Raw genomic sequence first — 135455 nt, 5'->3', positions numbered from 1 at the left:
CCTGGGTGATCTGCAGCGGGCCATGGAGGCATGAGAGGCCCTGTAGATGGGCGGGGCAGGGGCGGGCTGGGGTGGAGCAGGCGGAGCGGGGGTGGGCAGGGGGCTAATTTTTGGGTACTCGGTCTCTAAAAGGTTCGCCATCATTGCCCTATACCATTTCAGACAAATGGCTGTCCAGTCTCTTCTTAAAAACTTCCAATGTTGGAGCATTCACCACTTCAGGAGATAGGTTGTTCCACTGGTTAATTGTTCTTACTGTCAGGAAGTTTCTCCTTAGTTCTAGGTTGCTTCTCTTCTTAATTAGTTTCCATCGGTTGCTTCTTGTCCTGTCTTCAGGTGCTTTGGGGAATAGCTTGACTCCCTCTTCTTTGGGGCAGCCCCTGAGATATAGAAACACTGCTATCATGTCACCCCTACTCCTTCTTTTCGTTAAACTAGACATACCCAATTCCAGCAACCGTTCCTTGTATGTTTTAGCCTCCAGTCCCCTAATCATCTTTGTTGCTCTTCTCTGTACTCTTTCTAGAGCAGTGGTTCTCAACCTGTGGGTCAGGACCCCATTTGGGGTCGAACGACCATTTCACGGGGGTCGCCAAACAAGGCTGTCTGCCATTTTTTCCTCTTTTCTTTGGCCACGCCCCTGGCACCCGGTGATGTATAAGTGGTTGGGGGTCACCACAACATGGGGAACTGTATTATGGGGTCGCGGCATTAGAAAGGTTGAGAATCACTGTTCTAGAGTCTCAACATCTTTTTTACATCGTGATGACCAAAGCTGGATGCAGTATTCCAAGTGTGGCCTTACCAAGGTATTGTAGAGTGGTATTAATACTTCATATGATCTTGATTCTATCCCTCTGTCAATGCAGCCTAGCACTGTGTTGGCTTTTTTGGCAGCTGCAGCACACTACTGGCTCATATTTAAGTGATTGTCCACTAGGAATCCGAGATCCCACAGGTACTACTATTGAGCAAGGTACCACTTATGACAATGTCATTTCCCTCCCTTTTACATTGACTCAAATGCATTCAAGACCATTTTCATCCTTCTTGTGCTCTATTTTTGTAGAGATGTAATTATTTCTTATATAGAGCAACTCCACCTCCTCTTTTATTTGGTCTGTTTCTTTTAAATAATTTAAATCCCTCTAGCTGTGTGTTCCATTTGTGGGTTTCATCCCACCATGTTGCCAGAATGGCAGCAATATCATATCTGCCCTCATTAACCTGAATTTCTAGTTCACCCTGTTTACTGTTCATACTCTGTGCGTTGGTGTATAGACATTTGAGTCCTTTATGACTGATCCTGTGTTTACTTTCTACATAACCTGTGTGGTGCCTGAGTTCCCCTATTTTCTTACCACCTGTTTGGTTAGTACACTTTGTGTGGCACTCGCTATTAAAAGCTTGATTTTGCTTGACATCAAGGTTGATAGTCTTATCCACACACACACATCTATGTTACATGCACTGATAATTCTATAATTTTTAGATTGCTGGGGGCAGGGATGTTCTGTATCACTTAACTCACTGTCCCCAGTAATTCAAGTAAGAAGTATTTGTTAAGGTGACCAACTGTCCTCCTTTAGGGAGGACAGTCCTCCTTTTTTAAGTTCTGTCCTCCCTCGAAAAGTGTCCTCCTACATGTCCTCCTTTTCAATATTTGAAGACTAATCTGCAGGGCTTTTTTTTCCTCATAGAACGCTCAGAATGGCGTTCCGGCACCTTTTTTTGATGGGTTTTTTTTCAACTTTTGCATGAGCTGTGCTACTCCCCCTATTGGCTTTCGAAAGCCAATAGGAATTGCTGCTGAGCGTGCCAAACACCCAACCGGCAAACTTTGCACATGTAAGTTGTCTGCAGCAAAGGTGAATTGGCAGGAACTTAGCACCCTTGCCTGCTACCCAACTACGCCATCTCCTAGCTAGTTCCGAAGATACCGTGCTGTGGGAGCCACGGGGCCCTCTCTACACGGGGCTGCGCAGGGTGGGCGGTGGTGCTGGCGGGGCGGCTGCAGGCGGGGGTGTCGACGGCGGGCTGCCCCCCAGGGCTGGAGCTGGTGTAGCTGGTGCTTTGGGAGCTGCGGGGCCCGCTCTACATGGCAGAGCAGCAGTGCTGGCAGGGCAGCTGTGGGCAGGGGCACGGCAGGCGGTTGACCTTCCATGGGCCGAGCCATTTTTTACGATATTTTTTTCTTCAATTTATTTGTGTCCTTCTTTTCATTGTAAAAAGTTGGTCACCTTAGTATTTGTCCCTTATGAATGGCGCGCTCCAATTCCTTATTCCCGTTTTTACTATATCATAAAAATTCAAAGATATTTGTGATGATTGGAGGCCCTGTTTATATTTTTAAAAAATAGGTGGGGAGTAGAAGTTGGCCATTACATTCTTTCACACACACACCTAAAAAAATGATCATATCCAGTGTACCCATTCTGCACCACAGTACCCATCAACCCATCAAGTCATAAAGCAGCAGTCTTCAAAGTTGGCCCAAAGCTGGCTGAGGAATTCTGGGAGTTGAAGTCCACAAGTCATAAAAGGGCCACGTTTGAAGAGCCCTGTCTTAAAGCAACATCACACTGGCTGGCTGGGGAATTTTGGGAGTTACTGCCCATCCATTTTTAATAAAATAACAAGAGTTGAAAAGGACGCAGGAGGTCATTAGTCCAGCCCCCTGATCAGGCAGAAAACCCTATACCATTTCAGACAAATGGCTGTCCAGTCTCTTCTTAAAGACTTCCAGTGTTGGAGCATTCACTGCTTCTGGAGGCAGGTTGTTCCACTGGTTAATTGTTCTAACTGTCAGGAAGTTTCTCCTTAGTTCTAGGTTGCTCCTTTCCTTGATTACTTTCCATCCGTTGCTTCTTGTCCTGCCTTCAGGGGCTTTGGAGAACAGCTTGACTCCCTCTTCTTTGTGGCAGCCCCTCAAATACTGGAACACTGCTATATTTGCTGTATCTTAAACTTGCTGAAGTTCAGAAGCGTTGCTGTAGACTTTAAAACCATTGCAAGTTTCATATTCCAAATTTTGTGGAACAGACCAACTGAACATTTGGTGACTGTACTTGAATTACAGGTAATCTTCACCTTAAAACAACCATTTGTTTAATGACCGTTCAAAGTTACAACAGCACTAAAAAAAGTGACTTACGACCATTTTTCACCCTTACAACCATTGCAGCATCCCCAAGGTCATGTGATCAACATTCGGACATTTGGCAACGGGCTCCTATTTATGACCGTTGCTGTATCCTGGGGTCACGTGATCCCCTTTTGCAACCTTCTGATAAGCAAAGTCAATGGGGAAGCCGGATTCATTTTACAACCTTATTACTAACTTAACCACTGCAGTGATTCACTTAATAACTGTGCAAGAAATGTCGCTAAATGGGTCAAAGCTCACTCAGCAATTGTCTTGCTTAACAACAGAAATTTTGGGCTTAATTGTGGTTGTAAGTCGAGGACTACCTTCACAACTCCCTAAGCAACTTGGCCCCAGAGTGACAGTGTGCTCAAAAATTCTAGGAATTATAATTCCGATACTCTAGAAGACACGATCAAGTCACTGTTGACCAGTGATTCAGTCTTCCTTGGGATATTATATAGGTAGATGACGTGATAGATCTTTTTCCTTGTTTCAGCATTCTGACTGATGATAATCCATGTTGAATGATTGTCTTATGATGCAGTGATGTGATAAAAAAAATGCTACCTAGCTTATTATCCTGTCATCTTTATTCATGCTAGTCTACATCCTTGAGGAACTAGTCTTCAAATGAGTAACTTCTGGAAAATCAATGGCTTGGCGATAGAAATGATTCACTCTGCATTTTAGAAAGAAATTCATCTATGGCAAAATGTTTGTCAGCCTTGGTACCTGTAAGATAAGTGGACTTTGACTCCCAGTGTTTCCCAGCCATATATCTAGCTCTAGCCACTAGGCTTGCAAGCTACTTACCATACCAAGTTACTTTCTTAGTACAGTATGCTGTGCATGAGTTGGAAAGGGATTGAGAAGGTCTTCTAGTCCAACCCCCTGCTCAGGCAGGAAACCCTATACCATTTCAGACAAATGGCTGTCCAGTCTCTTCTTAAAAGAGAAGCATTCACAACTTCTGGAGGCAGGTTGTTCCACTGGTTAATTGTTCTCACTGTCAGGAAATTCGTCCTTAGTTCTAGGTTGCTTCTCTCCTTGATTAGTTTCCACCCGTTGCTTCTTGTCCTGCTTTCAGGTGCTTTGGAGAAGAGATTGACCTCCCCCCCCACTTCTTTGTGACAGCCCTTTAAATATTGGAACACTGCTATTATGTCATTAAAGTCTGAAAGTATTAATTAAGTCTGATTATAAACTGTAGGAGGTGAGACGTGTTCGTTTCTGGTAGCAAAAAATTTGGGCTAACAAAGTGAAATAAGGGTTAGTATATTTTTTCTTTAAATAATGTGCTTTAGTTGAATATGGAACTATCAGATACTATATTTCTTACTTACTTACTTACTTACTTGCTTACTTACTTATTTTGCTGTTTAAAGAAGTACTTATGAAGACATGGCAGGTGGATTAATTTTTCGACAAAACAGGTAATCCTCAACCATAATTCAATAAGTGAATTACTGCAGTTGTTAAATTAGTAACACGGTTGTTAAGCGAATCTGGCTTCCCCAATGACTTTGCTTGTCAGAAGGTCGCAAAAGGGGATCACGTGACCCCGGGACACTGCAACTGTCATAAGTACAAGTCAGTTGCCAAGGGTCTGAATTTTGATCACATGACCATGGGGATGCTGCAAGGGTCATAAGTGTGAAAAACGGTCACAAGTCACATTTTTCAGTGCCGTTGTAACTTTGAACCGTCACTAAGTGAACTGTTGTATGTCAAGGACCCCCTGTAATTTAAAAACTGGCATGGACTGACAATCCACACATTTAAGGATTTCCACTTCTGTCCAGTATAAGCTCACTTCAGAATCAGGGCGAGGGTTGGCAATTTTATTCTCCTATCTTTGGTGGTTCCTTCTATTTTCATCAGTGGTTATTTATGAATGGCCACCACAATATAAAAAAGAGGTTGAGACTCTGGAGAGAGGGCAGAGAAGAGCCACAAAAATGATTAGGACAGGGCTTTTCAACCAGTGGTACGGATACCACCTGTGGTACATGGGCACCTGGCAGGTGGCACATGACCATCCTAGAAAAGTGGTAGCGGGGGAGGGGAATGAGCTGAACCGCACCGCACAAGCCTGAGCAAGAGATGGCTGGAGCTGCAGGGCTGTCAGGGCTCAGCGGAAGCACCAGGATCAGTGCCGCTTTCCAGCTAATCGGCATTTCTTCAAGGCTGACAGGGCTCAGTCGAAGCGCCAGGATCAGCGCCAGGCTCCAACTGGAAAGCAGCACTGATCCTGGGGCTTCTGCTGAGCCCAGAAGAAGAGCCGATCAGCTGGAATGTTGCAGCATCTCCAGGGTCTTGTGATTTACATTCAGAGGCTTGGCAACTGATTCATATTTATGACGGTCACAGTGTCCCAGGGTCATGTGAAGTGACCAAAACCTGCTGCAACCACCCAGCAATAGGGGGGAATAAAAACCAAACAGCCCCCCCACCCCATCCCCACTGCCAATCCTCAACAGAAATGCTCACAACAATGAAAACCTTGGACAGGAGGGTGGGCAGGCAGGTGTCTTGCTCGGCTATGGTTTGGGGGACACTTTTTTCAGTGCCATTGTAACTTCAAACAGTCACTAAGCGAACTGTTATAAGTCGAGGACTACTGTACTTTATCACTTTTTTCCTTTTTGGGGGGGGGTCATCAGGTTTTTGCTAGGCGACTGGTGGTACTCGGATATTGCCATATCCTAAAAGTGGTACAATGGGTGAAAAGGTTGAAAAGCCCTGGATTAGGGGACTGGAGGCTAAAACATATGAAGAATGGTTGCTGGAACTGGGTATAGTTTAATGAAAAGAAGGACTAGGGGTGACATGATAGCAGTGTTCCAATATCTCAGGGGCTGCCCCAAAGAAGAGGGAGTCAAGCTATTCTCCAAAGCGCCTGAAAGCAGGACAAGAAGCAACGGGTGGAAACTAATCAAGGAGAGAAGCAGCCTAGAACTAAGGAGAAACTTCCTGACAGTTAGAGCAATTAACCAGTGGAATAGCTTTCCTCCAGAAGTTGTGGGTACTTCAACACACTGGAGGTTTGTTAAGAGGAGATTGAACAACCATTTCCAATGATTGAGTAGTGGGTTGGACTAGAAAACCTCCAAGGCCCCTTCCCTTATTTTGTTATAATTATAAGCAGTTTCCCACTAGTGGGCTTATCTTATGCAGTGTCATTCTTGTGAAATAAATACATCCTCCAAGTTAAAAAAAAAAAAAAAATCACAATCCCCAAGAGGCAGAATTGATTTATATGCTTTTAGAATTATAAACCACGGGCGCCACCTTGTGGAACTGCCAAAGGGATTGTTGGCAATGGTTTGACTAAATAATGCACAGGTAGTCCTCGACTTATAACCACAATTGAGCCCGTTAATTCCATCATATATCGTGATGGTCGTAAGTTGAGGCAACCTTTTGTTTACCCTATTTTACAATTAATTTTTTTTGAGAGAGACAAGAATAAAGAGGGGGGGGGAGCACTGATCTTTAAATTACTTTGTTCCATGGCGAAAAAGAAGCCAGAATAATTTGATTCTTCAATTTTGCCATCACTCAAAAACTGATCAACCTCACTGTCATAGATAAGATAACCTTTATTGTCATTTTTTTACTATAAGCACACTGGCCCACATTATAAATACACAAACACACACACACACACACACACACACACACACACAAATATTAATCACTGTCTATTTTGAATACATAGCGGAAAGAGGAAACTTGTGAGTTCACAAATCTGATGCTATATGGAACAAAACTGTGACTGAACCCGGATGTTCTGCTTCGGATACCACAAAGCCGCCTCCTCCCAGAAGGTAACAAGGAGAACCGATCATAGAGAGGGTGTAATAGCGTCCCAGACAATCCTGCGGACCCTGCTCAAGCAGCGCTTCTGTGCTATGTCCTGGATGGGAGGGAGGGAACTGCCAATGATCTTTTCGGCCATTCTCACCACTCTCTGCACCGCTTTCCTGTCTGAAGCAGCGATGCTTCCAAACCAGACTGGGATGCCGTGTGACAGGATGCTCTCGATCGTCCCCCTGTAGAAAGTGGTTAGGACAGGGGAAGGAAGATGTGCTTTTCTCATGCGACGCAGAAAATACAGGCTGCAGTGCCCGCTTCACCAGTTTTTCACTGTTGAGTGACCAAACTAGTCATAGATACACTACTTGGAAGAAACTTTTTTTTTTCAAAAAATGGATTAAAATAGTAAATTAATGAGTAGTTCTGAATAGCATCACAGAATCCATCATTTTCTTACAACTCTTCATTTAGATCCTAAATCAGGAAGGGAGAAATAAATTTCTTTATATTTCTGAAAAGCAGTTAAATTTTTTTTTTTACATGTTTAGTAAGATTTTTTTTTCTATCAAAAATTTGCAATTAAATGCAACAAGAACTGAAGAGTTATTAGTGAATGAGTATGAGTTCTATACAGTATAACACAGGGGTGTCAAATTGCCGGCCTGCGGGCCAGATGCGTCACGCCGAAACCACAACCACTCCATTGCCGACAATGGGGAAAAAGTCGTAATATGTCGCGACACGTCACATGACATTGCGAGTTTGACACTTCTGGTATAACTATAGGAAAAAAAGAGTTAAAATAAGGAGAATTTGATGTTGCTAAACAGAAATTATTAAATGTATCATGCCCCATTTCACAAACTTTTATGCCACAATTATTAAGCGAATCAAAACAGTTGTAGTGAATTGTAAATACAGGTTGTTCTTGACTTGCAACAGTCCATTTAGTGACCATTCAAAGTTACAATGGCACTGAAAAAAAATGACATGACCGTTTTTCAAAGTTATGACCTATGATCATGTGATCAAAATTCAAATACTTGGCAACTGGTTCATATTTATGACCATTGCTGTGTCCCGGGGTCATGTGATCCCCTTTTGCAACCTTCTAACAAGCATAATCAATGGGAAAGCCAGATTCACTTAACAACTAGGTTAATAGCTTGGTTACTAACAAGAGAGAGAGATAATGATAAATGATAATACAGATGATAGATTAGATTAGATTAGATTAGATTGGATGGATGGATGGATGGATGGATGGATGGATGGATGGATGGATGGACGGACAGACAGACATATAGATAAATGAGATAGATAGATGGATGGATAGATAGATAGATAGATGGATGGATGGATGGATGGACGGACAGATAGACATATAGATAAATGAGATAGATGGATGGATAGATAGATAGATAGATGGATGGATGGATGGATGGATGGATGGATGGATGGATGGATAGACGGACAGACAGACATAGATAAATGATATACCATATATTCCGGCGTATAAGACGACTTTTGAGAGCGTCGAAACAGCCTCCGAACTCGGGGGTTGTCTTATATGCCGAGTCGTCTTAAACGCCGGAAATAAGGTAGTTTCTGGCATATGACGACTTTCTAGGCATGTGACTCAGCGTCGATCGTCTTATACGCCGGAAATAACGTAGTTTCTGGCGTATAAGATGACTTTCTAGGCATGCGACTCGGCGTCGATGGTCTTGCGACTCGGCGTCAAACTAGGGAGTCATCTTATACACCGGGTTGCCCTATACACCGGAATATACGGTAGATAGATAGATAGATAGATAGATAGATAGATAGATAGATAGATAGATAGATAGATAGATAGATAGATAGATAGATAGATAGATAGATAGATAGATAGATAGATAGATAGGCAGGCAGGCAGATAGATAGATAGATAGGCAGATAGATTATAAAGATAAATAGAGATAGAGATAGATAGATAGATAGAGATGATACATAGATATAGATGATAGATATAGATAGATGATAGATATAGATAGATAGATAGATAGATAGATAGATAGATAGATAGATAGATAGATAGATAGATAGACAGACAGACAGACAGACAGACAGACAGACAGAAAAGAGAGAAAATAGCACAGATGCACAACAGTGTTAAGAGTCTGGCTTTTTAGCAGCTGCATAAACTAAAAAGATTCTAAGCAGGAATCTCACAAACAGTCTCTTCAACAAGACTCATTGAGATTCAAAGGGCATCTCTAGGAATACAAGAATTCCAACATTTGAACTGTGGCTATTTTATTTTATTTTATTTTTTTAACCGAACTCAGGGATTACAGGGTCCTAAAAAGGGAGTCATGTTACTAACTTAACAATTGCAGTGATTGACTTAAAACTCTGACAGCGTTTCTCAAAACCCTGGCAACTTTAAGATGGGTGGACTTCAACTCCCAGAATTCCCCAGCCACTTTTGCTGGAAGTTGAAGTTCCACCCATCTTAAAATGGCCATGGTTTTGAGATACACTGAACTATGGCACAAAATGTCATAACATGGGGCAAAAGTCATTTAATGACTGTTTTGCTTGGCAAAGAGAAATTTTGGTTACGAATGAAGACAAAAATATGTGTCCAAGGAAAACATTGAAGGATCCAATCTGGGTCGGTCACGGGGATCAGAGATTTAGTCAGACTCATTCTGGAGCCCATTTTGGGGGAATTTCTCTCTAGCAGAGTGTGTGCTGTTCTATATGTGGTATTTATAGTGCCTGGCATACGTGGCTGTCCAATTGACATCTTAAAAAGCCACATACAACAATAGGCACTATAAATACCACACACAGAACAGTACACAATCTGCTAGAGAGAAGTTCCTAAAGATGTGCTCCAGCACAACTCCGAAATCTCGGAAAACCTCTGATCCCAGTGACTAATCCAGATCGGACCCTCCATTATGGCTGTAAATCAAGGACTTCTTATATATATTCCGCGTGGGGTTTTATATAGATTAAGCCACCAGGAGGCAATACATGACCAGAGTCATTCATTTTGGAAATTGTCAGGTATACTGGCTGCATATCTGATGTACTGGTGTGGAATTCTGGGAGTTGAAGTCCACATATATTAAAATTGCCAAGTTTCAGAAACATTATTCTATAGCAGCCAACCCCAATCTTTTGGGCACCAGGGACCAGATCCGTGGAGAGAGGTTTTTCTGTGAGGGGATGTGGTTTCCTGTGCTGCCTGCATCTGGTGGATGGGGTTTCACCTGTTTGCGCAGAGCGGTTTCTCACATGCTGTGGACACGTGTTAATCCATGGATTGGGGGTGAGGGACCCTGCTCTATGAAATAATGGGAGGTGAAAATGCTCTGTTATCACTATTTATTCCCCAAGCACATGGATCCTGCCTCCTCTTGCGTCCCTCTTACCTGCTCAGGAACTGTTTTTCCTTACACAGGTAATCCTCGACTTAACAATAGTGTGTATAGTGCAGGGGTAGGCAACCTCGGTTCTTTTATGACTCATGGACTAACTCCCAGAATTCCTGAGTCAGCTATGCTGACTCAGGAATTCTGGGAGTTGAAGTCCATGAGTCATAAAAGAGCCGAGGTTGCCTATTCCTGGTATAGTGACTGTTAGAAGTTACAACAGCACTGAAAAAAAGTGACATGGCCATATTTCACACCACCATTGCAGCATCCCCATGGTCAGGTGATCAAAGTTCGGACGCTTGGCCACTGACTCATATTTATGACGACTGCAGTGTCCTGGGATCACGAGATCCCCTTTTACAAACTTCTGGCAAGCAAAGTCAATGGGGGAAGCTGGATTCACTTAATGTCCATAACACCTGCAGTAATTCACTTAGCAACTGTGGCAAGAAAAATCATAAAATGGGGCAAACTCACTTAACAAATGTCGCAGTTAGCAACAGAAATCTTGGGCTCAATTGCAATCGTAAGTTGAGGACCATTTGCATGCGTATCACGCTCCAGGATGAGATCTCCCCTCACCTGTATCCTTTGTGCATTCTATGCAAGGGAAGCCATAGAGCAGTGGTTCTCAACCTTTTTAATGCCACAACTCCCAACCGGTCGTAAGTCGAGGACTACGCAACTGGTCATAAATCGAGGAGTACTCAACTAGTGCAGCACCGCTTACAGAATGAGACTTTTGGCAGGCTCAGCAGGGCAGAGACAGCCTGGACAATTCCTATTGGCTTTTGAAAGCCAATAGAATTAGACTCTATTCAAGAGAGTCTATTCTATTGGCTTTCAAAAGCCAATAGAATAAAGGGGAGTAGCACAGCTAAGGAAAAGGGGGAAAAAATGGTGGACTGTGTTGTTTGGCGACCCCGTGAAATGGTCTTTCGACCCCAAATGGGGTCCCGACCCACAGGTGGAGAACTACTGCCATAGAGATTGTGGAACCCATGCCTATTTATACCCACAAACACATACACAATCTTCTTGGCACAGGTGCCAGATGCCTAAACAATGCTAAAAAGCAATCAAGGGAATGCAATTTGTTCAATTACCAACTAAATGACATTTCCTGGTAGGTAAGTCAGATATGCTCCCTTTGAGAATTCTTTTCCCAAGGCAGAATTTTGAGACATCCCAGGAGAAAAATAGGCTTTTTATGAGCAGCTTCGCTTAGGGCAGACCTGGGCATTTCATGGCCCCTAATCATCTCTAGCCCTTTGAATTTCCCTGTCTGGCCTGTGTGAGGTCAATTGGAAATTAGAGACCAAATATAAATAAGATGTAATTTGTATTCTTACCAGTTGCAGCTAATCAAAACCATAGCACAATGATGGTGAACCTTTTAGAGACCGAGTGCCCAAAACCGGCCCCCACCCCCTAACCCACCCCAGCTCCGCCCCTGCTCTGCCCCAACCTGCCCCCAGCCCGCCCCCACTCAGTCACCACCCCGCCCATCCACAGGGCCATTTACCGTCTCCACGGCCTGGCGCAGATCGCCCAGGAGGCCCAGCAGCGCCATGGTGGCCACGCCCTCTGCCTGTGCGCCACGGTATCAACTGCGTGTGATGGGGCGTGAGGGCGGAGTTTTGTCCCCACTGCCTGGTTGCCATGTCATTGGTTATGCTGCTCTGCGCGGGCCATGCTCGGGGGCGACTCTCCTCCAGGGGGGCTGCTGGTGAGGAGGGGGCCACAGGGGGAGGCGGGGCTGGGACAATGGCTCACGTGCCCACAGAGAGGGCTCTGAGTGCTGCCTTTCGCCACCACTGCCATAGCATTTACTGCCTTTTTATTTAAAAGCCTTTTTATAACCCTGTAATCCCTTAATTCAGGGTAGAATCTGAGCAACTGGATGAAGCTGAGCATTTGCTGGCCGGATGCCCTTCCTGACACCACGCAGAGTTCACAGTAGATATTTTATCTTTGCACCCTAGGAGAGAAATATCTGCCGCTACCTAGGACTGAACGCTCAACCTTCTGAGTGGCAAGTGAGGTCTCTACCACTAGGCCACCACTCCACTCAATTTGCTGCTTTTTATAAAGCGATACAATTAACATCGTGCAGAATTACGTTCAGTGTCTTCGTTCATCCCCCCCACAACAGTTTCTCATGTGGCCCTGTTGGGAAAATTAATTGCCCACCCTTGCCTTAGTGCCTTGAAGTACCCCCACCTCTCTTTCCAAAAGGAGCTAAAAAGAGAGAAATGATTACAAAGAACTCATTGGCATGTGTCTCTGGCAAAGACAGATGAGCAATAACACAGGTAGTCTTTGACTTAAAACAGTTCATTTAGTGACCATTCAAAGTTACAGCAGTACTGAAAAAAAGTGACTTACGATCGGTTTTTACACTCACAACCGTTGCAGCATCCCCATGGTCACGCAATCAAAATTTGAATGCTTGGCAACTGACTCATATTTATGACGGTGGCAGTGTCCCAGGGTCACGTGATTCCCCTTTTGAAACCTTCAACCAAGCAAAGCCAGATTCACTTAACAACCATGTGATTCACTTAACAACTGTGGCAAGGTCGAGGACTAACTTTATTTGTTAAAAGAGAAGAGGGGTAACCAAAAAGGCCAACACAATTCTAGGCTGCATTAACAGAGGGATAGAATCAAGATCACGTGAAGTGTTAATACCGCTTTACAATGCCTTGGTAAGGCTACACTCGGCATATTGAATCCAGTTTTGGTCGCCACGATACAAAAAAGAATTTGAGACTCTATAAAGAGTGCAGAGAAGAACAGCAAATAAGACTATAGGATTGGTGGCTAAAACATATAAAGAACAATTGCAGGAATTGGGTACGTCTAGTTTAATGAAAAAAGGACTAGGGTGACATGATAGCAGCCATCTAGTATTTGAGCAGCTGCCACCAAGAAGAGGGGATTAACCTAGTCTCCAAAGCAGCAGAAGGCAAGATAAGAAAAATGAATGGAGAGAAGTAATCAAAGAGAGAAGCAACCTCGAATTAAGGAGAAAGTTCCTGACAGGGAGAACAATTAATCAGTGACTTGCTATCAGAAGTTGTGGATGCTTTATCACTGGAGGTTTTTAAGAAGATACTGGACAGCCATTTGTCTGGAATGGTCTAGGCTAGGGTCTCCTGTGTGAGGAGGGGGTTGGACATCGGTTGACCAATGTTGAGAATGTTTGATTTATGTTGACCATTGTTGATCACCCTGCATAGTTGTTGGTTATTGTTGAGTATTGTTGACAATTGTTGACCTGTGTTGGGGTTGGGTGTTTGGGTGGGTTTAGGGCAGTGGTTCTCAACCTTTCTAATGCCACGACCCCATAATACAGTTCCCCATGTTGTGGTGACCCCAACCACTTATACATCACCAGATGCCAGGGGCGTGGCCAAAGAAAAGGGGAAAAAAATGGCGGACAGCCTTGTTTGGCGATCCCCGTGAAATGGTCGTTCGACCCCAAATGGGGTCCCGACCCACAGGTTGAGAACCACTGGTTTAGGGGGTTGGGGATTAAGGATCGGGTTTTTTCGGGTTGTTAGTGTTGCTGTTGGTTGTTAGTGTTGGTGGTGGTGTTAGTGTTCTTGTTAGTGTTGTTACTGTTATGGTGTTAGTGTTGTGGTTAGTGTTGTGGTTAATGTTAAGAGTTGTGGTTAGGTTTAAGGGTTAGAGGTGGGGTTGGGGGATAGGGTTAGGGGTTAGGTTGGGGTTAGGGGGGGGGTTGGAGTTAGGGCAGGGGTAGGTAACCTTGGCTCTTGTATGACTCGTGGACTTCAACTCCCAGAATTCCTGAGCCAGCCTGGCTCAGCTTGAAAACTCTCCCTTTCCCCTCAGCATGGCTGGCTCAGGAATTCTGGGAGTTGAAGTCCACGAGTCATAAAAGAGCCAAGGTTGCCTACCCCTGGTTTAGGGGTTAAGTTAGGATCAGGGTTTGAATAGATTGGTTGACCAATGTTGAGAATGTTTGATTTATTGTTTTGATTTATGTGACCATTCTGAGTTCTGATGAGGGGTTACTTATGATCCAAATTTGAACTTCCTTCCTCTCATGCTCACACGACTGCACTTAAGCCACTCAACAACCAGGTTGCATTTACAACCCTCTGCAGTGTCACGCAGTCATGCGACCCTCACCTTACGACAATTTTGCTGAAAATCAGCCACACTTCTCTGTGCATAAATGATTCACCTGTGGAGATGGTTACCAGCATCAAATTCCTGGGCGTGAGTAGGCTGACTTGGTCGCTCAACAGTGAGAAACTGGTGAAGCGGGCACAGCAGCGCCTGCATTTTCTGCTTCGCATGAGAAAAGCACATCTTCCTTCCCCTGTCCTGACCATTTTCTACAGGGGGACGGTCGAGAGTATCCTGTCATTATAGCATCACAGTCTGGTTTTAAGCATCACTGCTTCAGACAGGAAGGCAATGCAGAGAGTGGTGAGGATGGCAGAAAAGATCATTGGCCGTTCCCTCCCTTCCATCAGGACATAGCACAGAAGCGCTGCTTGAGCAGGGTCCGTAAGATTATCTGGGACACCATACATCCTCTTCACGACCTGTTTTCCTTGTTACCTTCTGGGAGGAGACTTCGTGGTATCCGAAGCAGAACATCCAGATTCAGCCATAGTTTCATCCCATACAGCAGGCGAACCTTTTAGCGACCGAGTGCCCAAACTGCAACCCAAAATCCACTTATGCATCGTCGAGTGCCGGGTGGGTGTGGTCCATTGGCTGGGTGTGGCCAATTGGGTGAGCGTGGCCAATTGGGTGGGCATGGCTACAGTGGTAACAGCAGACTGGGTGGGACTAAAAAGTTCAATCAATCAATTCCAACTTTGCAAGATTTTTTTTTCCCGCGAGAAGTTGAAATTGACTGATTGAACCTTTTTTTTTTTTTTGCACATGGTGGCAGAGGCCTAAAGCAGAAAGGTTTTATAAAACCCAGCTGAAGGCCTAGGACTGGGGTGACGGCGTGCGTGCCCACAGAGAGGGCTCTGAGTGCCGCCTCTGGCACCCGTGCCATAGATTCGCCACCACTGCCATATAGCATTAACCTTGTGAACTCTCAAGATTCCTCCTTCCATTATATATTCAAGATGGACAGTATTTAATATTTATTTGCTACATATATGTAGGGATGTGGGTTTGTACATATGTTGTTCATAGTATGTTTAGGTGTGTGTCATATATGTGTTTCACTTTGAGAGCGGGCAACTAAATTTCATTTTTGATGTATGCCATTGTGCCCACAGTATAAAAATGACAATAAAAGCTATCTTATCTTATCATCTTATCTTATCTTTACTTTCGGTTGGTTCAGTTAAGGATTTCAGCATTCACTTAAAAGACCAGAGATTTGCTTAATGACCACGGTGATTCACTTCACGACTGCCACAAAAATGACTGTAAAATCTGGTCAGTCGCATGGCTGACCCATTTTATGACTGTCAAAAGTTATGATCGTGATGGACAGGCTCCATTACTGTCATAACCTGAGGACTACCCTTAGGTTATGATTGGTGTGATGAAAAATGGAAGCCACTTCCTTATTTCTTTGTACTTTTTTCCTGCACTTTCTGAAGTTTTTTTTTCCTTCTATTTGGTTTGCAAGTTTTACAGTGTTTATTAAAAAGTTCAATAAGATTATAAAAAAGAAGACCTATTACTTAACTCTAACTTTATGTTAAGTCTCTTGCTGTACAAAGATTTCCCTAGCCCTGGTCGCCCTGCTCAGGGCTGATTATAGGTCGTTCTTGACATATGACCACAGCTGACCCCAAAATTTCTGTTGTTAAGCAAGACAGTTGTTAAGTGAGTTTTGCCCCATTTTATCACCTTTCTTGCCATAGTTGTTAAGTGAATCACTGTAGTTGATAAGAGTAACACAGTTGTTAAATGAATCTGGCTTCCCCCCCCCCCCCCCGACTTTGCTTGTCAGAAAGTTGCAAAATGGGATCAAGTGACTCTGGGACACTGTGACCGTCGTAAATATGAGTCAATTGCCAAGTGTCTAAATTTTGATCACATGACCATGGGGATGCTGCAATAGTCATAAGTGTGAGAAATGGTCATAAGTCATTTTTTGTAACTTCGAACAGTCTCTGAATGACTTGCTGTAAGTCAAGGACTGGCTGTACTAGAAGGAGAGCTCACAGACGCCCCTCTTTAACACCCAGTTGTCCTTTTTGTTTCAAATAAAGATGTAGACCAATTGTTCTATAAAAATGAAAGTGTGGGATGATCTGTAGCTCTGCTTTGCAACACAATGAAACTCCTTAAAAAGTTACATAAAAGTTACATACTTCAAGATAAAAAGTGACTCTGGAGGGAGGGAGGGAGGGAGGAGAGAGAAGGAAAGGGAAGGGAAGGGAAGAGAAAAAAGGGAGGGAGAGAGAAAGAAAGAAAGAAAGAAAGAAAGAAAGAAAGAAAGAAGGAAAGAAAGAAAGAAAAAAGAAAGAAAGGAAGGAAGGAAGGAAGGAAGGAAGGAAGGAAGGAAGGAAGGAAGGAAGGAAGGAAGGAAGGAAGAACCTGTTTTCCAGGCAGGGAGGGAGGGAAGGAAAGAAAGAAAGAAAAAAGGAGGGGAAGAGAGAGAGAGAGAGGGAGAGAAAGAAAGAAAGAAAGAAAGAAAGAAAGAAAGAAAGAAAGAAAGAAAGAAAGAAAGAACCTGTTTTCCGGGGGGGAGGGAAAGAGAGAGAGAAGGAAGGAAGGAAGGAAGGAAGGAAGGAAGGAAGGAAGGAAGGAAGGAAGGAAGAAAAAACCTGTTTTCTGGGGGGGAGGGAGGAGGAAAGAGAGAGAGGGAAGGAAGGAAGGAAGGAAGGAAGGGAAGGAAGGAAGGAAGGAAGGAAGAAGGAAAGAAGCTGTTTTCCGGGAAGAGGGAGGGAGGGAAAGAGAGAGAGAGAAGAAGGAAGGAAGGAAGGAAAGAAGGAAGGAAGGAAAAGAAGGAAGGAAGGAAGGAAGGAAGGAAGGAAGGAAGAAAGAAGCTGTTTTCCGGGAAGAGGGAGGGAGGGAAAGAGAGAGGAGGAAGGAAGGAGGAAGGAAGGAAGAAGGAAGGAAGGAAGGAAGGAAGGAAGGAAGGAAGGAAGGAAGGAAGGAAGAAGCTGTTTTCCGGGAAGAGGGAGGGAGGGAAAGAGAGAGAGAGAGAAGGAAGGAAGGAAGGAAGGAAGGAAGGAAGGAAGGAAGGAAGGAAGGAAAGGTAGATAGATAGATAGATAGATAGATAGATAGATAGATAGATAGATAGATAGATAGATAGATAGATAGATAGATAGATAGATAGATAGATAGATAGATAGATAGATAAATATCGGGGATCTAGAAAAATACAGCATCGAAATGGATTCGTTCCCATCCACCGCCTTATGTCCAAAGTCTCCTTAATATTGCCGGCATAAGAAGCTACCGCTCACCCAGTTCTCTCCTCTCTCCTTCCCCCACCCCGATCTGGGCAGACCCGAATATCTTCTCTAGAGTTTGCATCAGTTTTGTCCGAAGACGCAGGCATCGGAGGCACCGCACCCACCTCCACCACCTCCGAACCACGGCGAAGCCCCCACTCACCGTTGTAGGCCGAAGATGAGTTGTTGAGCTCCATGATCGAGCGGGCTGGCGAGAGAGACCACCCGGGCGCCGGAGACTTGGAAGAGGCGTTGGGCGGTTCGGGTTTCTCCGGACGGCTGTCTTTCGGTCACTCCCTGCAGAGAACGGGTGGAGGAGAACGGCTGCCTTGTCCGGAGAATCCGAAGTCATTTGCAGCTTTCTCTAAAGAAGATTGCCCCGTGGAGTAGACGGCCAGCTGGGCGTGCTCTTTCGTGCGCGCGCGGGCGCGCGCGTTTGTCTGTATGTGTGTGTGAATCTCTTGTGTTTCAGCCAAGCTGGAGGGCCGCCCCTCCCAAGCTGACTTCGTAATCCCATCTCGAAAGAAGCGAGAGGGAGAAAACAAAAAATCGCGGACCCCACCCTGCTGTTTTGTAACTGCCCGAGTTGGCAAAAAGTATTTAAAGACTCCAGGGCGGGTTGCTGAAAGACGCGTGTCGAAGCGCAACATTCCGCAGAACAACAAGGTTGGCAAGTGCAGCTCGCTTCTCCGGATCAAAAAAAAAAAAAACCCCAAAATCTTCTTTGCAACCTTGAGGTCTTTGGTTTTTTTTTTTTTCCCTGATTCCTTGCACTGAAATAAAAAGAAAGCGATACGGTTTATATCATCAGGCATTTACAGAGATTTTATTTAAAAAGGAATGATTCAGCGAACTTAGTTCCCTACAGTGAATGAGTGAAATATATATCATGATAATTGTATCTCCCTGTGTATTTATTGATATTGATTTCAGTGTTTCATTAACTTGGCAATTATAACATGTGTGGACTTCAACTCCCAGAATTCCTTAACCAGCAGCACAGGGAATTCTGGGAGCTGAAATTCACATTTATAAAAGCTGCCAAGTTGGAGAAACTTACTTTCTTTCTTTCTTTCTTTCTTTCTTTCTTTCTTTCTTTCTTTCTTTCTTTCTTTTATCTATTTTTCTTTCTTTCTTTCTTCCTTCCTTTCATCCATCCATCTCTTTCTTTTTTTCTTTCTTTCTTTCTCACTTTTCCTTCCTTATACTGTTTCTTTCAAATGTTTCTAATAAGTAAATTCATTTTTTTTTTAAATGTCACTTTCTGGCTTTCTCTACTACGGTAAACAGTGGCTGCTTGGTTTATTTGAACAAATGCATCTTGTCTGGTTAGTGTATGGTTCAATGTACTGTACTATGTGAGTTCACATAATTGACTTAATGTAAGGACCCACCCCACTTTGCATCTTAAGAAGACAGAACTCTTGGAATAATTCTTCCAACAGGAATCCTTTATTAAGAGAAAATGGTTGCAGGCATGCTAGACAGGACTTGGGGTTCAAGCTCTCCCATTCAAGGTTTTAAGGGGTTCCCCAGTAGTCCCACCCAATCAACCCCCCTTCCAGTGATAGTTTCAAGTATCACAATTCCATCCCCTTTCTTCTTCCGTCTGGATGGAGACTTCAGATAACTACATGAAAGGCAATTACTCTTCTTTGATATGTTAAAGCTTAGAGGCCACAATAAACACACATTCAGTCCTTTGAAGTGTGCTGAAGGAAGTGAGGGCCATAAAGCCCCTTTGCTCTCCCCCTTTTCTCCCTCTTATGGCAGAATCCAGAGAAGGCAGAATTGGGAGTTTCTATGTTTGATAATTAAAGATGAAATATAATTGGATTCTGACATCCGGCCCCTCTTAACAATAAGAGAGATCCACCTGAAAGAAAACACAAGTAAAAAATTTAGTTAGGCTTGTTAGGATACTCTGTGTGAAACTTCTTCAATAGCTTCGGGGCTCTGACGTGACGTTTATGGACCCACTCATTTTGTGAGGCAGGGAGGTGTTTCCAGGCAACTAGGTACTGAGTTGTTCCACGATATCTCCTAGAGTCAAGGATCTCTTTTATTTCGAAGTGTTGTTCCCCCTCCACCATGATTGGAGGTGGTGGGGGGGGGATTTTTGGCCGTAGAGGTGACTGATGCTCTCTTTTCAGCAAGCTGCAATGAAAAATTGGGTGTATTTGCCTGAGGTTTTTGGGTAATTCTAATTCTACTGTTACTGGATTTATGATCCTTTTAATTGGAAAAGGTCCTATATATTTTGGTCCAAGTTTTTTACAGGGCTGTAGGGACTTTAGGTATTTTGTAGATAAGTACACCATTTCTCCTATAATGAATGGTGTAGGCTCAACCCTTTTTTTATCGGCTTGTGCTTTGTATGCCCGCCTAGCTTCATCTAGTGATTTTCTGACTATTGGCCAGGTGTTTTGTAGGTTTTCCATCCATTCTTTCAGTGAAGGGATCGTTGGTTCTTTTGGGGTTAACTCTGGCATAGGGTTGAAACTTTGGCCGTTGGCTATTTGAAAAGGAGTGTAGCCTGTGCTGGAGTGGACTGCATTATTGTAGGCAACTTCTGCAAAAGGAAGTAAGTCCGTCCAATCACTCTGTTGGAAATTTAAAAAACATCTCAAATATTGCTCAAGTACCGACTGGCAGCGTTCCGCTTGTCCATCTGTCTGAGGGTGATGGCTAGATGTCAGTCCCTGAGTGGTCCCTAAGAGGGATAAAAATTCCTTCCAAAATGTAGACGTAAATTGCACTCCCCTATCAGAGATGATGCGTTGGGGTGCCCCGTGCAATCTGTAAATGTGCTGGATAAAAAGTTTTGCTAAGGCCTTTGCAGTGGGAATTTTTTGGCAAGGGATAAAGTGCACCTGTTTGGAAAATAGGTCCGTGACTGTCCAGATAACAGTATTCCCATTGCTTTCAGGCAATTCCACTATAAAATCCATGGCTATTTCCCTCCAGGGGGCTGAGGGACTTGCCACTGGTTGTAACAGCCCTGGCGATTTCCCTTGCAACCTCTTTGCTGATGCACAGGTTGGGCAGCTGGCAACATAACTTTCTATGTCCTTTTTTATTGATGGCCACCAAAATTGCCGTTTAATTAAGTGTAAAGTTTTTACAAATCCAAAATGCCCTGCTGATTTTGTGTCATGGCAAAGTTGCATGAAAGTTAGTCTTTGAGTTGTTGGTATATATAACTTTTCCCCTACCCAAGGCAATCCGTCTCTCATTGTGCACACATGTTTGTTTTTCTGGAACCAATCATCTGTTTCCAAACTTTTTCTGAATTCAATCCCAGTTTGGCTGTCCAGTTGTGGTTTTATTTTGGCTTGGGTTCTTGTGGTTACTGGCGCTGCCAGTTGTGACTCTGCCATTATTGGTCTAGAGTCTGTGGTTCGTGCGCTGTTATATTGGGGCATGCGAGATAGTGCATCTGCCAGGAAGTTCTTTCTTCCTGGTAAATGTTTGAGCTTAAATTGGAATTGGTGAAAATGCTGGGACCAGCGGGCTTGTTTGGGATTGAGTTTCCTGGGAGTTTTCAGGGCTTCTAAATTTTTGTGATCAGTCCATACCTGGAAGGGGATTTTGTTGCCTTCCAGGAACTGTCGCCACGTGAGTAATGCCCAACGTATCCCATAAGCCTCCTTCTCCCATACGGGCCAGCGCTGTTCTGTTTCCGTGAGTTTCTTAGATGTATATGCACAGGGTTGCAATACTGCATCATCATTTTCTTGTAATAGCACAGCCCCCACTGCCACATCACTTGCATCTGCCTGTATTATGAAGGGTTTGTCCATGTCTGGGTGCCTTAGTACTGGTTCGGCAGAAAAAAGTCTCTTTAGTCTCTCAAACGCTGCTTGGCACTCCATTGTCCATTTTAGTGGCTGGCTAGGTTTTACTGAGGATGTTCCCTTCGTTTTTAGTAAGTTAGTGAGGGGCAAGGCTATCTGTGCAAATGAGGGGATGAATTGGCGGTAAAAATTTGCAAAGCCCAGGAAACTTTGTAGTTGCTTTCTTGTGCGGGGTGGTGCCCATTCTAATACTGCTCTGACCTTCTCTGGGTCCATTTCAATGCCCTGTGGGGATATGCGATAGCCTAGGTAGTCTATCCTTTCCTGGTGGAATTCGCATTTTGAGAGTTTGGCATATAGGTGAGCGGCTCGCAGCTTCTTTAAAACCGCTCTGACAAGTTTGACGTGTTCTTCTTTTGTTTCGGTAAAGATAAGAATGTCGTCCAAGTAAACAAGGACCCCCTTAAACAGGTGCTCCCTTAGAACGTCATTGATTAATTGCATAAAGACTGCAGGGCCCCCTTGTAATCCAAATGGCAAGACTTTGAATTGATAGCACCCCATGGGGCAGTTAAATGCAGTCTTCCATTCGTCCCCTTCCTTGATTCTTACTCGATAGTAAGCTTCCCTTAAGTCTAGTTTAGAAAAAATTTTCCCTTTCGATAGGTGTGACAGCATGTCTTTCATGAGGGGCAGCGGGTATAGGTTGCTTTCACTGATTGTATTCAGGGCCCTATAATCCACGCATAAACGTAAAGAGCCATCCTTCTTCTCTCTAAAAAGGACCGGGGCAGCCACTTTAGGCTTGGCTGGCTCAATGAAACCTCTCTCCAGGTTTTTTTTTATAAATCTTTCCATTTCCTCCTTCTCCTTTGGGCTCATGGAGTATAATCTGGGCTTCGGGAGTTTTGCCCCAGGCTTGAATTCAATGGTACAGTCTGTGGGTCGGTGGGGGGGAAGCTCATTCGCCCTCTCCTCACTGAAGACTTCAGCAAGGTCCCTATATTCCTCTGGTATTTCTGTTAATCTTTTTTCCTCTCCTATGGATGCTTTTTCTATTCTTGATTCTGGTAGCCTCCCTTGGGGTTTTAAGTCCATAGGGTCCCCCTTCGGGAATTTGATTTCTGTCGTCCTCCAATTTACCCAGGGGTTCCATTTTTTCAACCATTCCATCCCTAGAATCATTGGGCATTCCATACCTGGGGTCACCACAAACGTTAAGTCCTCTTCATGGTTGCCCAGGGAGAGATGTATTGGCAAAGTGGCTAGGGTAGCTGGCACCCCCCCTGCTATGGATCCATCTAGCTGGCCAAATGAGATTGGTTGTTCCAGTCTCCTGGATGGGATGCCCAGATTCCCCACTAGTGTTGGGCTAATGAGGCAGCGGGTACAGCCAGAGTCTATTAAGGCTTTCACCTTCACAGCTTCGGGCATGGGGGGGATTAATATAGTCACTGTTTTGAAGATGGGTGTGATGCATCCACTTACCAGGGGTTCGCCCTCCGAGCTGTCATCTGAGGCATCCACCGGCCCTGTGGTGTAGGCTGGAGTCCTTTCCCCTTGGTGAGCAGAGGTGGGGGTTTCTGCAATTTCCATCATTCTCATGGCCGTTTCTTTTGGCTTAGCTGAATACTTTCCGGGTTTGTTGATTGGGGATCTGTCTGGGTTGTGCTGGGGGGCCTTTGAGCGGCATTCTACAGCTCGATGCCCTTCTCTTCCGCACTTGAAACATCTCATTTGCTTCTTGGCTGTATCCGATGATTTCACCGGTTGGTGTGTCAGCTCAGGCGGGGGGCGGCTCCATTGTTTTCCTCGGCGGTGCCTCTTCAATATGTCGATCTCTGCTTCCTCTGCCAAGACGTACCATTCCTCAAGTCGATGTGGGTCCCCTCGGGGCAGGCAAGCATCATATAGATCATAGTTTAGTCCGTCTTTGAAATGGCCAAGGAGGATGTCTTCTGGCCAATTCAGTTTGCTGGCAATGGCCCGGAATTCTTGTGTATACTCAGCCACTGGGCGTTTGCCCTGCCTCATCGTTGTTATTCTTTCACGGGCTTTGCGATCAGCCAGGGGGTCTTCAAATCGTCTTCTCAAAGAGGACATGAAACGGTTGAAGTTACTGAGTTCTGGGGCATTGGAGTCATGCAAGTTCACTACCCAATCCGCAGCTGGTCCATCCAGGGCAGATTGCACGATCCGGATGCGGGCTTTGTCGCTGGGAATATCCTGCCCATATTCCTCCATGTAGCTGAGGACTTGGGTTAGGAAAAATCCCAAGCGTGTTGGCTCCCCTTTGAATTTCACTTCCAACGGTGGACGTCTTGGAATGGATTGGTGCCTCTGTTGTGGGTGGTAGTGCCTTCCGTCCAGATTGCCATCTGTGGTCCGGTAGGGGGTGGGAGCTCCTGGATCAGTAGATGTCCCTGGGGTTGCAGGTTCCACGTCCCCCTCGGTGTCTCTCCCTTTGCGGCTCCAGGAACTGGGGCAGCCGTAGGGTTCAGTATTCTCCTCTCCTAGGGAGCTGAGAGTTCTCTTCATCAGGTCAATAGCTTTCTCTAGGATCCAGTCTGAGTACGGTGCCCAGCTTCCTCCCTCTTCACTTGCGTGCAGGGATTTCTCCATCTCCTGCTTCCATTCTGGTTGCTTGGTCCCCCGTCTCAGGGTCACCTTTCTTGATTCCTTTCCCCACTCACTTTTCTTTCCAACGCCCATCGACCAGCGAGGCTTGTGGTCCTGTGTCTCCACCACTTCTTCTCCTGAGGAATCTGGCCTCTCGGATCCCAACATCTGGCAAGGTTCCAACTGGGTCAGCGGCTCTCTTTCCAGGGAGTTTTCCCCCTCTCTTGCTCCATTGTCTGACATGGTAAATTTTTGCAAAATCCCCCGGCAAGGGTCTTCCTTCCAGGTGGATTAATTTTGCAAGTCCTGTCTAATGTAAGGACCCACCCCACTTTGCATCTTAAGAAGACAGAACTCTTGGAATAATTCTTCCAACAGGAATCCTTTATTAAGAGAAAATGGTTGCAGGCATGCTAGACAGGACTTGGGGTTCAAGCTCTCCCATTCAAGGTTTTAAGGGGTTCCCCAGTAGTCCCACCCAATCAACCCCCCTTCCAGTGATAGTTTCAAGTATCACAATTCCATCCCCTTTCTTCTTCCGTCTGGATGGAGACTTCAGATAACTACATGAAAGGCAATTACTCTTCTTTGATATGTTAAAGCTTAGAGGCCACAATAAACACACATTCAGTCCTTTGAAGTGTGCTGAAGGAAGTGAGGGCCATAAAGCCCCTTTGCTCTCCCCCTTTTCTCCCTCTTATGGCAGAATCCAGAGAAGGCAGAATTGGGAGTTTCTATGTTTGATAATTAAAGATGAAATATAATTGGATTCTGACACTTAATTTAGTTAGCTATGGGTTAGTTAACCATGATTTAGCATGTTCGGTGGAGATAGCTGCTCTCCAATTTTGACTCTGATCAATAGCCTGGTGGCTTCTAGGCAGGAATCAAGGTTAAAGTTTCCCCAAGTTTGAAATCTGCCTTATTTGGGGATAAAAATTACCACCACCCCTTTTGCTTTAAGACTTGGCTGACAAAACTGGCTTTCTCTGACTCGCCCCAATTGAATTGATTAAAAATAGATGCATACAGCCATAAAACTAAACAAAATAACATATTCCAATCAGAAAGAGAAGTAAAACTTTAAATGCATGCTCTAATTTGAGCTACGACACTTCAAAAGCTGGAGAATTTTTATATAGGGCACAAAATGACTTGCGGTTTTCAGCTTTGTAATTTTGAAACATAGAATTTGGAGAGCCCTCCCAGGACTAGAAAATCAGAGCATGATGTGACTTTTTTAGCTACTTCTTCTCTGCCAGCTCTACGGAAAAGGGGAACGGTCTAAAAAAAAAAATCAGAGTCAAATTCCTAGTGAGTGGCAAAGATCACTGGGTTAATTAATGGCAAGTTTGACATGCATTTCACTGTAACATGTTGAACTGTTTACTGTGGTTTACTGAATAAGCCACAACTGACTGGATCTTTTAGCAAATATTCGAGCAAATAATGGAACGATCAAATGAAGTCAAATCACAAAGATACACAAAGCCAAACACTTCCTTCTAATATTGTTAGCGCAAAACTAAAGACCCATATATCATTCTAGTACAGCTAGTCCTCAATTTACAACATTTCATTTAGTGACTGTTAGAAGTTACAACACTACTGAAAAAAATGACTTATAATTGTTTTTCACACTTACAACCATTGCAACATCCCCTTGGTCATTTAATCAAAATTGAGATTCTTGGCAACTGACTCATATTTATGACGGTTGCAGTGTCCCGGGGTCATGTGATCCCCTTTGGTGACCTGCTGACAAGCAAAATCAATGGGGAAGCCAGATTCACTTAACAACCATGTGACTACCTTAACATCTGCAGTGATTCACTTAACAACTGTGGCAAGAAGGTAGTAAAATGGGGCAAAACTCACTTCACAAATGTCCCACTTAACAACAGAAATTTTGGGTTCAGTTGTGGTCGTAAGATGAGGACTACCTGTTCCTGTTGGGGGAGGTGATCATATAAAATTATTTTAAATTAGTTGCTGTTATGCTCAAGTAATTAAGTACAGCTTTTAGAGACAAATATGGTAAACTCTGATTTGAGACCTGGAGAGAAAGCCGTTATTGGTTGTGTAAAGGCAGAAACCAGATAAAAGCAACTTATTTCATTATTTTCTTCATAAAATAAAGAGGCATAGGTAATGTTCGATGCTTGCACTTATAAGAGGAGAAGATATCTGCATGAAATCAATATCTGGTTAACAAAGCAAGAATGATTTCACTTTGTTGCTGAAACTTAGCCAATTTTGGGTTATTCAACAAACTATGATTCAGTATATCACACTTTAGTGTGATAGGAGAACCCTGGATTTTGGTGTAGCTGTAAGCTTTGTTTATTTCTATATTATAATTTAAAATACAGTACAGCCACTGAACTATGGGATAGAAAAACTTTTTAATAAGTACAACCTAGCTTTCGTGAAAAGTTGTATTTATTAAAAAAAAATTCTATCCTGAAGTTCAGTGGCTCTGTTGTATTTTAATAAATATACCTGGGATTCAAGTTTGTAAGATTATTAGAGATATTATAATTTGCATAAAATGTGAAACCCAAACCCCTCCAATTTGTTGCATGGAGAAAAATAAATCTTGTTTCTAACTCTTTCATGCTTCCTTGCTTCCTTTCCTCTCTGTCTCTCTCTATCTCTCTTTTTCATTCTCTCTCTCTCTCTCTCTCTCTCTTCTTTCTTTCTTTCCCTCCCCCCTTTCCTCACTCTCACTCTGTTTCTGTTTTTCTCTTTCTCTTTGCTTCTTTTTCCTTCCTTCCTTCCTTCCTTCCTTCCTTCCTTCCTTCCTTCCTTCCTTCCTTCCTTCCTTCCTTTCCTTTCCCTTCCTTCCTTCCTTCCTTCCTTCCTTCCTTCCTTCCTTCCTTCCTTCCTTCCTTCCTTCCTTCCTTCCTTTCTTTCTTTCTTTCTTTCTTTCTTTCTTTCTTTCTTTCTTTCTTTCTTTCTTCTAAAATGCTGCAAGTCCTGTTCTTAATGGGTGTCTAAAGTGCACCCAACTTGGGACATTTTCTGGGCCATCCTGATATCTCACATTCTTTTGACATGACCAGGGAAGTTTCCAGTCAACTTAATCAACTGCCCTCAGAGCAATAATGTGTCTGCACATGCTTATGCTCATGCACTCCTCCCCAAATTATTTTCAAGGGAACTAGCACTGATAATAATTAGGCTCATTCTTCTGCAGCCAAAGACTGCAGAAGGCCCAAACAAAGAAACACAGAGAAGACCTTGAGAATCTTCCTTTTCCCAATAGAGACTGAATGCAGCACTAGGGGAATAAAATCATCCAGTGAGTGACAACATGGATAGTGAACTTATTCTTATCCATATAAGCACCTATAAATTTCTTAGCACAGGTAGTCCTTGACTTACAGCTATTTAATGACCGCTTGAAGTTACAACAGCACTGAAAAAAGCAACTTATGACCGTTTTTCAAACTTACAACCATTGCAGCATCCCCATGGTCACATGATCAAAATTCAGACACTTGGAAACTGACTTGTATTGATGACGGATGCAGTGTCCCAAGGTAGTGTTTTGCGAGGTTTTGCGACCTTCTGACAAGCAAAGTTAATAGAGGAGCCAAATTCATTTAACCACCATGTGATTAACTTAATAACTGCAGAGATTCACTTAACAACGTTAGCAAGAAAGATTGTAAAATGAGGCGAAACTCACTTAACAGCTATCTTGCTTAACCACGGAAATTTTGGACTCAACTGTGGCCATACTTCAAGGACTAGCTGTATTAGGCAATTCTTCCAGGGATAGTGCTGTTGTGTCCAGTATTGTCTAGCTGTCTCCTGTGTCATTGGCCTCTCCTAGTTCTGTCTGACTCAGTCAACAGCTCACCCTATCTATGTAATGGTGTGTGAAAAAGACCTTGGGAGAAGGACATAGAAATGCTGCCTAGAACAGTGTTTCTCAACTTTAAGTCTTGTCAACTTTAAGATGTATGGACTTCAACTCCCAGAATTCCCCCAGCCAGCATGCTATTTTAGCAAATGGTCAGCTCTAGAGAATGGTCAGCTGTGTAATGAGTGGAGAAAGAGGTCAGAAGAGGCCCTAAATCAAGCAAAGCTGGCTGAGGAATTCTGGGAGTTGAAGTCCACAAGTCTTAAAGTTGCCAAGGTTGAGAACCCCTGCCCTAAATAACTTATCAGGCTATAAAAAGATATTGTGGAAGATTTGTACTTTCAGATCTGCAAGATTCTGTTAAAGTAGCTTTACAATAAAGTAGAATTAGTACATGTGGTTGTGTTTTTTGTCTGGTTCACCTGGGAATGTTGACAATGAAGTCTTATGATGTGTCTGATGCTTAGTTATTTTTGTTCCATAATTCTTGTTCCCATATAATATTTTCCCAAAAATAAGACCGGGTCTTATATTAATTTTTGCTCCAAAAGATGCACTAGAGCTTATTTTCGGAGAAATACGGTAAATGTATCCGTCTGGCTGACAATCTTAACTGGGGCTTATTTTTGGGGTGGGGCTTATATTACGAGCATCCAGACAAATCATGCTAAGGCTTATTTTCTGGTTAGCTCTTGTTTCGGGAAACAGGGTATATATGTTGTGATGGTATGTTTCTCGCAGCAGGTCATTGCCAGGAATCCTGCCTTTCTGTTTAATTTGTTCCTCTTTTTCAGTGTGAGTCTCTTGGATTGTGACAACTGTTGTTATTTGTTAAAATCCAGCTGACAATTTTGAGCAATGTAGCCTGCCTGGAGTGAAACAGGTTGATATCTAGACATCCAGCTATTTCTACTGTTAAAGTATTTGTAGAAGATATATGAAAATGTGATGACTCCCTCAGATGATTCCCCAGATACCTCTCTAGATGTCAGCTCAGGGGAGGATGAACTGGTTCCTGGCACATCAGGAGCTGAGTTAATTAAAACAGCCATCTAGAAGGGATTTGGCTGAGGATCCAGCTGCGGAAAGCATGCAGTTGCAGATGGTCAATGAAAAGAAGGAGAATAGAGTAGAATAGAGTAGAGTAGAGAGGAGTAGAGTGGAGTGGAGTGGAGTGGAGTGGAGTGGAGTGGAGTGGAATGGAATGGAATGGAATGGAATGGAATAGCAATGTTCCATTGCTAGGAACAACTTTGTTTTCCAGCTGTGTGTTTTCTGGTTGTCATGATTCCTGCCTCACTCTGGATTGATACCTGAGCAGGGAGTTGGACTAGAAGACCTCCAAGGTCCCATCCAACTCTGTTATTCTATTCTATTCTATTCTATTCTATTCTATTCTATTCTATTCTATTCTATTCTATTCTGTTCTGTTCTGTTCTGTTCTGTTCTGTTCTGTTCTATCCTGGGAGTTGAAGTCCACAATCATAAAGAGGCCATCGTTTCTCATCCCTGAAGTGGTGATGCTGGAATTGGGAGTAGCTGCAAATATAGATGAAGCTTCGCTAGCTTACCACTCACTTCCAGCTGTGCAGCCAGGTTCCTAATGGGCCACAAACTAGTGTTACGCATCCATGATCCACGATTTGGGGACCCCAGCTTTATGGTGTTACTATAGTACAGTGGTTCTCAACCTTTTTCTTCTGGCGACCCTGGCCATAAGGACGCGCCGTGCATGCGCGGCAACGCCCCCATGCGCGGCAATGCCCCCATGCACAGCAACGCCCCATGCGCGGCAATGCCCCATGCGCGCTGCGCATGCATGGCAGCGCCCCCCATGAGCACCGCACATGCATGGCAGCGCCCCCATGCACAGCGCACATGTGCGGCGCACATGCACTGTGCCGCCCCCCATGCTCAGCGTGCATGCGCGGTGCGGCGCGCATGCGCGGTGCCGCCAGCTGGCAAAAAAAATGGTGGATCGCGGTTGTTTGGCGACCCCCATGAAATGGTCGTTCGACGCTAAATGGGGTCGCGACCCACAGGTTGAGAACCGCTGCTATAGTAGAAGAAATAGGAGGGAATTAAGAGTATGCTGCCTTGTGTTCCCACATTTAACAAATCCAGTAAAGAAATTATTAATTTAGTAATTTGGATTTATGCTTTGGCATCCATGTATCTTTAGTTAACTTCTATTAAAAGCAAAGGGAATAAATGGGTATCAAAACAGATCTGGAATGCATTACTATTTTGGATAAGAAGGTGGTGCAGAGATTAGTGAGGATGGCAGAAAAGGTTATTGGAAGTTCATTTCTATCCAGGACATGGCATATAAGCGCTGTTTGATCAGGGTTTGCAGTATTGTCTGGAATGCTACATATCCTCTCTATGACCTTTTTTCTTGCTACCTTCTGGGAGAGGGGGCTTTGTGGTATCTGAAGAACATCCAGAATCTATAATAGCTTTGTACCATATAGCGTTAACCTTGTTAATGCTCAAGACTTTTTTCCATTACATATTCAAAATGGACTGTAATTTATGTGTGTATGAGTTTGTACGTGTATCAGAATTTCATTTTTTAATTTGAGCAAGTGTGTTCACAGAAAAATATGACAATAAAATCTTTTTTTCTTTCCTCTCCTATTTTATCTTATCATATGGTATCTTATCTTGGCTGATTGTAATGGATACAATTAGCATTGTCTAATTCCACGTTTAAAAAAAAAAAGTTGTGCCTTTTAATCTAAAATTAAATTCCCTAAACTGACAAACATGAACAAGCCAAATTATAATTCAACTGCATTTAATTATAATGAAATGTTACTTTTGTGTTTTTATTTTGCCCATGAGATAGGAGATGGCCAAACTTTACTGATTCATAGATTGCAGTCAGGCAAAATGTAATTTGTTTGGTTTTGTAGTGTGAATGAAGTCCTTACATATATTAAGCCAAGATTTATGGCTTTGCATTATTTATGAACCAAGCCTCTCTAGCTTACTGAAACCATGATGGTGGAAACAATTCATGGTTTTGCTGGACAAAGCCCTGGAAGGGCCATTCTCATATAATTAAATCAGGTACGTTAGAGATAGCCCATTAGCATAAATCATCTTGTATGTATAGTTTCATCCATTCTAAGAAACAAATCCTTTCTTTCTTTCTTTCTTTCTTTCTTTCTTTCTTTCTTTCTTTCTTTCTTTCTTTCTTTCTTTCTTTCTTTCTTTCTTTCCTCTCTTTCTCTCCCTCCTACCCTTCCTTTTCTTTTTATTTAATATAATTTCATCCATCCAGTCAAACAGCCAGCCAGCGGCTAAATAAAACCATCTCTACTCCTACATTTCCCACAAGGCCTAGCGCGCTGGCTATGATTTCTGGGAAATGGTAGGCAAACGACGGGATTAGCCGGGCCAGATTGAGAAAGATCGGAGCTCAGAGGCGGGGGAAGCAACTTCCGGAAATGAGCGGAAGTCGCTGTTGCTAAGGGCCCGGTTTTCGTTTGTCAGAAAGCAGGCTCTTAGCAACCGGGAAAAGGGCGCTGCGCGAAGATGCTGCCCGCCGAGGAAATGGGCTCGGCGCTTCCCAGGGTTTCTCCGAGCCCCGAGCCCTCCATGTACAGGCACAGGCCCGCCTCGGAGCTGACTCAGGTGAAGAAAGAGCCGCTCCCGCTTCTGCCGCCGCACCCTCCGGCTTCAGTAACCTTGCAAACGCCAGGGTGGTCTTTTTTTTTTTTTTTTTTTGGCGCCTAGCCTGGGGTGTCTGAGCATGGGCAGAGTGCGACTTGCAATGTCTCTTTCCTGTGCCCAGATGCCCCCATAGACCTCGGGATGGTATTTGGGGCACCGGAGGCACAGGATTCCTGGGCATGTGCAGAATGCTTTTTCAATCTACCTGTAGCACAAGGGAGAGCGGGCGTGGAGGAACCTTCCTAATCCTTTTCATTGATGATTTGATTGTATTTAACACATTTCTATCGTCACCCATTTATCTGGGCGGTAGAGAGAAATGTTTTTAAAAACCCCAATTTATGGTTTTTAAAAAAGGTGAAAAAATATTTAAATTATGCTGATTTTATAAATGGGTTCTTTCATCGAGGATTTAAACACACGCCTTTATTCAGAAAATACTGTAAGTGCTTTGATTTCACAGGGATAAGAACCACAATGAATGATTTAATAATAATAACAATTGCAAAAAACCCTAAGCTTAACCCCTAACCTTGTGACAATACCTTTAATATTATGAAACAATACCTGCTTATCCCTTGGGAAGAACTCGACAAGTGAACAAAAAAGCCAAATTCAGTCTGAACATCTAACTGACTGTGTGACCAACTCTAATAATATATATATATATTCCTGGAAAAAAAATCTCTTATCTTTAACAGTATGTTTCCAGAGCTGCCTGCAAGCTTATGAAAATATAACCAGCCACCAAAAGTTGGCGGAGGTGCGGGAGAGCAAAGCTTTGTGATCAGGATTTCCTGTATGTGTGTCAGTGTTTGTGTTTAAGAATGAAGCAAAACATTAGGAATGATCAGATTGGATTGCTTATGTTGCTGCAGGAAGAGGAAGATTTCGCATTTGTTCCATTTTTAAATTTTCCAGTACTTATTCACTGGGAAAAATTGTTGAGATGAGTAAATATTAGCTGGGAGAAAGGACTGAGTCGAAATATTGAACCCACATGGAGAAAGATTAGCTTCTTTTGATTCAGTGCTGGTCTTCTTATTCAAAAGTAGAATCTACACGGTAGGCACAATATTTTTTAAAGTAGTGGAAATGTCTATAGGTTTATTGTAGATTCTTTGGCCATAGAGGAGTCCTCAACTTAAAACAGCTTGTATTGCCACCATTAAAAATTGTACCACATCTACTTAGGGCTAATTACAACCCAGTTTTGACACCTGAGCCCGCTCTGTGGTCACATGACCAAACAATGGCTACATTTACAGCATCCCAAGGTCACTTGATCATGGTTTACAAAGGTTTTGCTGAAAACTAGCACTTTTGATTTTCAGTAAAACGGCTCATGACAAATTATTGGTATGCTTGATGACTGTGGCATTCTATAGGTAGTCCTCAACTTACGACCACAATTGAGCCCAAACTTTATGTTGTGAAATGAGGAATTTGTTAAGTAAGGTTTGCCCCATTTTACGGCCTTCTCACCGTTGTTAAGTGAAATCATTGCAGTTGTTAAGTTAGTGACCCGGTTGTTAAGTGAACCTGGTTTCCCCATTGAGTTTCCTTGTCAGAAGGTTGCAAAAGGTGATCACGTGACCCCGGGACACTGCAACCGTCATAAGTATGAGTCAGTTGCTAAGCATCTGACTTTTGATCATGTGATCATTGGGAAAAAAGTGAAAATCATTTTTTTTTCAGTTCTGTTGTAACTTTGAACAGTTACTACATAAACTGTTGTAAGTCGAGGATTACTGTATTAAAAACTGCTGCAAAACTGCTGTAAAATTTTACAACTGCTGTAACATAAGACTATAACGCGAGAACTCCATCAAAGTCATATGTTGAGGACTACTTGCATGCCTAAAGCATAGATTATAGCCATATGTAGAAATCTGAGTTTTCACATAAATTGGGATCTTTAGAGATGATGATGATGATAATAATAATAATTAATAATAATAATAATAAAGTTGGAAGGGACCTTGGAGGTCATCTAGTCCAACCCCCTGCTCAGGCAGGAAACCCTACGCCATTTCAGACAAATGGCTGTCCAGTCTCTTCTTAAAAATTTTCAGTGTTGGAGCATTCACTGCTTCTGGAGGCAGGTTGTTCCACTGGTTAATTGTCCTCACTGTTAGGAAGTTTCTCCTTAGTTCCAGGTTGCTTCTCTCCTTGCTTAGTTTCCACCTGTTGCTTCTTGTCCTGCCTTCAGGAATCTAGGGATAATTTTTTTTATGAAACTAATGATTGTATTCCATATGATCCCTATGGAATGGAGTCAAAAAATCCATTGGGAGTTTTGAGAGTCTGGAAGGTAATTCTTCTTTCCTCCCCCCCCCTCCCCCGCCCCTGTCGTGTATCTCATAAAATTAATTCCTAAACTCAAATTGGAATAACCTCCAGGGAAGTCTTAGTTGTAATTATAAGAAAACCCTAGTGAGTACCCAGAAACATTTATTTATTTATTCACTTGCTTCAGTTTTATATTGCTCATTCCCAAGGCTTGTGAGGATGTAAAAGAAAAGCAATAACTTCCGGGAGTCTGTTCCATAGTTGACAGCTCTTAAGAGTTAGAAAATAATTCCTGATTTACAACTGAGTTATTTCTTCTTATTACTGAGGGGTTGCCACAAAGAAGAGGGAGTAAACTTATTTTTCAAAGTGCCTGAAGGCAGGACAAGAAGCAATGGATGGAAACTCATCATCGAGAGAAGCAATCTGGAACTAAGGAGAAACTTCCTGACAGTGAGAACAATTAATCAGTGGAACACCTTGCCTTCAGAAGTTGTGGGTGCTCCATCACTGGAGGTTTTTAATAAGAGATTGAACAACCACTTGTCTGAAATGATAGAGTCTCCTGCTTGAGCAGAGGGTTGGACTAGAAGACCTCCAAGGTCCCTTCCAGCTCTGTTCTGATTGACTGTAATTTAAAGCCACTGTTTCTTGACCTATCTTCTGAAATAACACTGGACAATTCTGCCCCATCTTCTATATAAATGTACACAATCTGCAGGAATATTGTTGTTGTTGTTAATTGCGAAGTCGTGTCCGACCCATCGCGACCCCATGGACAACGTTCCTCCAGGCCTTCCTGTCCTCTACCATCTTCTGGAGTCCATTTAAGTTCACACCTACTGCTTCAGTGACTCCATCCAGCCACCTCCTTCTCTGTCGTCCCCTTCTTCTATTGCCCTCAATCTTTCCCAGCATTAGGCCCTTCTCCAGTGAGTCCTTGCAGGAATATAGAAGATCCTAAATATTGAAATCATTGTAACTTTAGCATTTTACATATGAATATCTTGTACTTGGCTTGAGGCCAGTATAATGTTACTTTTTTTTTTAGTTCTGTAACAATGCAATAATTGTAGGATCCAATCTGGGTCAGTGACCAGAATCAGAGGTTTAGTCTTCTGAGATTTTGGACTTGTGCTGGAGCCCATCCTCAGAGAACTTGTGTCTCGCCATGTTTCACATTCTGATAAGACAGAAGTTCCCCGAAGATGAGAGCCAGCACGGGTCCGAAAGCTTGGAAGACTAAGCCTCTGGTCCCAGTGACTGACCCAGATTGGGTCCTGCAACATTATACTGGGACGTGTATAATCACCTTCATTCATAATGTGATAATTGTTTTTTTTTTCACTAGCTACAGCTTTTCAGGAATCCTCAAAGACAGTTTCATGTAATAAATATGGCTATGACCACAGTTGAACCCAAACTTTCTTTTGCTAAGTGAAACATTTGGTAAGAGAGTTTTGCCCCATTTTTACGACCCCCCCCTTGCCACAGTTGTTAAGTGAATCATTGCAGTTGGTCAGTTAGTAACACGATTGTTAAGTGAATCTGGCTCCTCCACTGACTTTGAAAGTGGCAAAAGGGGAATCACGTGACCCTGGGACGCTGCGATCGTCATAAATATGAGTCAGTTGACAAGCTTCCAAATTTTGCTCATGTGACCGTGGGGATGCTGCAATGGACATAAGTATGGGAAACGACCATAAGTCTGTTTTTTCAATACCGTTGTAACTTTGAATGGTCACTAAACGAACTGTCGTAAGTCGAGGACTATTTGTAATGATGAATAGGCAAGCTGTTTTTTCAATACAGGTAGTCCTCAATTTGCAACTGGTCACTTAACGACTGTTTGAAGTTACAACCTACTGGAAAAAGTGAGTGATAACCTGGTTCCGAAGTTCTGACGGTCAGTTACACCCCTGCAGTTATGCTAATGCACTTCGGGCAGTAGGGCCATGTTTATAGCCATTTGCAGCATCCCATGTTCAACTGATCACGTTTTCCAAGGGCTTTCTCAAAACCTGAAAGTTACAATTGGTTTGCTTAATGATCGCAGCATTCTTTTTGCGGCTACCTTGTTTGCTTAATGACTACAACAAAAAAGGTTGTAAAAACAGGTTGGCCATGTGACCAAAGCATTTTACAATTGTTATGACATGCAACTATAATGGGCAGGATCCTTTACAGTTGCATGTATGTTAAGGAGTCCCTGTAATCATCATAAAGCAACTATATGTAATAGTAATAATAATGATGATAATGATGATGAAGAAGAAGAAAAAGAAGAAGAAGAAGAGGAGGAGGAGGAGGAGGAAGAGGAGGAGGAAAGGAAGGAAGGAAGGAAGGAAGGAACCTTGGAGGTCCTCTAGTCCAACCCCCTGCTCAGGCAGGAAATCCTACACCGCTTCAGACAAATGTGATTTGGCCCGAATTTAAAAAAAGCCTCATTAATTTCAAACAGAAGTTATTTTCTGTCACTGTAATCTGTAATTAATAGGCATAATAGCAAGAAGCTCAGCTGCTAAACTTATTGTCACTATACAGGTAATCCTCAACTTAAAACAGTTCATCTAGTAATCATTCAAAGTTACAACAGTACTGAAAAAAAGTGACTTATGATTGTTTTGCAGCATCCCCATGGTCAGGTGATCAAATGACACTTGGCCAATTGACTCATATTTATGATGGTCACAGTGTCCTGGGATCCACTTTTGCGACCTTCTGGCAAGCAAAGTCAATAGGGGAAGCCAGATTCACTTAACTGTGGCATTAAAGGTCATAAAAAGGGGCAAAATTCACTTAAATGTTTCACAGCAACAGAAAATTTGGGCTTAATTGTGGTTGTAAGTTGAGGACTACCTGTACTGTTAACTTAATTATTTGAATGCACGCTGAAGATTTTTAACAGTGAACGTGTATAACTTTCAAGTTGAAGGTTGCTTTATGCCAGTTTTCAAGATGTTAATTAACTGTAGTATTATTGATGTGAAATCCACTGTCACTCTTATTATAGGATCATCATCAAATATTTCTACATCTGTTTCTGATTATTTCTCCTCCTGTCCCCACTTAGGACATTTCCCATGTGCTAACCAAAGTTTTTAAGAGCTTATATACTTCAGAGGTGATAGCAGCAGACATGGTGGATAACATGATCAAATCCCATGGAGGAAACAATCCCCATCACAAATACTTTGTGGAAGAGTTGCGAAAGGTAAACTTTCCGTTTAGCTCTGTTCAGGAAAAGATATAAGAATTAGGTGATTTAAGCTTGCAGAATGCTCTGCTTAGTCACCATTCAGAACTGAATCATTTTGGAACAGTAGGAGATAGAGTTAGACAGACAGACAGGCAGACCAATAGACATATCCAAAGAGAGAAACACACACACAAACATAACATATATAATGTTTACTATAACATTAGTAAACAAATGTGTGTGTGTGTGTTTGTGTGTGTATATAAATTATATTGCAAAAGTAGAATAAATAGAATACAATAAATCAGAATCATGGCATAAAAAGCAATGATTGACCAGGGTCTGCAGTATTGTCTGGAAAGCTACACATCCTCTCTGTGACCTCCTGGGAGGAGGGGGCTTTGTGGTATCCAAACCAGAACATCCAGATTCAGTTGCAACTTTGTTCCATATAGTATCAACCTTATGAACTCTCAAGTTTCCTTTTTCGCTATGTATTCAAAATTGACATATGTATATATGGGTGTAGGTATACCACAAAGCCCCCTCCCAGAAGGTCACAGAAAGGATGTGTAGCTTTCCAGACAATACTGCAGACTGTGGTTAAGCGTGTGTGTGTGTGTGTGTGTGTGTGTGTGTGTGTATGTATGTATGTATATATATATATATATATATATATATATATATATATATATATATATATATATAAATGGAATGAATAAAGCGCGTTCACCAGGAGAGTTTAAAGTTAAAATACTTCAATTAAAGTATTTTACTATATTAAAAGGTTGCCAAGCTTTCGTTGGGAAAACTCCCCAACATCTTCAGGGCTGAGAGACCGTTTCTAACAAGGTGATTCAAACGGGTTCCATAGACGTCTGCGCGTGGTTCCTAGACTGTGCTAGCATTCCCTGCTGAACAGCTGATAGGTGGGGGGGGGGGAATCGGAGTAAAGATTTCTTCTGTCGTTCTCTCGAGCACTTTTGTTCACATTTCCGTCGACCTCAGGGGGTATTGTTAAAGTTATGTTCCGCCCTCTCCCGGCAGTATTGGCTCTCGTTGCAGTGGGGGGGTTTAGTTTGATGTCATTGTGTATCCTACCATGGAGGCGGGGCTTCATCGGCTGCAATTTAATATCTTTCCTCTGCTGCGTGCTCCCATATTTATCTTCGCTCGCATGTACAAGCATCAACTGGATGTGGTATTTTTCAATGTTTGAATCATCCTCCTCCATCATGGTGTCCCCCATGCTCATCTTCCCTCGTAGGTCAATATTCAGGTTAAATCCCCCCCATTTCTGTGAGCAAAAGTCTGTTGGTATTTGGGCAGATTCCCCGCTCATGTTACTTTCCCTTTTATCAAGCGAACGGGTCGTCATCACATGTTTTTTCTCCCCTCTCTGTATGGGATATCCACCTTTATTATTATTATGGGTAGTGCTAAATTTAGTGGTTCTATCCTCAAATTTCTTAAGCGCTCCAATGTCATTATTATTGTTTTCTCCAATTAAAGGGGGTGTGGTTTCCCCTTGATATTGTTGGGGGGTTTCTGGGTAGTCTATATCAGATTGTTTCTGGTAGGGAGGAGGTGTAGCTCCTGGTTTGGAATGTTGTGGATGTCGATTGTAAGGTTTGTGATATAAAGGATGATGGTTTGAGTTCCATTTTCGTAGCGCTTGTTGTGCTGGGTGCAAGTCAATGTGACGATTGATTGAGTTGTTATTCGAGAACCAGGCTTCTTTTAGCAGCCGACCTCCCTTCGTGGCATCACTGGCTATGATAAGGGTGTTATTGAAGTCAAACTGATGGCCTTGTTGTGCCATATGCATCCAAAGTTGTGAGTGTGGTTCGCCTCGTTTTATGGCCAGTTTGTGTTGTGGAGGCGAGTTTTCAAGCGTTTGGCTGTTTCTCCCACATAGTTGCCGTCGCAGTTTTTGCAGTTGATCTTATAAACAATAGCAGATTTCTCCATGGTAGGTAGGGGGTCCTTTGGACGCATAATTTTTGATCGTAAGGTTTGGTTAGGTTTGTGAGCTACTTCTATACCATGGGGTGCTAGTAGTCTGGCTGTGGCCTCTGAGATGTTACTTATGTATGGGAGGGAGATGCGTGTTTTTTTGTAGGGGGGAATCCCTTCTTCGTTGGGTGGTCTGGTGCTGGAAAGTTGTACAATGTCGTTTGATAAATTTTAATGGATAACCGTTATATATGCACGTACGGAAGAGGTGTCTCCTCTCTTCTTTCTTATATTCATCCGTGCTGCAGTGGGAGTCAACGCGTTTAAATAACGTTTTTATGCAGCTGATTTTATGGGAAACAGGATGATTACTCTGGTAATGGAGGATTCTATCCGTGTGGGTTGGTTTACGGAATACCTTCGTATGTAGGTATCCATCTGGTTGACGGTGGATGGAAACATCTAAGAAGGCAAGAGAATTGTGTCTTTCTTCCTCTACAGTAAACTTTATGTCAGAGTAGATGGAATTTAATATTCCCATAAATGTAGTTACATGTTGTCTTTTGACAATGGCAAATGTATCGTCCACGTATCGAACCCAAAATTTGGGTTGGTATAAAGTCATAGCCTTATGTTCAACAGCTTGAACATATATATATATATATATATATATATATATATATATATATATATATATATATATATATATAGTGTGTGTGTCAAGTGTTTTTTTATGATGCACCTGGTCGGCCCAAATATGGGAAGAAGAAATCATGTGTATATATGTATGTATATATGTATGTATGTATGCATATAGCATGTGTATATGTGTGTTATGTATATTTGTGGGTAGATATATACTTTCTTTTAAGAGCAGGCAACAGAATTTAATTTTTAATGTGGGCCAGTGTGCTCAAGTAAAAAATAACAATAAAGGTTACCTGAATCTTAATCAGAAGTTAACAGTCCATTTCTGTCTTCAGCAGAATCCTTTTTTGCATATAATATAAAACTGGTTGCCAGCCTTTCTGAGCTGGTGACGGGAAAGGGAAGGACAGGCACCTTTATGCGCATATGCGCACAGACGCAAATGTGGTTGCATGCACATGAATTGGCCCGTGAGCATATGCATTCTGTAAATGGGGCTTGTGGCGCCGATGCGCAATATGGTTTGGCTACTGCCGGCGTGAGTCTTGCAGCTTGCCTAGCATCAGCATGAGGGCACGGGGTGAGCACGCGAACATGCGCGTGTGCACTGGCCAGCCACTCACGAGGCTCACTGGGCACCTCTGATATAAAAGATTTGTACTTTGATGTAAAATGAATCTAATCTATATTTAAATGTTCACCATGACAATCACAGCTCCGGGAAGAGTACAATCACCGACAAATGGAGGCAGAAATGCTGGAAAGGCACATCATCCAAGCCAGAGCCAGGGCTACAGCTGAAGAGGAAAGGCTTTTGAATTTGCACCAGCGGGAAGTTCCAGAAGCCTTCCGCCAAGTAGCCAAGCCATCAGGTGAAGGAACGGGCCTTTTCTGTGCTCCCTTTGGCAGGAAATCCTCGACCTGCCCTCACAATGGAGCCTGATGTTTTAGTTGCTAAGCCAGACAATTGTTACGTAGGTTTCGGCCCATTTTACTATCCTTTCTCGCCATAGTTGTTAAGTGAACCACTGCAGTTTTTAAATCAGCAGCACATTTATTAAGTGAATCTGGCTTCCCTCTTTGAGCGTCAGAAGGTTGCAAAAGGGGATCACGTGACCTTGGGACACTGCCACCGTCCCTAGATATGAACCAGTTACCAAACGTCTGGATTTTGATCACGTGACTGCAGGGACTCTGCAACGGTTGCAAGCATTAAAAACGGTTACTTTTTTTTCCAGTGCTGTTGTAACTTTGAAAGTTCACTAAAAAAAAATGGTTGTAAGTCGAGGACTATCCTAATGTAACTCATAACCAAAGGAAAAATGTCCTTTGGTTCACTAGAAATTAGTAAGGATTTGATTTGATCTTTTTGATATGGGAAGGATTGATGGCAAGGCCCAGAAATCCTGTTGGGTTGATTTGCTATAAAATTTGAAGAATTAGAATTACGATGAAGAGACAAATGGAAAGCCCTTTTTATTTGTTTGCTCTCATTTTTCAGCCCAGGATAATTCCTATGAAAATTCCTGCCACCAAAGTTATTCTTTTGGGGGTTTTTGTTGGGTGTGAAAATTGATTACAGGTGGTCCTCAGCTTACAACTCTTTGTTTAGCGATTGTTGAAAGTTACAACTCTTTGTTTAGCGATTGTTGAAAGTTAAAAAAGGGATGGGTGTTGCAGCATCCGATGGTCAGATGATCAAAATTTATTTAAAATTATTGTGGCATCCCTGGGCCATGTGATCACCATTTGCAACCTTCCCAGCCAGCTTGCGACAAACAAAATCAGTGGCAGAAGTTGGATTCGCTTAACGACCACTTGGTTCATTTAACAACTACAGTGACTCGTGGCATGGCAAAAACAGGTAAAAAGATAAGGTGCAACTTATGTAACATCCATCTCACTTAGAAGAGAAATTCTGGCCCTAATTATGCTTGTAAGTCAAAGATTACCTGTCCTGGCCTCAGTTTCCCTTCCGAAATGTTCTATTCCCCTATATGTAGAAATAATGGGAAAAGTTTATTTTTAAAAATTTACCTCTCTTAAATGTCTATTTGCCTAGTGAAGTCTACATTCAGATGGTGTGTGGATAGTGCCCTTCTTAAAAAGCACCACTTAATCTGCCCTGACGATTACATCACAGATCCGGTACTAGTAACCCACGCTCCTAAAGGTAACTAGAAAGACGAATGTGACTTTTTCCAGGACACCATGTATACTTATACCTGAAAGAATACGAGATTGTCATTTTTTAAAAAATATGTGTATAAACGATGACAGTTCTGTTTCTACATTTCTTTCTGAACTTAACTTTTCTTTCTTTTAAATGCAGATGTCTCAGAACCGGGCTATTTGAAAGAAACTGATTGTAAACACTACGTTCCTCCTGATTCAGAAGCTTTCCAGTTCAAGGAAAGCTCACGCATCAAAAAGCTGTGGGCAAGTCTTCCAGATGTGTCTTTGTCCAGTTTAACACTGGAGTCTTCGGATATTAATTTTCCAGACGGAACTATGACATCATTTCATAGGGTACAATCTAGTTTTATTTTGTTACTGCTTTGACGTTGTTTTGATCAGTCCCCACAGATCATGATGTGATCAGGTTAACTTTTCTCAGATTTGAGATGAAATTTTCTTTTCTTTTTTTTAAATACATCCTTTTCTGTTCCTTGTGTTTTAATGTGTGGACCACTTGTAGGGGATTGTGGGCGAAACTGAAAAAAATGTCTGGGATGTTTTAAGGCCCCATAGCTGCATACTTGTTCTCCGCCAGCAGCTTTGTATCTATAGATAATCTGGACTTAAAACCATTCTTTTAGTGACTGTTTGAAGTTACAATGGCACTGAAAAAGTGACTAATGACTGTTTTTCATACTTACAACCGTTGCAGCATTCCCTATAGTCACGTGATCAAAGTTCAGACGCTTGGCAACAGACTCATATTTATGACGGTTGCCGTATCCCAGGGGTCATGTGATTCCCCTTTTGCGAACTTCTGGCAAGCAAAGTCAATGGGGGAAGCCAGATTCACTTAACATCCACAAAACTGTAATTCACTTAACAACTGTGGCAAGAAAGGTCATAGAATGGAGTAAAAGTCACATAACAACCGTCACGCTTAGCAACAGGAATTCGGGTCTCAGATGTGGTTGTAAATCGAGGACTCTATTATTTATTATTATATAAATATTATATCATATTTATATTATGAAAAGGATGTAAATAGCACTTCTGAAATCTAAAACACAGTGTTATAAATTCAGCTTCCATGTAGTTAGAATAAAGTTAGATGGAAGGTGAAATGGCAGCTTAGCCATCCTAATTTCCTATTTGTATCAAAGCATTATATTTATAAATCTGCCTATCCTGCGGGTTGGGTGCTTAAAATAGAGCAACTGTTTATAGAAGAGGCTGGCCGTTTCAGGAATGCATAGCTTTCCTAGGCTTAAAGAAACAAGCCTGTCTGGGTGTGAGTAGTCCAATATTTCTAATATAAAAACTACACCTCGTCTCTAATCAATATGTATTGATTTATATTAATTCCACTGACAGTGTCCACAACATGTTCCACTGGATTCTTGATGCTCACCCTCAAGCAAATATATGCAGGATCATAACTTTCAGCAGACAGTGACTGCCTGTTTCCTGTTTTGTTTTTTTTTTAAAAAAAAATCCTAACTGCTAGATGTAGAATTCGCAGGGACATTTTCCTGCCCCAAAACAGAGGCCATATTGTTCTCTGAATTGACAAATGCTGCTCATGCGTCTTGAGAATAACTAAAAGGAAATATAAGTGCCTGCTTCAAATGCAGAAATGATGTTGAAGTTTTTGGTGCTCTCTGAGCTTGGCTTGTTTACTTACAGATATTTCACCGACGATGCTACCTAGTCGGGTCATGAAACATCTGCAAGCAAACAGCCAAGTTTAGAGAGCATTTCATTTCAATCCTGAGCTACAGATATTCTCTTCTGTTAGAAAAGATGTTTCATGGAAGAAGGTTTGTTTGTTTATTAATTTTATATGCCGCCCATCTTCCTGACAGAGTGATTCTGGGAGTCTTACCGTTCATAAAAAAATAAATAGAAAAGTAATTAATAATTTAAATCTAGGGATATTAAAAATTTAAAATTATATGTAGTCCTCAACTAAAAATGGTTGATTTAGTGATCATTCAAAGTTACAACGGCACTGACTTATGACCATATCTTACACGATTGTTATAGCATCCCCATGGTCATATGATCAAAATTCAGTTGCCTGGCAGATGTCCCATATTTATGACTGCAATATTTATGACTGCAATATCCTGGGCTCACGTGATTCTCCTTTGGCGACCTTCTGACGAGCAGAGTCAATGAGAGAAGCCAAATTCACTTAACAGTTGTGTTACTAATTTAGCAACTGTGGGGATTCACTGAATCTTTTTGAGGCAAAAAAGGTTGTAAAATGGGGCAAAGCTCACTTAACAGATGTCTCATTTAGCAACATAAATTTTGGGCTCGGTTGTTGTCATAAGTCGAGGATTCTGTGCCCTAAGCTAGAACCAAGGAGAGGGACGGCAAGAGGATGAGATTTTATTTTTTTTACCCTGTCAGCCATCTTCGGCAGTGAAAGAAACCCCCCCCCCCAGGCCGAACCAGCAAAACCAAGTTTTGGTCTCTTCTGAAAAGCCAAAAGTGTGGGAGCAATGCTCACATCTGCTAGGCCAGGGGTAGGCCACCTTGGCTCTTTTATGACTCGTGGACTTCAACTCCCAGAATTCCTGAGTCAGCTTGGAAACCTCTCCCTTTCCCCTCAGCATGGCTGGCTCAGGAATTCTGGGAGTTGAAGTACATGAGTCATAAAAGAGCCAAGGTGGCCTACCCCTGGTCTAGGCCTAGGCCGCTTTATGATTCGTAGACTTCAACTCCCAGAATTCCTGAGCCAGCATGGCTCAGCTTGGAAACTTCTCCTTTTCCCTTCAGCATGGCTGGCTCAGGAATTCTGGGAGTTGAAGTCCACGAGTCATAAAAGAGCCAAGGTGGCCTACCCCTGCCTTAACTGGCCCAATTTAATGACATTTCTTAGCAACGTTCTAACATGATCTAGGGTTGGTGCGTGGAGATCCTTAGAACTGGACATCATTTAGGGAAAATTGGGTTGCCCAAGTGAAAAGCTTTTAGTGTTTTTATTTGGTATATGCTTATTCCTTAGTATAGAACAAGGTTTGATTTTTCTCCAAAAAACCACAAACCTGTTAAGTACATTGGACTGAGACAGGGGTAAACCACCCTGGCCCCTTTATGACTCGTGGACTTCAACTCCCAGAATTCCTGAGCCAGCCATGCTCAGCTTGGAAACCTCTCCCTTTCTTCTCAACATGGCTGGCTCAGGAATTCTGGGAGTTGAAGTCCACAAGTCATAAGAGAGCCAAGGTTGCCTACCCCTGTGCTAGTAGATTCTGTGGAGATTCTCAGTCATCCAGGTCATAGTTGCCTCAAAGATACTTTTTTTTTTCCTTCAAAAGGTAACTGGACTGTTTTTTCTTGAGGAAGAAGAAGATGTTTCGCTTCTCATCCAAGAAGCTTCACCGGTTCTGATGGCGGGGGGATGGAAGGATAAGTTCTGATAGGGCAGGGGTGGGTGGGTGGGAATGGAAGGATTGTACTTCCTTGCAGTCATCTAAAAAGTATCGTAGATACTTTCTATCTACAAAAGTATACAAAAGTATTGTAGATACTTGATGGAAGAATTGTATTTCTTCAGAAATACATTCCCAGCCCCCATCCTATCAGAACCCATCCTTCCATTCCCCCACTAGCCAGTCTCAACTGTCAGTACCTACCCTTCCATCCCCCCCGTCCCCCCCCCGCCATCAGAACTGACGAAGACTCTTAAAACCTGTTTTCTACTGCTCCAAATTGCAGGACATGAAAAAGGGGGCTTCAGGTACAGAAAAGCAGATTCTGGTCAAATGTTTCCCCAAAATATGTCTCACAATAAAGAGAAATTGGATATTGGATAATGAAACTTACGTTTCAGAAAGATGCTGAGCTCCTCTTTGCTGGACCAAACGGGCTGGAGAGCTCTCTGTTGGGAGGTTTTAAATAAGATTCTTGCAAGCTACATGGCTCACTTAGTTCTAGGGCAGTGGTTCTCAACCTGTGGGTCGGGACCCCATTTGGGGTCAAACTACCATTTCACGGGGGTCGCCAAACAATGCAGTCTGCCATTTTTTCCCCCTTTTTCTTAGCTGTGCTACTCCCTTTTATTCTATTGGCTTTTGAAAGCCAATAGAATAGACTCTCTTGAATAGAGTCTAATTCTATTGGCTTTCAAAAGCCAATAGGGATTGTCCAGGCTGTCTCTGCCCTGCTGAGCCCACCAAAAGTCCCAGTCTGCAAACGGTGCTGCACCAGTTGAGTAGCCCTCGACTTACGACCGGTTGAGTTAGAAGTTGCGGCATTAAAAAGGTTGAGAACCACTGTTCTAGGGTTTTGAAAATCTCAAAGTTTGTGGGATCAGTTTTTGGTGATACAGGGTGAATCTTATATAAAAGTCTGTCTAAAAGCATGTTTCTCGTTTCATCTCTGGTAGAAGAAAGCTAGAGCCTTGGGCAAACCTGTCTGGATGGATGAAATGTCCAGTGCTGACCGGGAGAAAGACCGTCTATATCTTCAGAAATTGAAAGAGCGCCACAATTTCCTGAAAAATCCTCGTTTTTTCCCACCCAATACGCTCCATGGAGGCAAGTCCTTGATTCTGCCTCAAAAGAAGGCGGAGCGGATGATAGGAGGAAGAAGGAAGTTTGTGATGGAAAGGTAGCTCTTTATAAAATAAAAAATAATAATACATATACAAATGGTGCTCTCTGTCCCTACACAACTGGCCTTCTTAGTGTCAACACTGCTAACATTGGATGTTCTTGCTTTGACAAAATATGAAGAGGCAGCCACTCTCTGTATAAGCTTTGTGGTATTTTTAGAGTTAAATTAGATGATACTGGGAGGGGAGGAGAAAGAACGTGTGTGGGGATTAGTTAAAATAAGAAACCGAGGCTAGGAAGGGAAACTTTGCCCTTCAAACTGATTGGAGAACGTGATTTATGACTGCAAATTAGAGGAGGTAAATATGCTGGAATATTATGTGCTCAGGGGAGAGGAATTCAGATCTTGGCATCCACCATGCTGTGCTGACACTTTGTTTCACAATTAAAGACTTTTTAGGATAAACAATGCCTGGAAGTTCTTTGAAGTGTTTTGTTAGTCGGAACCATGACACTTAGCTGCAACAGTGATATTTAACATTTATATGCTTCTCCCTCTCCCACACATTCCAAGGCACTCTATACCTGAATGCGAAAAGCTTTATGTTGCTCAGTGAATAGAGCCTGTCTGTTGCAGAAAAAGGAAAGAAGAAATTTGTCACAAAGTTGTTGCTTTTGATAGCAAGGTAGGGCACATCCTGCCTCCAAAGAGCAGCTGATATAAACTCATTGTCAAGCCCAACTATGGGAGCATTGCCAGTTGGCACATACTGTATTCTGCTTTTAGAAATGAATTGGTTCAAGACGCTGAACATAAAGGGAGTCGCGTAGCCTTTCGGGGCTCAAGATTTGAAACGTCAAAAATCCCAGTATTCTTTAGCCAGGGTGCCACTGAAATATTGCAGTTGCCACCTCCTGTTTCTGGAGGGCCTCAAGTGGTTTATGTCTGCCCCAAAAGACAATCTTTTTTTCATTTGGGCTAAAGCTAAAAGGACACATCCATCTTTGGAGCAACTTGATGGCACAGGGTCAGGAAGAAACTGGGTGGACTCAGGCTGAAATCTATCCCTGCGAGTGCCGTGTTTTTCAACTTCCAACAACTTTACAATGTGTTGACTGGGGAATCCTGGGAACGGAAGCCCACAAATCTTAAAAGTTGTCATAGTTGAGAAACACTGTGAGAGATTTCAATATAATGAAATTCACTTCACAGGCAGTCCTCGGTTTACAGCCAAAATTGAGCCCCCCATTTCTGTTTGCAAGCAAGATGCTTGTTAAGTAAATTTTGCCCCATTTTATGACCTTTCTCGCCACAGTTGTTGAATCACTGCAGGTGTTAAAGTGAGTAGCACGACGGTTAAGTGAATCTGGTTTCCCCAATGGCTTTGCTGGCCAGAAGGTCACAAAAGTGGATCCCGGGATCCCGGAACCCTGCAACCGTCATACATATGAGCCAGTTGCCAAGTGTCTGAATTTTGATCCTGTGACCACAGGGATCAAGTGTGAAAAACAGTCATAAGTCATTTTTTCCAGTGCCATTGTAGCTTTGAACAGCCACTAAATTAACTTTTGTAAGTAGAGGATTACCTTTACTCAGTCAGCTTAACCATTTTCTCCACATTAAATATCTACAGACATTTTCAAGAGAAGGTGGGGGGGAGCAAAGGCAAGGTCTGAGGACAATGGAATGAAGTAGCCCCCATTGCGCCCAACCAGTGCCGGCTAACGTGCAGCGGTCCTGAGAATACTCTTGACCAGGGCTTTTCAACCAGTGGTATGGGTACCACCTATGGTACATTGGCACTTGGCAGGTGGTACGCGAGCATCCTAGAAAAGTGGTAACGGGGGAGGGGAATGAGCTGAACCCTCCTACAAGCAGCTCCCACAAGCAGCACCCACAAGCCTGAGCGAGAGATGGCTGGAGCTGCAGGGCTGTCAGGGCTCAGCGGAAGTGCCAGAATCAGCGCTTCTTTGGGGCTGTCAGGGCTCAGTGGAAGCACCAGGACCAGCGCCAGGCTCCAGGTGGAGTGCGGCGCTGATCCTGGTGCTTCTGCTGAGCCCTGAAGAAGCACCTATCAGCTGGAAAACAGCACTGATCCTGGTGCTTCTGCTGAGCCCAGAAGAAGCGCCGATCAGCTGGAATGTTGCAGCATCTCCAGGGTCTTGTGATTTACATTCAGATGTTTGGCAGCTGATTCATATTTATGACGGTCACAGTGTCCCAGGGTCATGTGAAGTGACCAAAACCTGCTGCAACCACCCAACAGACTGGGGGAATAAAAACCAAACACCCCCTACCCCACCCCCGCTGCCAATTCTCAACAGAAATGCTGACAATAATGAAAACCTCGGACAGGAGGAAGAGTACCGCCGGGTGGGCAGGCAGGTGTCTTGCACGGCTGTGACTTGGGGGGCACTTTTTTCAGTGCCATTGTAACTTCGAACAGTCACTAAGAGAACTGTTGTAAGTCGAGGACTACCTGTACTTTATCACTTTTTTCCTTTTTGGTCATCAAGTTTTTGACACCTTGCTAGGCGACTGGTGGTACTCAGATGTTGCCATATCCTAAAAGTGGTACAATGGGTGAAAAGATTGAAAAGCCCTGCTCTTGACCAGTATAGCATAAGTGGCACCATGCTCAATAGTAGTAACTGTGAGAGGGATCTCTGAGTCCTAGCAGACAATCACCTAAATATGAGCCAACAGTGTGCTGCAGTTGCCAAAAAGGCCAACACAGTGCTAGGCTGCATTAACAGAAGGATGGAATCAAGATCACGTGAAGTATTAATGCCACCCTACAATGCCTTGGTAAGGCCACACTTGGAATACTGCATCCAGTTTTGGTTACCACGATGTAAAAAAGATGTTGAGACTCTAGAAAGAGTGCAGAGAAGAGCATCAAAGATGATTAGGGGACTGGAGGCTAAAACATATAAGGAACGGTTGCTAGAATTAGGTATGTCTAGTTTAACGAAGAGAAGGACAAGGGGGGACATGATAGCAGTATTCCAATATCTCAGGGGCTGCCATAAAGAAGAGGGAATTAAGCTATTTTCCAAAGCACCTGAAGGCAGGACAAGAAGCAACGGGTGGAAACTAATCAAGGAGAGAAGCAACCTAGAACTAAGGAGAAACTTCCTGACAGTGAGAACAATTAATCAGTGGAACAGCCTGCCTCCAGAAGCAGTAAATGCTCCAACACTGGAAGTTTTTAAGAAGAGACTGGACAGCCATTTGTCCGAAATGGTGTAGGGTTTCCTGCCTGAGCAGGGGGTTGGACTAGATGACCTCCAAGGTCCCTTCCAACTTTACTACTATTATTATTATTATCTTTGTAACCATCTTTTTTTTTTTCATTTCAGCGATTCCCAGTCAGTACCCATCTTCCTCTCAAACCCTCATGCAGTGGTCTTTACAGAATATGAAATTGGCCAGGTTTATGAGGTAAGAGTCACTCAGGAGAATTTCTCATATCTGCATAGCCTGTTAATTTGCTTTTTTTCAGCTGGACTGAAATATCATTCTTCCACTTCTTCATGTACTTTTAACTGAATACAGCGAGTCCTCGGCTTATGACTGGTCACTTAGCAATCAGTTCAAGTTAGGATGGACTCCCTAAAGGCACTTAAGATTGCAAAGTTTAGATAGCCACTCCCCTGGTCATGTGGCTGCTTTTATGGCCATTTACTGCATCTTGAGTTTTTGCTGAAACGGGCATTTATTTCTGGTTTCTAGCAAAAAACCCCGCTCATAACGAACAATGGGTTGGGTTAATGACTGTGGCTCTCGCTTAAAAACTGTCACAAGAAAAGTTGTAAAATCGGTGACCACTTTATGGCTGTGACAACCTATAACTACAGTTGTCAAGCTCAGTTATGGCTATAAGTCAAGAACTACCTATAAATCAAACATATGAACTCTTCTTTCCTTCAAGGATAGATAGAGTGCAATATCATAGTCAAATCTTTTCAGAAATCAATGGGTCCTGCTAAATGTTTTGTAAATTTGAGGGCAGTGAAAAATGTGGGTAGTGATAACAGTGCCAAAAATGTTCTGACTATTTTGTGGGATTTTTAATTGGCTGTGCTTGCAGACACTTGACATATTCGTTCCCACTTATTTTTGCCTCCCCTTCATCCCCCCCGTTCTTAAAAACCAACAATTTTTTTGGCGCTGAATATTGGCATTATACTTTGGGAGGTAGTCTTTGGATCATAAAATGGCGGGGGGGGGCAGGGAAGATGCACTGGCTCTGTCCTTCCTTTCTTTGTAGATGACAATAGAGTTACAGAACATGACCTCAACATCCCAAAGCGTCAGAATTATTCCTCCAGCTACATCTACCTTCTCGGTTGTGATGGGTGAGTTCTTGCCGGATGCTGTGATCTCAGTTTCAAATCAGTTGGTTTCCAGCAAAATCTGGCTTCCTTGGATGGCATCCAAAGGATGGAAACAGCCTCAAAGGGATGCTACAGCAGGTGGCAGCACCTGACTATTCTTGGAAAAAGCTAAGCAGAGTCAGAGCTAATTAATGTATTTTATTTATTTATTTATTTGTAAAGTTGCATGTATTTATTATTGTTACAAATAACTCAAAGCAGCAAACATATCCAACACATTTTCTTCCTCTTTCTTTCCCCACAACAATGACCCTGTGAGGTGGGTCGGGCTGAGAGAGAGGGAGAAGAGAGGGAGAGGGAGGGGGAGGGGGAGAGAGAGATTGGTCTAATGTAGGCTTTCATGCCTAAGGCCTCACTAGAACTCACAATCTCCTGCTTTCTAGCCTGGTGCCTTAACCAACTAGGCCAGGGGTAGGCAGCCTTTATGACTGGTGGACTTCAACTCCCAGAATTCCTGAGCCAGCCATGCTGAGGGGAAAAGGAGAGGTTTCCAAGCTGAGCCATGCTGGCTCAGGAATTCTGGGAGTTGAAGTCCACGAGTCATAAAGCGGCCTAGGCCTAGGCCAGAGGTAGGCAACCTTGCCTCTTTTATGACTCGTGGACTTCAACTCCCAGAATTCCTGAGCCAGCCATGCTGAGGGGAAAGGGAGAGGTTTCCAAGCTGAGCCATGCTGGCTCAGGAATTCTGGGAGTTGAAGTCCACCAGTCATAAAAGAGCCAAGGTGGCCTACCCTTGAACTACTAGACCAAACAGGTAACATGGATGGGAAAAGGAATCTCAAGATGGCAGAATACAGATAGTCCTTGAGTTACGGCTGTAAATGCAGCTCATACTTTATGAACATAAGTTCTGACAGTCATAAGTTGGTCAGTCATGGGATTGACTCGGTTTTATGGCCTTTTCGTAGTCATCATATGAATGCTACATCATTAGGCAAATCAGTGGTTCACTATGGGTGCAGTTTTGCCAAAACCAGAACTGTTGATTTTGAGTAAAAATACCATAAAATGTGCTCACATGACTGCAGGATGCTGCAAACTAACATCAATGTTGCTGAATGCCCAGCTTGCAGCCGTGTGACTGTCAGAACTGGGTCATAATTCCCCTTTTTCAGGTACGTTGTAACTTTTTTAAAAAAAAAAGTTTTATAAAAGTTACAATACACACCCTAAAACCCACCCACCCTAAACCCCCCCTCCCTTCCCCACTTCCCAGAGCTGAATACAGGGTAACAAATATAATCATACTCTAACTAACATTAACCAACTATGTAAATAACCAAGTCCATAATGCGCTTTAACTCCCCTTTAACATAAAAATAAACAAATTAAAAATAAACGTAATAATATAAACAAGTTAATATCCTAATTTTTGAACAATACAATATCCAAATTGTTAAACAATACTAATAAAAATAATAATAAAACTAATAAAAATTCCATTATAATAAACTATTAATAATAATAATACTCTAAAATTTACTCATAAAGCAAAGGAACTTTTTAGTCCCATATTTATTCTGAATATAATCTATCCATCTTCTCCAAACCAAAATGTATCTTTCTTGTGAATGATCCTTCAAAAAAGCAGAAATCTTAGCCATTTCTGCTAAATTTGACACTTTAAGCGTCCATTCTTCTATAGTAGGCAAACAATCCTTCAGGTACGTTGTAACTTTGAATGGTTTCAAGTTGGCTGTCTATAGTCAGTTAAAAAAACCAACAGAAGAATCCGGTGCCATATTTACAGCTGCTGGGAAAACAATATAGATTCACTTGTGATGTCCTCCCAAGTCAAACTCAACTTATTTAAGGGACAGGGGAATTTTTTGTTCCTATAAACATTTGTTTGTCATTAAGATAAACCTCAGTGTGAGTTTGAGAGTCAATTTGCATTCTTTCCAAAGAGATATTTCCCTCTCTTTTTCCAGGGTGCATTTTACTCCTCTTTGTTATCCTGCAGAAGTTGGAAAATGGGCAAAACCTGAAATATGGAACACCAGGGGCCCTGCAGAGATTCTTTATAGGTTGTTCTCGACTTACAACCATTTAAATGGCACTGAAAAAAGTGACTTATGACCGTTTTTCACACTTATGGCCATTGCAGCATCCCTGTGGTCACGTGATTTAATAATAATAATAATAATAGTAGTAAAGTTGGAAGGGACCTTGGAGGTCATCTAGTCCAACCCCCTGCTCGGGCAGGAAACCCTACACCATTTCGGACAAGTGGCTGTCCAGTCTCTTCTTAAAAACTTCCAGTGTTGGAGCATTTACTGCTTCTGGAGGCAAGCTGTTCCACTGATTAATTGTTCTCACTGTCAGGAAGTTTCTCCTTAGTTCTAGGTTGCTTCTCTCCTTGATTAGTTTCCACCCGTTGCTTCTTGTCCTGCCTTCAGGTGCTTTGGAGAACAGCTTAATTCCCTCTTCTTTATGGCAGCCCCTGAGATATTGGAACACTGCTATCATGTCCCCCCTTGTCCTTCTCTTCGTTAAACTAGACATACCCAATTCTAGCATTTACATTTGGATGCTTGACAACTGGTTCATATTTATGACGGTTGCAGTGTGCCGGGATCACGTAATCATCTTTCGCGACCTTCTAAGAAGCAAAGTCAGTGGGGGAAGCCAGATTCACTTAACAATCATGTTACTAATTTAACAACTGTAGTGATTCACTTAACAAACATGGCAAGAAAAGTCATAAAATGGGCAAAACTCACTTAACAGGTTTCTCACTTAGCAACATAAATTTCTGGGCCCAATTGTGGTCGTACAGCAAGGACTACCTGTATTATTCTAGGGTTTATGAAGAGAATCTTGAAAGACTGTACAAGTTTCTCTCGTTTTAAACAAGATCAAGGCAGGATTATTGCGAATTTCTTTCTCATCTTTTCTTCTATCTTGGGGCTGTGGAATCACTTCTCCAAGTTGCTCCTTAACAGCTCCGTCATGCTTTCCCCAAGGCCAGTTCTAAAATACTTTACACCATGGAAGAGAGCTGTTGTGCCTTACACATCTACCTGGTTCACACATGCTCCTAAGCCATTTTTAAGCACGGCTTATTAAATAAACCATAATTGGCTGGTTTCAGTCACTGGGCTAAATCAAAATCAAATCAGATTAGATTATTTTATCATAATATCAAGGCAAAATCTTCAGGGTACTATAATAATTGTGACAGATCATGTTGGCCTTCATAAAAGCCGTGAAGATCTGGCTTTTTCAGCCACTCCTGAGTGTGGGGTTAGGGTTGAGTGATTCATAACTTTCTTTCATATGATTTTATGAAACAGGGTTACAAATCATGATTTTGCAAACCCCCTTTTTACGATTATGTTCTCCAACATGGTCTGACTTTTACTGCGTTTGTGTTTTTAGTCTGTCTTACGAATACTTACACGATTAGATACATATACAGGCAGCCCTCAACTTACAACCAAAACTGAGAACAGAATTTCCATTGCTAAGCAAAGCAGTTGTTAAGTGAGTTTTGTCCCATTTTATCAACTTTTTTTTGCCACAGTTGCTAATTGAATTATGTGCTTATTAAGTGAATCTGGCTTCCTTTGTTGACTTTGCTCACTGGAACCAGCTGGGAAGCTTACAAATCATAATCACATGACTCCAGGAGAATGTAACTGTCATAAATCAATGCTAGTTGCCAAGTGTCAGAATTCTGATCATGTGACCACAGGGATGCTGCAAATGGTCATCAGTGTGAAAATTGTCACTTTTTTCAGTGCCGTTGTGACATCAGACTGTTGTCAAATGAATGGTTGTAAGCCAGGGACTATCCGTATAGTATTTAAAGAGTTCCCACCATTGTGGTGTTATGTGACCAGCACAAGCAACATATAGAATCAGAAGTTTTCTAATAAAAGTCCTTTCTTTTCAGGGAAATTCCCAGGTGAAGGTGGTCTTGTCGCTCCCGGGATGAGCTGCTTCTACATCATCCAGTTCATTCCTGAATATCTTGCAGATTATGATGATTATTTACTGGTGGAATCTCAGGCAGCCTATCCACTCCTGGTCCCTTTGCAAGGCAGAAGACCACCCCCCATTTTAACACGTGAGCTGACTGTGTTACAATCACCCTTGCGGGGAGTTTCTCTTTTAGTGCTTTGCCTTCCAACTTATTAGCAAAATGCTTCCCCACCCTAATAAGGAGCAGTCAGCGCAGCTGAGCCCAACGCTTCCATCGCTGAACAAGACAAGTTGTTCAGTGAGCTTTGCACCATTCTGTGGCCTTTCTTCCCACAGTTGTTAAATGAATCTCTGCAGTTGCTAAGTCAGTGACCTGGTACTTAAGTGCCTTCCCCGTTGACTTTGCTTCTCAGAAGGCTGAAAAACGGGATCACATGACCCTGGGCCATGCTCCTGGGACACCACCACCGTCGTAAGTAGGAGTCACTTGCCAAGCGTCTCAATTTTGATCTTGTGACCGTGAGGGTGCTGCTATGGCCGTAAGTGTGGAAAATAGTCATAAGCCAGGTTTTTTTGAGCACCGTCGTAGCTTTGAATGGTCACCAAACGAATGGTTGTAAGTCAAGGACTACCTGTAGTGATGTCATCAAAGCTTTTAATGTATGAGATTTGGCAAAGGTCCAGCATCGGTGACCAGCCATTTTTAAATATCTGTGCCTGCTTCATCTTTAAATATGGCAGCTTTAGCCTAGTCCAGGGTAGGCCACCTTGGCTCTTTTATGACTCGTGGACTTCAACTCCAGAATTCCTGAGCCAGCCATGCTGAGGGGAAAGGGAGAGGTTTCCAAGCTGAGTCATGCTGGCTCAGGAATTCTGGGAGTTGAAGTCTACTAGTCATAAAAGAGCCAAGGTGGCCTACTTCTGGCCTAGGCCTAGGCCGCTTTATGACTTATGGACTTCAACTCCCAGAATTCCTGAGCCAGCATGACTCAGCTTGGAAACTTTCTCTTTCCCCTCAGCATGGCTGGCTCAGGAATTCTGGGAGTTGAAGTCCGTGAGTCATAAAAGAGCCAAGGTTGCCTACCCCTGGACTAGTCTCATAGCTAGAAACTTGAGAATATCAATAAAGGAGAATATTTGTAGCTCAGGATTGAAATGGTGTGTGTGTGTGTCCTCGTTGCTCTCTGAGGTTGGTGGTTTTCCTGCAGACATTTCTTTACCCCCAACTAGGTAACATCCAGTTTGGGGAATGAAACTTCTGCAAGCAAGCAAGCAAGATCAGAGAGCGCAAGGACTCCTCGCTTGAGAATAGAAACCTGCAGAATCGTTTCCTCCTTGCCCTTCCTAGTCTCCTGTGTCCTCTGGAAGCTGCTCTTCCAGATTTATTCAGCGCTTTCGAATTTAAATAATCCAAGTGTGTTTCTCACCCCTGTTTACATTGGCTCCTTTTCATCTGCCTTTCTTTCAGTGCCACACGTCCTGGAATGTGGGGCCTGCCTGGTGGGTGGAGTAAAATTTGTAAAGTTTGAGTGCAAAAATGAAGGGCTCAGTATCGGAAAGTTTTGCATCATGGCGAAGGACATGTGGCCACCCCCTAACTTTCGGGTAAGTGTTACAGAACTGGGTGCACTTTCCTTTCCACGCCAGCCCTGTTGAACCGGAATCAAAAGGGGACGACTTCTGGCAACCAGGGGCCACATACGTTGGCATTCTGGGTTCCTGAGGGACCGGAAAGAATATGGTTGTGGATATTACAGTCCTCGGCTTGAGGAAATCTCTTTCTGAAGACCCACACCTTCTTCCGCTTTGCCCACTGTGGTAGCCAGGTGTTCATCCTTTGGCTGGTGGATTCCCTGGATTCGTTAGCTTCCTGTTCCAGTAAAAAAAAAGAAAGAAAGGGAACACCATCTGGCAGTTCTACATCCTGGAGATGGGGAAAGTGCAGAACGTTTACCAATTTCCCTTAGTTAAAAAAAAAAAAGTGCACGAGGCAGGATGGGTCCATCTTTCCTCTGCTTCTCTGTGAACTCATGTGCAGAGAAGAACAATAAAGATGATGGTGCCCGTGGCTAAATTGTAGGATGAACAATTGAGGGAGCTAGGTTTGCCTAGCCCAGTGGTGGCGAACCTATGGCACACGTGCCAGAGGCGGCACTCGGAGCCCTCTCTGTTGGCACGTGCGCCACCGCCGCCAACAGCAGGTCCATCAGGCCGCCACAGCCATCCAGAGCAGGAGCCCGCCCAGCACAAAGGAGGCGAAGGGGTCGACTGGCAAGCTTGAGTAGAAGTGGTAGAGCAGAGGTCACCAACCATTGTTGATTGGTGGACTGGAAAGGAGGGGGAAGCTTTTTACATGCGTGCATGTGCACACGGGACTAGTGTCTGTGTAATACTCACTAGCCCTGCCCTGTTTTTGTGTGGTGCAGCGCCTTGTATCTGTACCCCGCGGTGTGGCGGTGGCCATCTTTGCACCCCTGGTTTTTGCATGCCAGAGGCAGCACTCAGAGGCACCTCCCTGCCCCCCCCCCCCCCGAGGGCACCACAATGCTGATGCGGCCCTGGCACTTTGTGATAAATAAGTTGGTTTTGGGTTGCGGTTTGGGCACTCGGTCTCTAAAAGGTTCGCCATCACTGGCCTAGCCTATCAAAGAGAAAGACTGGGGGAGAGGGGGACACAATAACAGTGTCGCAATATTTGAGGGGCTGTTACAGAGAAGAGGGGGCCAAGCTATTCTCCAAAGCCCCCGATGGCAGGACGAGAAGCATTGGGCGGAAGCTTGTTAAAGAGAGAAGCAGCCGACCAGTAAGGAGAAATTTTCTGACACTGAGAACAATTCATCAGTGCAACAGCTAAACTCCCAAAGTTGTGGCTGCTCCATCACTGTTTTTAAGAAGAGATTGGACAGCCACTTGACAGGGATATTGTAAGGTCTCCTGCCTTGAGCGGGGGGGGGGGTTGGACTAGGAGACCTCCAAGGTCTTTTCCAGTCCTATTGAAGTTCTGTGTTCTTATTTTAAAAATGAGGGTTGTGAAAAGCAGGAACTAGTGACCAAAAGGGAGGGGATATTGTGTGGCAATGCATAGGAGCAAATTGGGAAGTATAAGCTAGCCCCATGGTGGCGAACCTTTGTCACGCGTGCCACAGGTGGCACGCAGAGCCCTCTCTGTGGGTACGCGTGTGGTCACCCCAGTCCTAGGCCTTCAGCTGGGTTTTATAAAACCTTTTTGCTTTAGGCCTCTGCCGCCGGGTGCAAACAACAACAAAAAAAGGTTCAGTCGATCAATCAATTTCAACTTCTCGTGGGGAAAAAAAAAGATCTCGCAAAGTTGGAATTGATTGATTGAACTTTTTAGTCCGACCCAGTCTGCCATTACCACCACAGCCACGCCCACCCAATGGGCCACACCCACCCAATGGGCCACACCCACTCAATGGGCCACACCCACCCAATGGGCCACACCCACCCAATGGGCCACACCCACCCGGCACTGATGATGCATAAGAGGGTTTTGGGTTGCAGTTTGGGCACTCGGTCTCTAAAAGGTTCGCCATCACTGGGCTAGCCTAAAATAAAAGTTGCCTCAGCTAGCACAAGTCCCAAAAGCCATTTTTTGAGGAATAGCAGAGACAGATGAGTGGAAGCTGCTTGGGTTGAATAGTAGGAAGAATTCCTCCGTTTGAAACATAGTCAGGGTTCTGTACTTCTCCTGGGGCAAACTGGTCATGTGAATCAACTCGTAAACCGATTCATTTTTTTTTCTTCTTCTCTTTATTTGAAGTCTGTCGCCACTCTGGGTTACGTGAAGCAACATTCATTTGGGATTTGTCCAGCTGTCTTTGAACTTAATCCGGGTCAGTCTATCCCAATTGAGGTCAGTTCCTGGTGATATCGCTCAGGCTTCCAGCCTACCTTGCACACTTAAAAATGCCATTTTCATTTTATTTCCACTTTGCTTGTTCTAAAGCAGGATGTAGCTGATGCCCTCTTTGTTTGACTAGGGAATTTATATTAGGATTGGTTACTTTCCAAGTCCCAGGGGGATTTATGTAGAATTGTACCATGCACTGTGGTTATTTTTTATTTAATTATTTATATTTCGCCTTTATTATTTTTACCAATAACTCAAGGCGGTGAACGTATCCAACCTACCTTCTTCCTCCTATTTACGCCGCAACAACTTGTAAGCGGGACTGAGAGAGAGAAGGATTGCCCCAAAGTCACCCGGCCAGTTTTCACGTCTAAAGCAGGACTAGAATTCAGAGTCTCCTGGCGAACAGCCCAAAGCCACCCAAAGTGGTTTTCAAAGTGGGACTAGAACACTTGGTCTGCTTTCTAGCCTGGCTCCTTCTGATTCCAAATTTTTTATAAGTTTATAGCAGGGGTAGGCCACCTTGGCTCTTTTATGACTCGTGGACTTCAACTCCCAGAATTCCTGAGCCAGTCATGTTGAGGGGAAAGGGAGAGGTTTCCAAGCTGACTCGGGAATTCTGGGAGTTGAAGTCCACCAGTCATAAAAGAGCCAAAATTGCCTATTCCTGATATAGGGTGCCATGCTGGTAGAGGAATTCTGGGAGTTGAAGTCCCCTCATCTTCCTAGTAACTCAGGGGTAGGCCACCTTGGCTCTTTTATGACTCGTGGACTTCAACTCCCAGAATTCCTGAGCCAGCCATGCTGAGGGGAAAGGGAGAGGTTTCCAAGCTGAGCTGTGCTGGCTCAGGAATTCTGGGAGTTGAAGTCCACGAGTTGAAGCGGCCTAAGCTTAGACCAAGGGTAGGCCACCTTGGCTCTTTTATGATGGTGGACTTCAACTCCCAGAATTCCTGAGCCAGCATGGCTCAGCTTGGAAACCTCGCCCTTTCCCCTCAGCATGGCTGGCTCAGGAATTCTGGGAGTTGAAGTCCATCAGTCATAAAAGAGCCAAGGTAGCCTACCCCTGGTTTATAGTATACGATACAAAGAAAATTCAAAAGTAAATAGTGGGAAGGATAACCACTTGACCAAACTTTATAGTGAGTTATAGCGAGTGTGCTTTGTTCACAATTTGTTTCCACACTGAAAGATAAGAAAAGTTTCGCAGTACCACAATTTTGTCAGATCTTTCAGGTATGATATTTTTATTTACTGACGATAAGCAAACCTGATGAATAAAATAAAAGAGAGAAGAAAAATTTCCCCCTTCTTCTTTTCCATACCAGAAATAGTTTTGCTACACTTATTTCTGACTTTTTTATAATATAGAAGCTTACTAGGAGGAAGAAAATGGCTTAAAGTTTCTGGACTAAATGGGGTAAAGAGGAAGGAGGAAATACAAGCAGTCGGTTAAAAGTCATTCATTCAGCAATCATTTGATGTTATTACAGCACTGAACAAAGAGACTTAATGACCGGTCTTCAAAGTTGTGGCAGTTGTTGTGATTATAGGATTGCAGTTTTGGTGCTTGGTTGACAGGCTTGCAATTGCAACAGTCACAGTGTCCCATTTGTTATGTGATCACCAATTTGCAACCTTCATTGTCAGCTTCTGACAAGCAAAATCAGTGGTAAAGCTGGCAGGTGATCAAGAATGTCAATCATGTGATGTCACCTGACTAAGCAGGTTTCACTTAACCCGCCAGTGGGAGTGCTGGAACTGCTATTGTTAAGTTGGCATGGTCACATGACCTTGCCCTTATGACAATGACCAGTTTTGCTGGTCCCAATTACTGAACTTAACTGGAGACTATCTGTATAAAATCTCCTTGATAGCCAGCTCTAAAGCATTAGATTGATAACCTGGAAATGTAAGTTCTGGCATTAAATTTTGAAAGGAGGAATATTAGAGATAGTCCTTGATTTACACTAGTTCACTTAATAACTGTTCAAAGTTATAATGGTACTGAAAAAAGTGAGTTATGACCATTTTTTCACACTTACGATCGTTGCAGCATCCTCGTGGTCACATGATCAAAATTTGGACGCTTGGTAACTGATTCATATTTATGACAGTTGCAGTGTTCCAGGGTCACGTGATCCCCTTTTGCGACCTTCTGACAAGCAAAGCCATTGGGGAAGCGACATTCACTTATCAATTGTGTTATTAACTTCACAGCTGCAGTAATTCACTTAACAACTGTGGAAAGAAAGACCGTAAAATGGGGCAAAACTCAGTGAACAAATTTCTCACTTAGCAACATAAATTGTGGTCATAGGTTGAAGACTACCTGTAGTAAGGAAAGTTTTGCAGCAAAATATGTTTATTTTATTTTTTTTAAATTGCTATAGACCAGTGGTTCTCAACCTTTTTAATGCTGCAACCCCCCAACTGGTCGTAAGTCGAGGACTACTCAATCAGTCATAAGTCAAGGACTACTCAACTGGTGCAGCACCGTTTGCAGAATGGGGCTTTTGGCGGGCTCAGCAAGGCAGAGACAGCCTGGACAATTCCTATTGGCTTTTGAAAGCCAATAGAATGAGACTCTATTCAAGAGAGTCTATTCTATTGGCTTTCAAAAGCCAATAGAATAAAAGGGAGGAGCACAGCTAAGGAAAAGGCTGTGGACTGCATTGTTTGGCGACCCCCGTGAAATGGCCGTTCGACCCCAAATGGGGTCCCGACCCACAGGTTGAGAACCACTGCTATAGACTAAGGGTTAGAACGCTGTGGGAACTACAGATCACTAACTGGGATTCTCAGAGAATTGCCACACTACATCCTGGGGGGAATTCATGATGACATTTACCAGTTTTAGTTTCTTACCTCTTTAAAAAAAAAAAATCTTATGGCTGCTGGTGTTTTGATGATGCAGAAATGTTCACTTTCAGGTGGTGTTCATGCCCACTTCTGCAGAAATCCTAACAGTGGCCTACATCATCGTTTGTGACAACTGCCATATCCACGAGATTACCGTCACAGGTTTGCCACTATCATCTCTACCTGGTGTTTTTGCTAGAGGTTGGGCGTAAGTATTAGCAGTAGTACTCAGACTTCACAGTGCTTTACAGCCCTCTCTAAGCGGTTTGCAGAATCAGCATATTGCCCCCAACAATCTAGCTCCTCATTTTACTGACCTCGGAAAATAGGAAGGCTGGTCAGGATCAAACTCCTGGCAGTCAGCAGAGTCAGCCTGCAATACCTCATTCTAACCACTGCGCCACCACGGCTCTAATTATAAGATCCTTTTAACTGTGGCAGCATCATGTCTGCAGTGGCAATCCTCCAGATGCAAATGAACAAAGCTACAAGCCGAGCTGAGTAGATTCTCAGCGATTTCATTCTTTAACTGTAGCATTAGAGAGCCACAATAATGTACAAGCTGTCCTTGAATTACGCCCACAACTGAGAGCAGAGTTTCCTTCGCTAAAGAAGGCAGTTATTAAGAGAATTGTGCCTGATTTTATAACCTGATTTTGGGCCAGTTGTTAGGTGATGGGGAGTTGTGGTCTTGTCTTAGGCATGAAAGCCAGCTGGGTGACTGTAGTCCAGTGGTTCTCAACCTGTGGGTCGGGACCCCATTTGGGGTCGAACGACCATTTCACGGGGGTCGCCAAACAACCCAGTCCACCATTTTTCCCCCTTTTCCTTAGTTGTGCTACTCCCTTTTATTCTATTGGCTTTTGAAAGCCAATAGAATAGACTCTCTTGAATAGAGTCTAATTCTATTGGCTTTCAAAAGCCAATAGGAATTGTCCAGGCTGTCTCTGCCCTGCTGAGCCCGCCAAAAGTCCCATTCTGCAAACGGTGCTGCACCAGTTGAGTAGTCCTCAACTTACGACCGGTTGAGTAGTCCTCGACTTACGACCAGTTGGGGGTCGCGGCATTAAAAAGGTTGAGAACCACTGCTGTAGTCCATCTCTCTCAGCCCAACCCACCTCAGAAGATTGTTGTTGGGGAAAAATAGGAGGAGGAGGGTTATATGTTTGCCATCATGAGTTATTTATAAAAATAATAAAGGCATGATAAAAATCAGATGGATGGATGGATGGATGGATGGATGGATGGATGGATGGATGGATGGATGGATGGGCCAATACATGAGAACTTGATATATAGATCAGTGGTTCTCAACCTTTCTAATGCCATGACCCCATAATACAGTTCCCCATGTTGTGGTGACCCCCAACCACTTATACATCACCGGGTGCCAGGGGCGTGGTCAAAGAAAAGGGGAAAAAAATGGCGGACAGCCTTGTTTGGCGACCCCCGTGATGTCCCAAATGGGGTCCCAACCCACAGGTTGAGAACCACTGATATAGGTGAATGTTAAAGAAAGCTTCCTGATGGTAACTGCAGCCTGAGAGTGAGACCAGTGACCTGGTGAGGGGGTGCGCCTCCTACTGGTGGGATGTATTTAAGCAGAAATGAGCCCACCCTCTGTAGGAATAATTTAATCAGAAATCCTGCAGTGAGGAACTCTCCCGCTGATAGTTGGGCATGATAGCTTTTTTGGCCCCTCTGAGCTCCCAAGATATTATAATAAATTGCATGATGAGCTAATTATCTCAGTTCTATATCTTTGCTGAAACATTAAAAAAAAAAAAAGACACTTGTATTCCGTTCGTTCCCAGGACTCGGAGAGCTGATAGCTTTGGAACTTTTGTCTGTTTCTGGTGGAGAGAGCATCCCTCAGCCCGGCGAGCTGATAGACATGACCTCACAGCATCTTGTACGTTTTGAGCCACTGAATCCCCATTCCATGGCAGAGAAAACACTGATTCTGAGAAATAAAACGTATGTATGATGCTCATACTGTAGTGCAGGAACAGGATGTGGAGAACAGAACTGTGCATTTATCTCCACAGTTGAAATGAGTGAGATTTAAATCATGGCTATCTTCCAATAAATCACACTGATCCACACTGAGAACCAGTGGTGTAGTGCAGGGGTAGGCCACCTTGGCTCTTTTATGACTTGTGGACTTCAACCCCCAGAATTCCTGAGCCAGCATGGCTCAGCTTGGAAACCTTTCCCTTTCCCCTCAGCATGGCTGGCTCAGGAATTCTGGGAATTGAAGTCCACGAGTCATAAAAGAGCCAAGGTGGCCTACCTCTGGACTAGGCCTAGGCCGCTTTATGACTTATGGACTTCAACTCCCAGAATTCCTGAGCCAGCCTGGCTCAGCTTGGAAACCTCTCCCTTTCCCCTCAGCATGGCTGGCTCAGGAATTCTGGGAGTTGAAGTCCACGAGTCCTAAAAGAGCCAAGGTGGCCTACCCCTGGTGTAGTGGATAAGGCATTAGGCTAGATTCATTTGTTAAATTTATTTTGTTGCCTATCTCGTCATGGGGCTACTCTAGGCGGCTTATAACAGTAAAACCAGAAATGAAATGTAAACATAACAGTAGCGAAATTATGAAACAATAAACAAGGACAAAATGACATCAAAAGATGGGCAGGAGAAAGCAAGGAATACAAAGGAGGGAGGTGGCTTTTGCTGTCAATGTGACAGCCACCTCTAGTGTGGCACTTCCCTCTTTGGGTCCCCAGGTCAAGTGCAGAGCCTGGTCTTCACGGTCTTATGGAAGGATAGGAAGGACTCACCCTGGGGGAATAAGATAATAGAAGGTCTTGCTTTCCAGTTTCTCAAACTCTTCTTCTTGAAGGCTTAAATAGGTAAAAGGGTTTAATCATCTCGATTTATATATCCCTATATGACAGCTGCATGGATGGAGTTAGTTCACTCCAATGTATGACTGGATCTCGTTTTCGCTCCATTTAATCTCTTGAGAATTAATGGACTGGATATATTGGCTTCTTTTTGATATTCTCATAAGGGAGTCGTTTTTCTAGTGACTTAGGTCACAGTGTTGTGTGAACAGGGGCCAATGTGGAGCCCCTTGAATATCTTAGACCAAATTTCTCCATTGCAGTTGAGCAGTTTTGCTTGTCAGAGAGGATATGAGAGTGGTCCATAACCAAAGAACACAGAAAGCACAAAGAAACCCTGATTATGGCATATCAGGGTGAGGTTAAGTACAGACTCTGTGGCTTGATTTCTAAAGAAAATAGAAAACATCCTGTCTGCCCTCTGATAGACCCAGTATGGCCCAGCTGATTAAGTTTGACAAAGTCCAGATTTCCATGGGACAAAGAGATAGAGGAACAAAAGGGTCCATGGGAACCATCCCATAATGATTCAGCTGATGGCTCTATCTAGACATGGGATCACTGCTTTAAGACTCTAGTCTCCTATGCTGATTGATTAGGGTGTGTTGGGAAGGCCTTTGCTGGCAATTGTCACTGATTTATTGATTTATTTTAATGATTAATTACATTGCAACTCACTGCAGTTGCAAGGCTCTGGGTGGCTGTCCAGAATAAAATTAATGAAAAACAAAAACAAAATGTGTACACTAAAATGAAAATCAACTACATAATTGTACATTGTTTGAAAAATAATCAGAAGCCAATGTTTTCTTATGTGTGTGAGAGTTACTTCTTTTGATTAAATTACCCTAAAGAGGATACAAGCCATGTGCGTGAGGGAGAGTATAGGTAGTCCTTGGCTTACAACCACAATTGAGCCCAACATTTCTGTTACTAAGTGAGACAGTTGTTAAGTGAATTTTGCCCCATTTATGATATTTCTTGTCACAATTGTTAAGTGAATCACTGCAGTTGTTAAGTTAGTGACATGGCTGAAGTTAGTAATGTGGTTGTTAAGTGAATCTGGCTTCCCCATTGACTTTGCTTGTCAGAAGGTCACAAAAGGGGACACTGCAATGGTCATAAATATGTGTCAGTTGCCAAGTACCTGAGGCACGCTGGCTGAGGAATTCTGGGAGTTGAAGTCCACAAGTCATAAAGGCCCAGGTTTGAAGACCCCTGATCAAATACATGGTCCAAAGTAGCTTACTTTTAGGCAGAAACTCCTTGCCTGGGGATTTTATACATCTCTTTCATTCAGAGGAGTTTATAGTTTTGAATAAAGCAGATCCTCTTTCCTATTTACAAAGGTGGTGCTGAATCCAAGATGGCTGGGAAATTCAGACTAGCCATTCTTTTTCATTTACCCTGTTTGGATGCTTCACTGACTACCGAGTCTACAAAGAAAACAGCCAAGCTGAGAGAGCACGAAGGATCTCTCATTTCACCCCTCAGCTACAAATATTCTCCTTTATCAAATATTTACCTTAAGAGTTTTATTCCATTTCTTACCTTGGACGCTTTCAAGGAAAGGACAGCTGTCAATGAATTGATTTCTTATTGTCTTTGTACAGCCACGTAGAACTTCCCTTCTTCTGGCAAATAGTGAAGCCCAACCTGCAGTCACTAACCCTGGAAGGAAAAATAAACATTGCAAAGATAAAGTACAACCTGGACACAGACACCGCTTTCTCCATCGTTCCTAATTCTGGGACTCTGCAAGCCCATTCCGACCACCCGTTCACCCTCTGTTTTTGTCCACAGGAGGTATGATTTCCTACCAGGCCTTTTTAAAAGACCCTGCATCAACGTTTTTTTTGCAAATAATAATAATTTGCAAAACTATGTAATTCAAACTATGTGCATATGCCAAACATATGCACATATATACAGAGGAACTCTAACCCATCATTCTGTCCCAAACAGTTTCCACACCCTCTTTCCTCATGCTTGTTTTTCATTCATTCTGTTAGAAGGTTTAATCCGTTAATCTGTTGATAACTTTTGCAGAAGGAACTCTTTGCAAGAGTCAGGTTCTTTTCGATAACACTTCCAGTTAAACCTGGCGTGGCTGTTCATTTTTAAAGCTTCCCACTCTCCAGATCCAGCACTTTACTTGACCCATTTTGAAAAAGGAAAAAACAAACAAATCTGTAGTTGCTGGAGGTCCTGTTTCCTTTGCAGGCAGAACCAGCCACAGGGGTGGACAAAGGGAGCAGATTAAAGGAGGATAGAACAGAAACAATTGGAGTCACAAGATTTCTGGTGCAGAGCATGTCCTCCAATATTGTGAGAGAATCATGAAAGGAAATACACTTCCACCTCCAAAGCAGTTTGGACTGCCTTAGTTGTGGGAAGTCATAGATACTAGCAAGACACGTGAACAAGTGCTTAGAATTAAGGATTGTGTGGATTTATCCCCAGTCTTAAATCCCAACTTCAAAGATATACTGGTTCAACCTTGATAAATATTTACTGCTCTGTCTCTGATGAATGCCCTTAAAGTAAGATAGATAGATAGATAGATAGATAGATAGATAGATAGATAGATAGATAGATAGATAGATAGATAGATAGATATATATATATATATATATACATATATATGTAGGTCTTTGATTACCTCATTACCTTTGAAAACCTCAGAAAACAAACAAATGTATGTATGTATGTATGTATGTATGTATGTATGTATGTATATTTGAAAGTTCTTGTGTATAAACTATCCACTATTTTCTCCCTGTTACAGCTAAAGAAATACCATAGTGTGCTTCAAATAGTGCTGGAGGATATCCCAGAATCACATTGGTAAGTTTTCACGATGCACTTTGGATCTGGAACCTCAGAGAATTAATTTCCTATTCTGATATTCTTGGCCAATTGGACTACAGGTCGTCCTCAACTTACGACTGTATTTGAGCCTGGAATTATGGTCCCATCTAATTCCAGTTGTTAAGCAGATTACCATGTGACTGTTTCCTGATTTTACGACCTTTTTTTTATTGTGGCTGTTAAGTGAACCCATTTTCTACAAAAACAGGTGGTTTTTCCTGGAAACTGGGAATAAACCCCAGTTTCCGGCAAAAAACGTAAATCGCAGTCATGTGGGTGCTACAGTCATAAATAGGAACTGTTTCCTGAATGCCCCAAATGTGATCAGCTGACTGAGGTGGATTGGAATTTCAGATATGGATCATAAGTAATCCTGGAGAGGTCCATGGTAACTTTGAATGATCACTAAGCAGCCAGTCACAAATCAAGGACTTTGTTGTCAGTTGCAAAGTTGTGTCCAACCCATCGCAGCCCCATGGCCAACGTTCTTCCAGGCCTTCCTGTCCTCTACCATCTTCTAGAGTCCATTTAAGCTCATGCTTATTGCTTCAGTGACTCATCCAGCCATCTCATTCTCTGTCGTCCCCTTCTTCTCTTGCCCTCCATCTTTCCCAGCATTAGGCCCTTCTCCAGTGAGTCCTTCCTTCTCATTAGGTGGCCAAAGTACTTGAGTTTCAACTTCAGGATCTGGCCTTCTAAAGAGCAGTCGGGGTTGATCTCCTCCAGGACTGACCGCTTTGATCGCCTTGCAGTCCAGGGGACTCGCAGGAGTCTTCTCCAGACCATAGTTCAAACGCCTCAATTCTTTTGCACTCAGCCTTTCTTATGGTCCAACTTTCACAGCCATACATTGCAACCGGGAAAAACATGTCTTGACTATACGCACTTTTGTTGGCAGGGTGACGTCTCTGCTTTTTAATATGCTCCTCAATTTATAATAGTTTATTTAGTGACCATTCAAAGTTACAACAACACAAAAAAATGACTTATGAACGTTTTTCACATGACTGTGGTAGCATCCCCGTGGTCACGTGATCAAAATTCAGGTGCTTGGCAACTGACAATTATGACGGTTGCAGTGTCCCAGAGACCTTCTAACAAGCAAAGTCAATGGGGAAGCCAGATTCATTCAGCAACCATGTTACTAATTTAACAACCGCAGTGGTTCACTTAACAACTGTGGCAAGAAAGGTAAAATGTGGCAGAACTCACTTAACAATTGTCTCGCTTAACAACAGAAGTTTTAGGGCGAATTGTTCTCAGAATGAAACGAAACCTATGCCATATTCTGACTAGGCAGAACTGTACATTCATCTACTAGCTTGATATTTAAAAGTGGGCAATGTCTGGTCAATTAACTCATTTTATGCATTCTCGGAGGCCACAATCTCTGAATGTAAAGGTGGGAGAAAGGACCTTCTTAGCATGTTCTGTTCTCCTGCTTGCCTCTCCGTGTCCTGCTAGCCCCTCGTTCTGACCCCTGGAAGGGAAAACAAGAATATGCCTTATCGTTTAGTCCTGTTGTGTCTGCTTGAAAGACAGTTCTAAAACGGTTAGTGAGGTTTACTCCTAATCAGAAATGCAAACCTTAAGAAACAGAACAATTTTTCTTGGGCAGTAGTCAGTCAGTCTGGTGTAGCGCTTAAAGCAGGGGTCTTCAAACTCGGCCCTTTTATGACTCGTGGACTTCAACTCCCAGAATTCCTCAGCCAGCGTGGCTTAAAGTGTGGCCTAGAAACCAGGAAGTAGTGACTTCTAGTTGTGTCATAGACATGAAAACTGACTGGATGTCTTTGGGCCAACCACTAAACGGGTAGGCAACCTTGGTTCTTTTATGACTCGTGGACTTCAACTCCCAGAATTCCTGAGCCAGCATGGGGGAACTATGGCCCCCTCATGACTCGTGGACTTCAACTCCTAGAATTCCTGAGCCAGCATGGCTCAAGCATGGAAACCTCTCCATTTCTCCTCAGCATGGCTGGCTCAGGAATTCTGGGAGTTGAAGTCCACGAGTCATAAAAGAGCCAAGGTGGCCTAGCCCTGCACTAGGAGATGGTGTACACTAGTCCCTCCTCAGGCATGAAAACCAGTTGGGTGACTGAGCCAGTCTCTTTCTGTCAGCCCAACCCACCTCACAGGGTTGTTGTGAGGAAAATAGGAGGAAGAAGGTGTGTTGCATAGGTTTGCTGCCTTGAGTTATATGTAAAGTAATAAAAGTGGGATAAAAGTCAAAGAAACAAAGAAACAGATGTGTTTGTCCTTAGCTTTTGAACCGCTTATGTCAAAAACGGTTTTTATTTTTGAAAAACAACAACCACTTTCGATCCAACTATGATCCGGATGACTGAGAATCTTCATAGACCTTTGAAGGGGCTCTCTGTCAGTACAGTGGGAAAAGTGAGCAGCAAAATTCTCTGTGGGCAATTTTTGTATATCTTTTTTTATAGCTTTAAATATTAAATATTTAAATATTTTTATATTTTTTATACCTTTCGTATATCTGCTGTAATACATTTTTACATATTTTGCTTGTTTCTTGTTTATTTTTGTTTGGGTACATAGGCACAGCTTTGTGTTTCTATGAAAGTCTTCTTATTTTCCTTCCTCTTTCCATTTTGGTACATGATAGCAATAAAAACAAACCGAGAAAGATCTTATTTGGGGTGTATCTTTTTAAAAGGTTGTTAGTACCTCTGTGAAACTACCATTGTGCAAGTCCAAAATTTGCCCTGTGATGCTGGGATATCTTGCCAAGAGCCATTTTAAGCTTATTCTTTTATGCAGTGTTCACAATTCAGGGTATTATGAAAATGGAGAACGGAGAAAGGAAAATGTGATTGTCTTAGAAATTGACTGCAAAGGCTCCACGGAACCATTTCAGATCTTGTTAAATCCTTCGGCTATGATCATCCCAGGAGAAAACTACATTGGTGTGAATATTAGGAGAACATTTGAGGTAAATTTTCTTCTGCCTCCATGCTCAGTTTGGGGATTGAGTGTGTCACTTCATCTGTAAAAGAATGCTACCTCTATATAAGAAGTACAGATAGTCCACGGCTTACGACCACAATGGAGCCCAACTTTTCTGTTGCTAAGTGGGACATTTGTTGAGTGAATTTTGTCCCGTTTTATGGCCTTTCTGCCACATTTGTTAAGTAAAATGCTGCAGTTGTTAATTTAGTGACATGGTTGTTAAGTGATTCTGGCTTCCCCATTGACTTTGCTTGGCAGAAGGTCTCAAAAAGTGATCCCATAACCCCAGGGCACCGCGACCGTCATAAATATGAGTCATTTGCCAAGCATCTGAATTTTGATCATGGTCGTAAGTGTGAAAAGTGAGAAAAGTGATCCTAAGTCACTTTTGTCAGTGCTGTTGTAACTTTGAATGGTCACTAAACAAACTGTTGTAAGTTGAGGAAAAAATATTTGGAACCTTTATGCCTGACAGATAATTTGACGATTGCCCGAGTTTGCTTTTTTTCCCCCTCTTCTGTACTTCTCATTTACATTATAATCCTGCATCAATTAAATTTAATTCATGTTATCAGATTAAAGTTATAGAGATCTAATCTTAGTTTGACACGAAGATTTCTTGGTTGCAAGATTGATTATAGGTGATGCCCAGGCTGAGCTGGAGGGTAGAGCCAAATGCATCATCAGTCTGTGTTCCCTCATGAGTCTGAAAAAATCCTAATTCCTGACTGCTTCAGAATAAGGTTGACTCTTATCTAGTGCCAATTTGCCCTGACCATTAGAGATTAGATGCTTGGGCACAGATAGAATGGAATGAACTCATAATGCTTTTGAATTCTATCCCGAGTCCTGATTTCTTAACACCAGACAATTGCTTATATCAGAAGTCCCCAAGCTATGGGCTGCAGCCCACTACGGCCTTGGCCTTTTGGCCACCAGGCTGCATGAGTAGCTAGGCAGTGCACATGCGCATGTGCGTGTGCTCACCCTCATGCTACCATTGCCATGAGTGTTGTGCAGGTGGCAGCAGTGCCACTAGTATTGTGTGGATGGTGGCGTTGCCACAAAGCTTGCGTGGGCTGTGGCAGTGCCACAAGCGGCAGGCAGGCTGCCTTGCACAGGGCATCGGCATGATCCTCGTGCCAGTGGCGGCATCACTGCAGGCCTCATGGGTGTGTGTGATCCTCACATTGCCGTGGCACCACAAGCCTCACACAGGCACCGGCATCGCTGAGAGCCTCGTACACATGCTCGCGTCCCCGTTTGCATGGTGCGCATGTTCGCAGCCTGTATGTGCGCAGGCACATGTGGCCACATTTGCATTTCTGCATGCATGTGTAGGGCACCTGACCCTCCCTCTCCCTCCAGACCGCCAACCCAGAAAGGTTGGAGACCCCTGTCTTTTATCACATGAAAGGAATGGCTTTTTGAATAGTTATTGTTCTCTATAAGCAATTTATTGCTGTTTATTTCTTCTTCGTTCACATCTTCCTGATCTCTCCTTTAACTGAGAGCACTTCTCTTTCCAATCCCTGTCATCTCTGTAAGCTTACCTCAGGGTGATACAGGTAGTCCTCGACTTACAACAGTTTGTTTAGTGACTGTTCAAAGTTACAACAGCACTGAAAAATGTGACTTATGACTGTTTTTTACACTTATAACCTTGGCAGCATCCCCAGGGTCAAGTTATCAAAATTTAGATGCTTGGCAGCTGGTTCATATTTACGACGGTCGCAGTGCCCCAGGGGTCACATGATCCCCTTTTGCGACCTTCTGGCAAGCAAAGTCAATAGGGAAGCCAGATTCACTTAGCAACCATGTGACTAACTTAACCAGTGCAGTGATTCCCTTAACAACCGTGGCAAGAAAGATTGTACAATGAGGCAAAACTCACTTTTAACAAATGTCTCACTTAACAACATAAATTTTGGCTCAGTTGTAGTCGTAAGTCAAGGACTGCCTGTACTCCATATCTAATATAGTGGAATGTAGACCACAACAGCTTGTACAAAATATTTATTTGTTGTTAGGGCTGCTGGAAAATATGTTTTACATACAGGTAGTCCTCGACTTACAACCTTTGATTTAGCGACTGTTTGAAGTTATAATGGCTTTCAACAAATGCACTTATTCTTGGCCCTTGTACTTACCAACACCGTAACATCCACATGGTCATGTGATCAAAATTTGGTTGCTTGGCAACAATATGTATTTACGACGGTTGCATGTGATCCCCTTTTACAACTTTTCGAGCCAGCTTCTGAAAAGTAGACTCAATGGGGAAAGCTGGATTCATTTAATGACTGCATGATTCTCTTAACAGCTGCAGTTATTCATTTAACAACCATGGCAACAAAGGTGATAAAAAGTGACTCACTTAACAACCGTCCTGCTTAGCAATGGAAATTCTGGTCCTAAACTCAAGTACTACTTGTGTTTCAATTAAGTGAAAACGAAGACTTTTATCCTGTATGAGGGGACTAATTGCTCCTTCGTTTCTGGAATTGTAGATGCTTAACAATAGTAACTCTGCCATCACATTTGGATGGGGGAAAATCTTTGACTGCGACATAGTGGAAGTTGAACCTTCATTTGGAATGATAGGTAAAATATCTTTTTATTGTTGGCTGTAAAAAAGTTAAAATAAGGAAACTTGGAAAGATCACATTTGGAATACTGCATCCAGTTTTGGTCGCCATGATATAAAAAAGATGTTGGCTCTAGAAAAAGTACAGAGAAGAGCAGCAAAGTTGACTAGGGCCTGAAGGATAAAATATATGAAGAATGGTTGTAGGAATTGGGTATGTTTACTTTAAAGAAAAGAAGGGCCAGGGGTGATATAGTAGCAGTGTTTTGAAGGAGTGCCCCAAAGAAGGGGGGCGGTTCAACCTATTCTCCAAAGCGTCCGAAGACAGGACAAGAAGCAACGGGTGGAAACTAATCAAGGAGAGAAGCAACCTAGAACTAAGGAGAAACTTCCTGACAGTTAGTAACAATTAATCAGTGGAACAACCTGCTTCCAGAACTGGAGGTTTTTAAGAAGAGCTTGAACAATCATTTCTCTAGAAGGGTATAAGGTTTTCTGCCTGAGCAGGAGGGGGGGTGGCAGTGGGGGGGGAACTAGATCAGGGCTTTTCAACCTTTTCACCCATTGTACTACTTTTAGGATATGGCAATATCTGAGTACCACCAGTCACCTAGTAAGGTGTCAAAAACGTGATGACCAAAAAAGGAAAAAAGTGATAAAGTACAAGTAGTCCTCGACTTACAACAGTTTGCTTAGTAACTGTTCGAAGTTATAATGGCACTGAAAAGAGTGCCCCCCAAGCCACAGCCAAGTAAGACACCTGCCCGCCCAGCAGTGCCTCCTGTCCGAGGTTTTCATTGTTGTGAGCATTTCTGTTGAGGATTGGCAGTGGGGGTGGGGTGGGGGGGTGTTTGGTTTTTATCCCCCCCCCATCTGCTAGGTGGTGGCAGCAGGTTTTGGTCACTTCATATGACCCTGGGACACTGTGACCGTCATAAATATGAATCAGTTGCCAAGCATCTGAATGTAAATCATAAGACTCTGGAGATGCTGCAACATTCCAGCTGATTGGCGCTTCTTCTGGGCTCAGCAGAAGCCCCAGGATCAGTGCTGCTTTCCAGCTGATTGGTGCTTCTTCAGGGCTCAGCAGAAGCTTCAGGATCAGCACCTAGCTCCAGTTGGAGCCTGGCGCTGATCCTGGTGCTTCCGCTGAGCCCTGACAGCCCCGAAGAAGCGCCGATCAGCTGGAAAGCGGCACTGATCCTGGTGCTTCCGCTGAGCCCTGACAGCCCTGCAGTTCCAGCCATCTCTCGCTCAGGCTTGTGCGGTGCTGCCACCGGTTCAGCTCATTCCCCTCCCCCGCTATCACTTTTCTAGGATGGTCGCGTATCACCTGCCAGGTGCCAATGTACCACAGGTGGTACCCGTACCACTGGTTGAAAAGCCCTGAACTAGATGACCTCCAAGGTCTCTTCCAACTCTTGTTATTCTGTTATTTTCTGTTAAATATTCAAGGGGCGTCGTGGGGTATTGATTTTAGTTTGTGAAAAATTGTTGGCTTTTATAAAAATCCATCTTTTTTTTTTTTTTTTTTTGCAGATAAGAGTAACAGATTTGTCTTTTCTAGATGCAGGCGGAAGTCGTGAGTTTGAGTTTGTGATCACAGGAGGGAAACCGGGCCGTTCCTGTCACAAGCTACAGTGTGAAATCACTCACTCAGAGGAGTCTGTCGCTTTGTACGTTGAGGCTGACTTTAAGGTAGGAATGTCTACCCCAGGTTTCGCCTCAGGTGAATTTTCACGGCGTTATCCCAATGGTTATCTTGACTAGAAATTCTGAGAGTTGTCATCATGCATTTTCAGGCCAGCGGGAATGGATTATTTATACATTTGTAAGGATACCAGATTTAAATATATGAAATGTCTTATTATTGTGCTGATATCGAGAAAAAAAATGAGGGGAACTGAGAGGCTGTCATTCTTGTATCCTTCAACCTTGTTAATGTCTGGCTATTTCAGAAGGCTTCAGAGATTGACTATTTATGGTCCTGATGGATGATTGGTTTGATGTTAGTGGATAGTGTTTAGGAACAAGAGTTGATAACCCTATAACTAAAGCAAAATACCAACATATAGCCCAAACCTGAAAAGATGAATTCAGGAAAGCGAAGGCTCAGAATGAGGTAAGACTTGCAACAAAATACCAAAGATAATTTAAAAAGTTTATTTCAAAATATAAGAAAAAAAGAAAGAAATGGAGGTAGTGACAGATTTTATTTTCCTGGGCTCCAAGATCACCGCAGCTGGGGACTGCAACCAAGAAATTAAAAGACGCTTGCTCCTGGGGAGGAAAACTATGGCAAATCTAGACAGCATACTAAAAAGCAGAGACATCACCCTGCCAACAAAAGTGCGTATAGTCCAGGCCATGGTTTTCCCAGTTGCAATGTATGGCTGTGAAAGTTGGACCATAAGAAAGGCTGAGTGCCAAAGAATGGAGGCCTTTGAACTATGGTGCTGGAGAAGACTCTTGCGAGTCCCCTGGACTGCAAGGCGATCAAACCGGTCAGTCCTGGAGGAGATCAGCCCTGATTGCTCTTTAGAAGGCCAGATCCTGAAGTTGAAACTCAAGTACTTTGGCCACCAAATGAGAAGGAAGGACTCACTGGAGAAGAGCCTGATGCTGGGAAAGATGGAGGGCAATAGAAGAAGGGGACGACAGGGGAGGTGGCTGGATGGAGTCACTGAAGCAGTAGGCCTGAGCTTAAATGGACTCCAGAAGATGGTAGAGGACAGGAAGACCTGGAGGAACGTTGTCCATGGAGTCGCGCTGTGTCGGACACGACTTCGCAACTAACAACAACAACAAAGAAAAAAAATCAATGAGACAATCGGTCCACTAATGGGAAATGATGACAAAGAAATAACAGGCAGTTCTTTGCATCGATCTTTATGCAAAAAGAAACTACAGACCAACCTGCCTAAAACCTAATTATAAAAGACAGACTAGAAATAAAAATTAAAATAAGCAAGAAAATAATCAGAGAACACCTATCTGACCTTGACGAATATAAATCACCAGGACCTGATGGAATACATCCCAGAGTTCTGAAGGAGTTGGCAGATGTCATCTCAGAACCATTGTATCATATTTTTCAAAAGATCCTGGAGCACCAGGGAAGTACCTGAGGACTGGAAAAAGACAGCAACTTGATACTAGTACATAATCAATCTGTTTTAGGATATTTGCACTGGAATTGCATTTTTAGAATTTATGTTTATTTTTATCTTTACCTGCGTTGGTACTGTATTACTTTTTGCTCTTTATGTATTTAGCTTAGAACCTTTTAGATCAAAGCAGAATGTAGAAACCATGTGCCCCTTCTGGTTCACAATAACTGGAAAGTAGATTGCGTTGTCTTAAACCTAAATCTAAACCTAAAGTCCTGTGGCATGCCAAGAAATGGAGGGTAAGGTAAAACTGTGGGGCAGAGTTGTCCTCAAGATTTGTTCCCAAAAATTTCAGGATGACAGTTACACACATGAAAAAACGGTCAGAGTGTTGGTTGCGCCATCGTGGCAACCCTCTTGCCTTGTTTTGACCATACCCTGCAGACAGCCCTGAGAGAAATCGTATACTTCACACGAAGACAGAAAGAAATGTCAACAATAATAATAATAATAATACCAATAGTGATAGGCTCCTTGGGTGCAATCCCAAAACAATTGGAGCACCACTTGAACACCATTGGCATTGACAAATTCGCCATTAGTCAATTGCAAAAGGTGGCCTTATTAGGAACTGCTTCCATCCTGTGACGATATCTGTAATACCATCAAACATCCACATCTGCCTATCCCAGGTCCTGGGTAAGGACTCGATAGGTAGACAAAATGCCAAATCTAGTCTGAACATCTGGCTGACTGTGCGATGATCCATAATAATAATAATAATAATAAATTTCTTTCAACATGTAATTGACCTACTTTTCCTCAGGGTCCTCTTCTTTCCATTGACGTGACATCCATCGATATGGGTTTGATTAAACTGGGAGAAAAAGTGACACGTGTTTTGGAAATAGAAAACTTAAGTCAGCTGCCAGGAAAATGGAAAATGCAGGAAAGACTTACCTGCATAGCAGAAAGGGCCGAGGAGGTAATGTTGCTCATTTCCCTAAATCTGTCGTCTGTTTCACTGACCAATCAGTTGCCAGATCACAGCCAAGAGAGTCCCCACTACCTTTCCCTTCTCCAGTGTCATTTGGATATCCTGTGGCTGGACATGGGTTTAAGTTGGAAAGCTCTGTAATGCAGAAGACTAGTCAAAAGTTCCTCAACCTGATATAGGTAATCCTCGACTTACAACAATTCATTTAGTGATATCCAAAGTTACAATACTGAAAAAAGTGACTTATGACGTTTTTCACCACTTATGATCTTTGCAACATCCCCATGGTCAACGTTATCAAAGTTCAGACACTTGGCAACTGACTCGTATTTATGACAGTTGCAGCATCCAGGGGTCTTATGATCCCCTTTTGTGACCTTCTGACCAGTCAATGGGGGAAGCCACATAACAGCCGTGTTGCCAACTTAACAAATTGCAGTGATTCACTTATTAACTGTGGCAAGAAAAGTCGTAAAATGCGGCAAAACTCACTTTAAAAATGTCTCCCTTAGCAACAGAAATGTTGGATTCAATTGTGATCGTAAGTCGAGGACTACCTGTATTCTGGATTGTTTGCACAGTGTGTCCCATTCATTCCCCACCCAGCCTGGAGGATTCTGGATTACATTAGCACTCAAATTTTCTTTCTGCAGGTTTCGCCCTTCAAAATCCAGCCTTCTAGTGGGGAACTGAATCCTCTGGGTAAATGCTGTGTCTCGCTTTCGTTTACTTCATATACATGTCATCATCTCCAAACTGTACTAGAGATGGACGTGGAAAACGGAGTTGGAAGGTAAAGATGGGAAAAAGGAAGAGAAGCCATTCCAATTTCTAGGAATTGAATTTTCCCAGAAAATACAGCTGATCAAAATCTTTGAGCCACTCTAGAGAAAGTAGAGGCAAAGTTAGCTGCCACGTTGAAAGTGCGTTAATAAAATAAGTTCCATATATTAAATACTATGCAATCAATCAGAATAGAGCTGAAGGACCTTGAGGGTCTTCTAGTCTAGTCCAACCCCCTGTTCAATATATTGTATTCTTCTGATTGTATCAGATATGGGAATTGTGTTATACATCTGTTCTATTTTATTTATAGGCCACCAGGTTCCAAAATAATTCTGGGTGGCTTATAAGCAAAAACATTAAAATAAAATAGAAAACAGTGAAACAGTGGCAAAACCGGAACAAAACAATTTATTTATTTATTTATTTAGTCTTTATTTTATTCCCAACTTGCCAGAATTTTAACCTGTTAGGGCATTTTGTTTGACATTCATTGGTGAGCTGCTGTGATGTCACTAAATGTTTAGGAATATTCTCTCCACTGAATGAAATAAATGGTCCACAGCAGAAGTTGGTCAATCAATTCAGCTGAGCTAGAAAGTCACTAATCTTTGGGGCATGAATAATCCAGCTGAGAGTTGCCTTGAACCAGGAGATGAACGGTGAATGAATGAATGAATGAATGAATGAAAAGGCCGAAGAGACAGGAAATAAAAGAAAGAGGGTTGAAAAAGAAAGCAGACGAAATGCTGAATTGGTAAGCAGGCTTTTAGAGAAACGTAGATAAAAGATGGGGAAAAGGGGCAGAGAAAGCAACAAAATAATGAAAGGAGGATTTTATATATATATAAGTTACAGTGGCACTGAAAAAAAGTGATCTATGACCATTTTTCACACTTACGACTGTTGCAGCATCCCCATGGTCACATGATTTACATTTGGATGCTTGACAACTAGTTCACATTTATAATGTTTGCAGTGTTCCGGGGGATCCCCTTTTGCAACCTGACAAGCCAAGTCAATGGGGAAAGTCGGACTCACTTAACAACAGTGTTACTAATTTAACAATTGCAGTGATTCACTTAAAAAAATGTGGCAGGGAAAGTCATAAATTGGGGCAAAACTCACTTAACAATTTTTTCACTTAGCAGCATAGATTCTGGGCTCAGTTGTGATCATAAGTCGAGGACTACCTGTATATTCAGCCTGTCACCCTTCCTGAAAGCCCTCAGTTTGTCCTGGGTCAGAATTTGCCCACTTGAAGATGTGAGAACTTCAACTCCTAGAATTCCCCAGCTAGCTATGCAGACGTTCACACATCAAGTGGCCAGGGTTCAGGAACATTGGACCTCAAGCCGAGGCCGATAGACCAACATTGATAATGATTGAGCACTCAATTCTCTTTCCAGCCACATCCCTGTATCTGTGGAGGTGCAGGTGCCCCAGGTGTGTCTGCTGCCGAGTCACTTACACTTCGAACTTGCCACTGGGATCCCCGCAGAGGCAACAGTCCACCTTTTCAACCAGACGTTGCTCCCCACACCCTTTAAATGGGGAGAGGTAAGTGGGTGGGTTGTGGTGTTCACAGCCAATCTGGATCCCTCCTTGGCCTACTGTTACATGATCTGCCATCCTGATTGTCTCGACAGCTGCTTGGAAGCCAGGGGTCTTCGTGTCTGCTGAGCGTCTCCCCAGAAAATGGAGTTTTGGGCCCCAATGAGAAGAAGGAATTTCGTGTGGTGATGACGTATAATAAGAAGGTTAATTTGCTTGGAAATAATTGCCTCTTGACATGCAGAGGTGCTTCACGGTTGCTGTTTCAGTCTTTTCCAGCCAGCCCACTTCTCTTTCACACTGGCTGGATATGCTGCAGCTGCCTGTGTTTCTAAACTTCCTTTTGTATTTTATTATTCTGTTTAAATTCTCGTATTTTATTTTACAGGGGTTGATAGAATGTTGTAGATAAGGTGGGAGGTTGGAGAAAAGATTATTTAGTTAGTTGTTTGCATCCTACTTTTATTATTTACGTATAACTCAAGGCAGCAAGGATATCCAGCACACTTCTCTCCTCCTATTTTCCCCACAACAACTTGTGAAGTGAGTTGGGCTAAGAGGGACTGGCCCACAGTCACGCCATGGCATGACTAGAACTCGGGGTCTCTTGTTTTCCAGTCTTAAGCACTATTATCAAACTGGCTCTCAGAAATACATTAGTAAGTATCTTCTGTCTTTGTGGCAAAACTGCTTCTAAAATGGTTCCCTTCATCATGTTATAGCTAACAAAGATGATGAGAGATTGCGGTTGAAATCATGACTTGTGAGTGAGTAGTCTGTTGGCATGGGAAGATCTACTCTATCTAGAAACAGGGAAGACTCTGCTAAGCTAGATAAACTCTGGGTCCTGCCCCCAAGTTTATTTTGCATTTTTCAGGATACTGTTGATTACAGTTTTTAAAAAGTAATGGAAACATATTGACTTACAGATTAGACTTTAACAGGTAGTCCTCAACTTACGACCATAATTGAGCCCAAAATTTATGTTGCTAAGTGAGATGTTTGTTAACTGAGTTTTGCCCCATTTTACGACTTTTCTTGCCACATTTGTTAAGTGAATCTGGTTTCCCCCATTGACTTTGCTTGTCAGAAGGTTGCAAAGGGGGATCACATAACCGCTGGGACACTGCCACTGTCCTAAATATGAACCAGTTGTCAAGCATCTGACTGTAAATCACATGGCCATGGGGATGCTGCAACGGTCATAAGTATGAAAAATGACCACAAGTCACTTTTTGCAGTGATGATGTAACTTTGAAGGGTCACTAAATGAGCGGTTGTAAGTTGAGGACTACCTGTAAATCATTTAAATATTAACATTAAAATTAAGAAAAAAGTTAGCTACAATGGGAACCAGTATGCAACGGTGGAAGTGAGGTCTTTTTAACCCACTAATCATCTATGGATCACCTTTATTGGGACCCCCACTAGGCCAATCAGCAGAGCCAGGTTTTGAGACCCTCCCAAAAGGCCAGTAGATTGGGGGCAAATGTTACCTTGAGGGGCACGAGGTTCCAGAATTTGGGAGTTATAGCAGAGAAGGCTCTTCTCTTGGACTCCACCAGGCAGAATTCTTTGATAGCAATAGTACTTAGACTTTTATACTGCTTCACAGTGCTTTTACAGACCTCTCTCAATAGTCTACGGAGTCAGCCTATTGCCTGCAACAATCAGGGCCCTCATTCAAATTCATTCTGATAGCTAGGTAGGTAGGTAGGTAAATGATAGGTAGGTAGGTAGGTAGGTAGGTAGGTAGGTAGATAAGTAGGTAGGTAGATAGGTAGGTAGGTAGGTAAATGATAGGTAGGTAGGTAGGTAGGTAGGTAGGTAGGTAGATAAGTAGGTAGGTAGATAGGTAGGTAGATAGGTAGGTAGATAGGTAGGTAGGTAGGTAGGTAGGTAGGTAAATGATAGGTAGGTAGGTAGGTAGGTAGGTAGGTAGGTAGGTAGATAGGTAGGTAAATGATAGGTAGGTAGGTAGGTAGGTAGGTAGGTAGGTAGGTAGGTAGGTAAATGATAGGTAGGTAGGTAGGTAGGTAGATAAGTAGGTAGGTAGATAGGTAGGTAGATAGGTAGGTAGATAGGTAGGTAGGTAGGTAGGTAGGTAGGTAGGTAGGTAAATGATAGGTAGGTAGGTAGGTAGGTAGTTAGGTAGGTAGGTAGATAGGTAGGTAGATAGGTAGGTGGGTAGGTAGGTAGGTAGGTAGGTAGGTAAATGATAGGTAGGTAGGTAGGTAGGTAGGTAGGTAGGTAGGTAAATGATAGGTAGGTAGGTAGGTAGGTAAATGATAGGTAGGTAGGTAGGTAGGTAGTTAGGTAGGTAGGTAAATGATAGGTAGGTAGGTAGGTAGGTAGATAGGTAGGTAGATAGGTAGGTGGGTAGGTAGGTAGGTAGGTAGGTAGGTAAATGATAGGTAGGTGGGTAGGTAGGTAGGTAGGTAGTAGGTAGGGATAGGTAGGTAGGTAGGTAGGTAAATGATAGGTAGGTAGGTAGGTAGGTAGTTAGGTAGGTAGGTAAATGAGGTAGGTAGGTAGGTAGGTAGGTAGATAGGTAGGTAGATAGGTAGGTGGGTAGGTAGGTAGGTAGGTAGGTAGGTAAATGATAGGTAGGTGGGTAGGTAGGTAGGTAGGTAGGTAGGTAAATGATAGGTAGGTAGGTAGGTAGGTAGTTAGGTAGGTAGGTAGATAGGTAGGTAAATGTAGGTAGGTAGGTAGGTAGGTAGGTAGGTAAATGTAGGTAGGTAGGTAGGTAGGTAGATAAGTAGGTAGGTAGATAGGTAGGTAGATAGGTAGGTAGATAGGTAGGTAGGTAGGTAGGTAGGTAGGTAAATGATAGGTAGGTAGGTAGGTAGGTAGTTAGGTAGGTAGGTAGATAGGTAGGTAGATAGGTAGGTGGGTAGGTAGGTAGGTAGGTAGGTAGGTAAATGATAGGTAGGTAGGTAGGTAGTTAGGTAGGTAGGTAGGTAAATGATAGGTAGGTAGGTAGGTAGGTAAATGATAGGTAGGTAGGTAGGTAGGTAGTTAGGTAGGTAGGTAAATGATAGGTAGGTAGGTAGGTAGATAGGTAGGTAGATAGGTAGGTGGGTAGGTAGGTAGGTAGGTAGGTAGGTAGGTAAATGATAGGTAGGTGGGTAGGTAGGTAGGTAGGTAGGTAGGTAGGTAAATGATAGGTAGGTAGGTAGGTAGGTAGTTAGGTAGGTAGGTAAATGATAGGTAGGTAGGTAGGTAGGTAGATAGGTAGGTAGATAGGTAGGTGGGTAGGTAGGTAGGTAGGTAGGTAGGTAAATGATAGGTAGGTGGGTAGGTAGGTAGGTAGGTAGATAGGTAGGTAAATGATAGGTAGGTAGGTAGGTAGGTAAATGATAGGTAGGTAGGTAGGTAGGTAGTTAGGTAGGTAGGTAAATGATAGGTAGGTAGGTAGGTAGGTAGGTAGATAGGTGATGATGATGATGATAAAGTTGGAAGGGACCTTGGAGGTCATCTAGTCCAACCCCCTGTTCGGGCAGGAAACCCTATACCATTTCGGACAAATGGCTTCTTAAAAACTTCCAGTGTTGGAGCATTCACCGCTTCTGGAGGCAGGTTGTTCCACTGGTTAATTGTTCTCACTGTCAGGAAGTTTCTCCTTAGTTCTAGGTTGCTTCTCTCCTTGATTAGTTTCCACCCGTTGCTTCTTGTCCTGCCTTCAGGTGCTTTGGAGAAGAGATTGACTCCCTCTTCTTTATGGCAGCCCCTGAGATATTGGAATACTGCTATCATGTCCCCCCTTGTCCTTCTCTTCGTTAAACTAGATATACCCAATTCTAGCAACCGTTCCTTATATGTTTTAGCCTCCAGTCCCCTAATCATCTTTGTTGCTCTTCTCTGTACTCTTTCTAGAGTCTCAACATCTTTTTTACATCGTGGTGACCAAAACTGGATGCAGTATTCCAAGTGTGGCCTTACCAAGGCATTGTAGGGTGGTATTAATACTTCACGTGATCTTGATTCTATCCCTCTGTTAATGCAGCCCAGCACTGTGTTGGCCTTTTTGGCAGCTGTAGCACACTGCTGGCTCATATTTAGGTGATTATCCACTAGGACTCCGAGGTCCCTCTCACAGTTGCTTCTATTGAGCAAGGTACCCCCTATACTATACCTGTACATTTGGTTTTTCTTGCCTAAATGTAGAACCTTGCTTTTTTCACCCTTGAATTTCATTTTGTTAGATAGCGTCCAGTGTTCAAGTCTGTCCAGATCCTCCTGTATCCTAAGCCTGTCTTCTGGAGTGTTGGCTATTCCTGCCAGCTTGGTGTCGTCTGCAAATTTGATGAGTTCCCCATCTATCCCCTCGTTCAGATCATTGATGAAGATGTTGAAGAGCACTGGGCCCAGAACACAGCCTTGGGGCACCCCACTACACACTTCCCTCCATGTAGATGCGGTTCCATTGAGGACCACACGCTAAGTATGGCCGGTCAGCCAGCTACAGATCCATCTGGTGGTGATGCTGTCTAACCTGTATTGTTCTATCTTATCTAGTAGTAGGTTGTGGTCTACTTTGTCAAATGCCTTACTGAAGTCTAAGTAAATTATATGCACAACATTCCTCTGGTCCACTAATTTTGTCACTTGATCAAAGAATGCAATAAGATTTGTCTGGCATAATCTGTTTTTGACGAACCCGTGTTGGCTTTTAGTAATGACTTTGTTTGCCTGTAGGTGTTCGCTGATTCGTTGTTTGATTATCTTTTCCAGAATCTTCCCAGGTATTGAGGTCAGGCTGATAGATCTGTAATTTCCTGGGTCCTTTTCCCCCCCTTTTTTGAAGATGGGAATTACATCAGCTCTTTTCCAGTCCTCTGGTAGTTCCCCTGTGCTCCAGGATCTTTGAAAAATATAGTTCAGTGGTTCTGAGATCACATCTGCCAGTTCCTTGAGAACCCATCTGGTCCTGGTGATTTGAACTCGTCTAGGCTGGACAGGTGTTCACTTACCATTTTCTTGCCTATCTTAACTTGTATTTCTATTCTGTTTTTTATGGCACTATTTTCGATAGGTTGGTCTGTTTTTTCCCTTTGTGTAAAGACAGATGCAAAAAACGAGTTAAATAGTTCTGTTTTCTCCCTGTTGCTTGTCACCTTCTTACCACTTTCACCCACTAATGGACGAATCGTTTCCTTCACTTTTTTCTTGTTCTTTACATGTTGAAAGAAGCTTTTTTTGTTATTTTTGACTTTGGTTGCAAGCCTTAGTTCATTTTGAGCCTTAGCTTTCCTCACTTCGTCTTTGCAGGCTCGGGCTATTTGCTGATATTCTGACTTAGTTATGTGTCCCTCTTTCCACTTTCTATACTTGTCCTTTTTATCTTGCAATTGATCAAAGAGTTCTCTATGCAGCCATGCTGGTTTCTTTTGAGAGCTGTTATTTTTCCTGTTTGTTGGTATTGTACTAGACTGGGCCTTTATTATCTCACTTTTCAAAATTTCCCAAGCCTCTTGAGTAGTTTTCCCCTGGAGGATTCTCATCCATGGAATCCTTCGCAAACCCTCTCTAAGTTTATTGAAATTAACTCTCTTGAAGTCCAAGACTCTAGTTTGACTGTGTTCTATTGCTTGTGCTTCCATAATGTTGAATTCCAATATTGCATGATCACTTCCTCCCAAGGTTCCTATGGCTTCAACACCATAGGTAGGTAGATGATAGGTGATAGATAGATAGAAAGATAGATAGATAGATAGATAGATAGATAGATAGATAGATAGATAGATAGATAGATAGATAGATAGCAATAGCACTTAGACTTGTACACCGCTTCACAGTGCTTTGCAACCCTTTCTAAGCGGTTTACAGAATCAGCCTATTGTTCCCAACAATCGAGCTCCTCATTTTACTGACCTCGGAAAAATGGAAGGCTGAGTCAACCTTGAGCCCCTCCAGGATCAAACTCCTGTCAGTTGTCAGAGTCTGCCCTGCAATACTGCACAGTAACCTCCGTGCCACCATGGCTCTTCTTGACGAACAGAGTCTGCAGCATGCTGCTCTGCTGGCACAAGTGGGGCAGACCCATCCCATTGGGGAGAGAAGGTTCCTCAGCTCACAAATGCTTCTGAGTTCCGTGTAGTTTTCTGGGGTGTTCTTAGAAAATGAAAATGGCAAACCCTTAAGAGCCCAAGGCCTTGTTTGAAAAGACACACATCTTCCCAGTAAAAGAAACAGGTGAATGGAAATGAGAGACAGTAAACTTGGGAAGGCGAAGGGGATGCCAAATTTTACCAGCTTGTCTTCTGAGAAATGGGTGGTTGTTTTTTTTTTGCACTTCCAATATATTTTCAAAGGGGACAGATAAGTAGCAGGGGGGCTCTTGGTTTGTGCAAAAACTCAGCGAGATTTTGAGACATGCTCTTCATATTCTGCATGTTTCCTGCCCGAGTAAGGGGTTGGACTAGAACAGTGGTTCTCAATCTTTTTAATGCCGCGACCCCCAATCGGTCGTAAGTCGAGGACTACTCAACCGGTCGTAAGTCGAGGACTACTCAACGGGTGCAGCACCGTTTGCAGAATGGGACTTTTGGCGGGCTCAGCAGGGCAGAGACAGCCTGGACAATTCCTATTGGCTTTTAAAAGCCAATAGAATTAGACTCTATTCAGGAGAGTCTATTCTATTGGCTTTCAAAAGCCAATAGAATAAAAGGGAGTAGCACAGCTAAGGGAAAGGGGGAAAAAATGGCGGACTGCGTTGTTTGGCAACCCCCGTGAAATGGTCGTTCGACCCCAAATGGGGTCCCGACCCACAGGTTTGAGAACCACTGGACTAGAAGATCTCCAAGGTCCCTTCCAACTCTTGTTATTTTGTTAACTATGTCACTCTTGACCCTAAGGGCCAAGGATTCTCTAGTTAAGCTGGTGAGCTAATTCAGCAGGTTTCTCTCTCTCTCTCAATAGTGCTGCATTTAATATTGTTTCTGCTGAAACCAAGTGCCGTTCTTCTTCTTAGGATAAGCTGAAGGACCTTATCTTGTGCTGTAGCATTGAAGATATGTCAGAGCCACTCTTTCTGGCTATGTCTGATGAAGTAAAACAGCTCTGTGTCACCTACTCAGTTCCCTTTGACAGGTAAAGAAGGGAGATATATTTATAATGAAAAGCGAGTAACGTAATTTATATGAATGATTTGGGTTCCTTTCTGCTTTAATTCCACTTCATTCACTTGCTAAGAACCATTTTAATTTGATTTTTGCTTCCTATCACATCTGCTTGATCACTAGAGTGAGAGACCAAATATGTTACATGGCCTGATCCTGCAGAGTGCTTTTTTATATATTCTTAGTATGCTCACAGCTTGTGTGAACTTGCATCATTCTTTGGAGATCATATTGGCTGCCCTATAAAACAACATTTTACTCTGTTTCTGCTAAAGCAGTACAGGTAGTCCTTGACTTAAGACCGTAATTGAGCCTGGAATTATGGTTATAAGTCATTCTGGTTATTCAGTGGGTCATCACATTGACCACACCCAATTTTACAACCTTTTTTGTGGCGATGATTAAATGAATCACCGTGGTCCTAAAGTGAACGTGGCAGTTGTTAAGCCAATCCATTGTGCACAGTTATCAAACACAAGCCAGCAGATCCACATAGGTATAATTCAAGCTAACAACAATACTTTAAAAAAAAAAAAGGAGTTCCTATGGATTTTACTCTGTTAGTTGTGGCTGACTCTAGGCTCATCTCCATTTCAATGCTGTTGAGCCAGCGCTGTCCGAAGACATTTCCGCGGTCACGTGGCCAGCATGATGTCATGGAGCGCTGTTGCCTTCCCACCCAAGTGATACCTATTTATCTACTCGCAGTTGCATGCTCTTGAACTACTAGGTTTGCAGGAGGTGGAGCGAGGACAGGAGCTCACCCCGTCGCATGGCGCTCAGATCTCAAACCTGGGTTGCTGGCTTTCTAGCCAATATGCCCAGCATCTTAATCACTGAGTCACCACACTGCCCAACTACTTTACTATATTCTGCCGTAATACAGAAATCTCCCCAGACGGCTTGTCTTCCTTTGGGAATAGATAGATAAGGTTCCAAGGTTCTTCCTTGTGGCTATGCAATGATTCCAGGCTACTTCCCTGCTTGAGCTCTCCTTTCTGCCTGGCTGGGCATTTCCCAACAACGACGGATATTTTTGCTGGGAAGCAGGAAGTAAATGCTTGTTTCCACAAAAATGTTATAAATCATGACCACGTGACCATATAAAACATTGCAAATGGTCATAAATGTAGGCTGGCTGCCAAGCGCCCAAAATGTGATTACTGGTGATTGGAACTTTAAATCTCTGTCTCAGGTGTCCTGGGGCATCCATTGTAGCTTTGAATGGTCCCTAAGCAACCAGTCCTAAGTCGAGGACTGCCTGTAAAGAAATCTCTCATTGTCCTTTGTGGCCTGGCATCTTAATCGGTGGGATTCAAATATGGGAACAACCAGTTCTCTGTGTGGATGCTGCTTCCGGAAGTCCATTCTGGGCCTGGGCAACAAAAAGTTAGCTATCGGTTCTGCTGAAGTGGTGCGAATTGGCTGAATCCCACCACTGATCTTAATTGCCCTTTTTCTGGGCAGTCATCTCTAAAAGGAAGTATTGTTGTTAATTTCTGCTCTTATTCTGCTCTTCTGCAGTGATGAGGAACAAAACTTAACGGATTCAGAAAATCTAAAACTCAGATTTGGCTGTGAGGTGGCCTTGAAGAGTGTGATAAAGCGTCAGTTGATCATTACCAACCATTCCGAATTAGCTGCTCCCTTCACCGTAGAAGTTGATTATTTCAGCAGCCCTCCACGAACTTCTGAGGATCAAGAAAAGTATGTCTTGTTTTGTTCCATTTACCCTTTGATTGGGAGGGCAAAGCTCCGGTAACTCTGGTTTAGTATACTTCTCATGGGCCCCAAAATTTCCATGCCTGCATAGTTACAAATATTCAATTCCTCAAATCTTTCTAAGCACTTCCTTGGGCATCCGGAGATCGGAATGGGACAACTCACCACAGCCAACTCGCAGTGGGACAATTTAACAATTCAGTTTAATTATTTAAAATAAATAAATAAATTGTTTTTATTATTTGTTTTCAATTCACGTTTCATTCTGTCCTTCCCTTTGCATCCTTTTCTTAATGATTCTATTCCACCATTTTTTTGATAATAGTGTAAACTTTTGTCCCATGGCGAATTGTCCCACCACAAGTTGGCCGTGGCGAATTGTCACGGACCCTCCAGAGACGGGCTTTGAAAAAGTTGACTGTCCTTTCTCTCTAATAAGGAGTTCCTCCCCAAGCAAGATGGAATCTCAAATAAAAGCCCCCATTTAGCTAATCACATCAATGTTTCTTTCTTCTTTGTAATTTTTTCCAATTGCTGACTCAGTGGGATCTTATCAGATGGGACATAGGATATGTGAAGAAAGGTGTATTAGCCAGTTCTCGTGTCAATAGAAACTGTAGGCTTCTGTCTGTCTTCAGTGTCTGTCTGTCTGTCTGTCTGTCTGTCTGTCTGTCTGTCTGTCTGTCTGTCTATCTATCTATGTAGGTCTTTGGTTGTTCGGGTTTTCTCCCGCGTAAAATTGGAAGTGTCTTGGCGACGTTTCGACGAAGTCCCATTCGTCATCTTCAGGCTGGTGCTTTCAGCTTCGTGCTTCGAGGAGCAATGTGATATCTGTCTGTCTGTCTGTCTGTCTGTCTGTCTGTCTGTCTCTCTCTCTCTCTCTCTCTCTCTCTCTCTCTCTCTATCATATGTCTGTCTTTATTTGTCTATCTCAGTATCTATCATCTATCTATTTATCTATCTATCTCTATCATCTGTCATCTGTCTATCTATTATCTATCACCTATCACCTATCATCTGTCTATCTATCTATCTATCTCTATCATATGTCTGTCTCTATCTATCTATCTCAGTATCTATCATCTATCTATCTATCATCTATCTATATCTTTCTGCCTGCCTGCCTGCCTGCCTGCCTATCTATCTATCTATCTATCTATCTATCTATCTATCTATCTATTTATCTATCTATTCAATATTTACAAAAGCCATCTTAAGAAAATGGCTTCCTGCTGTGCTTGGTGATGATGGGGATTGTAGTGCTTCCCAGAACCACCACCTTGAAAGGAACATAGTGTCCCTTCGCTAACATATCAGCATTTCCAGGTGATATGGAAAGGATCTGCAGTGTTTTAAAGTATATTTTTGAAGCATGCATCACGCCTGCAGATACCAAGGCATCCTTAACGAGTTGTTAGAGATTGTGTTTCCTCTATCTAGGGACACAATGCTGGAGAAAACCAGGCGAATAACACGATCATTCATAAAGAAGAAGCAGTCGGGTAAGAAAAAAAAAATCTGTTGTGTTTCTGTAGCAGGTAAGAAAAAAAATCTGTTATGTTTTTGTAGACAGGAAGTTTGTTAGACTGAAGACTTATTTTAATGGGGAAATGCAGCTGGACACTGCCCTGGCCAGTCCCTTTCAGACAATGGGGAGTCCAGCAGCTGCACTGTCACAGAAAGGGCATGCTGTTTTTGTTTTTCCGCTTTTCCAGCCTTCCAAGGGGGCATGCTGTCCCGTGGGAAAGGAGCAGCTTTCCACGTGCATCCGTCGGAGGGGATCCTGGAGGCTTTCCAGGAACTTACTATAGAAATCACAGCCTACAACAATATGTGGGGACATTATAAGGATGTTCTCATCTGTAAGGTGGGTGACCTGTCTGAGCCAGCAGATGGAATATTGACCTCACCTCAGAGCGGTTGATGGCAAAGCCGTGGCACATGGGACATGCCACAATGTTTAGAGCGACACACTAGCATTCACCAACACTCAATAAGAATTATTCTCCAAAGCATGCCCTCCTTTAGCTTCCAGATCAGTCAGGTATAATAAAGGAGAATATTTTCAAATTTCAAATTCAGAATAGAGCTGGAAGGGACTCTGGAGGTCTTCTAGTCCACCCCCCTGCTCAAGCAGGAAACCCTATTTCATTTCAACCAGTGGCCGTCCAGTTTCTTCTTAAAAATCTTCAGTGATGGATTGCCCACAATTTCTGAAGGCAAGCTGTCCCACTGATGATGATGATGATGATGATGATGATGATGATAATAATAAAGTTGGAAGGGACCTTGGGGGGTCATCTACTCCAACTCCCTGATCAGGCAGAAAACCCTACACAATTTCAGACAAATGGCTCTCCAGTCTTTTTAAAACCTCCAGTAATGGAGCAGACACAACTTCTGGAGGCAGGTTGTTCCACTGGTTAATTGTTTTCTCTGTCAAGAAGTTTCTCCTTAGTTCTAGGTTGCTTCTCTCCTTGATTAGTTTCCATCCGTTGCTTCTTGTCCTGCCTTCAGGGGCTTTGGAGAATAGCTTGACTCCCTCTTCTTTGGGGCAGCCCCTGAGATACTGGAACACTGCTATCATGTCCCCCCTCGTCCTTCTCTTCGTTAAACTAGACAGACCCAATTCCAGCAGCCGTTCCTTATATGCTTTAGCCTCCAGTCCCCTAATCATCTTTGTAGCTCTTCTCTGTACTCTTTCTAGAGTTAATTATATTGTCACTGTTAGGAAGTTTCCCCTTAATTCTAGGTTGCTTCTCTCCTTGATTAGTGTCCATCCATTGCTTCTTATTCTGCCTTCTGGAGATTTGGAGACCCCCCCTTCTTTGTTGCAGCCCCTCATATACTGGAAGACTGCTATCATGCCACCCCCAGTCCCTCTTTTCTGGTTATATCCATTTCCTGCATATGTTTCAGTCTCCAGGCCTTTAATCATCTTAGATGATCTTCTCTGCACTTTTTCCAAAGTCCCAACCTATTTTTCGTCATGTGCCGACCAGAACTGGATGCGGTATTCCAGTTGTGGTCTTACCAAAGTTTTATTAAGGCAGTACTTGATGAGCTTTAAAACAACCTTTAAAAATGTGTAGCTCAGGTTAAAATGAGTTGGGTATAAAAATCCCTCTTTCTTATGCAGGTGGGCGATTTAGAGCCAAGGTCGATCCCCATGGAAATGTCAGTGAAAGGCTGCCCCGTCTTCCTGCAGATTACTGGACCAAGCCATCCCATGGCGACCCCCACCATCAGGTAGATGTCCGAAACTTTCAGCAAGGCTACCAGGAACTCCCAACTGAGAGGCGGTGGAAATTTCAGAGAGATGTATTCTAGACCAGCAGGAATTTGTATAAACCTGTCCTGCCCACAGCTCTTATGTGACATGGGGCCCCCTTTTCCTCCTCTTTCATGTTGAAGGACTGGCCCAGTGACAGCACCGGATCTCCCCAAAGGATGCAACCCAGATCTTTTGCATGAGAAGGGGATGAAGCTCTTTGATTTTGAATCCCCTGCAGCTGCTGCCTGAAGAACTAATGCTTGTTTTCATCCAGTTCTACCGTGTTTCAGTCCCCCCTCCCATTTGGTTTAGTCCAGGACTAGGCCACCTTGGCTCTTTTATGACTGGTGGACTTCAACTCCCAGAATTCCTGAGCCAGCCATGCTGAGGGGAAATGGAGAAGTTTCCAAGCTGAGCCAGGCTGGCTCAGGAATTCTGGGAGTTGAAGTCCAGGAGTCATAAAAGAGCCAAGGTGGCCTACCCCTGGTCTAGTGGTTAAGGCACCAGACTAGAAAGCAGGAGACTGTGAATTCAATCCCACCTCAGGCATGAAAGCGGTCTGGGTGACTATGGACCAATCGCCACGAGACAGTGAGTTCTAGTCCCGCCTCAGGCATGAAAGTGGTCTCGATGACTTTGGGCCAATCACCAGGAGACAGTAAGTTCTAGTCCCGCCTCAGGCATGAAAGCTGGCTGGATGACTTTGGGCCAATCGCCAGGAGACAGTAAGTTCTAGTCCCGCCTCAGGCATGAAAGCTGGCTGGATGACTTTGGGCCAATCGCCAGGAGACAGTGAGTTCTAGTCCCACCTCACGCATGAAAGCGGTCTGGGTGACTATGGACCAATCGCCAGGAGACAGTGAGTTCTAGTCCCGCTTCAGGCATGAAAGCTGGGTGGATGACTTTGGGCCAATCGCCAGGAGACAGTAAGTTCTAGTCCCGCCTCAGGCATGAAAGCGTTCTGGGTGACTATGGACCAATTGCCAGGAGACAGTGAGTTCTAGTCCCGCCTCAGGCAGGAAAGTGGTCTGGATGACTTTGGGCCAATCACCAGGAGACAGTAAGTTCTAGTCCCGCCTCAGGCATGAAAGCTGGCTGGATGACTTTGGGCCAATCGCCAGGAGACAGTAAGTTCTAGTCCCGCCTCAGGCATGAAAGCTGGCTGGATGACTTTGGGCCAATCGCCAGGAGACAGTGAGTTCTAGTCCCGCCTCAGGCATGAAAGCGGTCTGGGTGACTAGGGACCAATCGCCAGGAGACAGTGAGTTCTAGTCCCACCTCAGGCATGAAAGCGGTCTGGATGACTTTGGGCCAATCACCAGGAGACAGTAAGTTCTACTCCCGCCTCAGGCATGAAAGCTGGCTGGATGACTTTGGGCCCATCGCCAGGAGACAGTAAGTTCTAGTCCCGCCTCAGGCATGAAAGCGGTCTGGGTGACTATGGACCAATCGCCAGGAGACAGTGAGTTCTAGTCCCACCTCAGGCATGAAAGCGGTCTGGGTGACTATGGACCAATCGCCAGGAGACAGTGAGTTCTAATCCCGCTTCAGGCATGAAAGCTGGCTGGATGACTTTGGGCCAATCGCCAGGAGACAGTAAGTTCTAGTCCCACCTCAGGCATGAAAGCGTTCTGGGTGACTATGGACCAATTGCCAGGAGACAGTGAGTTCTAGTCCCGCCTCAGGCAGGAAAGTGGTCTGGATGACTTTGGGCCAATCACCAGGAGACAGTAAGTTCTAGTCCCGCCTCAGGCATGAAAGCTGGCTGGATGACTTTGGGCCAATCGCCAGGAGACAGTAAGTTCTAGTCCCGCCTCAGGCATGAAAGCGGTCTGGGTGACTATGGACCAATCGCCAGGAGACAGTGAGTTCTAGTCCCACCTCAGGCATGAAAGCGGTCTGGGTGACTATGGACCAATCGCCAGGAGACAGTGAGTTCTAGTCCCGCCTCAGGCATGAAAGCGGTCTGGATGACTTTGGGCCAATGACCAAAAGACAGTAAGTTCTAGTCCTGCCTCAGGCATGAAAGCTGGCTGGATGACTTTGGGCCAATCGCCAGGAGACAGTAAGTTCTAGTCCCGCCTCAGGCATGAAAGCTGGCTGGATGACTATGGGCCAATCGCCAGGAGACAGTGAGTTCTAGTCCCACCTCAGGCATGAAAGCGGTCTGGATGACTTTGGGCCAATCACCAGGAGACAGTAAGTTCTACTCCCGCCTCAGGCATGAAAGCTGGCTGGATGACTTTGGGCCAATCGCCAGGAGACAGTAAGTTCTAGTCCCGCCTCAGGCATGAAAGCGGTCTGGGTGACTATGGACCAATCGCCAGGAGACAGTGAGTTCTAGTCCCGCTTCAGGCATGAAAGCTGGCTGGATGACTTTGGGCCAATCGCCAGGAGACAGTAAGTTCTAGTCCCGCCTCAGGCATGAAAGCGGTCTGGGTGACTATGGACCAATCGCCAGGAGACAGTGAGTTCTAGTCCCGCCTCAGGCATGAAAGCTGGCTGGATGACTTTGGGCCAATCGCCAGGAGACAGTAAGTTCTAGTCCCGCCTCAGGCATGAAAGCTGGCTGGATGACTTTGGGCCAATCGCCAGGAGACAGTGAGTTCTAGTCCCACCTCAGGCATGAAAGCGGTCTGGTGAGTATGGACCAATCGCCAGGAGACAGTGAGTTCTAGTCCCGCTTCAGGCATGAAAGCTGGCTTGATGACTTTGGGCCAATCGCCAGGAGACAGTAAGTTCTAGTCCCACCTCAGGCATGAAAGCGGTCTGGGTGACTATGGACCAATCGCCAGGAGACAGTGAGTTCTAGTCCCGCTTCAGGCATGAAAGCTGGCTGGATGACTTTGGGCCAATCGCCAGGAGACAGTAAGTTCTAGTCCCGCCTAAGGCATGAAAGCTGGCTGGATGACTTTGGGCCAATCGCCAGGAGACAGTGAGTTCTAGTCCCGCCTCAGGCATGAAAGCGGTCTGGGTGACTATGGACCAATCGCCAGGAGACAGTGAGTTCTAGTCCCACCTCAGGCATGAAAGCTGGTCTGGATGACTTTGGGCCAATCACCAGGAGACAGTACTAGTCCCGCCTCAGGCATGAAAGCTGGCTGGATGACTTTGGGCCAATCGCCAGGAGACAGTGAGTTCTAGTCCCGCCTCAGGCATGAAAGCGGTCTGGGTGACTATGGACCAATCGCCAGGAGACAGTGAGTTCTAGTCCCGCTCAGGCATGAAAGCGGTCTGGATGACTTTGGGCCAATCCAGGAGACAGTAAGTTCTACTCCCGCCTCAGGCATGAAAGCTGGCTGGATGACTTTGGGCCAATCGCCAGGAGACAGTGAGTTCTAGTCCCGCCTCAGGCATGAAAGCGGTCTGGGTGACTATGGACCAATCGCCAGGAGACAGTGAGTTCTAGTCCCGCTTCAGGCATGAAAGCTGGATGACTTTGGGCCAATGTAAGTTCTAGTTTCAGGCATGAAAGCTGGCTGGATGACTTTGGGACCAGGAGACAGTAAGTTCTAGTCCCGCCTCAGGCATGAAAGCGGTCTGGGTGACTATGGACCAATCGCCAGGAGACAGTGAGTTCTAGTCCCGCTTCAGGCATGAAAGCTGGCTGGATGACTTTGGGCCAATCGCCAGGAGACAGTAAGTTCTAGTCCCGCCTCAGGCATAAAAGCTGGCTGGATGACTTTGGGCCAATCGCCAGGAGACAGTGAGTTCTAGTCCCGCCTCAGGCATGAAAGCGGTCTGGGTGACTATGGACCAATCGCCAGGAGACAGTGAGTTCTAGTCCCGCTTCAGGCATGAAAGCTGGCTGGATGACTTTGGGCCAATCGCCAGGAGACAGTAAGTTCTAGTCCCGCCTCAGGCATGAAAGCGGTCTGGGTGACTATGGACCAATCGCCAGGAGACAGTGAGTTCTAGTCCCGCTTCAGGCATGAAAGCTGGCTGGATGACTTTGGGCCAATCGCCAGGAGACAGTAAGTTCTAGTCCCGCCTCAGGCATGAAAGCTGGCTGGATGACTGGGTGTAAGTTCTAGTCCCGCCTCAGGTATGAAAGCCTGGATGATCGCCAGGAGACAGTGAGTTCTAGTCCCGCTTCAGGCATGAAAGCTGGCTGGATGACTTTGGGCCAATCGCCAGGAGACAGTAAGTTCTAGTCCCGCCTCAGGCATGAAAGCTGGCTGGATGACTTTGGGCCAATCGCCAGGAGACAGTAAGTTCTAGTCCCGCCTCAGGCATGAAAGCTGGCTGGATGACTTTGGGCCAATCGCCAGGAGACAGTGAGTTCTAGTCCCACCTCAGGCATGAAAGCGGTCTGGATGACTTTGGGCCAATCACCAGGAGACAGTACTAGTCCCGCCTCAGGCATGAAAGCTGGCTGGATGACTTTGGGCCAATCGCCAGGAGACAGTGAGTTCTAGTCCCGCCTCAGGCATGAAAGCGGTCTGGGTGACTATGGACCAATCGCCAGGAGACAGTGAGTTCTAGTCCCGCTTCAGGCATGAAAGCGGTCTGGATGACTTTGGGCCAATGACCAGGAGACAGTAAGTTCTAGTCCCGCCTCAGGCATGAAAGCGGTCTGGGTGACTAGGGACCAATCGCCAGGAGACAGTGAGTTCTAGTCCCGCTTCAGGCATGAAAGCTGGCTGGATGACTTTGGGCCAATCGCCAGGAGACAGTAAGTTCTAGTCCCGCCTCAGGCATGAAAGCTGGCTGGATGACTTTGGGCCAATCGCCAGGAGACAGTGAGTTCTAGTCCTGCCTCAGGCATGAAAGCTGGCTGGATGACTTTGGGCCAATCGCCAGGAGACAGTAAGTTCTAGTCCCGCCTCAGGCATGAAAGCTGGCTGGATGACTTTGGGCCAATCGCCAGGAGACAGTAAGTTCTACTTCCGCCTCAGGCATGAAAGCGGTCTGGGTGACTATGGACCAATCGCCAGGAGACAGTGAGTTCTAGTCCCACCTCAGGCATGAAAGTGGTCTGGATGACTTTGGGCCAATCACCAGGAGACAGTAAGTTCTAGTCCCGCCTCAGGCATGAAAGCTGGCTGGATGACTTTGGGCCAATCACCAGGAGACAGTGAGTTCTAGTCCCGCTTCAGGCATGAAAGCGGTCTGGATGACTTTGGGCCAATGACCAGGAGACAGTAAGTTCTAGTCCCGCCTCAGGCATGAAAGCGGTCTGGGTGACTAGGGACCAATCGCCAGGAGACAGTGAGTTCTAGTCCCGCTTCAGGCATGAAAGCTGGCTGGATGACTTTGGGCCAATCGCCAGGAGACAGTAAGTTCTAGTCCCGCCTCAGGCATGAAAGCTGGCTGGATGACTTTGGGCCAATCGCCAGGAGACAATGAGTTCTAGTCCCACCTCAGGCATGAAAGCGGTCTGGGTGAGTATGGACCAATCGCCAGGAGACAGTGAGTTCTAGTCCCGCTTCAGGCATGAAAGCTGGCTGGATGACTTTCGGCCAATCGCCAGGAGACAGTAAGTTCTAGTCCCGCCTCAGGCATGAAAGCGGTCTGGGTGACTATGGACCAATCGCCAGGAGACAGTGAGTTCTAGTCCCGCTTCAGGCATGAAAGCTGGTTGGATGACTTTGGGCCAATCGCCAGGAGACAGTAAGTTCTAGTCCCGCCTCAGGCATGAAAGCGGTCTGGGTGACTATGGACCAATCGCCAGGAGGACAGTGAGTTCTAGTTCCCGCTTCAGGCATGAAAGCTGGCTGGATGACTTTGGGCCAATGACCAGGAGACAGTAAGTTCTAGTCCCGCTTCAGGCATGAAAGCTGGCTGGATGACTTTGGGCCCATCGCCAGGAGACAGTAAGTTCTAGTCCCGCCTCAGGCATGAAAGCGGTCTGGGTGACTATGGACCAATCACCAGGAGACAGTAAGTTCTAGTCCCGCCTCAGGCATGAAAGCTGGCTGGATGACTTTGGGCCAATCGCCAGGAGACAGTAAGTTCTAGTCCCGCCTCAGGCATAAAAGCTGGCTGGATGACTTTGGGCCAATCGCCAGGAGACAGTGAGTTCTAGTCCCGCCTCAGGCATGAAAGCGGTCTGGGTGACTATGGACCAATCGCCAGGAGACAGTGAGTTCTAGTCCCGCTTCAGGCATGAAAGCTGGTTGGATGACTTTGGGCCAATCGCCAGGAGACAGTAAGTTCTAGTCCCGCCTCAGGCATGAAAGCGGTCTGGGTGACTATGGACCAATCGCCAGGAGGCAGTGAGTTCTAGTCCCGCTTCAGGCATGAAAGCTGGTTGGATGACTTTGGGCCAATCGCCAGGAGACAGTAAGTTGTAGTCCCGCCTCAGGCATGAAAGCGTTCTGGGTGACTATGGACCAATCGCCAGGAGACAGTGAGTTCTAGTCCCGCTTCAGGCATGAAAGCTGGCTGGATGACTTTGGGCCAATCGCCAGGAGACAGTAAGTTCTAGTCCCGCCTCAGGCATGAAAGCTGGCTGGATGACTTTGGGCCAATCGCCAGGAGACAGTAAGTTCTACTCCCGCCTCAGGCATGAAAGCTGGCTGGATGACTTTGGGCCAATCGCCAGGAGACAGTGAGTTCTAGTCCCGCCTCAGGCATGAAAGCTGGCTGGATGACTTTGGGCCAATCGCCAGGAGACAGTAAGTTCTACTCCCGCCTCAGGCATGAAAGCTGGCTGGATGACTTTGGGCCAATCGCCAGGAGACAGTGAGTTCTAGTCCCGCCTCAGGCATGAAAGCGGTCTGGGTGACTATGGACCAATCGCCAGGAGACAGTGAGTTCTAGTCCCGCTTCAGGCATGAAAGCGGTCTGGATGACTTTGGGCCAATGACCAGGAGACAGTAAGTTCTAGTCCCGCCTCAGGCATGAAAGCGGTCTGGGTGACTAGGGACCAATCGCCAGGAGACAGTGAGTTCTAGTCCCGCTTCAGGCATGAAAGCTGGCTGGATGACTTTGGGCCAATCGCCAGGAGACAGTAAGTTCTAGTCCCGCCTCAGGCATAAAAGCTGGCTGGATGACTTTGGGCCAATCGCCAGGAGACAGTGAGTTCTAGTCCCGCCTCAGGCATGAAAGCGGTCTGGGTGACTATGGACCAATCGCCAGGAGACAGTGAGTTCTAGTCCCGCTTCAGGCATGAAAGCTGGTTGGATGACTTTGGGCCAATCGCCAGGAGACAGTAAGTTCTAGTCCCGCCTCAGGCATGAAAGCGGTCTGGGTGAGTATGGACCTCGCCATGAACTAGTGATTTCTAGGTCCCGCTTCAGGCATTGAAAGCCCTGGCTGGAATGACTTTGGGCCAATCAGCCAGGGACGTAAAGTTCTAGTCCACGCCTCAGGCATGAAAGCGTCTGGGTGAGTATGGACCAATCGCCAGGAGACAGTGAGTTCTAGTCCCGCTTCAGGCATGAAAGCTGGCTGGATGACTTTGGGCCAATCGCCAGGAGACAGTACGTTCTAGTCCCGCCTCAGGCATGAAAGCGGTCTGGGTGACTATGGACCAATCGCCAGGAGACAGTGAGTTCTAGTCCCGCTTCAGGCATGAAAGCTGGCTGGATGACTTTAGGCCAATCGCCAGGAGACAGTAAGTTCTAGTCCCGCCTCAGGCATGAAAGCGGTCTGGGTGACTATGGACCAATCGCCAGGAGACAGTTATTTCTAGTCCCGCTTCAGGCATGAAAGCTGGCTGGATGACTTTGGGCCAATCGCCAGGAGACAGTAAGTTCTAGTCCCGCCTAAGGCATGAAAGCTGGCTGGATGCTTTGGGCCAATCGCCAGGAGACAGTGAGTTCTAGTCCCGCCTCAGGCATGAAAGCGGTCTGGGTGACTATGGACCAATCGCCAGGAGACAGTGAGTTCTAGTCCCACCTCAGGCATGAAAGCGGTCTGGATGACTTTGGGCCAATCACCAGGAGACAGTACTAGTCCCGCCTCAGGCATGAAAGCTGGCTGGATGACTTTGGGCCAATCGCCAGGAGACAGTGAGTTCTAGTCCCGCTTCAGGCATGAAAGCTGGCTGGATGACTTTAGGCCAATCGCCAGGAGACAGTAAGTTCTAGTCCCGCCTCAGGCATGAAAGCGGTCTGGGTGACTATGGACCAATCGCCAGGAGACAGTTATTTCTAGTCCCGCTTCAGGCATGAAAGCTGGCTGGATGACTTTGGGCCAATCGCCAGGAGACAGTAAGTTCTAGTCCCGCCTAAGGCATGAAAGCTGGCTGGATGCTTTGGGCCAATCGCCAGGAGACAGTGAGTTCTAGTCCCACCTCAGGCATGAAAGCGGTCTGGATGACTTTGGGCCAATCACCAGGAGACAGTACTAGTCCCGCCTCAGGCATGAAAGCTGCTGGATGACTTTGGTCCAACGCCAGGAGACAGTGGATTTCCAGTCCCGCCCCAGGCATGAAAGCGGTCCTGGTGAACTATGGACGCAATCGCCAGGAGACAGTGAGTTTCTAGTCCCCGCTCAGGCATGAAGAAGCGGTCTGGATGACTTTGGGCCAATACCAGGGATACAGTAATTTCTAGGTGCTAGTTTAGTGTTATAGTTGGTTAGAGTGTAGTATATTTAGTTTTTCTAGTGTTTGTTTTGTGTTTTTTTTAGTTGTCTGTGTGTCCCGCCTCAGGCATGAAAGCGGTCTGGGTGACTAGGGACCAATCGCCAGGAGACAGTGAGTTCTAGTCCCGCTTCAGGCATGAAAGCTGGCTGGATGACTTTGGGCCAATCGCCAGGAGACAGTGAGTTCTAGTCCCGCTTCAGGCATGAAAGCTGGCTTGATGACTTTGGGCCAATCGCCAGGAGACAGTAAGTTCTAGTCCCACCTCAGGCATGAAAGCGGTCTGGGTGACTATGGACCAATCGCCAGGAGACAGTGAGTTCTAGTCCCGCTTCAGGCATGAAAGCTGGCTGGATGACTTTGGGCCAATCGCCAGGAGACAGTAAGTTCTAGTCCCGCCTAAGGCATGAAAGCTGGCTGGATGACTTTGGGCCAATCGCCAGGAGACAGTGAGTTCTAGTCCCGCCTCAGGCATGAAAGCGGTCTGGGTGACTATGGACCAATCGCCAGGAGACAGTGAGTTCTAGTCCCACCTCAGGCATGAAAGTGGTCTGGATGACTTTGGGCCAATCACCAGGAGACAGTACTAGTCCCGCCTCAGGCATGAAAGCTGGCTGGATGACTTTGGGCCAATCGCCAGGAGACAGTGAGTTCTAGTCCCGCCTCAGGCATGAAAGCGGTCTGGGTGACTATGGACCAATCGCCAGGAGACAGTGAGTTCTAGTCCCGCTTCAGGCATGAAAGCGGTCTGGATGACTTTGGGCCAATGACCAGGAGACAGTAAGTTCTAGTCCCGCCTCAGGCATGAAAGCTGGCTGGATGACTTTGGGCCAATCGCCAGGAGACAGTGAGTTCTAGTCCCGCCTCAGGCATGAAAGCGGTCTGGGTGACAATGGACCAATCGCCAGGAGACAGTGAGTTCTAGTCCCGCTTCAGGCATGAAAGCTGGCTGGATGACTTTGGGCCAATGACCAGGAGACAGTAAGTTCTAGTCCCGCTTCAGGCATGAAAGCTGGCTGGATGACTTTGGGCCCATCGCCAGGAGACAGTAAGTTCTAGTCCCGCCTCAGGCATGAAAGCGGTCTGGGTGACTATGGACCAATCACCAGGAGACAGTAAGTTCTAGTCCCGCCTCAGGCATGAAAGCTGGCTGGATGACTTTGGGCCAATCGCCAGGAGACAGTAAGTTCTAGTCCCGCCTCAGGCATAAAAGCTGGCTGGATGACTTTGGGCCAATCGCCAGGAGACAGTGAGTTCTAGTCCCGCCTCAGGCATGAAAGCGGTCTGGGTGACTATGGACCAATCGCCAGGAGACAGTGAGTTCTAGTCCCGCTTCAGGCATGAAAGCTGGTTGGATGACTTTGGGCCAATCGCCAGGAGACAGTAAGTTCTAGTCCCGCCTCAGGCATGAAAGCGGTCTGGGTGACTATGGACCAATCGCCAGGAGGCAGTGAGTTCTAGTCCCGCTTCAGGCATGAAAGCTGGTTGGATGACTTTGGGCCAATCGCCAGGAGACAGTAAGTTGTAGTCCCGCCTCAGGCATGAAAGCGTTCTGGGTGACTATGGACCAATCGCCAGGAGACAGTGAGTTCTAGTCCCGCTTCAGGCATGAAAGCTGGTTGGATGACTTTGGGCCAATCGCCAGGAGACAGTAAGTTCTAGTCCCGCCTCAGGCATGAAAGCGGTCTGGGTGACTATGGACCAATCGCCAGGAGACAGTGAGTTCTAGTCCCACCTCAGGCAGGAAAGTGGTCTGGATGAGTTTGGGCCAATCACCAGGAGACAGTGAGTTCTAGTCCCGCCTCAGGCATGAAAGCTGGCTGGATGACCTTGGGCCAATCGCCAGGAGACAGTAAGTTCTAGTCCCGCCTCAGGCATGAAAGCTGGCTGGATGACTTTGGTCAATCGCCAGGAGACAGTGAGTTCTAGTCCCACCTCAGGCATGAACGTGGTCTGGGTGACTATGGACCAATCGCCAGGAAACAGTGAGTTCTAGTCCCGCTTCAGGCATGAAAGCTGGCTGGATGACTTTGGGCCAATCGCCAGGAGACAGTAAGTTCTAGTCCTGCCTCAGGCATGAAAGCTGGCTGGATGATTTTGGGCCAATCGCCAGGAGACAGTAAGTTCTAGTCCCACCTCAGGCATGAAAGCTGGCTGGATGATTTTGGGCCAATCGCCAGGAGACAGTAAGTTCTAGTCCCACCTCAGGCATGAAAGCTGGCTGGATGACTTTGGGCCAATCGCCAGGAGACAGTGAGTTCTAGTCCCACCTCAGGCATGAAAGCGGTCTGGATGACTATGGACCAATTGCCAGGAGACAGTGAGTTCTAGTCCCGCTTCAGGCATGAAAGCTGGCTGGATGACTTTGGGCCAATCGCCAGGAGACAGTAAGTTCTAGTCCTGCCTCAGGCATGAAAGCTGGCTGGATGACTTTGGGCCAATCGCCAGGAGACAATAAGTTCTAGTCCCGCCTCAGGTATGAAAGCTGGCTGGATGACTTTGGGCCTGTCGCCAGGAGACAGTGAGTTCTAGTCCCGCTTCAGGCATGAAAGCTGGCTGGATGACTTTGGGCCAATCGCCAGGAGACAGTAAGTTCTAGTCCCGCCTCAGGCATGAAAGCTGGCTGGATGACTTTGGGCCAATCGCCAGGAGACAGTGAGTTCTAGTCCCACCTCAGGCATGAAAGTGGTCTGGGTGACTATGGACCAATCGCCAGGAGACAGTGAGTTCTAGTCCCGCTTCAGGCATGAAAGCTGGCTGGATGACTTTGGGCCAATTGCCAGGAGACAGTAAGTTCTAGTCCCGCCTCAGGCATGAAAGCTGGCTGGATGACGTTGGGCCAATCGCCAGGAGACAGTAAGTTCTACTCCCGCCTCAGGCATGAAAGCTGGCTGGATGACTTTGGCCAATTGCCAGGAGACAGTGAGTTCTAGTCCCACCTCAGGCATGAAAGTGGTCTGGGTGACTATGGACCAATCGCCAGGAGACAGTGAGTTCTAGTCCCTCTTCAGGCATGAAAGCTGGCTGGATGACTTTGGGCCAATCGCCAGGAGACAGTAAGTTCTAGTCCCGCCTCAGGCATGAAAGCTGGCTGGATGACTTTGGGCCAATCGCCAGGAGACAGTGAGTTCTAGTCCTGCCTCAGGCATGAAAGCTGGCTGGATGACTTTGGGCCAATCGCCAGGAGACAGTGAGTTCTAGTCCCGCTTCAGGCATGAAAGCTGGCTGGATGACTTTGGGCCAATCGCCAGGAGACAGTAAGTTCTAGTCCCGCCTCAGGCATGAAAGCTGGCTGGATGACTTTGGGCCAATCGCAAGGAGACAGTAAGTTCTACTCCCGCCTCAGGCATGAAAGCTGGCTGGATGACTTTGGCCAATTGCCAGGAGACAGTGAGTTCTAGTCCCACCTCAGGCATGAAAGTGGTCTGGGTGACTATGGACCAATCGCCAGGAGACAGTGAGTTCTAGTCCCTCTTCAGGCATGAAAGCTGGCTGGATGACTTTGGGCCAATCGCCAGGAGACAGTAAGTTCTAGTCCCACCTCAGGCATGAAAGCTGGCTGGATGACTTTGGGCCAATCGCCAGGAGACAGTGAGTTCTAGTCCCACCTCAGGAGTGAAAGCGGTCTGGGTGACTATGGACCAATCGCCAGGAGACAGTGAGTTCTAGTCCCGCTTCAGGCATGAAAGCTGGCTGGATGACTTTGGGCCAATCGCCAGGAGACAGTAAGTTCTAGTCCTGCCTCAGGCATGAAAGCTGGCTGGATGACTTTGGGCCAATCGCCAGGAGACAATAAGTTCTAGTCCCGCCTCAGGTATGAAAGCTGGCTGGATGACTTTGGGCCTGTCGCCAGGAGACAGTGAGTTCTAGTCCCGCTTCAGGCATGAAAGCTGGCTGGATGACTTTGGGCCAATCGCCAGGAGACAGTAAGTTCTAGTCCCCCCTCAGGCATGAAAGCTGGCTGGATGACTTTGGGCCAATCGCCAGGAGACAGTGAGTTCTAGTCCCACCTCAGGCATGAAAGTGGTCTGGGTGACTATGGACCATTCGCCAGGAGACAGTGAGTTCTAGTCCCGCTTCAGGCATGAAAGCTGGCTGGATGACTTTGGGCCAATTGCCAGGAGACAGTAAGTTCTAGTCCCGCCTCAGGCATGAAAGCTGGCTGGATGACGTTGGGCCAATCGCCAGGAGACAGTAAGTTCTACTCCCGCCTCAGGCATGAAAGCTGGCTGGATGACTTTGGCCAATTGCCAGGAGACAGTGAGTTCTAGTCCCACCTCAGGCATGAAAGTGGTCTGGGTGACTATGGACCAATCGCCAGGAGACAGTGAGTTCTAGTCCCTCTTCAGGCATGAAAGCTGGCTGGATGACTTTGGGCCAATCGCCAGGAGACAGTAAGTTCTAGTCCCGCCTCAGGCATGAAAGCTGGCTGGATGACTTTGGGCCAATCGCCAGGAGACAGTGAGTTCTAGTCCTGCCTCAGGCATGAAAGCTGGCTGGATGACTTTGGGCCAATCGCCAGGAGACAGTAAGTTCTAGTCCCGCCTCAGGCATGAAAGCTGGCTGGATGACTTTGGGCCAATCGCCAGGAGACAGTAAGTTCTAGTCCCACCTCAGGCATGAAAGCTGGCTGGATGACTTTGGGCCAATCGCCAGGAGACAGTAAGTTCTAGTCCCGCCTCAGGCATGAAAGCGGTCTGGGGAATATGGACCAATCGCCAGGAGACAGTGAGTTCTAGTCCCACCTCAGGCATGAAAGTGGTCTGGACGACTTTGGGCCAATCACCAGGAGACAGTAAGTTCTAGTCCCGCCCAGGCATGAAAGCTGGCTGGTGACTTTGGGCCAATCACCAGGGGACAGTAAGTTCTAGTCCCGCCTCAGGCATGAAAGACTTGGGCCAATAAGTTCTAGTCTCAGGCATGAAAGCCACGCCAACCAGGAGACAGTGAGTTCTAGTCCCGCCTCAGGCATGAAAGTGGTCTGGATGACTTTGGGCCAATCACCAGGAGACAGTAAGTTCTAGTCCCGCCTCAGGCATGAAAGCTGGCTGGATGACTTTGGGCCAATCGCCAGGAGACAGTAAGTTCTAGTCCCGCCTCAGGCATGAAAGCTGGCTGGAGACTTTGGGCCAATCGCAGGAGACAGTAAGTTCTAGTCCCGCCTCAGGCATGAAAGCTGGCTGGATGACTTTGGGCCAATCGCCAGGAGACAGTAAGTTCTAGTCCCGCCTCAGGCATGAAAGCTGGCTGGATGACTTTGGGCCAATCGCCAGGAGACAGTAAGTTCTAGTCCCGCCTCAGGCATGAAAGCTGGCTGGATGACTTTGGGCCAATCGCCAGGAGACAGTAAGTTCTAGTCCCGCCTCAGGCATGAAAGCTGGCTGGATGACTTTGGGCCAATCGCCAGGAGACAGTAAGTTCTAGTCCCGCCTCAGGCATGAAAGCTGGCTGGATGACTTTGGGCCAATCGCCAGGGGACAGTGAGTTCTAGTCCCACCTCAGGCATGAAAGCGGTCTGGGTGACTATGGACCAATCGCCAGGAGACAGTGAGTTCTAGTCCCGCTTCAGGCATGAAAGCTGGCTGGATGACTTTGGGCCAATCGCCATGAGACAGTAAGTTCTAGTCCCGCCCCAGGCATGAAAGCGGTCTGGGTGACTATGGACCAATCGCCAGGAGGCAGTGAGTTCTAATCCCGCTTCAGGCATGAAAGCAGTCTGGGTGACTATGGACCAATCACCAGGAGACAGTGAGTTCTAGTCCCGCTTCAGGCATGAAAGCTGGCTGGATAACTTTGGGCCAATCGCCAGGAGACAGTAAGTTCTAATCCCGCCCCAGGCATGAAAGCGGTCTGGGTGACTATGGACCAATCGCCAGGGGACAGTGAGTTCTAGTCCCACCTCAGGCATGAAAGCGGTCTGGGTGACTATGGACCAATCGCCAGGAGACAGTGAGTTCTAGTCCCGCTTCAGGCATGAAAGCTGGCTGGATGACTTTGGGCCAATCGCCAGGAGACAGTAAGTTCTAGTCCCGCCCCAGGCATGAAAGCGGTCTGGGTGACTATGGACCAATCGCCAGGAGACAGTGAGTTCTAGTCCCGCTTCAGGCATGAAAGCTGGCTGGATGACTTTGGGCCAATCGCCAGGAGACAGTAAGTTCTAGTCCCGCCTCAGGCATGAAAGCGGTCTGGGTGACTATGGACCAATCGCCACGAGACAGTGAGTTCTAGTCCCGCCTCAGGCATGAAAGCGGTCTGGATGACTTTGGGCCAATCACCAGGAGACAGTAAGTTCTAGTCCTGCCTCAGGCATGAAAGCTGGTTGGATGACTTTGGGCCAATCGCCAGGAGACAGTAAGTTCTAGTCCCGCCTCAGGCATGAAAGCTGGCTGGATGACTTTGGGCCAATCGCCAGGAGACAGTGAGTTCTAGTCCCGCTTCCGGCATGAAAGCTGGCTGGATGACTTTGGGCCAATCGCCAGGAGACAGTAAGTTCTAGTCCCGCCTCAGGTATGAAAGCTGGCTGGATGACTTTGGGCCAATCGCCAGGAGACAGTAAGTTCTAGTCCCGCCTCAGGCATGAAAGCTGGCTGGATGACTTTGGGCCAATCGCCAGGAGACAATGAGTTCTAGTCCCACCTCAGGCATGAAAGCGGTCTGGGTGACTATGGACCAATCGCCAGGAGACAGTGAGTTCTAGTCCCGCTTCAGGCATGAAAGCTGGCTGGATGACTTTGGGCCAATCGCCAGGAGACAGTAAGTTCTAGTCCCGCCTCAGGCATGAAAGCGGTCTGGGTGACTATGGACCAATCGCCAGGAGACAGTGAGTTCTAGTCCCGCCTCAGGCATGAAAGCGGTCTGGATGACTTTGGGCCAATGACCAAAAGACAGTAAGTTCTAGTCCCGCCTCAGGCATGAAAGCTGGCTGGATGACTTTGGGCCAATCACCAGGAGACAGTAAGTTCTAGTCCCACCTCAGGCATGAAAGCAGTCTGGGTGAGTATGGACCAATCGCCAGGAGACAGTGAGTTCTAGTCCCGCTTCAGGCATGAAAGCTGGCTGGATGACTTTGGGCCAATCGCCAGGAGACAGTAAGTTCTAGTCCCGCCTCAGGCATGAAAGCGGTCTGGGTGACTATGGACCAATCGCCAGGAGACAGTGAGTTCTAGTCCCACCTCAGGCATGAAAGTGGTCTGGATGACTTTGGGCCAATCACCAGGAGACAGTAAGTTCTAGTCCTGCCTCAGGCGTGAAAGCTGGCTGGATGACTTTGGGCCAATCGCCAGGAGACAGTAAGTTCTAGTCCCGCCTCAGGCATGAAAGCTGGCTGGATGACTTTGGGCCAATCGCCAGGAGACAGTGAGTTCTAGTCCCACCTCAGGCATGAAAGCGGTCTGGGTGACTATGGACCAATCGCCAGGAGACAGTGAATTCTAGTCCCGCTTCAGGCATGAAAGCGGTCTGGATGACCTTGGGCCAATGACCAGGAGACAGTAAGTTCTAGTCCCGCCTCAGGCATGAAAGCTGGCTGGATGACTTTGGGCCAATCGCCAGGAGACAGTAAGTTCTACTCCCGCCTCAGGCATGAAAGCTGGCTGGATGACTTTGGGCCAATCGCCAGGAGACAGTGAGTTCTAGTCCCGCCTCAGGCATGAAAGCTGGCTGGATGACTTTGGGCCAATCGCCAGGAGACAGTAAGTTCTACTCCCGCCTCAGGCATGAAAGCTGGCTGGATGACTTTGGGCCAATCGCCAGGAGACAGTGAGTTCTAGTCCCGCCTCAGGCATGAAAGCGGTCTGGGTGACTATGGACCAATCGCCAGGAGACAGTGAGTTCTAGTCCCGCTTCAGGCATGAAAGCTGGCTGGATGACTTTGGGCCAATCGCCAGGAGACAGTAAGTTCTACTCCCGCCTCAGGCATGAAAGCTGGCTGGATGACTTTGGGCCAATCGCCAGGAGACAGTGAGTTCTAGTCCCGCTTCAGGTATGAAGGCTGGGTGGGTGACTTTGGGCCAATCATTCTCTCGCTCTCAACCCAACCCACCTCACAGAGTTGTTTTTGTGGGAAAAATAGGAGAAAGAAGGCATGTTGGATACATTTGCTGCCTTGAGTTATTTGTAAAAATAATAAAGGCGGAATACAGATAAAGAAAGAAACATCCTTACTCTGGTGCAAATAGTTTTGCATTCCTCCAGAAAGTTCCTGTAAGCTTCTGGCTGGGTTGATTAGCCATAGGGATCCTAGGAAATATATTTTCTCCATCCCAGTTTTCAAAACATTGTTCTTACTAGTTAAATAATTAGCATTCTCGTAATAATCATTGTTATTTCAGGTATTCCTCAACCTACTGTCATTCTTTTAAGGACCACTCCAAAGTTTTCAGCTGAAAAAAGTGATTCATGATTAGTCCTCACACTTACGACCATTGCAACATCCCTGTGGTCACATGTGCGAGGTCACCATTTTCAGTCGTGGTCTCTTGCAAAAGAAGCAAAGTAATTCGCTTAACGACCGTTCCAAAAATACTTGCAAAATCAGATGCAGGTATTGATGCCTCACTTAATGACAGTACCGCTTAACAATGAATTTTCTGGTCGTACGTCAAGGACAACCTGTTCAGATTCCTACATAATATCTTGTTTCCTTCCCAGGTTTGGAGCTCACATCTCTGGAGGAGACACCGTCTCACGGTACATCCGTCTCAATAACCCCACTCCGTTCGGTAAGAGTTTGTACCGGCCAGTGTTGTTTTTTCCCTGAAAGAGGCAAGCCCCCCCCCACTTCCCCTCCTCCCCAGAGGAAAACGAAAGGTCAAGGCAGGGGTCTTCAAACTTGGCCCTTTTATGACTTGCCTGACTGAGGAATTCTAGGAGTTGAAGTCCACAAATCATAAAAGGGCCAAGTTTGAAGACCCCTGGATCAAGGTCTTTGCAAGTTTGGAAAACACCTAAGAATATGTCTCCCCTTGTCTCCTCCTTGCCCCCTCCCCCAAATGTCTGTGGATTTTGAGATTTTCTCCAAGCAACATTCAAAATATCTTCCAATCTTGAGGGTGAGCGATCATCATCATCGTCATCATAACAACAACAACAACAACAATAACAATAGAGTTGGAAGGGAACTTCGAGGTCATCTAGTAATCCACCCCCCTGCTCAGGCAGGAAACCCTATATACCATTTTGGATAAATGGCTGTCCAGTCTCTTCTTAAAAATTTCCAGTGTTGGAACATTCACCACTTCTAGAGGCAGATTGTTCCATTGGTTAATTGTTCTAATTGTTAGGAAGTTTCTCCTTAGTTCTAGGTTGCTTCTCTCCTTGATTAGTTTCCATCCGTTGCTTCTTGTCCTGCCTTCAGGTGCTTTGGAGAACAGCTTGACTCCCTCTTCTTTGGGGCAGCCCTTGAGATATTGGAACACTGCTATCATGTCCCCCCTCCTCCTTCTCTTCATTAAACTAGACATACCCAATTCCAGCAATCTTTCTTTATATGTTTTAGCCTCCAGCTGCCTGATCATCTTTGTTGCTCTCCTCCACACTCTTTCTAGAGTCTCTAGAGTTTTTGAAAGAACTACAAAACTTTTAGCCCAACAGGCTGGGGGATCCTGGGAGCTGAAATCCACACATCTAAAAGTTGCCAAGTTTTTAAAAAAACCTGTTTTAGCCAATGACCTCCTGAGGTTATAGGCAACCCCATACTTAGCTGCAAACCTTCAGCCATCCTTATTTTGATTTCACCTTTTCTCCCTTCTTCAATTCAGACATTCGAATGGACTGGGAAAGTTACAACCAAGATAAAGACGATGACAAACTGATAGATCTCTTGGTGTTTTATGGTGCACCATTTCCAATCAAGGATTCAGATGGCAATGAGATCAACGTTCTCTGGAAGTCAGACACCTCCTCTAAGAAAATGTCTTCCACTTCAGACTCTAGCTGGTCCTCAGCCAGGGAGAACCTGGTTAGTACACAGGCTGTTTAAAAAGTGTTATTTTCCTCCCTTTTAAAGGATTTCTCCAAAATTCTTAGAATACATGGCATTTCTACAATGCGGGCAAGACATTTAAGAACAGAATAGAATTAGAATAAATAGAATAGAATAGAATAGAATGAGGGAATAAGGGAATAGAAATAAGAATAGAATAGAATAGAATAGAATAGAATAGAATAGAATAGGATAGAATAGAATAGAATAGAATAGAATAGAATTGAATAAACAATAGAAAAACAATAGAATAGAATTCTTTATTGCCAAGACAAGGAATTTGTCTCCAGTGCATAATTTATCATTCTCTGTTATTCGACTTACAGTACAGTAGGAGTAGGGAGAAAAATAATTTCGCCTTTTAGTCCAGGTGCACAAAGGTTGGGCTTTTGCTATTTTCAGCAGCTGGGACAAATAAACTAACATTCCTCCTGGTAATTTTGCAGGCACTTTGATCGTATAGATTTACCTTGTCTAAAACCAGGAATTTTGGAACCCCTGCAAGTTGTGGGCTTGCCTTTATTTAAATCAGCTGACCTCCTTTCAAAGTGGGTGCAGTACTTTCTGTGCTATATTTTCTTTATTCTCAGTTGGCTTTGCTTTCAGAGTTGCCACCATTTAGAAACAGCCGAGAAAGAATAAAACACTGGGGAGCGTATCCTCTTGCTATTTTTCTTGTCTAAATCCAGTTCTTTTCTGCCTACCCATGTGACTGGCAGAAGAACCATTTGCACTGTACAGAACCTCTAACGCAGGGCTTTTCAACCTTTTCACCCATTGTACCACTTTTAGGATATGGCAACATTCGAATATCACCAGTCGCCTAGCAAGGTGTCAAAAACTTGATGACCCCCCCCAAAAGGAAAAAAGGGATAAAGTACAGGTAGTCCTCGACTTACAACAGTTCGCTTAGTAACTGTTTGAAGTTACAATGGCACTGAAAAAAGTGTCCCCCAAGCCACAGCCGAGCAAGACACCTGCCTGCCCGGCCGGCGGCGTTCTTCCTCCTATCCAAGGTTTTCATTGTTGTGAGCATTTCTGTTGAAGATTGACAGCGGGGGTGGGATGGGGGTGTTTGGTTTTTATTCTCCCCCCCCCATCTGCTGTGTGGTTGCAGCAGGTTTGGTCACTTCACATGACCCTGGGACAGTGTGACTGTCATAAATATGAATCAGTTGCCAAGCATCTGAATGTAAATCACAAGACACTGGAGATGCTGCAACATTCCAGCTGATTGGCGCTTCTTCTGGGCTCAGCAGAAGCACCAGGATCAGCGCCGAGCCCCAGCTGGAGCCTGGAGCTGATCCTGGTGCTTCCGCTGAGCCCTGGCAGCCCTGCAGCTCCATCCATCTTTTGCTCAGGCTTGTGCGGTGCTGCCACCGGTTCAGCTTATTCCCCTCCCCCGCTACCACTTTTCTAAGATGGTCGCATACCACCTCCCAGGTGCCAATGTGCCACAAGTGGTACCCGTACCACTGGTTGAAAAGCCCTGCTCTAGCGTAGTGTTTCTCAACCTTGACAACTTTAAGATGGTGCATGCCAACACCCAGAATTCCCCAGTCAGCATGATAGCTGGGGAATTCTGGGAATTCTGCCCATCTTAAAGTTGTCAAAGATGAAAAACACCGCTCTACTGTTTCACTTTAACAAAAGATTTTAATCCTTATTAGGTAAAATGTTGGTGCCGTTGCAACAATGAAAGAGATTTTTTTTTTTTGTCTCTTAAAGGATAATATAGGCTTGTTCCATTCTAGCCAGTGGAGCTTGGGGAATCACTGTGCAGCTGTGTCAGTAGAGGATTGAAGGATGAGCAAGGAGTAAAAGGGTTGGTCCCTACATGTAATCTACTAAGAAAAGTCTTTGGAGGCTGTTTTATAGTCGCTTCCAGATGGGAATAGGAGGTTGAAGGATTGTGGTTTCTCTCCTTGACATGCAATAAAAAGTTGAAAAACTATTTGCACATTCAAGGCTGAGCTCTACTCTCTTCCGGCTGTGAATGTGATGTTCAGGATACAAAATTGGATCCACCTGAGTTACATCCATACCGTTTCCAGCAGAGATTCCAAGCAATTGTTCCGAACCACCTCTTTAAAATATAGTGCATGCTTATATTCGTGTAACTTTCCCCCCTGTTTCTATTAAACCAACTACCAGTCTTTGCAGGATTTTTTTAATTATTATTTCTTTCCCTCTTTCATATTCATCCCTATAGAATCTGGAGACACTTTTTGAGGATGATGAAGGAAGTTCTGATGACTCCTACTGGGAACCAGAGACGCGCAAGCCAATAGTCTCTGTGGTCCTTCGACCTCATGAGGGGGTTCCCTCGGATTACCCTTTCTGCATCACTCCCAAACAGATTGTAAGTTGCAGCACCCTTAACCCAGGCTGGCAAGGAGTGGGAGGTATGGAATGGGAGAAATCGCCATGGCCAGCTCCCTGTGACCAAATCACCTCAGCCAACTCACCTCAGCCAACTCACCTCAGCCAACTCTCCATGGCCAACTCCCTGTGGCCAGATCACCACAGCCAATCACCACAGCCAACTCACCTCAGCCAACTCTCCATGGCCAACTCCCTGTGGCCAAATCACCACATCCAATCACCACAGCCAACTCACCTCAGCCAACTCTCCATGGCCAACTCCCTGTGGCCAAATCACCACAGCCAATCACCTCAGCCAACTCTCCATGGCCAACTCCCTGTGGCCAAATCACCACAGCCAATCACCACAGCCAATCACCTCAGCCAACTCTCCATGGCCAACTCCCTGTGGCCAAATCACCACAGCCAATCACCACAGCCAACTCACCTCAGCCAACTCTCCATGGCCAACTCCCTGTGGCCAAATCACCACAGCCAACTCACCTCAGCCAACTCTCCATGGCCAACTCCCTGTGGCCAAATCACCACAGCCAATCACCTCAGCCAACTCTCCATGGCCAACTCCCTGTGGCCAAATCACCACAGCCAATCACCTCAGCCAACTCTCCATGGCCAACTCCCTGTGGCCAAATCACCACAGCCAATCACCACAGCCAACTCACCTCAGCCAACTCTCCATGGCCAACTCCCTGTGGCCAAATCACCACAGCCAATCACCACAGCCAACTCACAGCCAACTCACCTCAGCCAACTCTCCATGGCCAACTCCCTGTGGCCAAATCACCACAGCCAATGCCAACTCAATCAGCCAACCATGGCCAACAATCACTCAGCCAACTCACCTCAGCCAACTCTCCATGGCCAACTCCCTGTGGCCAAATCACCACAGCCAATCACCACAGCCAACTCACCTCAGCCAACTCCCCATGGCCAACTCCCTGTGGCCAAATCACCACAGCCAATCACCTCAGCCAACTCTCCATGGCCAACTCCCTGTGGCCAAATCACCACAGCCAATCACCACAGCCAACTCACCTCAGCCAACTCTCCACGGCCAACTCCCTGTGGCCAAATCACCACAGCCAATCACCACAGCCAACTCTCCATGGCCAACTCCCTGTGGCCAAATCACCATAGCCAATCACCCCAGCCAACTCTCCATGGCCAACTCCCTGTGGCCAGATCACCACGGCCAACTCACCACGGCCAACTCACCTCAGCCAACTCACCTCAGCCAATTCTCCATGGCCAACTCCCTGTGGCCAGATCACCACAGCCAACTTTCCTCGGCCACTCGCTGTGGGACCACTCACCCTGGGGGAAATCTACAATTAATCTAACTATTTAAAACAAATAAAAAAATATTTTAATTTTTCTCACCACATTTCATTTCGCCCCCCCCCTTTAATGATTCTGTTCCATCATTTCTTTGATATTAGTGTAACTTTTCTCCTGTGGCAAGTTGGCTCTGGCGAGTTGTCCTAGACCAGTGATGACGAACCTTTTAGAGACCGAGTGCCCAAAAACTGGCCCCACCCCTGCCCCACCCCCTGCCCCGCCCCCTCATCCCTCACCCCACCTACCTGCAGGGCCACTCACCGCCTTCAGGGCCCGCCGCAGATCGCTCAGGCACCCAACAGCACTATGGCAGTCAGCACCTTCTCCCCGTGCCCCTCAGCATCAACTGTGCGCAATGGGGGTGTGAGGGCAGAGTCTTGTCTACACTGCCTGGCTGCCATGTCCTTGGCTGTGCTGCTCCACATGGGCCATGCTCAGGGGCAACTCTCCTCCAGGAGGGCTGCTGGAGAGGAGGGGGTCATGGGGAGGTGAGGCTGGGGCAAAGGCACGTGTGCCCACAGAGATGGTTCCGAGTGCCACCTCTGGCACCCGTGCCATAGGTTCTCCACCACTGTCCTAGACCCCTCCAGGTGGGAAGAGGTGTGGAGGAAGAGGTTGAGGGTGTCAACAGCTTAGCAAGAGGAAGCTGTTCTTTTTGCTCTGTTACACCTTTCCATTTTTGCTGCCTCTGGAAGGTTGCATGGAGCAGTGTGACACTCACTTCCCTGCCAGTTCCCCAGATTTCAGTAAAAAATATAGAAGTCTAGTAGCACATTTTCAAATTAACCATTTAAAAAAAAAATTAGAAAAGTTTGCAAATTGTAGGATCTTTCTAAATTTCAGTTACCATAGACTAACCCAACTAACCATCTAGCAAACCTGGGTAGAATAGTAACTTCTCCACTGTGACAACTTTAAAATGGGTGGACTTCAACTCCCAGAATTCCCCAGCCCACAAGGAGAAGCAGATGTACTAGTTCAGAGATGAGGAACAAAGGCCCCTTGGACTTGTGGCAGTTGAAGTCCATAACACATACAAGGGCCATCGTTCCCCTGCCCTGCATTAGAAGGTCACAATCTTCTGGTGCTTGTCCAAAATCTGCAAGCTAGGTCAGCATGCTTACTGGGGAATCCGCCAAGGTTGAAAACACTGATCCAGAGGTTGGCTGTATTCCTACAACTCAGCTATCCTTCCTTTCCTTTCGTACATCCTTTTGAACAGACCCGACTCTTGTTTCCAGGTTATCCCTGCAGGGGGCGCCGCTGCCATTCACATCTCCTTCACTCCTCTGATGCTTCCGGAAATCATTCATAAGTTTGAATGTGAAGGTTTTGCGCTGGGCTTCATGAGTCTGGACAGAGAGGTACACAAAGCGAGGTTCATTTGATGCTTTGCAAGTTCTTTTGGTTTCCCTTTTGCTCCCCAGCGAATCGGGCTTTTCTGCAGAATGAGTAAGCTATGACGTTGAGCTTTAAAAATCAGGCAGTCTTATTTTGTAGGTGTAATGTATAAGATACCTGTGTCTTCCTTGGATGAGTTTCTTTCTCTGGCCCACAGCCAGATATTTATTTTATTTTATTTATTTATTTATTTATTTATTAAAATTTATAGACCGCCTCAGTCCCGCAGGACTCCGGGCGGTTAACAATAAAAACACAACATAACATAACAAAACAAACAATACAATAACAGTCATCCAGGGGTCAGATTTTATAAACCCCAGTCCTGCCGGAAAAGCCAGGTCTTAAGCAGTTTGCGGAAAACCAACAGGGTGGGAGCGGTCCTAATCTCCGGGGAGAGCTGGTTCCAAGACGTGGGCGCCATCACAGAGAAAGCCCTCCCCCGCGGCCCCGCCAAATGGCACTGCTTGGCCGACGGGACCTGAAGGAGGCCCAGCCTGTGGGATCTAACCGGACGAAGGGAACTATGAGGTAGTAGGCGGTCTCGCAAATAGCCTGGCCCTGAGCCATGTAGGGCTTTAAAGGTAATAACCAACACCTTGAATTGGACCCGGAGACCAATAGGCAACCAGTGCAGCTCACGGAGGATAGGTGTAACGGTGTACCGAGGAGCACCCACTATCACTCGCGTGGCTGCATTCTGAACCAACTATAGGGTCCACCAGGGCTTCTCACCCATTTATGAAGCGTTTTCAGGGCATTCATGATGGAGAAGAAGAGTTTTTAATTCCATTTTCTTCAACTCAGTCACATGTGCCTCTATCGGGATCCAATCCAAGAAGCTGGGGAAGTCATTTCTCAGCATCTGCACCTCATTTTGGTAGCATATCCTCTGTCAATCAAATAGTAACAGGCATGGGTTTTATTCCAGTATCCTAAAGGGGGCTGCAGAAGAGTTGGCCAAGCGGCAGCTTTGTTGGCTAATCTTCTGACATTTTGATACGGTCCTTAAAATCCTTCCCTTGTTCGATGGGATTCACCCCAAATTTAGGTTAAAAATCGCTTGCTAACTAAACTCCATCACTTAGCCCTTTACTGTAAGTTGCCTGGATTTATTTATTTAAGAATCAAGTGTATTTGGCTGTCCACTTCACGAGAAGATAGATCAAGACCAGGCAGGGCGAACATGTTAGGGACCCCCCCCCCACCAGCCAAAGAATTGCAACAGGTGGGATCCAAGAAGAGGCTGGAGCTTTGTGGAATATTCTGCCACTGGTGGTGAGGCTGGACTGCACTATTCTGGCCTTCGGTAAAGGTGTAAAAACATGGCTCTGTGGCCTTGCTTGGGCTCCTAGAACAGTGGTTCTCAACCTGTGGGTCAGGACCCCATTTGGGGTCGAACGACCATTTCACGGGGGTCGCCAAACAACGCAGTCTGCCATTTTTTCCCCCTTTTCCTTAGCTGTGCTACTCCCTTTTATTCTATTGGCTTTCGAAAGCCAATGGAATAGACTCTCTTGAATAGAGTCTAATTCTATTGGCTTTTCAAAGCCAATAGGAATTGTCCAGGCTGCCTCTGCCCTGCTGAGCCCGCCAAAAGTCCCATTCTGCAAACGGTGCTGCACCAGTTGAGTAGTCCTCGACTTATGACCAGTTGAGTAGTCCTCGACTTACGACCGGTTGGGGGGTCACGGCATTAAAAAGGTTGAGAACCACTGTCCTAGAAGAACACCTAGCCCTGGGGCTGATTACATCCTGAACCCCCCTCCTCGTCTTCTAATTAACTTTTAGTATTAATTTTTCAATCCATCCTTGCCTTGTCTACAGAGATTCTCAGTCATTCAGGTCATGGGCGTCCCAAAAGTGCTTTTTCAAAAGGCAGCTGCTTCTCGGATTGGTTCCGGGAGGCAGGATGAGCACCATAAACGATAAATTTTTCCCCTAAGGAATAACGACGGGAGTAACAAGGCAGCTGATACCAACAAGCTCGAGCTTGTGCGTTGAGTACCAAACAAACAATGATCCCGGGGACAAAATTTTCACGTCAAAATGCACTGAGTACCAGATTCAATGAATTTCAAAGCAGTGGAAGACTTAAGATATCACTGTGGTTTCTTGGGAGTCCCAGGCCTAGTGACATAACCAGGTCTTGAGGGATTTCTGGAACATAAAGAGGTTGGAGCTGACCTAATTTCACAGGAAATGTTTCATAAGAAGGTTTCAGCAGAGAAGTCCTGTCTCTCCAGATCAGGGGTAGGCCACCTTGGCTCTTTGATGACTGGTGGACTTCAACTCCCAGAATTCCTGAGCCAGCATGCTGAGGGGAAAGGGAGAGTTTCCAAGCTGAGGCATGCCAGCTCAGGAATTCTGGGAGTTGAAGTCCATGAGTCATAAAGTGGCCTAGGCTTAGGTCAGAGGTAGGCCACCTTGGCTCTTTTATGACTCGTGGACTTCAACTCCCAGAATTCCTGAGCCAGCCATGCTGAGGGAAAAGGGAGAGGTTTCCAAGCTGAGCCATGCTGGCTCAGGAATTCTGGGAGTTGAAGTCCATGAGTCATAAAAGAGCCAAGGTGGCCTACCCCTGCTCCAGACTCACCCAATATACCCAATGTATATTCCTAGCAAACGGCACCTGCAGCATCTCCTTCTCCTACCAGGTCTGATGGGGCTGACTGATGATGCTGGATGTGTTTGGGATGATCAGGTTTGGGTAGGAAAGAACATTGAAATCAAAAAGCAGTCCTTGCTGACATCAACAAGCACGCTGTTCTCTTTGGGGTTTGTAATGCTGCATTTTTTTAAAAAAATGAACATCACAGGTCGTCCTCAACTTTCGACCACAGTTGGGTCCAAAATTTCTGTTCCTAAGTAAGACAGTTGTTAACTGAGTTTTATTTTATTTATTTTATTTATGAGACTTATATACCGCTTTAAGTGCAAGCACTCTCTAAGCGGTGTACACCAGTAAGTTGGGGGCAATGTAAATATATTTACATTGCCCCCAACAATCTGGGTCCTCATTTTACCTACCTCGGAAGGATGGAAGGCTGAGTCAACCTTGAGCCGGTGAGATTTGAATCGCTGACCTGCTGAACATAGTCAGCTAAAGTGGCCTGCAGTACTGCACTCTAACTGCTGCGCCACCTCGGCTCTTGAAGTTTTGCCCCTTGCCATCATCGTTAAGTGAATCACTGCAGCTGCTAACTTACCGTATATGCCTGTGTACAAGGCGACCCGGCGTATAAGATGACCCCCGTCTTTGGCGCCGAGTTGCATTCCTAGAATGTCGTCTTATATGCCGGAAACTACCAGTATTTCCGGCGCATAAGACGACTCGGCGTATAAGACGACCCCCGTCTTTGGCGCCGATTTTAATGCGGAAGTCGCCTTATACGCCGGCATATACGGTAGTAACACGGTTGTTTATTGAATCTGCCTTCCCCATTGATTTTGCTTGTCAGAAGGTCGCAAAAGGAGACCATGTGACTCTGAAGCATTGCAACCTTCCTAAATATGAGTCAGTTGCCAAACATCTGAATTTTAATCATGTGGCCATGGGGATGTTGCAAGTGTGAAAAATGATCCTAAGTCACCTTTTCAGTGCCGTTGTAACTTCGAACGATCACTAAATGAACTGTTGTAACTCGAGGACTACCCGTATATAGTTATGAAAAAGGGGAGTTTTCCTTGATTCTTTTTTCCCCCCAAAATTGGTTGCAGCTCATTTGAAAGGCAGAGTTTTTATCATTCACAGTAAGTTACCATATAAGATAAGATAAGATAACCTTTACTGTCATTTTTATACTGTGGGCACAACGGCACACATCAAAAATGAAATTTAGTTGCCCGCTCTCAAAGTGAAACACATGCATGACACACGCCTAAACATACTATGAACAACTTATGTACAGACCCACATCCCTACATATACGTAGCAAAAAAATATTAAATACTGTATAACGGAAGGGGGGAGCGTGAGAGTTCACAAGGTTAATGCTGTATGGAATGAAACTCTGGCTGAATCTGGATGTTCTGCTATGGATACCACAAAGTTCTCCCCCCTCCCAGAAGGTAACAAGGAAAACAGGTCATGAAGAGGGTGTGTAGTGTCCCAGATAATCTTACGGACCCTGCTCAAGCAGCGCTTCTGTGCTATGTCCTGGACGGGAGGGAGGGAACGGCCAATGATCTTTTCAGCCGTCCTCACCACTCTCTGCACCGCCTTCCTGTCTGAAGCAGTGATGCTTAAAACCAGATTGTGATGCTGTATAACAGGAGGCTCTTGGTTGTCAATATTAATATTTACATGTCGGAGTTATGGAAATAAATTCTATAAACTGAAAGTGAAAGCTTGTCCAATCTAATTTCATCCTTTTTGACTTTTCCCTTCCCTCAGATTATTCGGAAAGTCCCTGGGAAAGTAACTCGTAAAGATGGCCACTCTCTTGCCCCACTGAGGATCGATTTGCAAGCATTTGTCAAGCCTGCTCTGTAAGCTGATCCTTGATGTTAAAGGGGCATATTCTGAAATACGACTGTCTTATTTATTTTATTTATCTATTAGGTTTTTATCCTGCCTTTGTTGCTTTATAAGCACAGGCAATCCTTGATTTACAACAATTCACTTAGGGCAGTGGTTCTCAACCTTTCTAATGCTGCGACCCCATAATACAGTTCCCCATGTTGTGGTGACCCCCAACCACTTATACATCACTGGGTGCCAGGGGCGTGGCCAAAGAAAAGGGGAAAAAAATGGCGGACTGTGTTGTTTGGCGACCCCGTGAAATGGTCGTTCGACCCCAAATGGGGTCCCAACCCACAGGTTGAGAACCACTGACTTAGTGACTATTCACATTTATCATGACACTGAAAAAATTGACTTATGACCGTTTTTCACACCGACGACCATTGCAGCATCCCCATGGTCACGTGAGCCACATTCAGACTCCTGGTGACCGACTCATATTTATGACGGTCGCAGTGCCCCAGAGTGACATGATCCCCTTTTATGAACTTACAATAAGCAAATTCAATGGGGGAAACCACATTCACTTGACAACAGTGTTACTAATTTAAGAACTGCAGCAATTCCCTTAACAAAAATGTCGCAAGGAAAGTAGTAAAATGAGGCAAAATTCACTTAACAGATGTTTCACTTAGCAACATAAATTTTGGGCTGAATAATAGTCATATCTCGAGGACTACCTGTAACGCAAAACGGCCAGCATGTGTAATTGTCAGGCCTGTCCCAGCTCGGATTTTCAGGAAAGAGAGACCCTCAACCCCATCTCTAGTGAAAAGTATTTTTATACTGAAGCTAATTGGTGACAGCCTAGCAAAGCCAGATCTGAATATTCCCATGTAAAACCAGTGCTTTTTTCCTCCTCCTGCGCCCTCCCCCCTTGGCCCTTTCATAAATGTCCAGTGGTTATTCAAACTAGGTGTTTTGGTCACAGTCCCATAGCTTGGCGCCTGTTTGTTGGGCATTTGCATGCCGTTCTCACGCTCGTGTCCTTGGATCTCCCGGGCTCTATTCTGGGCTGGCATCTCTGGTTCCTCCCATCCTGTCATCCTCACCCCTCCCTATGTCCCCTTGCTCTCCCCCTCCTCCCCTTTTACGTTAGGATGCCATCGAAGTGAAGCAAGACTCAGTCTTATATTTTCTTTGGCACCAAAAGAGGCGTTAGGGGTTTTTTGGAGGGAGACACGGTATCCAGGTGATCAGCCTGGCCGGGCGTCCCATTCCCCCCCCCCAGTGCGTGCACAAGAGGCGGTAAACACACAGGGCAGAGGTGGGGAAGGAGGCGGGTGACCCAGATGTGTTGCACATCCACCTGGCTCACAGGAGACTCGCATGGTGACACCGGCAGCAGGCGGAGGCAGAGGCATGGAGGGGAGAGAAGTAGCCGATCTTGGCATGGCTGCGGGCAAGCCGAGAGACGGAAAGACAGAGTAGACAGCGTATCGGAATCACCTGCCCTCCCCTAGTATCTCTGCCTCCACCTGCTGCTGGGGTTGCGTGTGAGCCTCCCGCAAGCCTCCCACGAGCCAGGCAGCTGCACAGCACATCCTGATCACCTAGTAATAGTAGTAAAGTTGGAAGGGACCTTGGAGGTCATCTAGTCCAACCCCCTGCTCAGGCAGGAAACCCTACACCATTTCGGACAAATGGCTGTCCAGTCTCTTCTTAAAAACTTCCAGTGTTGGAGCATTCACCGCTTCTGGAGGGACGTTGTTCTTTTGGTTAATTGTTCTGTCAGGAAGTTTCTCCTTAGTTCTAAGTTGCTTCTCTCCTTGATTAGTTTCCACCCGTTGCTTCGTGTCCTGCCTTCAGGTGCTTTGGAAAATAGCTTAATTCCCTCTTCTTTGTGGCAGCCTCTGAGATATTGGAATACTGCTATCATGTCCCCCCTTGTCCTTCTCTTCGTTAAACTAGACATACCCAATTCTAGCAACCGTTCCTTATATGTTTTAGCCTCCAGTCCCCTAATCGTCTTTGTTGCTCTTCTCTGTACTCTTTCTAGAGTCCCTTCCCCCGCCTCTGCCTCCGTGCTCGGACCTACCTTTGCTGCTCGGGCTGCAGCTGCTACCAGACACCGTCAGGCACCACACGCTTGCTGTCTCCTATGCTGGTCACTCCCATCCCCCTGGTTTATTTTGGGGGTAGGGCTTATATTAGGAGCATGCTAAGAAATCAGGCTAGGGCTTATTTCCTGGGTGGGTCTTATTTTTGGGAAAACATGGTACTGGCCCAAAGTCCTCTTGCCAACAGTGGGACAAGGACTCACTGTCTCCTGATGATTGGCCCAGAATTACTCAGCTGGCTAAAGCAGAACTAGAACTCATGTCTTCTGGTTCTAGGCTAGCACCTTAACCAGTACACCAAACTGCCTCTCTTGCCTTTGGTCAGTGATGACATGTTAGTATTGGGGAATAAATTAGGGCCTTCATTTGGCACTGGTGAGACCACAGCTGTACAGGTAGTCCTTTGACTTACAACCACAATTTAGCCCCAGATTTCTGTTGCTAAGCAAAATATTTGTTAAGTGAACTCTGCTCCCTTTTATGGCCTCCCTTGCCACAATTGCAGTTGTTAATTTGGTAACCTGGTTGTTAATTGAATCTGGTTTCCCCACTGATGTTGTTTTTCAGAAGGTTGCAAAAAGGTGACGACATGGCACTGCAGCTGTCAGTTGCCAAGGATCTGAATTTTGATCCCATGACCACGGGGATGCTGCTGCAATCATTATAAGTCACTTTTTTCAGTGCTGTTATAACTTTGAACGGTCAATAATGAACTCTTGTAAATTGAGGACTACCTGTGTACCTTTATGATTTATGATACAAAAAGCACTGTATCTATCTATCAATCAATCTATCATCTATCTATCTATCTATCTATCTATCTATCTATCTATCTATCTATCTATCTATCTATCTATCTATCTATCTATCTTTATCTAGTTATCTATCTATCATCTATCTAGTTATCATCTATTTGTTATCTATCATCCATCTAGTTACCTATCTAGTTATCTATCTGGTCCTTCTCTTTCTTTCTTTCTTTCTTTCTTTCTTTCTTTCTTTCTTTCTTTCTTTCTTTCTTTCTTTCTTTCTTTCTTTCTTTCTTTCTTTCTTTCTTTCTTTCTTTTCCAATTCTCAGACTGCTTAGATAAATCCCATTTTCACAGTGTTATAGACAGGTTAGGGGAGGTACAGGGTAGGGAAAACAAGTCTGGGCAAAATAAGATGGAGAGGAGACAAGATATTGGTGTTCAGATCCATAAAGAGAAGATACCCTGATGATGGTCTTGGCCATGGAAACTGGGACTAGAAATAATGGATATAAAGTGCAGAACCTAGATTTTCTTTCAATAGAAAGAGTAGCTTTCTGACAGCAAGACATAGTAGAACAGTCTACCTGTAAAAGTTAAGGTTTCTCCATCTCTGAAGAAACTTTCCATCTTTTTAAGGAGGAGGCTAGGCAGTCATCTCTCTTGAGCGATGGAACTGTTGTCCCATATAATGTAGATGTTGGCCTAAATGAGGGGTCTTCAAACATAGTCCTTTTATGACTTGTGGACTTCAACTCCCAGAATTCCCCAGCCAGACATGCTGGGAATTGAAGTTCACAATCTTAAAGTTGTCAAGTTGGAAGACCTCGAGCATGGCTCCATCCAGAGATTGGTGTATGATTTCCATCTTTATTTTCACTTTTCATCGTTTTCTGGACTTTGGAAGACTGTTTTTGATTTTCCAGTAAGTCATTTCTCATTTTCCAGTAAGTCACAATATTCTGCTTTCTTCCTGAAGGTTGACAATTGAAACAGATCTTGAGAAAGGGTTGGTGTTCCACGCAGTGGCCAGCAGTTTAATCCCAGAACCGCTTGTCAAGGATGTAAGTAATGCTTTCCTGCTTCTGAGATCACCAAAATGCTTGCATTTTGCACAGGAGGAAAAAAAAAGGATATTTTTTTTTCTGATACAGATCCTTGTCTTACAATAGTTCATTTAGTGATTGTTCGACGTTACATCAGCACTGAAAAACGTGACCTATGACCATTTTCACACTTTCAACCATTGCAGCATTCTCATGGACGTGATCAGAATTGGGATGCTTGGCAACTGACTCATATTGATGACGGTCGCAGTGTCTCAGGGCCACGTGATCATCTTTTGTGACTTTAACAACCCTGTGACTAACTTAACAACTGCAGAAATTCACTTGAAAACGATGGCAAGAAAAGTCGTAAAATGGGGCAAAATTCACTTAATAAATTTCTCCCATAGCAACATAAATTTTGGGCTCAACTGTGGTCAGAAGTCGAGGACTACCTGTATATTTGTTATTTGGAAAAAATCATTTTGGAACAGCTCAGTCCAAGAATAGTTAGAAGGGAGATAGAGAGGACTTTGTAAGTGAACACAAGGCCACTGTTTTATGTGGAACAACCCTGATTTGTTCCTAAAATCAGTTAATTGGTCACAATACATTGGCCATAAAATAATAAACTGCATCCAGTTTTGGTCACTACGATGTAAAAAAGATGTTAAGACTCTAGAAAGAGTGCAGAGAAGAGTAACAAAGATGATCAGGGGACTGGAGGCTAAAACATACAAGGAACGGTTGCTGGAATTGGGTACGTCTAGTTCAGTGGTTCTCAACCTGTGGGTCGGGACCCCATTTGGGGTTGAACGACCATTTCACGGGGGTCGCCAAACAAGGCTGTCCGCCATTTTCCCCTCCTTTTCTTTGGCCACGCCCCTGGCACCCAGTGATGTATAAATGGTTGGGGGTCACCACAACATGGGGAACTGTATTATGGGGTCGCGGCATTAGAAAGGTTGAGAACCACTGGTCTAGTTTAACGAAGAGAAGGACGAGGGGAGACAGGATAGCAGTGTTCCAGTATCTCAAGGGCTGCCCCAAAGAAGAGGGAGTCAAGCTATTCTCCAAGGCGCCTGAAGGCAGGACAAGAAGCAACAGATGGAAACTAATCAAGGAGAGAAGCAACCTGAAACTAAGGAGAAACTTCCTGACAGTGAGAACAATTAACCAATGGAACAACCTGCCTCCAGAAGTGGTGACTGCTCCAACACTGCAACTTTATAAGAAGAGACTGGACAGCCATTTGTTTGAAATGGCATAGGGTTTCCTGCATGAGCAGGGGGTTGGACTAGAAGACCTCCAAGGTCCCTTCCAACTCTGCTATTCTGTCTGAATTTTGAGCATGTAACAATTGGGATATTGCCACAGAATGTTGTAATTTTGAACAGTCACTAAACAAATGGTTATCAGCCAAGAATTACCTGTAGCTGTCAAATAGCGATATTTGAGGCCTTGGAAGTCTTACAAGGGGGGCAGGTGAAGTAAGAAGGCCTGTCCTAGAAATGGCATGTCTAAAATGCGCTGATGTAAACCGATTCTGTTCATTTTCTCCCTTAGGTGCTGACCTATTCAGCCACCACTCTGAACGTGAAGCTCACCAATAACACAGAGACCCCTCTGGCATTCAACCTTCTTTTATCCACTCCCTTCTCTATATCTGGCGTGGACCCTGCAAAGAGTGTGAAAACATCTCAGAGTGAAAGAGATGAAGGAGGAGCACACCTGTTGCTCTACACACTAGAAAATATGCTGGTACGGTCTTGTTCAAGGGATGTTGGGCAGCTTAGGATCACAGTGGGTTAGATCCAGGTGGACTTAAACATGAGCCATCCGTGTGCGCCAGCAGCCAAAAAAGCTAATACAATCCTTGGTGATATAAACAGAGGCATAGAATCAAAATCACACTAAGTATTAGTACTGCTTTATAAAGCCTTAGTAAGGCCACACCTGGAGTACTGCATCCAGTTTCGGTCACATTACAAAAAAGATGTTGAGACTTTGGAAAAAGAGAAGAGCAACTAGGATGACTAAAGGCCTGGAGAGTAAAACATATGAAGAACGGTTGCAGGAACTGGGTGTGGCTAGTCTAGAGCAGGGATCTCCAACCCTCAGCCTATGGCCCACTGCTGGGCTGTAGCCATTTCACAAATGTATGTAAAAATGTAAAAAAGATGTTGAGACTCTAGAAAGAGTACAGAGAAGAGCAACAAAGATGATTAGGGGACTGGAGGCTAAAACATATAAAGAACAGCTGCTGGAATTTGGTATGTCTAGTTTAACGAAGAGAAGGATGAGACATGATAGCAAGTCTCCCAATATCTCAGGGGCTGCCCCAAAGAAGAGGGAGTCAAGCTATTCTCCAAAGCGCCTAAGGCAGGACAAGAAGCAATGGATGGAAACTAACTAAGGAGAGAAGCAGCCTGGAACTAAAAAACTTCCTGACAGAGAGAACAATCAATCAGTGGAATAACCTGCCTCCACTAGATTGGACGGCTGATGTGTTTTAAAAAGCCTTTTGATGCCTTTAGTCTCTTTTTCTCTCCTACCTGACTACCTTGAAGTAGAACATTAAATCATCTCACTGTTTTCATAGACCAGGGATAGACAACCTTGGCTCTTTTATGACTCGTGGACTTCAACTCCCAGAATTCCTGAGCCAGCATAGCATAGCTGGCTCAGGAATTCTGGGAGTTGAAGTCCACGAATCATAAAAGAGCCACGGTTGCCTACCCTTATCATAGACCTATCAAGGAGTTGGATAGGTCTTCTGCCAAAGGATTTGTCTATGAAACATGCTTGTGCATAAGTATGTAGTCTTTTTGCACACTACAGTTACTGAAATTGGTGAAACTAGCAATACAAGCAGTTCTCAACTTACAACAGTTCATTTAGTGATTGTTCGAAATTACAATGGCACTGAAAAAAGTGACCTATGACTATTTTTCACACTTAATGACCACTGCGGCATTCCTGTGGCCACGTGATCAAAACTCAGCCGCTTGACCACTGTTTCATATTTATGACAATCGCAGCGTCCTGGGGTCACGTGATCCCCTTTTGCGACCTTCTGGCAAGCAAAGACGATGGGGAGAGCCGGACTCACTTAACAACCGTGTGACTCACTTAACAGTTGCAGCGATTCACTTAACCACTGTGTTAAGGGAAGTCGTAAAATGGCAAAATCCACCTACCTGTCTCATTTAGCAATTAAAATTTTGGGTTCAATGGTGGTCATAAATTGAAGACTACCTATCATCCAGTTGTCTGTTTCTTCAACTCTTGGCCCTCCTGCCAACTTATCTCTGTGCTTTGTCCTTTATATCTGATTGTTGATAGGTGAAGGTGTCATTTATCACAACCTTTGAGTTACTCACCTACCAGCATCTCCCAGAGGACCATCTGCCAACAGGGCTCCAAGTGGTCCAGCAGGACAGCGGGGAGAAGATCCTGGAGTTTAAACAGGATCTTATCATTGAGTACAGCAACAAAGCTACGCAGGTAACTGGAGGCTGGAAAACTAGAAGCTGCCATTTTTATTTGTCCAACTTCATGCAGATGACAAATGGAACAGAAGGACATACTCCTTCGGGGTGAATCCCATAATTCTTTTACTTGCCCATCTTTAGAACTGTGGTTGGAATGCAGGATTACAGTCTGCCCACTGACTGGCTCAAGGTTGACTCAGCCTTTCAAGGTTGGTAAAATGAGGACTCAAATTGTTAGGGGCTATAAGCTAACTCTGTAAACCGCTCAGAGAGGCTGCAAAGCACCGTGAAGCGGTATATAAGTCTAAATGCTATTGCTATGGCTATCCATGGGAATTTTGGAAGGCTTGAATGGGACAGAATCTCTATCAGAATGGGCTATTAAAACATTTTTAGCTGCATCTCCTCCACAGCCTTTCATAAATCCATTTTCTTTGGCATATCCAGAGCTGAGCCTTGGAATGGCACTGAGCAGCTGAATCTGAACTTTCTCCCTTCTTCTTCTTCTTCTTTTTTTACCAAAACGTCATCAATTTAATTATGTTTCTTGCATCTAGCCAGAAAAATGTTGGTATTAAAGGTAATAAATGTTCAGTTTTAAATAGCTGACATAGAATATTGCTTACTGAACTATGAGAAGAGGATATCTATTCTGGAGGCCGTTCTACATAGTTCGACTGGGTTTTGCCAAGTAATTGGGTTAGATGGATTATATTGCTGCCATTCACCTAGTTTGCGTGAAACAAAGGCTAATAACTCTCTTCCAACTAACCTACTATATTTTATTAAAAGGCTTAAGCTATGTGAAGTTCAAGTTCACTTATCAGATGCATGAAGTGGTTTGCACTGAGACAAAACCAGCCTCTGGAGTGTGTAATGACATTATATGCATCGTAATGCATGTGTGAAATTATTGCCCATAAGGCATATGTGGAAGTGAAGCAAAATATTTTATTTGTTGGTGGGTTGGTTTAATACAATTTAGAGTCCACCTTTATTTCAAATAATTATGGGTGGCTTATACTTTAAAAAGCTAGGAAGAATAAAAAATGAAAAACAGATTCTAGGTCAGGGGTTCTCAACCTTGGCAACTTTAAGACTTGTGAACTTCAACTCCCAGAATTCCTCAGCCAGCAATTCTGGGAGTTGAAGTCCACAAGTCTTAAAAGTTGCCAAGGTTGAGAACCCCTGTTCTAGGTATTCTTGCACCAGTTTTCCTCAGCCTTGGCAACTTTCAGATGTGTGGTCTTCAACTTCCAGAAGGCTGGCTGGAGAATTCTGGGAACCGAAAGTTCACATCCTATAGAACTCAGCTGCCAGCTTGCCCCAAGGCCTGGAAGGGCAGCCGTGTTTTCAGAGACTTTCTTCATTTGATTTGGGTCGTGGTGCGGTGACATCATGACATACATGATAACCATGCTCTTATGGTTTCCTCCAGAGGTCTTTGCCCACAACGTTCACACCCAGATCCCGCCTTAGATACTTACTAAAATATTTCTTTTTCCATCCCACAGGGAAGACCTTTGCCTTCTCAAATATTGTGACCTCACAGGCTCTGGCACTTGATCTTGTTGCAGGTGCTCCCGGTGACTGCATACCTGACCATCCCAATGATTGAGCTCTCTTGTGAAACGCTTGATTTTAAAACCTGCCTAGTTAACCAAACAAGGTCTGAAGGTGTACTTCTGGTGAACCGCAGTGGATGCAGGAGCTACTGGGCAGCTTTCCTGCGTAAGAGAAAGAGTTGGGCTGGTTTTCGTGGTTTTCAGACACAGAGTTCCTTATAGGGAGGGCCATCTCTTAAATTCTGTATTATTATTATTATTATTATTATTATTATTATTATTATTATTATTATTATTGATCATCACACAGACAGCCAGATGTTCAGACTGGATTTGGCATTTTGTCTACCTATCGAATCCTTACCCAGGACCTGGGATAGGCAGATATGGATGTTTGATGGTATTACAGGTATCGTCGCAGGATGGAAGCAGTTCCTAGTAAGACCGCCTTTTGCAATTGATTAATAGCGAATTTGTCAATGCCAAATTCGCTATTAGTCAATTGCAAAAGGTGGCCTTACTAGGAACTGCTTCCATCCTGCGACGATATTATTATTATTATTATTATTATTATTATTATTATTATTTTGCAGAGCTGGACTAGAATCAGAATGGAAGAAATTATCTGCATTTTGATGCAGAGCATTTTTAAGAGTTTGACTTATTTTTATAAATAGATAGATAAATAGACAGACAGACATACGATAGATAAATGGATAGATAATATAGATAGACAGACAGACAATATGATAGATAGAGATAAATAGATAGATCGAGAAACAGACAGACAGACATATGATAGAGAGATAGAGATAGAGATAGTCAGAAAACAGACAGACAGATATGATAGATAGATAGATAGATAGATAGACAGACAGACACGATAGATAAATGGATAGATGATATAAATAGATGATAGATATAGATAGTCAGACAGCTAATATGATAGATAGATAGATAGACACAGACAGATGATAGATAAATGGATAGATATAGATAGATACATAGATAGACTGATAGATAGAGATATAGATAGATAGACAGACGATAGATAAATGGATAGATAGATGATAGAGATAGATAGAGATAGATAGATAGATAGATAGATAGATAGATAGATAGATAGATAGACAGACAGACAATATGATACAGACAGACAGACAATAGATAAATGGATAGATGATATCGATAGATGATAGATAGATAGATAGATAGATAGATAGACAGACAGACAATATGATAGATAGAAAGTGATAGATAGATAGACAGACATATGATAGAGATAGATAGATGATAGATGATAGAGATAATGATAGAAAGATAGAGATAGATGATAGATACATACATAGATACATAGATAAACATGATAGATGATAGAGATATAGGTGATAGAAGATATAGATGGATAGATAGATGATAGATATAGACAGATAGACATAGATGATAGATGAGATAGATGATAAATTAGATAGACAGAGATAGATGAGAGAGAGAGAGAGAGAGATTGTAGTTGTAAAGGATATAGATAGAATAAATCTATAGTATAAATTCAGTGGGAGTCAGCTTGGTGTAGTAGTTAAAAACTTAGGCTAGACATCAGAAGTGAATTCTAGTCCTGCTTTATTCATTAAGTCAACTAGAGCCAAATCTCAGCCCTCGAAAGAAGAAAATTTCTTCCAAAACTGTTGCTAAAACCTGCAGGGGTTTGTATATGTAGTTTTGATGGGGCAAGATTGACTCAAAGGAACTTTTTAAAAAAGTAAGTAGACTGGGAGCAATTTCAATTGAAATTTGAGCAGCTTGGTGAAGATGCTGGCCTAGAAGCCAGGAGATGGTGAATTCTAGAGCTACCTTAGGCCTGAAGCTAGCTGGATGACTTTGGGCTAATCATCAGGAGACTGGGAGTTCCCACCTTAGGCACAAAAGCCGTTTGGATAACCTTGGGTTCTCTTTCAGCTCAGTCCAATCCAACTCACAGGGTTGTTGAGATGGAAGGAGTGTTAGATGTGTTTGCTCCCTTAAGTTAGCTATGGAGCAGGGGTCTCCAACCTTGACAACTTTAAGACTTGTGGACTTCAGCTCCCAGAATTCCTCAGCCAGCAAAGCTGGCTGAGGAATTCTGGGAGCTGAAGTCCACAAGTCTTAAGGTTGCCAAGGTTGAGGACTCCTGCTATAGTGTAATAAAGGCAAGCTAAAAATCAAATGAACAAATATTCTTAGCAGCAGCCAAGGATTAATTCAGGATGATAATCTTCCCTTTAAGAATATCTATTGAAACTTTAACCAGCACTTCTTAATTTCCTTTTAAAGCTGAAGATGAACGGCATAAGGATCCCGAAGTGTTTTGCATCTCTCCAAACAGCGGCATCCTTGAGGCTTGCAAAGGTAGCACCGCTACCAAAGCACAGCTGGTGGTCCGCTTCACCCCCAGGTGGGTCAGGAGAAGCCCCTCGTGGTTCTTCTGCATGTCCCAAGCCCCAGACGAAAGGCAGATGTCGAAAACCTGATCTGCATGATCTTGCTCAAGGATAACTGAGTTATCCTTGTTCATCACCCATTAGGGAATACGACTGCCCTGCACCATGGAAATTTGGTGGCAAAAGGATTTGGCACAGCATGGGATCTTCCACCTCCCGAAACTAAGATCAGAAGGCAGGAAGGCTTCTCTCCCTGCTTTTAAAACTTCCCAAGTTTCAAAATGGTGTCACTTGGAGAGTTTTCACGGGAGAATGAAAATGGTTTTTGCCTTCTGAAGCCATACCGCTCCCATTCCCGTTTAAAAACATTTGGGCAGGGATGGGGGAAATAATGCATTTCAGTCCTACCACTTCCGATGTCTGAAATGGCATACGGTTTCCTGTCTGAGCCAGGGGGTTGGACTAGAAGACCTCCCAAGATCCCTTCCAACTCCGTTCTGTCCTGTTCTGAATTGCCATGGGAGAGGATAGTGGCAACCTCTCATTCATCAGATGATCCACACTGAGAGGGTCTTCCGCTTCGACCTTGCCCTGGGCTAGACTTGATGGTCTCAAGAGGTTCCTCTCAATTCTAGGACCTTGAGTGAGTTGAGGTCCCCAAACCAGGCAGTTTGCCCGGCCCTGTTCTAGAAGATTTGTTTTCTTCAGGTCTTCTTCTGCAGCATGCCAGAACGATTCATGAAGGTGGCAGGGTTCTTCTCACTGCTGGAATACAGGCGGTCCTCGACTTAAACAGTCATCCAGTTAACATTCAAAGATACAACAGCACCGAAAAAAGTGACCTATGACCCTTCTTCACACACACAGCTATTGCAGTATCCCCACGGTCACGGGATCAAAATTCGGACGCTTGGCAACTGACTCCCGTTTGTGATGGTCACAGAGTCCTGGGATCACGTAATCCCATTCTGCAGCCTTCTGACAAGCAGAGTCAATGGGGAAGCCAGGTTCACACCAACAACCGTGTTATTAACTTCACTGTGGCAAGAAACACTGTACCAGTGTTTGTTTATTTATTTATTAAAATTTATAGACCGCCCCATTCCCGCAGGACTCCGGGCGGCTAACAATAAAAACACAATATAACTTAACAAGACAAACAATACAATAACATTCATCCAGGGGTCAGATCTTATAAACCCCAGTCCTGCCGGAAAAGCCAGGTCTTAAGCAGCTTGCGGAAAACCAACAGGGTGGAAGCGGTCCTAATCTCCGGGGAGAGCTGGTTCCAAGACGTGGGCACCATCACAGAGAAAGCCCTCCCCCGCGGCCCCGCCAAATGGCACTGCTTGGCCGACGGGACCTGAAGGAGGCCCAGCCTGTGGGATCTAACCGGACGAAGGGAACTATGAGGTAGTAGGCAGACTCCAATATCTTAGGGGCTGCCCCAAAGAAGAGGGTGTGAAGCTATTTTCCAAAGCGCCTGAAGGCAGGACAAAAAGCAACGGATGGAAACTAATCAAGGAGAAAAGCAATCTAGAACTAAGGAGAAACTTCCTGACAATGAAAACAATTAACCAGTGGAACAACCTGCCTCCAGAAGCAGTAAATGCTCCAACACTGGAAATTTTTGAGAAAAGACTGAACAGCCATTTGTCCGAAATGGTATAGGGTTTCCTGCCTGAGCAGGGGGTTGGAGTAGATGACCTCCAAGGTCCCTTCCAACTTTACTACTACTATTATTATTATTAAGAAAGACTATGAAATGAGGCAAAACTTACTTAGCAAATGTCTCAGCAGCAGAAATGCTGGGCTCAGTTGTAAGTCGAGGACTACCTGGATAGGCAAGCCCTCAGCTTGCTTTGAACTGAGAAGAGTGGATGACGGAGCAGCAGGCGAGTTGAACCGGAACGGGACACCTCACCACGGTCTATTCTCCGCGGCCAAGTCACTGCTGGACAACTTGCTGCAGGACAATTCAACAATTCAATTACTCACTAATTATTTTAAAAAATTATTTTAGCTTCTGTCATTCACGCTTTATTTTGTCCCTCCTTTGGCATCCTTCATTGGTTCTGTTGGACTACTTCAATATTAGTGCAACTCTTGTCCCTGGGCAGTGAGTTGAGTTGTCGCAGGCCCCTTTCATGGTGTTTTTGTCAAAGGGAGGACTCACTTCTTGCCATTCTCTCGTTTCAGAGACAACGTGGTCTATGAAACCACAGTGACCATTGTGGGCATGCTGGGGGAGAAGCCGTGCCTGCTGCTTGTCCACGGAAAGGGCTCCTACGATGAGAAGTATGAAGACCTGCTCAGGAGCACCTGAAGAACAAGCCACCGAGGGGCTTCTTGCAGGCAGCTTAAAGATAGTTGGTTGTTTTGGATTTTTTTTTGTAACACTAGAGAAAAATAAAATATTTCTCTATCCTTCTCAAACAGGGGCCTTGCTTCTGCAGGTGTGTGGTCAAAACTGAACTGCATTTTCACCAGGCAATCTTTGCCACAAGGTGGCCCTAGTGATAACCCGGCTATCCTGGGAGGGCTAAGACAGGGCTAGGCCATCTTGGCTCTTTTATGACTCGTGGACTTCAACTCCCAGAATTCCTGAGCCAGCCATGCTGAGGGGAAAAGGAGAGGTTTCCAAGCTGAGCCATGCTGGCTCAGGAATTCTGGGAGTTGAAGTCCACCAGTCATAAAAGAGCCAAGGTGGCCTACCCCTGCTCTGGGACAGTGATGACGAACCTTTTAGAGACGGAGTGCCCAAAAATTGCCCCTCCGCAGGGCCACCCACCTCCACGGCCCGCCACAGATCACCCAGGCAGCCCAGTAGCACCATGGCAGCCACGCCCTCCACCTGCGCCCCACAGCATCATCTGCACGTGACGGGGCGGAAGGGTGGAGTCTTGTCCCTGCTGCCTGGCTGCCACGCCCTTGGCTGCACTGCTCCGTGCGGGCCGCGCTTGGGGGCAAATCTCTGGGGGGGGGGAATGCTGGTGAGGAGAGGACCGCGGGGGGAGGTAGGGCTGGGGCGACAGTGTGCATGCCCACAGAGAGGGCCATGAGTGCCGCCTCTGGCCCACGTCTGCCGTTACCACTGCAGCCGTTACCACTGGTCTAGGACAACTGGACACAGCCAACTCACTGCAGCCAATTCGCCACAGGAGAAAAGTTACATAATATCGAAGAAATGGTGAAACAGGATCATTAAAGAAAGGATCTAAAATAGGGGTGTCAAACTTGCCATGTGATGTGTCACAACGCATCGCAATTTTTTTTTCCCATTGCCGGCAATGGGGGGGGGTGAGCGTGGTTTCGGCATGATGCATTTTAAAGGAATAAAATTGTTGAATTGTCGTGCAGCGAGTTCTCCTGTGCAAATTGGCTGTGGCAAGTTGTCCCGTGGTGGTGATGGCAAACTGACAGCGGTGAGTTGGCTGTAAGTCGTAACAGTCATTAAATGGCTCAGTCATATGACCAACCCAATTTTATATATATATTTTTGTGCTGGATGTTAAGCGAAACCATTGCTTCCTACAGATAGTTTTGCTGAAAACCCCGAATGCAATTTAAAATGCAGTCATGTTGCTATGTGATCACTATGTCACCAGTCTTTAAGTCAAGGACTATCTGGTACTGAGTAAATCACAAATCCTGCTTTGGCCTAACAAATTTAGCAATCAACCAGGCTTATGGATGAATCTCATGAGCCGAGGTGGCACAGCAGTTAGAGTGCAGTACTGCAGGCCACTTTAGCTGACTGTGTTCAGCAGGTCAGCAGTTCAAATCTCACCGGCTCAAGGTTGACTCAGCCTTCCATCCATCCGAGGTAGGTCAAATGAGGACCCAGATTGTTGGGGGCAATGTAAATATATATATACATTGCTTACTGGTGTACACCGCTTAGAGAGTGCTTGCACTTAAAGCGGTACACATACATACATTGCTTACTGGTGTACACCGCTTAGAGCAGTGTTTCTCAACCTTTGTGTGACGGCGACCCCCGTCACACATGCGTGACACGATGCGCATGCGCGGCGGCGCCCCCATGCGCAGCGCGCATGCGTGGGCGCCGCCCCCTGAGGGGGAAAAATGGCAGATCACATTGTTTGGCGACCCCCGTAAAATGGTTGTTCGCGACCCATAGGTTGAGAACCGCTGGCTTAGAGAGTGCTTGCACTTAAACCGGTATAGAAGTCTCATAAATAAATAAATAAATAATAAAAAATACACCAAGCTAAAACTGATTAACAGCTTAGTTTATGTTCTGGAGTAAACTTCACTTTTTTAAAGAACCTTTTAAGTAGATACAGAACTACAGTTGCAAGGGATCTTGGAGATCTTCTAGACCAAGACCCTGCTCAGGCAGAAAACCCTATACCAGTGGTGGAGAACCTATGGCACGGGTGCCAAAGGCGGCACTCAGA

General features: G+C 44.8%; 1 protein-coding gene across 6 annotated transcripts; it reads left to right on the top strand.

Moving 5' to 3' along the window:
• Window positions 1-31610: 31610 nt before the first annotated feature.
• DLEC1 (DLEC1 cilia and flagella associated protein) lies at window positions 31611-133467 on the top strand. Of its 6 annotated transcripts, XM_039355691.1 has the most exons (38): window positions 31611-31748; window positions 37153-37293; window positions 40598-40754; window positions 41945-42055; window positions 42215-42411; window positions 46460-46683; window positions 49992-50073; window positions 50903-50990; window positions 54928-55101; window positions 56425-56561; window positions 58738-58830; window positions 61761-61851; window positions 63504-63666; window positions 66155-66347; window positions 67330-67388; window positions 70197-70368; window positions 72896-72989; window positions 74540-74670; window positions 76909-77067; window positions 77733-77872; window positions 79272-79422; window positions 79512-79622; window positions 86393-86511; window positions 88065-88247; window positions 89703-89764; window positions 89978-90129; window positions 91402-91511; window positions 108719-108789; window positions 109828-110027; window positions 112264-112413; window positions 115016-115138; window positions 119572-119666; window positions 123489-123573; window positions 125122-125316; window positions 126901-127062; window positions 128627-128780; window positions 130925-131045; window positions 133231-133467. In XM_039355691.1, exons 1-38 carry the CDS (start codon window positions 31650-31652, stop codon window positions 133355-133357), a joined length of 5076 nt encoding a protein of 1691 aa, XP_039211625.1. In that variant the 5' UTR covers window positions 31611-31649; the 3' UTR covers window positions 133358-133467. The 6 variants fall into 6 exon arrangements, 5 of the variants coding, with proteins under 5 accessions (XP_039211625.1, XP_039211628.1, XP_039211627.1 ...); XM_039355694.1 differs by lacking the exon at window positions 37153-37293; XM_039355693.1 differs by lacking the exon at window positions 41945-42055.
• Window positions 133468-135455: the final 1988 nt, after the last annotated feature.

The sequence above is a fragment of the Crotalus tigris genome, unplaced genomic scaffold (genome assembly GCF_016545835.1).
Source record: "Crotalus tigris isolate CLP2741 ecotype Arizona unplaced genomic scaffold, ASM1654583v1 scf7180000018733.473104, whole genome shotgun sequence".
Classification (NCBI taxonomy): domain Eukaryota; kingdom Metazoa; phylum Chordata; class Lepidosauria; order Squamata; family Viperidae; genus Crotalus; species Crotalus tigris.
Note: the sequence above shows the minus strand (reverse complement) of the source record. Positions and strands in the feature narration are given on the sequence as shown.

What these genes read in the sequence shown, in the direction of transcription:
- DLEC1 (XM_039355691.1), top strand. Translation starts at nt 31,650, where the DNA reads ATGCTGCCCGCCGAGGAAATGGGCTCGGCGCTTCCCAGGGTTTCTCCG. An exon ending in CACCCTTTAAATGGGGAGAG is followed by an intron (nt 79,423 to 79,511) that starts GTAAGTGGGTGG and finishes TTGTCTCGACAG; the next exon opens with CTGCTTGGAAGCCAGGGGTC. An exon ending in TGATGACGTATAATAAGAAG is followed by an intron (nt 79,623 to 86,392) that starts GTTAATTTGCTT and finishes TCTTCTTCTTAG; the next exon opens with GATAAGCTGAAGGACCTTAT.